This window comes from Achroia grisella, unplaced genomic scaffold (assembly GCF_030625045.1).
Source record: "Achroia grisella isolate CSIRO2021 unplaced genomic scaffold, CSIRO_AGI_Agris_v1 utg628, whole genome shotgun sequence".
NCBI lineage: Eukaryota > Metazoa > Arthropoda > Insecta > Lepidoptera > Pyralidae > Achroia > Achroia grisella.
The window spans coordinates 102,280-208,173 of NW_026712968.1; the positions used below are offsets into that span (position 1 = coordinate 102,280).

Sequence of the window (105,894 nt, forward strand, 5' to 3'; positions counted from 1 at the left end):
TGAACAAAGTATTTTATTTAAAACAATATAAAAGCTTCCTTCAAAGCACCCACAAAGTTCCCCTGCTGCTCATGGTCCTACGAGATATATACAACAAGAAGATTGGTGACTAGAGCAAATTCGTAAGTGCTGCAAAACATTCTCCGTAAGTTAAATGGTAGCCATTTTTATTCAAGTTGGGTGATAGTACGCGTTACGTAAGAATATCCATCACGCGCTGTAATACTACCATACCAGAAAAAGAGAGAAGATATTTTTCATCACAAGGTTAACGAAACGCAACATCAACACTTCAGTCAAACGTCATTCAACTGTCAAGCGCAATAAAGAAATGCGATAGAATTGCAATACCTAAGTGTGAACGGGACAACAACAAGTTATGTCGTACTATTTGACACCAATCGTACTACTTCGGCAAAATTCGTCTGGTTGTAGATGAGAACCCCGTAAAATCCACGCTTTCGGCTACATTTTATTCGCGACAGCAAGTTCCAAGTTAGGATCGCCATTTTTCTGTTTTGTGAAAGTTTTAACAGTGTTCAAAATAGTTTATTTTAAGCATAATATAATAACCTTGTTAATTCATCGTCACTGTAACCATACTGGTGGATGGTCGGTATGCGATGGAGGAAGAACTAAAGAAAAAAATTGCCGGACGCGGTTACGTGAAATATCATATAACGCTTCTTTTGAAACTAGCCTAATTAGATCTTACTCTGTATTATACTAAATATCTAAAAGGTAAACGTGAACGCTTAATTACTTATTTTCAAGAATACGAAACCTACTGCAAGGATATCCTAACTTTAGACGAAAAAGATTCAGAGATAGAAAATGTAGAATTGATAGAGGAAAATTACTTTCGTATCTTAACTCGCTTAGACGAAAAGATAAAACGTAAAACCTCCACACATCCTTACCATCCACCGGGCACAAGAATGCCACTACCAGCTATTACAAGTATCAAAAACTTCGATGGTAAGTTTTCAGAATATGTACCCTTTATAAACATACTTACATCTCTCATACATATTGATCAGAGTATAGATTTAATACAAAAACTGTATTACTTAAGATCATTTCTGAAAGATGAAAGCCTCTTGATAAAAAAGTCTGCCTATCACTAGTGAAAGCTGTAATGATGCATTGAAATTTTAAAAGACCTCTATGTATAAATATAAAATAACACTGGTCTGCAACGAAAAACTCCTTTAAACAAAAATATGATAAGTATGAATTATTCAATATCCTGAATCTATATCTGCTTTTATTTTTTACTATCACGTATATAATTCTTAATTTTTTTAATAGCATATAATTCTATATTTAATCATAAACTTCATGCAAATCTACGTCTATTATATGACCATACGTTCGTTCTCTCTACGAATTATGTTTATAAAGCGATAACAATATGCTAAAATTCTTGGATTTTGCATAACGATCAATGCATAATTTTCAATTCTTGAAAATTGAAGTTTAAAAAATCGGAAAGATGTAGCTATAGCTGTTTTGGGTATGCCTGCCGAATGGATAGTTATTTGATTAAATGCTTTCACTAAATCAATTTATGAAAATAGTTTACTTCCAGCAAGCTAGTATGTGTAATCTTGGATATTTGTCGGGTATAGTACGCGAATTTAAGGCTCTATAGTCGCCACATGGATCCAGCCATATTAGGAGCTAGATGTAATTGTGATGACCATGGGCTTTCAGATCTGTGCGGTTCCAACACGCAGCATATCTTCAAACTTAGCTTGTGCTATTTATAAGCGATCTGGTGGAAGATGGCGAGGACGGCACGCGACTGGTGGTCCTGGTGTCGTTTTTATGCATGACTACATAAAAACGACACCAGTACTTTTATTCCGGTTCTCTGTAAGTACTTGCTGGCCAAGTAATGTCCGGATATTTGCGTAATAACTGATGATACATGGTATATCCTGAGATTATCTTGACAAAAGATATAGAGCCATACCTTTTCTTGCAGATGCAACAGCAGAAAGTGAGGTTTCCTCTACCAAGCGGCCTTGTCCACACTCTACAAGTAGTTTGTAGGAAATGAGAAAATCTATGATCGGTTTGCTCAATTCGTATGCTGGAATAGTATAATAGTACCATTTGCTGCAAATAGTTGATAATTCGATTTTGCTCACCTTTCCCTAAGAGAATTTCGTGAATATACACGATTTCACCGAGGATACGAGAGAGGGTATGGAACGTTCAAAATTAACTGTTCTCATTCTAGTCGATTTCTCAAATGCTTTTAACACTGTTGACCATGATATCTTACTAGCTATCCTTTCTCACCTTGGGATTTCATCATCAGTCCTTAAATGGTTTTCCTCCTATCTTCGGGGACGTCAACAGGCGGTTCGTGTCAATCAGTCATTATCTGATTGGTGCGATCTTGACTCTGGCGTCCCCCAAGGCGGTATTTTGTCTCCATTACTTTTTTCTATCTTTATAGATTTTATCACTATGAGTTTAAAATGTTCTTACCATTTATATGCAGACGATCTTCAGATATATTGTCAGACAGTTGCTGCTGAGGTCAATGAAGCCATCGACCAATTGAATAATGATCTTGGTCATATATTCAATTGGTCCAAAAAGATTTGGTGTATTTGTTAACCCTTCTAAGTGTCAGGCAATCATTCTTGGAAGCAGTGCCCAAGTCAGTAAAATTAATTTCAATACTCTACCTCCACTCCTGTTCAACAATCAACCTATCCCATACAGTACTAAAGTTAAGAACCTAGGTTTATTGATGGATAGTACTCTCAGCTGGCAGAACTATGTTAGCGAAATTGGCCGTAAAGTCACACTTACATTGCGCAACTTATATAGGTTAAAAAACTTTCTCCCTGTAAGCACAAAAATTTTACTCATCCAGTCCTTAGTGCTCCCTACCCTCGACTATGCTGATGTGTGTTGCTCTGACATGAATGTAGACTTTCTAAATAAATTGGATGGTCTTCTCAATAATTCTATCCGCTTCATTTTTAATTTACGTAAGTTCGATCATATCTCCTCTTTTCGTTCACAGCTTAAATGGCTGCCTATCCGTTATCGTAGAAATGTCCGTATTTTATGCACTCTCTATTCTATTCTGTACGATCCAAACTATCCTGAATACATTAGCAGCAAATTTCATTTCCATGGGGACAACACCAATCGCTCTCTTCGCACTACTAGAAAATTATTACTTCATATCCCGGCTCATTTGTCTGGTTTCGTCCATTATTCTTTCGCCATTCAGGCAATCAAACTTTGGAACGACTTACCCCTGCATATCAAAACCGCCACGAGTAGATTTTCTTTCAAACGTAAATTACGGGAACATTATTTAAACTTGTAATCTGTGTCCTGTTTTCTTATTGTTTTTTATTTTTACGTATAGGTTTTTTTTTTATTTATTTCCATTATTGTGGCAGTACATGATATTTCATTGTCAGATTATTAAATATGTATTTATGTATGGTTTATGTATGTATGTATATATATATATATATGTAGTTATTTATTAATATATATTTTTATGTGTATCGTTTAATATATTTTTTATATTTGCACCGCCAACAATTATTCTCTGCACCACCCATGGTTGACTGGTAGATAATGCCGCATGGTGTTAAGTCCGCCATATGTACTTTCAATTATGTGCATTAAAGTTTTAATAAATAAAATAAATAAAAATAAATATACACATACATCGGAACCTTTATTAATAACAAAATTCATCTTTGTATTTTTATCAATTACGAAATGTTGTCCTAGTGTATTATGGCAGATGTCCGCCGCTACTTCCGGCTGTGATGTGTGAACCGGACAGACGTTTTATTAATTCAGTTTTAAGTATTGTGTAAGGATTATTATTAGGTGGATTACTTCCTTTACCTCGATTGCGTACTGGTAGTCAAACGATGTAGTTATGTAAATATACGTACAGCGACTCGGTTCACTTCCAAATTTTATTCTTCCAATATATAGGATTTAGTTTTTTTCCTAGATCACGTCGAGGTTACCAATGTGGTATTAAATTAAACACCAACCATTCAGTTAATATATTTTTCACAATAAAAATTTAGGAACACAACACAGTATAAGCAATGAAGTAAAAATTGAACGTGCATTCGCTGTAAGTGGTCCGGCGCTCGCACGTCATGACAATACGAGGAGAGGTCAAAAAGTTCGCTAGTCCAGGTAGTCACTTGTTAAGCATCTCATTAAGAGTATATGTATCAAGTTTGAACTAAATCTTTTGAGTTATCGACCTGCAAACAAGTGAATCAGGAAGAAGTCAGCGAGGATGGAGATAATTGAATACCGCTCTGTTATTAAGTTCCTCGCCAAGCAAAGAAAATCCGCTCAGACGATTTTTCAAGAGCTGTTAGCAGTTTACGCGGACTCTGTCCCTGGTAGAACCATGGTTTACAAGTGGCATGGTCTTTTCAAACAAGGACGAGAGTCTATTGAAGATGACCCCCACTCCGGACGGCCAATTGAGGCCAACCACACCGGAAATCGTCGCAAAAGTAGAAAAACTTGTATACCCGACTGAAGAAGAAGCAGCTTGCAGCAATGGTTGGAGTATCCGAAACAAGTATTCTAAATATTCTACATCATCATCTTGGCATGACTAAGGTCGGTGCAAAATAAGTTCCAAGAATGCTCGCGCCACTTCAAAGAAGTGAGCGTGTCGAGTGTTCTCGCCAGTTTTTGGAGCTCTGTGGAGAGTAGGGCAGTTATGACCCGGATTTTTACTGGAGATGAATCCTGGGTTCACCACTATGAATGCAGAATTTGCAGATATTATTATACAAGAAACTTTAGTTTAATTAAGCAAATAAGTAAGTAATAATAAATGATCTTTAAACAGTGTATAGATCAGAGAGAGTGAACGATGAACGAACACTTATACCATGTGCGCTACATGCTATAGCGAATTATATCACAGCTGAGGACTTTAAAAAAAATATAATTTTCTTATAAAATATTTATTACTTATTACACCATTGGCAGCTCCGCGATGGAGGCCGGTTCTTAAAATTCAATTGAAATATAGTTTTACATTTAATAGGAAAGTGCTGCATCGTCAGCGAAACTGCACGTGGAAGAATTTTGTAGCTGACGGTGCAGCCTAGATCACGAGTTTACTGTAAAGGTTGTTACACACTATTATACAAAGATAGGTACATATTATTCTCCTGTATATACGTATGTAACAAGCGAAACAATTTGAACATCCTGAAATTTATAAATTCAATAACTATAATAAATAAAAATTATGTAACTAATACACAATTATGTTGTTATTGTGCCTAATTAATAAATAATAAAAGATTATACAACAATATTAATAATATCACTCTCAACTTTTGTGTATTATCTATGGTGTTAACAATATTAGTAATATCGCTAGTTGGTTACAATATCACAAAAGCTTTTAATTTACGGCACACATAACGTAATATTTGTTGAGGTTTAAAAAGACAGACTCAACTTTTATGTGTTTTATCTATGGTCTTGTCTCTGTCAAAAAAAAGATGTAAGCTTTATGGTTAATGGTCTTGAAAAAAAGGGATCTCTTTATTTGCTGTAAAAGATTTAAATGTCTGGGTATAAAGAAACAAATTATATTATAATAGAAACATGTAAGAAAAGAAATAAAGATGTGATTATAAAGAACAGTGTTTACATTATTAACATTAAGAACGCGACACGAGGAACAAAAAATGGCCGCTTCACAAGAAAAATATGTATTAAACACGCTAAAGCAATTCGATGGAATAAATTTCAACATATGGCTTTATAGATTAAAGGTTATATTAAACGAGCAAGATTGTATAGATGCTGTTTGTAAGCAACATTTTGCTAGTATCCAAGAAAATAAAAAATCGGAAGCACATGCAGAAAGCATATCTGTCGACGCGCTGGCAGATTCTTGTATAGAATATATTAGGGAAGTGGATACAGCATTTAATATGATCCAAAGATTAGAGGAAAACTTTTTGAAAAGGAATACAAGAAGTAGAATGTATTTAAGAAAGAAATTAAGTGATTTAAAATACAATGAAGAAAATAAATTACAAAACCACCTTTCAGAAATTGAAAGCACATTTATAGAGCTTAAGAACGCTGGTACTAATTTATCAGATGAAGAAAAAATTAATTACATTTTGTTGTCAATGCCAATATTCTACGAGATTGTAATTACAGCGTCGGAGATGATGCCTGAATTAAATATCCATTAAAGAAGATCTAAAACTCATCTAAAGCAATGGGTCTATAGTTCTCGATACATCCCCTGTCACCAGCCTTAAAAATAGGAAGAACTATTGCTATCTTTAAGACATCAGGAAAAATTCCCTCCTCACAGCAGCGATTTATTAAATCAGTAATAACTGGTGATACCGATTGAGATATAGTACTCAATGCCATAGCACTTATTGTGTCCCAACCTGGATAAAAGCCTTGTTTAAGTTGCGCAATTGTACGTTCTACTTCAGCATTGTCAGTTGGCAAAAGAACAAAAGAATTTAGAGGAATTTGTTGTTCATTAGAAAAAGATTGAATAGTAGTGGGAACATTATCCGCCAATCGTTTTCCTATATTTGTAAAATATTTGTTAATATTATTAATTGCTACAATGTGATTTTCGTGGGATTTCAGTAGTTCTAAAGGTAAGGCTTTTCGTGTATTTGTGTTAGTAATTTCTCTGATAGTAGTCCATAGTTTTTTAGAATTATTTTTGTACCTTATTAATTGATCTTTTTCATATTGTTTTTTAACCTTTTTCAGTAAATTATTACAATAATTCCTATATCTTTTATATGTAATTATCAGAGTATTATTATTTGGATTCTTCCTTACTCTTCCGTGCATTCTGTCTCATGTACATATACATCTCAAAATACCTAATGTAATCCACGGCTTTAGTATTCTGTTATGTCTTGGAACCAGTATTTCAATAGAATTATTCTTAATCAATGATATCATTATATTAATAAGTTCCGAGTAATATTTTTCAAATTGCTCATCCCTAATACCATGTCCTTTTGAATTAAATCTCTTAAACTATTTAAATTTAAATGACCAAAACGTCTATGCCACAAATTAATAGAACTGTTTACCGAATTTGTTTGGTTACATTCAATTTTGTTTATAACATTAGGATATAACTTAATAACATAAAGATCCTTCATTATGTCCAACCATAATAAAATTATGTTTAATATTACAATTTTTTACTTTATTATTACAGAATGATACATTATATCCTGATTGTTCAATTTTACTTACTGACAATAAATTCCTCCTTATTTTGGTACATATAATACATTACTTATTGTATGATGACGTTCGGTGTTGTAAAAATACCTTGTCATATGAATATTTCCTATACCTATTGCTTCCATTATAACACCATTTTTAGCTGTTGATATCTTAATTGGGGTACTTAACTCTATATACTCACTAAATATGTATCTATTATTAGTTAAATGTTCTGAACAGCCTGAGTCAATATACCCCTCTATTTCTTGCTCATTATTTTTACACTGATTTACTTTTCTACATATAAATGCACTATAATCAATATCACTTTCTGTTATGTAGGATCTATGTCCTCTTCCTCTTTGTATTTGACTTCTTCCTCTCTGTATTAGTCCTCTTCCTATATTTGCTCGCCCTGGTTCTGTATGTTCTCTATATACTTGCCCTCTATTATTTTCATAACCTCTATAAACTTGTCCTCTATTATTTTCATATCCTCTATATACTTGTCCTCTATTATTTTCGTAACCTTTATATTCACTGCCATTTCTATTATTCCAAACATCTTGTGTCTTTTCATATAGATTTCCTTTATTTATACTACATTGATATTTCTTATATCCTTTCTTTCCACAGTTGTAACAATTATGTAAATGAATTTACCATTTCACAGTTTTGTTTATTTTTCTTTTCTTCTTCTCCTAATAAACGGTTTTTTTTACAAAATCTTTGTTTAAATGTTCTATTGTTTCTATAGCTGTAAGGACTGATTCATAGGATTTGGGCATTGACATTAAAATGTAATTTATTTTTTTATCTTCACATATATTTGTACCAGTGTCCTCCCATTGTGAGAATAATTGCTCAAATGAAATGAAATGTTCCTTTAATTATTTGTTTTCATTATATTTTATTTCTGTTAATTGTCTTCTTAAATATATTTTGCTTCTCGTTCCTTTTTGTTTGAAATTGTTATTTAAATTTTGTTATAATATTAAATGCTGACTTATCTTTTAAATATTCCAGATGACTGTTTGCCACGGATTGAATAATGATAGATTGTGCTCTCGCTTCCAAAATTTCGTTTTATTTGTTTGAACTGAACTGCGCATTTTCTATAGCATCTATAAGACCTTATTCGCGAAGTAATGCTCGTAATCTAAATATCCATGCGTTATAATATAATATATAACCATCGATTTGCTTCATACTATACAATTTGTCTTTTGCGAAAATCGTGACTTTTATTCAATTTAATTTTTCTTATGAGTAACAAAATGGCGTATTGCGTCACCTTATTAAAACTGTTGATTTTCTTTTTCTTGCAACTTTTGGGCCCATAACCTGATGTTTTCTGGGGTTATTAATGCAGAGCGCAGTGAAGTAATTTATAATAAAGATGTTTAACTTCTTATAATCATTTTATTAACAACTAAGTACTTACTCCTACATTACAGAAACCAGAGAGAATGTATAGACAATGAGTTACAGATTAGTAAATCTTTCTGTATCACCACAGATTATACCCTAACATATTTCTCTGTATCAAATCACCAGTTTTTAGTTTTATAATTATAATTTTTATATTCACTTTCTGACTTTTATTATTAGGCCATCCATTAATTATTTCTTCACTAAACTGAGTTCACTATCCTTACTAGTTTCATCTATTATTTGTTTAAATCTTTGATCTGTCAAATGAAAACTATTTATTACCATGCCTACATGTTTCTATCTCTAATTCATATGTTTTAGAAGTGTTATTTAAATATGAACGACTCAAATGATCTACTATTAATAATTGTTTACCTGGCTTGTATACTAGTTGAAAAATATATATACTAGTACATTTTTAGTTTTTGTAACCTGACTGGACATTCATTTAATGGTTTTGCAAAAATTGACACTAAGGGCTTATGATTATTTTGACCACATAAGTATTGATTAACCCTTATGTTAGTAACCAACTTTACCGACGTCTTTTAGCAACCGGGTACCCGGGTACCCATGATTCTGAGTATTAAAAATTTTGTTTATTTTGTTCAAAAAATTTTTTCCGAAATATTAATAGTAAGTGACAGAGTAAAGAAAAAAAGAATAAAGAAAAAAAAAATTATATATATAATATTTGTTGTGAATGACATCTGATACGTATATGGGGCACTCCAGGTAGTCAGAGCAGATGCCGTTGGAGAGAGAGAAAAACTCAAAGTTATTCCTTTATTTTCTATCGCGCACTAGATTCGAGTATTTTTTAGTACGAAACGGGTTTTTGGTGAGATCAGACGTGTTTTATTTAGTGTTCTCTTCACAATGAAAAATAAAGTTATGGAACAACTAACAAGAGCTGAATATGCTAGGTAAATAACCGTTATATATATTTAATATTTGTAAGTGTTTTAGTTATAGTTTTGTATAATAAAATTATTTACGACTTATATAATATAATATTTAATTTATTAGATTAAGTGCAACCGAAAGAAATGAATATTTGAGAAAATTGCTTGGAGAACAAGACAGTGATTCGAGCGGGGTTTCTGGCAGTGATGACGAATTATTTATTATTTTAGGACGAGCTCAGAAACCATATGGAAATTTTATTGCAAAAGATAAAACAGTGTGGAACAAAACTCCACCAACTCAGCATCAGACCGCAGCTCATAATGTTTTACGCCAGCGGAGTGGGCCTCATCGCAGTACGGAAACGTTGTCAATTAGTGACACTTTCAAAAAAATCTTTACCTATGAAATGGTTGATATAATTGTCCGTCACACTAACAAAAAAGCTGGAACCATTTTCCAAAAATATAATGCTGACCATCCAAACTCACAGCATCAATGGAAGCCCGTTACAATACCCGAAATTTAGTCGTTCTTCGGTATCTTGATTTGTGCTGGCGCAAATAATTCAAATACAGACCATACTTTTGACATGTGGCACTCCAATTCTTATCCTCTGTATCGTGCGACGATGGGATTGACGAGATTCCATAATATTCTGCGTTTTTTGAGATTTGACGACAGTAATACTCGAAGTCAACGTAAAAAAGAAGACAAGGCAGCTCCAATTCGTAATGTGTGGACAATGCTTAATTCTAATCTAGCTCAGATGTACAAACCAACCGCAAACTTAACGATTGATGAACAGCTATATCCATACCGTGGCCGTACTGGGTTTACTCAATACATACCATCGAAACCAGCTAAGTATGGCATAAAGATCTGGTGGATTTGTGATGCAGAAAACGCATATCCTTTGCAAGGGATTATGTACACTGGTAAAACAAATAACACTCGGGAAAAGAATCAGGGTGAAAGAGTAGTGAAAGAATTGGCGGCTCCGTACCGAAATAGTGGTAGAAATATCTGCATGGATAATTTCTTTACTACTTTACCCGTTGCTAAACATTTGTTATCATGGAAAACTACTATTGTTGGCACGGTAAAAAAAAATAAACCTTACATACCTAGTGTTATGGGAGTAAATAAGACAAGGGAACAGTATTCCACAGTTTTTGGATTTCACGAAAAGGTTACCATGTGTTCTTACGTTCCTAAAAAAAATAAAGCTGGCATTCCGATGCATCAGTTGGTGATGATGCTAAAAAAAACCAGAAATAATACATTTTTATAATAAATATAAAGCTGGCGTCGATACAATGGACCAAATGGTGCGGAGATACACCAGTCAACGACGATCTTCGAGATGGCTAATGGCAATGTTTTTCAACATGCTAGACATTTCTGCACTTGCGGCATATATTATTTATTATGAAAATAATAAAATGATTGCTAAAAAAACGACAGAACGTCGTCAATTTATGCGTAAGCTAAGTGAATAGCATTGCCGATGATTGAACATCGTACCGCGAATCCACAAATAATGCGCCATTTCTCAACAAAGAATGCCATTCAAAGTATGCACTCATGGTCATGCACTGACAGAACCAGTCGTGGTAAATCCTGGTCCAGAGGTTACACACAAAAGATAAAACCGGAAGGAAAATAGTCATAGGATCTTGCCATATCTGCAATGCTTTGCCAATAAGAAGACGGCGAAAGACACGTAAGGCTTGTGCCAATTGTCACCAACCTGTATGTGACGAGCACTCAGTTAATCGTGTAGAATGTGTTCAATGTCATTAATTATAAAAAAAATGTAATATGTTTTAATAAAATTTAGTTGCATGCATTTATAGAACTTGTATTCAATTTATTTCCTATGGTTTCCACTATGGGTACCCGGGTACCCGGTTGCTAATGGGGCGATGGCTGGAGTTTAAGCCTATTTAAAAAAAAATCGATTAAATGAACTCACAACTAGCTTTCTTTTAAGTTAAAAAACGACGATTTGAGAGCTTAAAATAAAATATTGAACGTTCTTAAAACTATTCACACAGATACACCGCGGTGGGTACCCGGGTACCCGGTTACTAACATAAGGGTTAAATTTAGTACAACCATACAAAATAGCTAAACCTTCCTTCTCAATTTGACTATATATTTTTTCTGTATTTATCATATCTCTAGAGCCATATGCTTTGTTTGATTATCTTGCAAAATTACTGCTCCTAATCCTTCTTTTTATGCATCTACAATAAGTACAATTTTTTTATTTACTGAAAAATATGCTAAAGTTGGTGGTTCACTTATTATTTTTTTCAATTTATTATATGCACAACTTTGTTTTTCACTCCATATGAATGGTACATCTTTCTTAATTAATAAACGTAAGTGCTGTAGCTTCAGAGACATTAGGAATAAATCTAGATATATAGTTAATCATCCCTAAAAACCTAAGTATTTTTATTTATTATTCTCTTTTAACTCAGTAATAGCTTTAATTCTATCTTTATCTTAACTTTATTTTTATCATATTTTACATCTTCTGAACTCAAAATGCGCTCTAAATACTTTACTTCTATCTTTTTAAAAGTGAATTTATTCTCATTAAATTTTGTTCCATATTCTCTAGCTCTATTTAATACTTTTTTAAATATCTTATCATGTTCTTCAGTTGTTTTTGCATATTACATCGATATTTTAGGTGTAGAAATATATTATACGCCTAAAATATCTTTAAATATTTCACTGAATACTCTATGAAAAACTTCCGGACTAGAACATAAACCAAATGGTAATCTGTTAAAATAATACCTGCCATATGGTGTATTGAACGTAGTTAACTCTCTACTGTCTTCAGATAGGATAATTTGCCAGAATCCTTTATTTGCATCTAAAGTGCTGAAAAGACAATAACCATGTAACTTAGAAATTATTTCATCCACAGTGGGTATTGGATGGAGTGGATATTTGCTTTCTTTTTATCTTTGAATTTAACCATTCTGTGCAAGATTTTTTTCAAATAAATCAGGGTGATGTAATTAATGCTCTAGATGAAAGGAAAAATATTTTAAAAAATCCTAGTGTAAATAAAAATATGTATTATATAAAAAACAATATGATGGAAATTTACATCATCATGCATTGTCACATATTTAGCTCAGTACTAAATAAATAAAAAAAAAATTGTTTACTCAATCTTCTTTATTCTTTATGATAATTTAAAAAACAATTATTATTTTTATTTAAGCACCACATTTATTACACGAAATTGAGGAATAGCCTTTACATTTGGGAAATTTGCACCGGAGTGACCCACCTACTTTTGGCCAATGTTCAGCACCATCTATTCTTTTGTCTTTTGGAGGTGGTGGAGCTGGAGAACCTTTTCTTTTTTTTTATTGTAATTCTTCTAGCACTGGTACTAGGACGCCCTCTTTTAGCTTCTTTGGTGGTTCCTCTGTTGCATAGCACAAAGGCCAATTCATTTCTGAATTGGCCCATTGTAAGCAGACTCTTTTTAGGTTCATCTCTTTCTTGAGCGTTTTTTTTTATAAACAATCCAAGAGTTTATAATAGCTAGATCAAATAGATGAAAAATAAAATACGCAAATACCACTTTTTAGACCTCATTTTTATAGGATTTCTGCCCAAAAAGCTATCCATGAGATCTACTCCTCCCATATGTATATTGTACTCTTGGACAATAAACGGGCAAGTAATATCAATTTTTCCTTTTGTTATCCTGTCAAATCTATTGACTTTAATTACAGGCAATGCTCCAGAATAAGATAACAGGGTTACTATCTTATTATCTTATTATATTTGGTATCCTGTTTTGCTGCACAGTTCCCACTGCGTAAATACCTGGTTTGGCTAAAAAAAACTACCAATGGCAAAGAGATATAAATATCAGAGATAGATATAGATAAAAATTATCAAAGAAAAATTCCCTATTCCTAGGATGTGTTTCAAACACATCCTTATACACTAATACACCAAAGTACATTAATTAATATTATTTATATTCTGTGAATTTGAAACTCTATTAATTAAATTAAATTTTTCCATTGTGGGCAACCCTAAAATAAGTACATATTCACCCATACTAACCTGAAAATACATTATGTCTACAATATTACCAATTTGGCAATTTATATTTATCTGTCCGATAGTTTCAATTTTGCCACCTTCATAATTAGATAATATTAAACGTGATGGTTGAAATTTGAAAAAACTTGACACCCACTCATTACCTGGACAATTATCTTTAAATTTTGAAACTCTCCGACCAATTTTCTCCAAATATGTTCTAATGCGAAGATCAAAAACTGTAAGAGGCAAGCCGTACTCGCTCAACCTTAAAATGCAGTCTACAAACAAGGCTTCTTCTTCACTTGAAAATGTTGTTGGAGCGCCTGGAGGTCTAGATGCCATTTCAGAATGTTGGAGTCTTAACTGTCAGCTGGCCGTAATAATTAAACACTTTTATCTAATTTTATTACTCGATTTTTTTAGTGTAATAGATATAATTAGTGAGTTTAAGCTATAAAAAGCATCGATTGTTGTTTGTGTTCATTTTTATATAGTATTTGTGTACAAAAATCGACACAAATATTTCCTACCGGTCAACTGTCAAAGTTCGTAATAAACTTATATTTACATCAATCTTGTATATGTTATCGCGTAATTCAATTTAAATTATTATAACATTCCTTTATTATTACTTATTTTGTGTTACATGTTAATATCGTGGTAACTTTAAAAGAGAATTCAAGTTGTGCGTCGAAAAAAAAAATTACCCACTAACCAAATATTATTGTACGTACTAACTGTAAGTTGTTACAAATAATAATCTTTAATTTTGTTATTTATAACTAACATATTTACTAACATTACTTACTTATAGGTATTATATATTTATAAATATATAAATATATTGTATGGAAATAGCACAATTTCTAAATTCCAATAAGTTCCTTTATATTTAAATTTATTACTCAGCATATTTAATAATGATGTCCCGAAGAGCCTGTGATCTTGATGCTAAACATAAGGTGGCACTCGTTGAATTAAAGAAAACCCAAGACTTGAATAAAGTATTGTTACAGGAACGGGATGATAGTGAAATAGAGATGAAATCTCTATTTGACAAATATGTGGCCCTGAAGGGGGAACTTGTAAACATTAATGTATTCTGTGAGGACCTACACGTTGACAGGGATAGACTTCAGGAAATTGTTAATGAATATGATCACTGTAGGGACACATATGAGTCAAAACCAGGACTCATTAGTGAAGTCACCTCTGTCTTCTCCTAGAATCACTAGCAAAACTGCAGGAACCCTCGCGATGTCTGAGTTAGACCTCAATATTTTGTTCAAATTCATAAAATCCTATGATGGTAACAGGGAAAAACTAATTTTTAGTAAATTATGAAATGCCTTCGATCTGGCTACAGAACTACAAAAACCTATATTGTTTAAATTTATTCATAGTCAACTTAACGGTAAAGCTGAAATTGCCTGTTCCATTAAAGACTGCACGTCATGGGATCAACTCAAAGAATTTCTAAAAATGCAATTTAGTGGACGAAAACACTACTCACGTCTAATCACCGAACTGCAAGAATGCAAGCAGGGCCCTAAAGACAATACTAGCCAATACGCACTCTGTATAGAGACCTACCTCTCACAATCATTAACAGAAATTTCACTGTCCAACACGAAAGAGAAAGATTTGCCTGGCCGAACGGCGGCCATGGAGGATCTTACCCTCCATCATTTTATCATGAGGCTTCACCCCCGAATTTCAAAGATTAGATGTAAGTCGCCTAAAACATTAAACGAAGCCATTAATTTTGCGGTATCCGAGAAGCGCATAAAGTAGACACTGTATCGCTGCCTGGCCGACGGAACCAAAACCCATTATTAACAACCATAACAAATTTAAACCTAATAATGGGCCTTCGACTTCGTTCAGGCCATTTAACCCAGTACCATAAGCAAGTTCCAGCGCGTTCCGCCGTTATTGCAAAACGCCTGGGCATGGTATCTACACGTGTAAGAAATATATAATATATAGCAAGGAATATTATAGGATATAGGAACCTTATAGCAATTATTATTAATTACTATAAGGTTCCACAACCAATAGTCGAAACGCCTATGGGACGACTCCACCCGTTAATTTCGTAAACAACCATCCAAACGAAGAGTCTAATAAAGGAGTAGGATATGACGAAATAGATTCTTTAAACGAATAAAAATCTCGTCATGGTGTCGCACGAGACAATCCACAAAAGCCGATACCATAATCCAACCTTTAGAAGGTTGGATTATGGTATCGGCTTTTGTGGCCACATATCCGGGGCCACACGGGTAACCAGCCCCAAGTAAGCGCCCTATCTAACAAATCTGAGAAATTTACTAAGGAGAAGCTCCAAACCATTACTAATCCAGTCTTACCCAGTATCCAAAATGTCTCTAATGAGGAAAATATTTATGAGGTCAATATAGTAATCCAACCTAAATCCGGGGCCACACGGGTAACCAGCCCCGAGTAAGCGCCCTATCTAACAAATCTGAGAAATTTACGAAGGAGAAGCTCCAAACCATTACTAATCCAGTCTTACCCAGTATCCAAAATGTCTCTAGTGAGGAAAATATTTATGAGGGCAATATAGAAATCCAACCTAAATCCGGGGCCACACGGGTAACCAGCCCCAAGTAAGCGCCCTATCTAACAAATCTGAGAAATTTACGAAGGAGAAGCTCCAAACCATTACTAATCCAGTCTTACCCAGTATCCAAAATGTCTCTAGTGAGGCAAATATTTATGAGGTCAATATAGACACAACAAAGTTTAAAGATTGTTACCTCACGTGCTACTTCACCCCCAAGTCTCCTCTTAGCGGGGGAGGTGTTGTACTCCGACTTTGTAACCTACAGTGCTGCCCTGGCGACCACACCTTGCTGGGTCAGCGTCTGGCTCACTTGGAGGTAGGATAAGATAGATACCAAGTCAGTCTGTATTCCCTCTCGGTCATAAACGGTAGCCTTCAGCCTCGAGCGCTGTTTAATTAAGATAAGGTTTTTTTTTAAAACCTTATCCATATAACAGTACGCAGTAAATTGGTAACGCAATTATCTGGAATCCATATGAATCAAAATACATACTCGTGGTGGAGAAACTCCAAAAGAAATTCATAAGATATATATATATATATATCAAAGGGAATATGGCAATAAAGTGTCATATCCCAATGTATATCTTAGTTTTCTTTTATTGGGGATATTGGGCTATGACACACTTGAGGTAAGACGTAAGACTGCATTGATGGAGTACAAAATGCAACCAAACGGTATTACTTAGCATCAATAATTATGTACAAGCACGTCGAAGGCACTTATTTGATGTTCCTTGGAGAAGAACAGACCTAACCCAACAGACTCCGATTACTCTTGCACTGAGTCTACTCAAGTGTCGTTAATCGATTTCCTGAGCTGGACATCTTTACATGTGACTTATTGAATTTTAGTGGAATGGTAATGGATTTCATATATAATACATAAAATTGTAGGTTGTTATTGTTTTAATATACTTATATATATATATATATATATATATATATATATATATATATATATATATATATATATATATATATTCATTTTTTGTATAATCTTTCCTAAGTGAGCATATTGGGAAGTTGTAAGGCTCGCTTAGTTTTTGATGTCAATAAATAAATAATGCCGTTATCAATGAAAATGTACTGCATGTATTTTCAGACGGCCCAGCTACTCAATGCCGCCAAAAGCAGAACTTTGATTTAATATGCACAAAATTATTTTTTTATTATAAATTTACCAAACATACATGGAATTTTTTTGAAGCGAGGTATGGTAAAGGTGCAGCACATGGGATTGGCGGCTTTTAAAACAAACGACTGACCAACTTGTTGCACGTGGAAGTGATATATCTCATGCTATAAATTTCTATCTTGCTTTGAAAGATGTTAGTAAAGTAAAGCTATATCTGGTAACAAATAGGGATATGAAAAGTTCAACACTGATCCCAGATAATGTTATACCACTATTAGCTACTATGAAAGTTCATCAAGTTTTCTCTGAGAAGGCTGGTGTCCTAGTCCTAGAAATTTATATTGTTTCAGTCATTGCGGCTTTTGCTCTTGCATGTATATCAAGCTCGAACGTGTACACGAACACGTTCTCCAATTGCGATAACAATTTTCTTTCCGATATAAGCAATCTTCTTCAAAAGCGAGCAAAAGCATTCAACAGTATGGTTTATAGATCGGACTCCGATGATGAGGCCGCTCTAATATCATAAAAAGAATCTTCTACTACGTATAACAACGCGGTACTTGAAAGGCAAATGACGATGCTTTGATAGAGAAGGTATTTGCGTCTTAGTTAAAATGTTTAGCTTAAAACAGGAGTATGATATCTGGGATAGTCCTATCGGAAGTAGAAGATGTTGATGAGGTTAAAATTGTGTTTTTTAAGTCAAACGATGATACAGCAACAAAATTTAAATTAGTTGAGTAGTTGAGACTGATATATCTTATGAGCCTTTTGATAATTTAGTTGCTATACTTCTAGAATCTAAAATGGCCTGTAAAGGTAAAAGAATATACTACCAATTTGATACACCTTTAATTATAGCACATTTGAGAAATAAGTAACTTCAATTTTTCAATTACCCTCTCAAGACAATCTCATTTTAATTTTTAGAAAGTTTATTTTAGATCGGTAAATTGCAATCATTTAATTATAACTAATATCGACGTTTATTATTTGTTGTGTAGATCTTAAACTACGTACAATTTCTTTATATTAGACAACATCGGAGTGAGGCCTTAAATTCTACCCAAATCCTCCAAATATCCATACATTAAGACGTAACTATAGCACATTACCATCGACCACAAGTAGAACCCGATCTCTCCGAGAAATGTGTGGCAATAGGGCTTTATTTCAGCAGTATTACCGGACAGAGACGGTAAAGTTAGAGTTGAAAAATGTAATAAAACCGTATTATGTAATTTAAATGAAAATACATAGTTCAATATTTTATATCCTTCGTAATAAACTGATAATAATATAATCTTGTCTTTGTTGCAGGAAAATGATTATTTTGTGCCTGTCAAGAGTACAAATTTATTTGCGCGTTTAAACATTGATACAAATTACTTGAAAACCCGTTTCTACATGGGAAGATATAACCTATTTGCAGGCAAAAAGAAGGGTTCCTTCTTTAAGGACCGTGAATGATACAGCTTAAAAAGCTGTAAAACTTATATGCAAGATTTCCATGGTTTAGTCACTGCAAAGGAAGAACAAAAACAATTTTTGCTGCGCTGTATATAAGAGCATAGAAATCTGTATGCAGACTGTAAAAAAACCCTTAAAAGAAAATATCCTTGATGATTTGTGATGTTCTTTTGATTAATAATACCTATTTTTTTACTTTGATTTTGATTATTATTTTTTAATTTCATTTTATTACACATATACAAGGATAAGCGTTAAAGACAACGATTTTTAAAATCTTCAAGGGTCCTATAGCACAGCTTAATCTTGACACACAAAGAAAAAATTCTCTATTTCATTAAGTTTAGGTAGTTTAAAAAGAATTAAGGTATCCATTTTGAAATCTAAAAGAAAAATATTTTCCCCCGTATAAGGGACACTACTATACAGTCTCCTAAAAGCAGGCACGACATAGATTTTTTTAACACCACGACTCATTCCATAGTGAGCAATATAGGTTCAAGATTTAAATCTTTGAATCAATATTTTAAAAATTTTGTTTTTCCCTACGATGTAAGAAAGTTGAAAAATGTTTCAAAAGAAAAAAATGTCAAGATTTACACACAGTCCTGCGAGTGGGTAAGAACAGCGACTTCCAACCTTACGAATTATACGAAGAATTACAAACAATGGTCCCAAATTTACCAGACTCCTTGAGATATGTGAAACAGTTGCTTCAATACATAACCAAAAATAATTTAAAAGAAAATTTACCCGAATATTTATATTGTCATTCGAATTTTGTAAACGTCTTGGCCCGCCACTGACTTACATTTGAGTTGATGATATTATTGGCTACAGGGCAGGGGAAACGCTGTATGGCGGCTATGTATTTGTTTTTATTACCTCCGTTCAGAAATCACATTTAAATCAAAAAGTATGTTATTTAATTTATAGCACATTTAAAAAAAGAAATTTAACGCGCCAACATTTTGTTCTTACATATTTGTAATGTTGATCAAGATATTATTAGTTTGGATACTAGTCATGCACTGGCGAAGACCATATTAGAAAATCTTAAGTACAAGGCAATATCTCTTTTAAGTATGATGACTAATATAATTCTTGATGTAGACATTAAAGACTAAATTATGAATATAATATATTTCAAACAAATAATTTTTTGTATAAAAGAGGACTCGGGTTATTCATTGCGAAAATAAAAATGATGACACCAATTTTGGAGTCAGAACTAGTCACCAGAATCTCATTATTCTGATCTACATGTCAAGATTAGAAATGTATTTAAAGAACAATTTGGAGTTGAAACACTATTTAGATGTTTGTTAGTCCGCAGTGTGAAGCATCATCAACTACTATGGCTGGCTACATCAGAAATCTTGTGTAATTTTATACAATATTTGTAACTTGCAGAGAGATTCGACATTAGGCTTTATTAGAACCATCAATAAAGCTTTATAAGTGTACGAGGCCATTAAATACTTCTGACATATGATTGAAGCTAGAACATTGGCTATTTACACCGATCATAAGCCGTTGACGATCGATTTTGTATCAAATAAAGAAAAATGTACTAGAAAAAAAAAAATGTAATACTCCAAGGCAATTCCGGTATCTTGATTTTATATAATAATTTACCACAGAATTAGGTACATACATGGACACGAAAATATTGAGTCTGTAATTAGATTCACTATTAGGGTCTTGCAAGATATCAGCAGAAAGATTGAGAACTGCAATACCTTTGAAACCACGGTACTTCTTTACAGCTTATGAAGATGTATACCGATTACTCCAGGTGGTGATTTATTGTGACTTGTCCATGCAAATACTTATATAACTCCACAATTACGGAGACCAGTATTTGACATGATAACCTGGAAGCGCAGCTACCACAGGTACAGCTTGTGGCCACTCACATATTTTCGTGAGTAGTGTATAGGACAAGAGTTACCTCTTTCGTATGATTACAAGTATTGTATCACCATCATCGGGCTACGCAATGCTTGCAATGCCAGAAAAGTAAGATTACCCGTAATATCAAATCTCGTCCTGCCACCTTCCTTATTTCCTCTCGTTTTTCACACATCCATCTCGACCTTATAGGACAACTTAGAGACCATTACCTCTTTCGTATGATTACAAGTATTGTATCACCATCATCGACCGCTTTTGGGCTATCTCTGTCTCTTGATAAAGAGAGTTCTATTTTGAGTACCGGTAATCCAGGACCTGAAATCTTCTATCGGGCGATGACAGAAATATTTGATCTGCCAGAAGCAATTGTTTACACAGCTACAAGAATACAATGGAAATGTAATAAGAGTTATTGAAAAACCTTAACTTCAAATGAATTTAAATTTTTTGGTAGTACAGTACTCAAATGAAGTATTTAGGGGATATTATTCAAAATAGGAAATTCGTGATGCAGCACAATACAGTCCGCTGGACCATTACCAATTTATTCTATAGCAACTATAATTATTATTTTCTTTACTCGTATGGTTCTGTTTTTGAACTGTAGTAATAAAGCATGGAATTCTAATTACAGAGACATTGGTCTAGGATTGTCATTATCGTCATTTAAATGTGTCATCAATTTAGACTTTACCGAATTAAAATTATAATTTTAGGAAAGAAACGTAAGACAAATTAACGTTTTACAGAAATATAATAATTTGAAGATAACTGTTAAGCAAAGTTTCAACTGTAGTCACAAAACGTGGAATTGTACTTACTCTAAAAATTGCGTATTCACTACTAATAAGAGTTATTGATAAACCAAAACTTCAATTTAACTGAATTTAATTTTTTTGGTAGTACAGTACTCAAACGAAGTATTTAGGGGATATTATTCAAAATAGGAAATTCGTGATGCAGCACAATACAAGACCATTACCAATTTAATCTATAATTACTAAATAACTATATGTCATCAAGGACTCCACCCAAAAAATTATTTTTAGGAAAGTTAACGTTTTTTTAATTTCAACTGTAGTCACACAACGTGGAATTCTAATTACTTTAAAAACTGCGTATTCCGTAAAGTAAAATAACCATAACCAAGGAAAAAATGATAAATTGAAGTTAACTTTTAAGTTTCAACTGTAGTCACACAACGTGGAATTCTAATTACTTTAAAAACTGCGTATTCACTACAATAAAATAACCATATCCAGGGAAAAAAATGATGAATTGAAGTTAACTTTTAAGTTTCAACTGTAGTCACACAACGTGGAATTCTAATTACTTTAAAAACTGCGTATTCACTACAATAAAATAACCATATCCAGGGAAAAAAATGATGAATTGAAGTTAACTTTTAAGTTTCAACTGTAGTCACACAACGTGGAATTCTAATTACTTTAAAAACTGCGTATTCACTACAATAAAATAACCATATCCAGGGAAAAAATGATGAATTGAAGTTAACTTTTAAGTTTCAACTGTAGTCACACAACGTGGAATTCTAATTACTTTAAAAACTGCGTATTCACTACAATAAAATAACCATATCCAGGGAAAAAAATGATGAATTGAAGTTAACTTTTAAGTTTCAACTGTAGTCACACAACGTGGAATTCTAATTACTTTAAAAACTGCGTATTCACTACAATAAAATAACCATATCCAGGGAAAAAATGATGAATTAAAGTTTACTTTTAAGTTTCAACTGTAGTCACACAACGTGGAATTCTAATTACTTTAAAAACTGCGTATTCACTACAATAAAATAACCATATCCAGGGAAAAAAATGATGAATTGAAGTTAACTTTTAAGTCTCAACTGTAGTCACACAACGTGGAGTTTTAATTACTTTAAAAACTGCGCATTCACTACAATAAAATAACCATATCCAGGGAAAAAAATGATGAATTGAAGTTAACTTTTAAGTCTCAACTGTAGTCACACAACGTGGAATTCTAATTACTTTAAAAACTGCGTATTCACTACAATAAAATAACCATATCCAGGGAAAAAAATGATGAATTGAAGTTAACTTTTAAGTTTCAACTGTAGTCACACAACGTGGAATTCTAATTACTTTAAAAACTACGTATTCACTACAATAAAATAAAGTATATCCGTAGAAATAATAATAATTTTAAGTTAAATTTTGAGTAAATCCCCAACTGTAGTCACAAAACGTAGAATTCGCTTCCATCGCTATTACCGACCACCGACCTCTGCTCGAGACGATATTTCGAATATTGTTTTTTCTTGTTTCCACCTGCACCAGCAATCCTACAATCAAGTACGGGATGATAGAAGGCTCCCGTACAACTACAGTTAAATAATGTATATCCATGGAAAAAATAATAATATGAAGTTAAATTTTCAATTGTAGTCACAAACCGTAGAATTCTAATTACTTTAAAAACTGCGTACATAAAATCCATATCGAAAAACGTCGTTTCGATTAACTTTTAAGTTTCAAGTTACGTCAAACAATGTTTTGACACTATTCCTCAAGCATACGTCATTTGTTTCGATTTCCGGCATATCGGAGAATTCACTTGTCGCAAGGTCAATGTCCGTGAGGGGCGCGGGCGGGGCGCGGTCCATCGTCTCGTGCGGGGAATACCCCGCAAATGTCGCTGATTTTGTTTAGTACTTTCAGGGACAACGGACAATCAAGACGTAATAAATTAGTTTTTTTGCATCTTTGACTTTTTGTATATGAAGTTTTTGTGTAGTTACATACATATTTAAGTGAATTTTAAAAATGCCACCTAAACAAGACAGTAATAATAAAGTGAAGAAGAGAGTAAGAAAGTCAATTACAATGGAGGTTAAATCTAAGATTTTAAAACTCAAAGATCGCGGTTATTCGACTTCATCTATTGGACGAGAACTTAATTTATCACGCACGACGGTACAAACAATATTGAAAGATAAAGAAAAACTCTTAACAGCTCTTCCTTCCGTCTCTTCAAACAGCACTATTATACGCAAAAGGAATGCTTTAATTTATGAAATGGAAAAACTGTTGTACAATTGGATTCAAGATCAAACTCAGCGACGGGTTCCTCTAAGTTTGGCTATTATACAAAATAAGGCGCTGAGTATCATCAACACACTGCAAAATAAACGTGGCGAGAATAATAGTGACGAAACAAAATGTTTTTCTGCCAGTCGCGGATGGTTCATGCGCTTTAAAACGAGATATTCGTTACATAACATTCGAGTGCAAGGAGAAGCTGCTAGTGCCGATCATGTGGCTGCTCAGAGTTTTCCTGGAATATTAAAGGAAATTATCGAAAGTGGAGACTATTCGCCTAAACAAATTTTTAACGTGGACGAAACTGGTTTGTTTTAAAAAAATGCCCTCTCGTACTTTTATATCACAGGAAGAAAAGTCTATGCTAACTGGATTTAAAGCGGCTAAAGATCGTTTGACGTTGTTATTGGGTTCGAATGTTGAAGGTGATTTTAAATTGAAACCCTTTTTTAGTTTATAGGTCTGAAAATCCTCGAGCTCTCAAAAATTACGTCAAGAGTACTCTTCCAGTTATATGGAAGGCTAATCCAAAGGCATGGGTTACATCTATACTTTTTGAAGAATGGTTTACTAAGCATATAATACATGAAGTGAAACAGTACTGTTCAAACAATAATTTGGCTTATAAAGCTTTACTTATTTTGGACAATGCTAAATTGGCCATCCTGTGCGTATTGCCGATATTGATCCTCAAATCAAAGTCGTGTTCTGCCTCCCAACACCATAAAACAACCGATGGATCAAGGAAAAATGCGTCTTTTAAGGCCTATTATCTCAAGAACTTTTTCACAGGCTGTAAAGGTATTAATGAAAATGATGGAAAAAAATGGAGCTGAGAGATTTTTGGAAAAGTTATAAACTGCAATGCGTAAAAAATATTGCTACTTCATGGGATGAGGTGACAATAACAATTTAAAAGGAAAAAGTGTGGAAAAGTTAATTTTTTTTTGAGTCACATCTGAAAGTTCTACATCTACAGATCAACCAAATGTCGATGAGATCAAAATGACATTGTTCATTTGGCTAACCGTTCACACAACGTGACATTGCAGTTACTAAAATATTGATGATCTGTTAAATCACATTCGCAGGGAAAAAAATGACTGATGAAGATCTTATTGAATTGGAGGCACAAGTACAAAAGGAAGCACTCGAGTCACAAGAAATAGCTTCTTCTATTAGTGAAAAAACTCTGAAAAAGAACTTACACTAAAAAAACTTTCCGTAGCCTTTGCACAATTTGAAGAATGCCATGAAAATTTTTGAAGAAAATGATCCTAATTTTGAAGAAGTTTTAACGTTAATAACAAAATTTGTGCAGCCTATCACTGTTACCAAGATCTGTATGATAGCAAGAAGAAAGAATCCAAAAAAATCTAGAATTGATAGTTTCTTTAAGCCAAAAGTTTAATTTATTATTTATCATTACATATGTATAAGTTTTATAATTATTATTAAAATTAATTCACACACAAATACCAAAAATAAAGCAATTTCATAAATTTTGCATAATATATAATTATTTTAAGAACTTACTTTTAATAATAAAGTACGTCCTTTGTTATAAATGCGAATATTTTTTTTATTATTTCGAGTCCGTGTGGAACCTAACCCTTGAGTTTTACATGTAAACATATGAAAAAATATGTCTCGACTTAAATCGTTTCGATTTACGTCGCGTATTTCGAGAACCTAACATTCGTAATTACGAGGACTGCCTGTATTCTCTAAAGTCAAACAATCATATCCAATGAAAAAAATGATAAATTGAAGTTAACTTTTAAGTTTCGCCAATTACTTTAAAAACTGCGTATTCCCTACAGTCCAATAACTATATCCAAGGAAAAAATAATGATTTGAAGTTAACATCTAAGTTTCAAGTCTAGATGCCGCGAATAGTTGTTATAAGAGACTATCCAGAGTCGCACCACGAATGCAGTAAAAATAGCGAGCTCCGTACTCCAAAAATCGCAAAAATAGGCTATATAAGTCGGATTGCAATGTACGATACGTCAAAAGAAGCGCGCTAAAAAAGATCTAAGTGACAGTGAAAAAATTTTTAAGATCGGATAAACACGCTACACAACCTGAACGGGTCCGTAGAGCTGCGCTCAGTGAAGGTCTTAGGCTTTCTTTAGATGACGAAAATGATGAATCGGATCCAGAACCACATCCAAAAGGTTTCGTTTAGTCAACGAAAGTGAGAATGTCGATTCAGAAACTCAAACTATTTTGGGCATGTTTTGAAGAATCTACGATAGAGCAGTCTACTGAAGAGCAACCCAAGAATGCCACTGCTGAAGAAGTCGCCCACTACATCGCATTAGCTAAGACTAGCAGAAAAATAAACCCATATAAATGGTGGGCTTTGAGTACCAATAAGAATGGATTTCCTATTTTAAGTAAGCTTGCTAAACGATACTTAATCACACCAGCAAGCTCTGTTTATTCAGAAAGACTATTTTCCGAGGCATTTTCCCTAACAGAATAACTAGTTTTTTTGCACCACAATCTGCCGCTGTTGGATTTTAAATATTAATTAAAAAGCCTAACTAATTACATCAACATGGCAAGACTGAGTCTTGGCTAACTATTTATATTAATGATAATAATTGATACTGTTACTGTTTTATTAAGTAAAATAATAAAGTTTGAGTATTTTTAACTTAATAGGCTTTTTTGTTCATTCAAAGTTTATTTTAGACGATTATTCGCCGAATGTCGAATAACACTGGCTATTATTCGGTATTCGACGAATAACAAAAAAAAATGTTGAGTAATGCCGAATAATAGCCAGTATTCGTGGCAACTCTAATTTTAAGTAAATTTTAAACTGTAGTCACAAAACGTGGAATTCTAATTACTTTAAAAACTGCGTATATCCTAAAATAAAATAACCATATCCAAGGAAAAAAATGATAAATTGAAGTTAACTTTTAAGATTCAACTGTAGTCACAAAACGTGGAATTCTAATTACTTTAAAAACTGCGTAGTCCCATATAAGTAAATAACCATATCCAGGGAAAAAAATGATAAATTGAAGTTAACTTTTAGTTTCAACTGTAGTCACAATACGTGAAATTCTAATTACTTCAAAAACTGCGTATTCACTACAATCAAATAAAGTATATCCATTGAATAAATAATAATTTTAAGTAAATTTTGAACTGTAGTCACAAAACGTGGAATTCTAATTACACTAAAAACTGCGTATTCCCTACAATAACTATATCCAGGGAAAAAATAATGATTTGAAGTTAACTTTTAAGTTTCAACTATAGTAACAAGAAATAGAATTCTAATTGTACTCAAGACTGGCAGAACCTATTTTTATTCTCATACAGTACACTACATACAATAAAAACTGATGAACCGAATTTATCGTTGACACAAAAGATAAAGAATAACTGTGCTGTAAGCTCCTCGTCTTCTCCCGCACCTCCAATCAAACATAATACCCCTCGCAATCAGAACAAGCTTATCGAGAAAAAAATCTGCGACGGAGATCTCAAAGGAGCCGCTCGCCTTTTGTTCTCAAACGACGTGCTATCACCAGATACCCCTGACACCCTTGAGGCCCTACGGACAAAACATCCTCCAGCTCCAGTAAATCCATTTTTTGTCGACCCACCAACAGCAGGGCAAATATGCCTTCAAATTCAAAACAAAGATATGACGGATGCCATTTCATCCTTTAAACCAGGTTCGGCTGCAGGTTTGGATGGAATCTCACCCCAACATTTGAAAGCCAACATTTCTCACCCTAACATCGTATTCTGTGGGTGATGCAGGTGAGCAACTTGTAAATTCGATCACTAAATTAATCAATTTTATGTATTCCGGTCTTGTCAATTCAGAAATTGTTCCCATTCTTTTCGGGGCGAACCTCATTGCCCTTACCAAAAAGGACGGAGGGGTGAGACCAATTGCTGTTGGTTCAACACTACGACGTCTGGCTTCCAAAATTGCTGTTCGACATATATTACCAAAATTAAATTCGGAATTCGAACCCCTACAGTTAGGCTTCGGTGTAAAAGGAGGATGTGAGGCAGCCCTCCATGCTCTACGCTCTTTCCTAACTTACGGGCAGCCTGACGTGTTGCTCAAAATTGATGTCAAAAATGCATTCAATTCGGTAAATAGGGATACCCTGTTAACGGAAATAAAACAACACACACCGGAAATATACAATTATCTTCTTCTCAGTTACGCTGACCCAACAAAATTGTTATATCGTTCTAATGAACTGTCCTCGGAAGTAGGTTGTCAACAGGGTGATCCCCTTGGGCCTGCAATTTTTAGTTTGGCTATAAATCCGATAATCAAAAATCTAAATTCTAAATTTAACGTTTGGTATTTGGACGACGGATCTCTGGGCGGTGATGTGGATACTGTGTTTTCGGACCTTTTTTTAATCAAAAATAAATTTGAAGCCATTGGTTTGGAGCTTAATTTTAGCAAATGCGAACTTTTTATAAATAACACTGACTTAAATTTAAACGATGTAAACCAAAAATTCAATACTCTGGCTCTAAATATTAAAATAGTTAACAGTAATTCCCTTTACCTTTTAGGATCTCCCATTTTTGATTAATCTGTTTGTGAATATATTAATAATTCAATTGCTAAATTTCAAAATTCTGCTGACCGTCTACTTGAAATCAGTGCACATTATGCACTTTGTATCTTAAAATTCTGTCTTTTCGTCCCAAAATTTACGTATGTGCTCCGTTGCTGCTCCTTCTGGAAATACCCAGATCTTTTGACACAAGTAAAAAGACGATTTAATAAGCCATCTTGGAAAATTTACCCATCGGTTAAGCCGCAAAACTGTGGTATCTTCTGTCCATAAGAGACGATGGTAAGAGACCGCACTTAACGACTGTCAACGTACCAAGTCTACTTGAGCCGACTGGTATTGCAAGAGACGATGGTAAGAGACCGGACGGTATGAGTTTGATTCCATGGAAGATGGGCCGGGTGCTGGTATGGGATGCAACCTGTGCAGACACGCTAGCCCCATCCCATCTACATGGAACCAACAACAGAGCTGGTGCGGCATGTGAAGCGGCTGAAAAAGCCAAAATATGTAAATACAGGGGTCTAGGTTCCGAATATGAATTTGTCCCATTCGATGTCAAGACCCTTGGTCCATGGGGTCCTAGCGCTATAAGACTTTTCAAAGAAATAACGAAAGGTTAGTCGACATCACAGAAGACCGAAGAGCTGGCAGCTACCTTGGACAAAGAATTAGTCTAGCTATTCAAAGAGGGAACGCTGCCAGTATCTTCGGAACGTTGCCTAAAATTACCTAATATATTATTAAAAGGGGCCCCCCTTTTAATAATATATTTTAGTCATCATAATATATTTTTATTTTAAGCTTTTTAATTTTAGGTTCTTAGTTGTACAACTAGGTTATGTAAATACTAGTAATAAATTATGAATATTTCATTCTAATTACTCTAAAACTATATCCAGGGATAAAAATGATGATTTGAAGTTAACTTTTAAGTAAAGTTTCGCCTGTAGTCACAAAACGTGGAATTCTAATTACTCTAAAAACTGCGTAATCCCTACACTCAAATAACTATATCCAGGGGAAAAATGATAATTTGAATGAACAATTTGTGGAGGATCACTCTGAATCTTTTGCACATCATTAGGTACGTTTGAGACCAGTCCGGGCGACGCAGAAGAACGGCATTGAGAGGAAGGACGTAACAGCCGCCTAGATGCAATCGCATCGCAAGTTCTATGTCGCTTCGTTTCTCATTTTCCACGCGAATATAATTTGATTTTTCATTAGGTACATACACAAATAAACGCTGTTTGACGAGTACTGTTGCTATTGTGGTTAAAACCTATGTTGTTGGTGACCAGTATAAAGCACGAACGGGTGTTAAACCCTAAAAGCTAGCCAAAAATCATTTTACAAATTGTAATAGACTCAATTCAATTTGAAAACATATATTTATTTACAAAATCTAAAGAAGTGACTCGGCTCCACTTGCCGACCTTAGACGCCCTATCTATTTATATTGTTATATTATCTTGTTATTCCATTCTTCAGAAAGCAAATAACGATTGTTAATGCTATTAAAGAACCCTACAAAGTAACAGCAATGCAGAACTTAATTTCAAGACTTACCTACTGAATGCCACTGTTTCAAAATTATTAATGCATTTAAAGCTGTTATATTGTGGTTAATTTCATAAATATTAGTATAGGGTTGGTTCCAATCATTTCATTATATAAATATTATAATATAGAATAGTATTACACTGTGTTAGTTCCATTCAGTTCATAAGTAAATGTTTAAGCAGAAACCGTCTTTTATATAACAAAAGCATGTGATGTCTGCAAACAATGAAGAAGATTGGCAACAGGAGGAATTTATTTGTAAATGGGATTGTGACTACGCAGAAATTGCGATATAAACAAAAGTTTGAAAATGAAAACTCTGATGCCAACAATTTTCAAAACCTTATGATACCAGTATAGTTACTGTATATGTATAAAAATAGAAATGTTTTGTGGCAAAACCCAACACCCTCATCGTCTCGGTACTGTATATTAGATATCGATTTTTACAAGAATCTGCAGACATCACGAAAGAAGAGATTCAGTATATTAATACTAAGATTCATCCTCCATGGAGCCCTCACAGAGACAAGGTGCTAAAATAACTCACACTATGCTTTTCACCTTAGTTGTCAGCAAGGTAGCAACGCAGCAATACATACATCAACCTTGAAGTGAAACACATGTGGTGCCACGTCTAAAAATTTTAACAATTTGTCTAAAAGGGAAGTAAGATTCTACTCTTACTTCTTTACAATTTGGCCCCTCAATATTGCACGTTCGAATAAGGTTTACAAAAAATTGCATTTGACGTACAAATTACCACTCAAGAAGTGGCAATTAAGAAACCAAGGTGATAAAGATATTGGCAAACAAAGGATAAAAGAAATACAGGACAAATTCAGAAATGAGATGAGACTCATTGTTATTGTACATAAAGCAAATTTTGGCAATTACAATGAAGGGAATACCAGCAGAAAATTTTATGCTGATCATAAAGTCTGCTTCAATAACTGGCATAGATATAAATCTTGTTTAGTATTAAAACTATTTTAGAAGCTTTGTCGAATGGACAAGAATTAATGTTAAAGCATTTGAATAATATGCTAGAGGGACAGAAGAACTATATGTTCAGTTGTAATGGTATCTAATGTCGTGAACCATCCTCAAAATATTGCGATATGGAGCACAAACAATTTCGTCATTTTTAGTCTCAATCGGTCAACTGTCAGAAGAAACCGCAGAAGATCGCAACAAACATTTCAGAGATGACAGGCTAAATTATTCAAACCTATTTTCTCGAGAGGCTTGTAATCTTGACGTTATAAACACAGTACTAACATCGGATCCTGTTGTATGTCTGCCTTAAGAAAATATTCAAAAAGGAAATTGAAACCATTCCATAAACAAACTTTAAATTTATTAATCGCTGCTAAACTGGCAAGAAGTTGCACTGATTCAGATAGCGATTAAGATATGTCTAATTTCCTATTTTTGTACAAAATATATTAGGGGAGCACGGGGCTGAAAGTAACCGGGGTAAGTTGTTCCGATGCGAATAGACGCGAGAGCAAAAGAGATAGTAATACGCGTGAAGTTCATTACGAAAGGCCACGTTGTTGCGCCGCTTATTAGCTTATTTTCGTGTTTGTACTTTTTGGTCTATTTTTGTCAAATATTGTAGCTATTCATACATTTATTGTATTGGCTGTGGTAAATATGGTCAGGAATCGCATGGTTGTGCTATTTTTTTTATTTTGTTTTAATATTTTTGTTCAATGATGTATCCATGTGGCAAAAGGGAATAAGGGGTTGGTTGAGACCGTTGCGGGATAGCTGGATATATGTCATATGATATTGTTTCGTTTGGTTAAAAAATTGAAAGCCAATGAGACGCCTTCGGCTTTGGCTATAAACCCAGATTGGTATTCAAAATTCCAGATGAAAATGAATTAGTCAAATACATCCTAAAATGTTTATCTATTTATTTTGACCTCTTGTCGGAAGACGTTAAAAAGTTAGCATACGAATGTGCAGTCAAGATTAATTTGGAAAATATTCCAGTTTCATGGCACAAGCATCAACAAGCTGGAGCCGACTGGTTTACAGGATTCTCAGGATTATCTTCCCTATCAATAAGAACTCCAAAAGCGACTAGTGCTACCGACACAATGTGAATGAGTTTTTCAAGAAATTTGATGTTTTAACTAAATATAATTTTCCACCATCCAGAGTCTGGAACCTAGATGAGACAGGCGTAACTACTGTCTTATAATCAAAGAAAATAGTTGCTAAAAAGGGGATAAAACAAGTTGACGCTACAGTTTCTGCGGAGCGCGGTATTCTGGTGACTATTGAACTGGGCCACCGCAGCCGGAAACAATACCACCGATGTTTGTATTTCCACGTTTGAAATATACAGATTTATTGCTACGTGGATGGTCGCCCTGAGTCAATCGGAGCAGGAAATAATGAGAATCAGGATGGATGACTTCCGTCGAGTTCATGGTTTATATCATCATTTTATTAGATTCACTAAACTTACCCCAGAGGAACCAGTGCTGCTATTGTTAGATAACCACACATCGCATTAATGTGGTTGAAAAAGCAAAGGCCAATTCAATTATTATGTCATCATTTCCGCCTCACTGTACACATCGCTTGCAACCGCCAGATGTCGGTATAAACGGACCATTCAAATCATACTGTGCAAAAGCCCAAGATTATTGGCTTCGAAACAATCCCGGCAAAACCATGTCCATATATGAAATACCAGGAATCGTAAAAATAGCGTGGCCTCAGGCAGCAACTCCTACGAATATCCTATTAATATTTCTAGAAAAAAGATTATTGTACTTAGGCACAAAAACTGAATACATTCTGATACGCCGATAAACATTCTATCGATATGTTAATAAGCTATCTAACAAGTCCTATTTTTCATGAAGATATTAGGAGAATTAAAAAAATGGGAACTTCCAACCCCGCTCTCCACTATAACTAATTAAATTTGTTGTTATTAATACCTGTAGAACCTCACTTGAGACCAAAAATAATTTTGGCCTGGGAACAAATACGTGTATGTGCGACGTTAAAACACGCGGATAAGGATGTCGTTACCGAAAAATAAATAAGACAACGCCACCTACACCCAAGATGATGCGGAGTTCCAAGATTGTACAATGTCGGTGGATCATGGGACGACATTCGCGCTCTGGGTGGAGTAACCGGAATAAAAGCAAGTGGAGACGCACTTCGAACTACGAAAAATAAGAACAGAGCGCACAAAATTCTTCTACATAGTTACGAAATTGGACCACAGGTATACTGAAGAAGTGAAAGATATTATTGAAAACCATAGCTGGGCTATAACTCGTTAACCGTTAATTAACGAAGTTAACATTTTGATTAACTTTTAAGTTAACTTTTAAAAAAGTAAACGGACACGTTAACTTCAGTTAATAATGCAGAAGTCCGTTAATCGTTAAAAAAGTGCATGGAAAAAAGGTGGAAGATGCTTTACGACAAGAAGCAGTGGAAATTCGAAGGACAGAGATAGTTTAAGTGGCGGAGGGAGCAATGCGAGTAACAACGATGATGACGAGGAAGACTTTTTCAATTCTGTCACTCAGTCTATAGAAAAACCAAAAAAGAAGAAAAAAGCTCCAACTCTTTAAAGAGCAAAGCGAAAAGACTCGTTCAACGATGCTGCATTCCTCGGGGAACAGATAATCATAAATCTATTCATCAAATATAATACTGCTATACCCTCAAGCGCTGCAGTTGAACGTCTGTTTTCTATGGGTAAAGACATTATAACACCAAAACGAGCCGCGCTTTCAGACGAGAACTTCAACTAGTTAATGTTTATGAAGGGGAATATGCACCTTATGGCCGACGATTAAATTACACATTTGAATTATACAAGTATTTTGTTTTGTTCCTAATCTGTTAATTTAGAGAACCTAAACCAACAGGTTTTATAAGTTCACTAATGCAACGATATAAAAATGCAATTTTACACATATTAACGGATTAACGATTAACGTTAACTTGCGTTAATTCTTCTTAGATGTAACGCTTTAACTTAACGAAGCTAACTTTTTTATCAGCTGATTAACGATTAACGAAGTTAACTATTTGATTAACGGTGACCAGCTCTGTTGAAAACCCTCTAACGACGTGCAAATACGACAAAATAAAGTTGGAATTAATAAAAAAATTTTCACATCTCACACATAATGAAAGCGACAATTATTATTCAATAACGGAGATAAGGAGCCGCCGTAACTCTTGAAACACCTCCACGACCTTGACTGAAGATTCAATTACATGGGATTTTTTTGAAAAATTTGTGGGTAGGTAGTTCTCCAATGAATATGCAAATGCTACAGAAAATAGTATAAATTCGGCAGCGCCCAACTTCACGACGCAGCGACGAAACGAATTATTATATCCCCTAATAGAAAGGGTTTCAGTCAACGCAGTACAGCAATAATGCTGACAAAACACAATGATTGTTTATACCCATTGTGCCTTTTGAATTGTAAGAAAAATAAGTTTCCAATACAAGATTCCTTCCTATTAACTCGTGTCTAATTAAAATACCCAATTAATCTAAATATATATAACTCAAAGGTGACTGACATAGTGATCTATCACCGCAACAGCCCAAACCACTAGACGGATCGGGCTGAAATTTGGCATGCAGGTAGATTTTATGACGTAGGCATCCGCTAAGAAAGGATTTTGATTAATTCTACCTCCAAGGGGATAAAATAGGGGATGATAGTTTGTATGAAACTTTGTCAATTTTAAAACGATCGGGCTGAGACTTTGCATACATAAAGCTACTATGACGTAGGCATCCTCTAAAAAAAGATTTTGATAAATTCCTCCCTTAGGGGAGATCCCTAAGGGGCTACAAAAACGCGAGCGAAGCCACGGGCAAAAGCTAGTTTAATAATATAATAAATCTTATTGTTAGTCAAAAACATATTTTTCCCTCTCCTGGACTCAACCAACTAACAGAACGATGTTCGAGCTTGATACGACCAATTCGTCTGAACGCAACATAGAACTTCTGTATAGAGTTGTGCCTACATTTTTAATATTTCTGTCAACACTTGAGACCCTTCCATTACTTTATGTCACTCACTCTCACACTCACATAGATTTAAGAACAGTCCGCTTTACGACTCCGCATTTCTAATAAACGTACTAATGTATATATAGTACAATTATTTCACCTGTGTACTCACTACCTGAATACTAAAATAAACAATATACTAAGTAGCGACACCTCATTACATCACATATATCACTACAATTGGTGACCACGACGAACGTCAGCTTCTGTCATCAATAAATTACAAGTTGTGTGAGCAAGACGACCAGCCAAACTCCACCAGAATCCAGCAGCATCTCAACCGAGCTAACGACCATGTTAAAATAAAGACTTCCTGAATGCGATGTGATTTTAGTACCACAAAAATTAAGTGATGAGTCTAAATTTAACTTAGTTGTGACAAAATTAGGAAAAGAGTTATTAACAGAGATATTCTCGAGAGAGAATAAAGATATTTAGTTTAAGAGGAGATATTTAGTCCACCACTGATAAAGAAAAGAAAGATTCCTTAAAATCTCGTCTTTTAACAATATACGAAGAATCTGAAAGCCTTCAGAAATTATTGAAAGAAATTGATCTCAATCGATCAAAAAATGAAAACTGGCTGCAGTAGCTGATAAAATTTTGGAAACAACTAGACTGAATGGAACCATTCAGTTCCTAATAAACCTTTAGATATAGGATAATATAACCATGACATTGTGTTAGTTCATAAGTAAACATTCATGCAGCCGCACTCTTTTATTTAACAGTATATAGGCAATGATTATCTGATAGATGTCAGCATTAATAATACCAACGGGAGTCATCTACGGTATAAGTACGGTGGGTGCGAGGTGACGATTTTAGGAAAGCGCCGTACTCACCTTGGAGAACTCTTCAGGACGAAGTCGAAGCAACTACACTCGTAGTAAAAACGATTTAGTACAACCCGTATCGAAATTAAAAATACATAGTTCTGGTCCCTATTCCATGGCAATAAAAATATACAATGAATTACCTAATATTATAAAGAATGAGAATGGATATAATAAATTTATTATCCAATTAAAACAAATGTTGACAATAAAGCTTATTACAAAATTGAAGAATACTTGCAATATATTGATTAGTATGATATTTAAAACGTCCGCCTCTCTTCCACGTTGCAGTGCCTAAAGGGAGCATGTTATGTGTATGAATTATTTAATTGATACGATATTGAAACCTTCAAGAAAAGAGCTTATTCCTTTTTAAAAGGCCGACAACGTACTTGCAATTCCCCTGGTGTTGCAGGTGCTCATGGGCGGCGAGCCAGAGCCGAGAAACGCAATTTTTTTTTTATAACAGTGGACAAACGAGCATGCGGCTCACCTGATGATAAGTTATTACCATCAGGTGAGCCGCATGCTCGTTTGTCCACTGTTATAAAAAAAAATTGTATACCATAATTGTGTAAAGCAACATTAATAATAAATATATAAATAAATAGTGATGCCAAACATGATGATCGCGACTCGTACTTACGCCGAAGATGATGATAGATCGACGAGTGTGCATGGCAATAGTTGTTCATGCACTGAATTTTCATTTAATGTTAGACATAGACACCTATATAAATATACATTGTAAATAAACTGGCTTAAAAAAAGTAATTCAATTGAGTTTCTTGCCAGTTCTTCTCAATTGGATCTATATATCGAACTGGACGGTAGGAAAAAAATTAAAATTAGAATATTTAAATTTGACGTTCATAAGCGGCTAAAATGTCCTACATGAATAAATGATTTTTGAATTTGAATTTGAAATTTGATCGCGAAAGACGAAAACAGATAGTTTATTAACCCTTCGAACGTTTTGACACAGATCTATGCACCCCTGTTAAACCGTATTACCGTCTTGTCACAGATCTGTGCCCGCAAAACCGGTACCCCGTTTTAACAAATTTAGTCCTTATTAGAAACAAAATAAGATTGAAGCGTATTTGAAAAAATATCGCCATTCACTTTCGGTCGCTGCGACTGACGACAGATATTCGAAAAGGTTAAATTCTCATAAACAGTTATAAAAAATATTAAGCCAAAAATGAACATAAGTTTTAAGAATGGTAAGCAGGGATTCGGGATATAGTATTCGTCATAGACGATTAGATAACTTTATTCATAGTAAATAGGTAATAAATAGAACAGAATACAGTATTACTATTTTTTCCGTTTCATTTTCTGATGCACGAGTCTAGTGTGTGTGTACAGCGCTGGCCGTTGTTTGAAGGTGTCGCCACAGTCCGAGCACATGAACGTACGCTGTTCTGAATGCGTCAATTGATGTCCACGCAGTATTGCCAATGTCTGAAACAATATGGAAAAAGTAGAAATAATGACGGCCTCTACAATAGAGTTAATGATATTATTATACTGCTGAAAATATACATTACCAAAATATAACTTCACAATAGAAATATAGAAATAGAAATAATCTTTATTCATATAAACTCATTAGAAGCATATAGACTCATTTGAATAGTCATATTTTGATTCTACCACTCATTCGGAATGCAGATTCATCACAAGAAGAATGAGCAAGAAACTTGTGTGTTGCTCTTTTTAATAGATTTGTTTTATATAAATAATTACATTATAACAAGTAAGAGGCATACGATAATCAATATAGAAATCGCTACGCACTCATTATTAATGTAATCAGATAATATTGTCAGTGCTATGGATTTTAAGTTTTTCTATAAAAACATTATTGTCATTAACGAATTCTTCAATTTTATAGTAAGCTTTTTTGCAAAGGAAGTGTTTTATATGACATTGATCTTTTTTCAGGGAGATTTATAACAGACTCTGGTATTTTATTGTAAAACCTTACGCAATTGCCATAAAACGAATTACTAACTTTAGTTAAACGACATATAGGTAAAATCAGTTTGTTATTGTTACGTAAGCTTTTATTAGTGGAATCACTAACTCTTTTTAAATTGTCTATATTCCTCCTGGCATACATGATATTTTCATAAATGTAAATAATAGCATATTTTATTTAAAAAAAAGTTTTCTGTCCGACTATGGTAATGGAGAAATCAAATAAATTACATCTACAGCAGATTTAATGAAAGATTACTTATTGGAATGCTCAAAATATAACATTATACATTCCAAAATATATATGCATAACAGCGTATTTTAGTTTCTACAAGCTATACCCGCAACTTTGTTCGCGTGGAATTTAACTTTATTTTTCTAAAATAATAGTAGCCTAAGTTACTTCTTATTACATCAGCTACCTGCCAAAAAAAGTTCCGTCAAAATCGGTCCGGCCATTTCAGAGATTAGCCGAAACAAACAGATAGACAGACAAAAATTGTAAAAAATGTTATTTTGGTGTATGTACCGTATTTGTATTCATATGCATATAGTAAAAAACGGTTATTTAAAAATTACAAACAGACACTACAATTTTATTTATATGTATAGATAAAATAAGGTTTCTGTTTGACAACGGTAATGAAATAATCAAAGTATACAAAGAGGGCTCTCCAGCTTTTAAAAATAGGTGAGAATGAGATGCTCACGTAAATCTGGCTGATTATCAAGAAACTCACTTTATTGATAGTTTATAAACAGAATGGTACCAAGTAAGTTTTTTTTAGTAATTTATAATTATGTAAACTTACAAAAAATTTCTTTCCACACTCATTGCATTGATGATCTCTCGGTCTATCTAGGCCGTGGTATTTTTGTTTATGGTTCCTTAATCGCCAATCAGATATGAATATCTGAAAAGAAGTTTGTTTACATGTCATTTATATCACAGACTAGCTGTTTCCGCGACTTCGTCCGCGTATAATTTAATTTTATATTTCTAAAATAAAAATAGCCTAAGTTACTCCTTATTACAACAGCTACCTGCCAATAAAAGTCACGTCAAAATCGGTCCAGCCATTTCAGAGCTTAGCCGGAACAAACAGACAGACATTTATATGTATAGATATATTACATTAATAATTTTGTATACAACGCACACCTGGCATTTCAGGCGTCCATAGCCTACGGTAGTCATTTACCATCAGATGGGCCGTATGCTTGTTTGCCACCGTAGTAGTATAAAAAAAAAATCTTTGTAACTAGGTGCTTCTTTAGCTTTATATTAGTGTGAGTATTGCGTCTGAGCATATTACAATAGTTTAACATGTTTATGCTAAACTATTGTAAGATGGTATATGATAAAAAAGGTTGGCAATTTCCAACTACAAACCTGATTAGGTTTGTAGTTGGAAATTGCCAACCTTTTTTACGATTAAAATAGAATAGAATATTATTTATTCAAATAAACCTACATTGAAGCACTTTTAAATAGTCATCACATTTTTTTTAATCTACCACTCATTCGGTAAGCGGCCTCATCACAAAAAGAACGAGCAAGAAACTTGCGTGTTGCTCTTTTAAATAATTTTATTATTAATTTACATTTTTAAGTTTAAGTGCGTGAATACAAACTACCAATTAGCACTAATTCAATTAAATACTCAAATAGTAAAAATATTAAATATACAACTAACTGGTTAAACAATTAATAAGACGGAATCAGTCATAGTGATTAGAGCAGACCAGTCCCTACAAGCAGCACCCGTTCACGAGTATGACGGATGAGCCAGCCATCACTGCGCTCGACCATATTTTAATGACCTGGCCTACCATGCCGTCACATGTCTGGACATTTTAGTGAGCATGATTACGTTACGCAGTCTGGTTTACGTATCTATATATTTTGCCTTGCCACGATCTACTGGACTAACAGCCGCGATATACTGGTCGATCACGATCGACCACCCCTGATCTATAGTAAACTATAATATCCGACAGTTTATTGTCGGATATTATATATTTATTTTAGGTTTACCTAATCCTACTGCTTCTCGTCTCTCGTTATTGTTATATGGTGGCTAAATATTAGTATAAGATATTATTACGCTCTTTATACTGAATGGAACCATTGAGTTCCTAATATGAACATAGAATGTAGAATAATATTACCCTGATATTGTGTTAGTTCATAAGTAAACGTTCAAGCAGACATAGTCTTTTATTTACCAGTTATCAACACAAGCATTAGGTTATAAGGAAAACTCAACTCTGGATTAACAAAATAATGTAAAAGTATATCATTGCATAGTTTAAAACAACCCTGTCGCAGTCTGTCCGTCTGTATGACCGATGGTCGCGGGTACGGCACAAACAATTGTACTCATGAGTATGAGATTATTATTATTATTATAAATAAATAACCCTGAACAATTTACACAGCGCCATCTAGTCCCAAGTTAAGCTAGCTAAAGCTTGTGTTTTGGGTACTAGATAACTGATACATATACATAGTTTTTTTTCTTAAACACATACATATTATACATAGAAAACACCCAGACCAATACAAACAATCATACTTATGAATACAAATGTTTGCACCGTGCCAAGAATCGAACCAGCGACCATCCGAAGTAAAGCGGTGCTAAACCGCTAGACCAGGGAGGCCGTCAATATGTTGTATTATGATTCTTATTACCTTATCACACTGCTCACAGATGAACTGCGACTTCTGTAGATGATAGAAGTTATAATGTTGGATCCAATAGGCCCGCGACGAGAATTTCTTATCGCACTCCACGCATGCGTAACTGTGGAAAAATCCTTGATTTAATACTATTTTGTACTCATAATTCAGTAACTAAATAATCATGAAGATAAATATAATTAATTTTTTAATTATTAAATAGAAAAGCAAATGATCGTATAAATATTAAATGAAATTAACGATTACATCATTATCATTAGCGTACTGCAATCCACTACTGGATATAGGGATCCTCCAAGGCACGATCATGAAGCCCTATTTTATCACTATTACACCTACCATCCTCCCCTCCGATCGATCCCCCGTCCAATTCAAACGGGGATCGAAAATACGACGGCCTGAGCCGAGGTTCTAACACCTAGAGGTACCTGCAGACTATCGTATTCATCAGGCGGGAGTTATCCTTCAGCCGCTCCATAAATCCTTCCGCGGGTTTGAAGTGCCATCTACACTCGCCCCCTATCTTCCAGTGAAGTTGTAAAGGCCAATTGCAGCCAACAGCATTTTCTTATATCTCCTAGTAGGTACACATTTTTAAACCCACGCTACACAAACAAATTCTTCAAAATTAAGTACTGGAGTTAAACCAATTACTGTCAGAAAAGTACATTGACAGAGTCTAATGTTAATATGTTAGTGATGTTGATGAAGAACAATCAAAAAATCAAATATCAGATAAGAAAGCTAATCTTTACATATAAAAATTAGGCGTCACTTTGTTTATCCGCGATGGACTCTTTAACTACTGAACCGATTGCAAATTGATTTGCATATTGTGTGCAATTTGATCCAACTTGAAAGATAGGATAGCTTACATCTCAATTTATAGTCGCAATAATAATAATAATAATAATCTCAGGACAATTCACACAGCGCCATCTAGTCCCAAGTTAAGCTAGCTAAAGCTTGTGTTATGGGTACTAGATAACTGATACAAATACATAGATATTTTTTTTTTCGTAAATACATACATATTATACATAGTAAATACCCAGACCGATACAAACAATCATACTCGTGAATACAAATGTTTGTGCCGTGCGAGGAATCGAACCCGCGACCATTGGACATAAAGCGGTGTACTGGACCGCTATACCACCAAGGTCGTCAAAGTCAAAGTCGCAATATTATTTTATTCAAGAACCTTAGCCGTAGCGACACGTGGCCGGGTCTGCAAGTTTGCTCCGAATATGTCAGAAAAATTATTACCAAGAGGTCACCTGTTAGAGTATTGGTAGATTAACACTGAAAAGTATTTACATTTATTAATTTATGTGATTTCCTGTCTAGAGCTGGCCTAAGTTCTAGATTAGAGGCAAGGGCCCTCTTAAACCTACACCCGGGTCACCACGCGGTGAAGGCGAGTGTTAATGTATGTCGTCAAAGGGCCCCTTATACCTACACCCGGATCACAAGTCCTGGGTGGTTGTGGCTGGGCGGTTTAATTTTAGTATGAACTTGTTAGCATTCAGAAACTCCAACTGCTTGGAGTTTCTCTCTGCCACACGATGTACCCGGCACTGAATGCTTACAAGTTCATCTTATATTAAACCACCTAGTTCGAGTACATCCTAGAAAGAATTAGACCTAAAGCAGCTTATTTCAATAAAATATTGCATTACATGCATTTGATAACTTACTTTCGCTCTGAATGATTCGTGCTATTCCTCAGATGCCCTCTATATATGTATATATTCTTGTACTGTACATTACAAGTGGTGCAGTACGATAATTGTTTGGCTAGGGCGGTATCATGCGTCACCATGTGGGATTCGAGTCTGGATTTCTTCGTAAACGTTTTTGTACACACATCACAAATAAATTCTCGCTTCACTGCGTGTACTCGTCTGTAAATAATTAAGATATTTTATCACCTCTTTTACCAAGTTTTTAAACTTTGTCAACTTTTCTGCGTGGTTACCTCAATGTCACTGGGGGAAGAATATTATTTGTAATGGGTTTTCTGACTCTTATTGCTAGCAATATATATATATACCATGTTAGATTGATGTCCAAATGGTTCCCCTTAAACCACCGTGGTTAAATTCTGTTTTTTTTTTATGTATGATACACCCGCCTGCGCTAACGGTTTACGCTGGCGGGGCACCAGTGGAGGATAAGATGAGTGGAGAAAGGATGGAAAGAATTATTATTAGATAGAAAGACAAAATAAGGAATGAGGGAGTGCATGAAAGAAAAGAGACAGATCACAGATTTTATTGAAATGTTGGGGCACTTGATACGACACGACGAACTAATTAATAATATTATTGAAAGAAAAATAGATGGAAAGAAAGGAAGGGAAAGACCAAAAAACATCTATAACAAACAAGTTAATGAAAAAGTCGGAGTCTGTCGTGTAAACAGCTAAAAAGATTGATAGAGGATCGTAGAAAGTGGCGGGTGGTTCACCGACAAGAGCACAGCTCTTAAATTATGACAAATCATTACTGTAATTATTGTAAAGCATGTAATATAAATAAACATAGTATGTTAGTGAAGTCACTTCCGCTGCTTGTTAGCTTAGATCTTTTGAACTACAGAACGGATTTTAATATAGTTTGTACCAATAGATAGAATGATCCGGGGCCGGTAGCTTATAAATAAACAAATATAGCTAACAAATAGTATGATAGAACTCACATTTTATGCGTTCGCAACGTATTTTTCCCTTTGAACCTGCCGCCACATTCATCGCATTTGAGCGTGTGTTTTGTCTTTATATGCTCAGCCAACTCTTCAGGTGTTCTGCAATAAATATTACTATGTAGCATAATTTAAGATTTTCTTAAAAAAATATGTTAACTTGCTAGTTACATGTATGGCAGCTGGAGGATTGAAAAAAAAAACAGAAAATTATTATAATAAATTAATTAAATCTTAATATATAATATTATTATAAACGCGAAAGTTTTTGAGTATGGATGCATGTTTGTTACTCTTTCATGCAAAATCTACTGAAGAAATATTCATGAAATTTTTAAAGTAACATAGCTTATGCATCGTTCGCATAACTGGCTGCTAGATGGCACTGAAGTAGCAAAATGTTGACATTTTATTTTTTATAAAAAATATTTGTTTTTTTAATAAAAATCCCATATTCATTCTAAGACCTCCAAGAACGTGTGCATAAAATTTCACGATGATCGGTTCAGTAGTTTTTGCGTGAAAGCGTAACAAACATCCCTCCTTTCACATTAATGATATTAGTAAGGATAAGGATTAAGGATAATATTTAGGATAAAGATTGAGGATAATATTTAGGATAAAGATTGAGGATAAGGATTAAGGATAATATTTAGGATAAAGATTGAGGATAATATTTAGGATAAAGATTGAGGATAATATTTAGGATAAAGATTAAGGATATTAAGGGTTAAGATAAGAAGAACAGTTACCTGGCAATAAGTTCACATTGTTTACAGTGTATCCTATCTTTGCTGTCATGACGATGTTTAGACCGACAATGGTTGACCACAGCCCATATCTGTCCAGTCTCATACTTGCAGAGTTTACATCTGTAACACATGTAGTGCTGGCTTCTGTGTCTGATCACATCCAATTTACTAGTGTACCGGACTTTGCATATATCACACTGGTGTTCGCCTATACTCTAAAAATAATTGGATTAATTAGTTACTGTATTCATACATATTTATTCGAATTAGGTGTTATTTTACAGAAGTCCATTTCACTACTGGATTGATTTATATTTCAAATTTTCAGTGTGGAAACTTGACTACCGTTACGACCTTCTCTAATGGCTTTCAAATTCCGACCGTTATTGAATCTACAACCATACTGCGACAAGTGTTTCGCCTCTAAACGAGGCATCATTATGTGTTGAATAGATTTCGGATATAGATTGGAAGCCTAGTGTTGACTCTTCGGCGACAAGAAAAACTTAAAAGCTAATATCGTGCTACGAGCTGAAAGGGCCTCCATTCGGCTGGTGCCACAGCGTGTTACTGCAGCACTGATTTTCAGTGGAGCCACTCGAAAAAAAAGAAATAGTATTCTTGATATTTTTGACTTTAAATATATAAAATTTTATATAAGAGTAAGTTAAATGGATGAATTAGAAGTATGTGTAATTTAGCACCGTAAAAAATACAACGAACAAAATTTTTAGAGTATGAAGGTATAAAGGACAGTCTCTTCAAGACAACTTTTGGGTAGAGGACAAAAGAAAGGTGGTAAATAGCCGGGACTTCTGACCCGGGTGTAGGTTTATGGAACCCCTTTGCCAACGTACATCACCAAACACCTTCACCACTCGTGTTTCTATATTTATAGTAGTAGTAACAGTATCTTAGTTATATATATAGAACCAACTGCAGTTCTAGACAGGCTTAAGATTTCCTTCTAAAAGAAGGTAAAGGTAAGAAGGTAGAGTGATTTCACTGGTATACCTCTCCCTTCAACTTTGACTGCATATAAATTAACTATTTCATTTTAAATCAATGTTTTTTTAGACCAAGTAATAAGCTGCAGATAGTATATAAGTGTAGGCCAGATTGTCAAATATACATATATAAAAAAATTGCTGTGAAGTTTCAATAAAATCTGTTCAGTAGTGTTTGTGTGAAAGAGTAACAAACATCCATATACTCACAAACTTTCGCGTTTATAATATTAATAACATTTAGTTAAATAAGTCATACCTCATCATGTTTTTTCTTCATATGTACATCATAATTTTCTTTCTTCAAAAATCCTAACACACACATATCGCATTTGTACTGTATTTTCTTAAAGTTAGGTTGCATTCTCTTTTCTTCTCTATTTTTTAACAACTCTTCTTCAGTAAAGACAACTGTGGAGAATTTGTCTATAACATTTCCATCTGATTCATCTGAGTCTGTAGCTTCAACTCTATTGTCTATAGATATATCATTAGAACTCACAATCATTTCGCCTTCATCAATATTACGTATCTCCTGTTTTAATATATCAAGATCAGTCTTTTCAATAATATTATTTTCAGTTTGTGTGTCATTTATATTATTATTTCTATTGTCAGATACCAATATCTTTCTTTTGCGTCTTTTTCTTTTAATATTTGCTTTTATACTACTTTTTTCGGTAAACCGAACTGAACAAACATTTTTAATTATTCCTTCATTCATAGTGTCTGTTATTTTATTTTTTGATTGATCATTCTGAACTTCATCATCATCACTATTTGAACTGTACATGTGTGATGAATCAATACTATCTATAGGCAATTCTTCTTTTTTAATTAATATATCCTCAGATACAGTCAGTGGATCATATTTTGGTTGATAGTCGCAATTTATTAATAATTTTGTTTCAAGTCTACTTAAAGATTTTAGATGTTGTATCTAAAAATCAGAGAATTATTTTTTATTACAAACTAGCTATACCTGCGATTTCGTTCACACAGCGCACGCAATGGATGTCTTCAAATATGAATAATTTTCCATATTTTTGCAACATTTTTAAGTGATGCTTTACTTCTATTGGTCGTAGCATAATGTTATATAGCTTAAAGCCTTCCTCGATGAATGAACTATCCAACACAAAAATATTTTTAAATTCGAACCAGTAGTTCCTGAGATTATTGCATTAAAACAGAGAAACAAACTCTTCAGCTTTATACTATTAGTATAGATGTTGCACAATATACTAAGCAAAACGTGCATATGTCCAGTGGCGTGTTCACTACAACATTGACAGTAGATAAGAATGGAATAGAATTTATTGACTCCTATTATAACAAAAAAATATAAACACAATACAAAACAGAATCAATTCGGATTACAACTCTAATGCTGGAAACATGGTTTCGAGTGCTGATTTTCAGTTAGGCTCACAGTATGAAGGCACATGAATTACAATTTTAAAAATAATACTGTCATACTCATGAATGCTTGCTGCTTGTGGGGACTGGTCTGTTTAAATTACGAACACTGATTAGATTGCTTTCGATAAAATTGCAATAGTATATGCTGGTGGGCACTATATTCTCCCTAATTTGAATTTACATATGAATCTTTATTACTGTAAACACATCCAACCTTATTTGAAAAGAATATGAGTTTAGTTTCTTGTTAGTTTTTCTCAATTCGAATGTACTCCATCCTGACAGTAGATTTGACATATCATAAGAGTCTGTAATAGACCTACATGAATAAAGATATTTTGATTTGTATAAAAAGATAATTATGAGTACTAGAAGACTGATATAAATACTTAGATACATTTTTTAAAGTACATACATAATATATATAGTGAACACCCAGACCGACACAACCAATCATACTTACGAATACAAATATTTACACCATGTAAGGAATCAAATCCATTGCCATTGAAAGTAAAGCCGTATGCTAATCCACTAGACCACCAAGGCTAATCGAATTTTGCATTACATTGTATATTTTACCTGTGTAGTATTGCCCAATATCTGCTGTGCTTCATACACTTGCAATTTGAATTTCATGAACCTTGTTAATACATTACGGCATTCCCAGCACACACTGCCACTCAGGTTACCGATCTGAAATAAGACAATCATTTAATTTACCTTTCCCATTTTTCTTGGATGACTGCATTCTGAATGTAGAAGAATAACATTACTATTTATTTATAATTAGACATTAAAAACATATTTAATTATATTTTATTTTATATAAATAAAATATATTTATTATAATTATTTATTTTAAAATATATTTTTTAAAGAGAAGGAAACCAATATGTCTACTTTCTATAAGATAAATGTTGCATAGAGATAGGCTGTTAGTAATAGGTCTATTGGGCATATTGTTGGTAATTGGGCTGCCGGAACCACCTTCAAAATGACATGATGAATTCATCAGGATGGGTGCACTTCATTCTCATCCTACCATTTTCTACTGGTGTAACGACAACGGAAAGCCTTAGCACGGACGGGAACACCATTCCGTCAATCATTCTTCAATACTAAATGTAGGTAGGTACCTATAATACTCGTAAAATTAATGCAGTTTTTTGTTAGTTTCCCGCCAATTTTGATGACATAAAAAAAATAAAGAAAAAACTAACCTGATACAAATTCATGTTGTGTATTGTTTCACGGAATTCGATGAGAGGACAGAGTATGCGGTCTTTACTAAGGCATGTCTGACATATACCGTGTTTTTCGTCCATTTTTTATTCCGTTTGGGATGTAGTTAGTATAGTTATAGTTTAGTAAAAATAGTTAAAATGATAAACGAATTATAAAATAAAGGATTGAATAACATGTATTCATTTTTAATACTGACAATATCACAATTATAATAGAAAAATTGTAGTAAATTGTAACTGAACACGTATATAAAAATACAAAAAAAACACAAGACTTTTTTTAAACTGTATTTTAATATTTTTAATAAAGATCAAGAGACTGACCACAGACAGAGGTTTCTGCACAGAGTACTTTAATATATGGGTTTCTGTCAGTATGTTCTCTATTTTCATATTGTGGCCCTAGATACGGAGGAGATTAATCGGAAAAAAATGCTTTTGTTGGCAACACAAATAGCACAAATTTTCTAATTTATATTGTCAAACTTTAAGTTGGATAAAAAGGACTTCTATCTAAAGCCGTAAAACATATTCATAAAAAAAGTTCATAGATGATTACACTGTGTTCAAATGTTTGGATCTGTGGTGCATTTCTCAATGCTGATTGGTTGATCTGCATATATTGTTTATTGTAAATGTAAACAAACAAATAATTTTACAAAATTCTAAATAAACAAAAGATATTTTATTTCCTTTACAGAAAGAAACTTCATCAATTGTGTAAAAATCGTAGAGAAAAGGGAGCTCAATCATAGATAAATAAAAAATATATTATATCTTGCGACTATGAATGACAATTATTACAATTTTTGTAGAATATGTTTGAAATGCGACAATGTAAAATTATCAAATACTTTCCTGATTATGGAGTTTATAAGACAAATACTTGGTTTAAATGTAAGTATAGTATTTAATATATAAAAAAAATAAAACAAAGTTGTATTCTCCTTCATTGCGTGAGTGAATTCGGTATAATACAGTATATAAGTCTAGAATATAAATTTTCGGAGTACCAAATTTGAATCGAATCTGTCCAGTACTTTTTGTGTGAAAAAGTCACAAAATCTCCAGCGATAAATCGCTGTTTTTTTTTATTCATGACCATGGGTACAAGTATTTTAGTCGGACACATTTTTGTGCACACAACATAAAGATTTAAACAAATACAATTCCTCTGTTACCAAAAGTGTTACCAGCTACTTAATCAGCTTGTTTTTGTAATAAAAATGATTACTGAAATGGCCTTAAGATTCGTTCAGCTATTTAGTCATGAAAGGTTATCAATTCAATTCATTATATCTTTATTCATGTTGGTCTATTACAGACACTTATGACAAGTCATTAATCTATATATTAATATTATAAAAGCGAAAATAAATCTGTCTGTCTGTCTGTTGCGCCTACACGCCTAAACTACTGAACTTATTTAATTGATAGTTTAGCCCTGGAGAAAGGACATAGGCTACTTTTTAATGTGTAAAAAGGGTTGAAAGGGTAGATAAAAGGTTGTATGGAAGTATTATAACTGTGCCCACTTATGCATTTATATTAAAAAAAAAGAAAGAATTCTATTAGTATTTTTCTCTTGCATCTATGTAATATATATTTTTTTAGTTCTTTACTCAAAAAATGTTTTCCTATAACTTTGAAATGTCTGTATACATGTGTTTCTGTGTGTCTGTTTGTGGCTTTTGCTGCTAAACAAAATTACTGATTAGGATGTACTTTTTTGGTTTGAAAGTTGATATGACTGAGATGGGTATGCTATGGAGACCTCCGTATGCATTTTTTTAGAAGATGATAATGGAATGGTGCACCAGCCTGAGCTGACGGTTTACGCTGGCGGGGCACCAGTGGAGGATGATAGGATGAACATGAAGTAAGATCAGTTAGCCCATCGTGACAAATTCACCAGAAATTTATCACGATGGTTTCCAGGGGGAACCGCGTGGAGGTCGACCTGACATGGTACATTGCTAGCAATGGGATTATTAGTCCACATTACTAACAATCTCTTTCCCCCCCTCCGACTGCATTACACTGGTTTAAAACGTGACATGTTCCTAGTTGAGATAAAATCAGTATATGCAGCTAGAATAGCAAAAACGTAAAGACAAGGCATATAGTATGCCTTGTCTTTACGTTTTTGCTATTCTAAGGAAACAATCGGTATAAAAAAACAGAATGACAAAATATAAAATAAATAAATATATTTTCAAATAATGGTTTTACTTAGTTATTAATAGGATTTTGTGATAAAAGTCTCTGATTTGACTAAGATTACTAAAAATTCGAGGATAGTACAGTACTTTGCTCTCCTGATATTATAGGATATACCAGAAGAAGTACATTTATGCTTGTGGTGTAGAGCAGCCATTAAAAGGACCACAACATTGATATCTATCGCAAGGAAATCACAAAAACTATTATTAGAACATAATGAGGTAAGAGAAAAAATTATTATTAACCAAATATAATTTTTATATCTCCTACTATTTTTTTATGTCTTCTACTCTTTTTTAATTCTTATGACGGCCTCGGTGGTCTAGCAGTTTAGCACATTGCTTTATTTCCGATGGTTGCAGGTTCGATTCCTTGCACAGCACCTGACATAGTGCAATCAAAAACTAAACTTTATATCTTTAAAGAATACCATGATGTAACTAAGTCTATATTCTTTTTAGATACACAAAGATCTACAGAAAAATCTCAAAGGGGTTTATGAATTCAATCATTTTTGTAATACACCTGTGAATATTATTCCAAATGAAACAAATACCATAGACAATAATTGTTCTAAAATAAATTCAAATCAAGGAGAATGTTTAGTTACATTAGATAATTTAAAAATAGAACCAGATGATTATGGTACTGATTTCAGTGAAGAGACTGAGACTATACAGCACCAGCAAGAAGAAAATGTAAACAATTTGTGCACAGATAATAGAGAAAATGAAATGAAATTAAAAAAAAAATTAAGTGGTAAAAATAAACAATGTGTCTATGATGAAATGCAATATGATGTCGAATATTTGAATTTAGAACAGCAAATTATGGATATGGAACAAAAGAGAAAGACAGAAAAATATAGCAGAATGGAATTTAAATGCTACTCATGTGGTATAGGATTTTTAACTGATGATGTGTATAAAGAACATGAGTTAAAGCATAAAGAGGTAGTATAGATTTTTTTTTTTTTAATTGGAATGGCTGTTTGCTATTCTATTGTTGGCCTGATGATAATCGTAGAGACTGGATTATATGCATTTGCATATTTTAGCCATTCTCAGAGGTAATAGCATATTTTACCTAAGATCTAGTTATGATGCATATTATCGGTACATTTACAAAATTTTTCACTCACCCTGCGTTCTGAAATGCGATCAAATTAAATATAATAACAGTCACAAATTATAAGGGCTATTTGAGTAATAATTGTGACTTTTTACTGCATTTCGGAACGCAGTCAGTAGCCGCGTGCGTCTTTCGTTTTGACAGTTATGATAATAAAATGAAAGAGACAAAAGAACGTCGAACTCGCCTACTACAAAGTCGTTCTACCTACCTTGTTAATGTTCATACTTGCTTACGTTTACAAAAAATTTAAATAATTTTAATGTCATATAATATTACTGTACCTATTATCGCCTATCAAAAAATAATTTTCTAATTTTATGCTGATTTTGAAATAAAAAAAAAAAAATATTTTTCAATTTTTTTTTTGGGATTCCTAAAATTTATAATTTTGCATATTCTGCCAACTTTCAAGCTTTTTTCATGCATATAACAAGCTTTTTATGTTGCATATAATCCGGTTTCTAGTAATCCGTAATGGTCGCCTATATACATGAAGAGCGCCATAAATATCACGTTATCATCATAACATCCTGTGATACTACTCCTCCATTGCGTTTCTAAAGGACTATATTCCGAAAAGAAATGTCAATTAACCTACTTCTAGAACTTTATACACAGGCTCCTATTCCCCACTGGGCACACTGGGTACGTACCCAGGGCCCCGCGATGGATTGGGGCCCCCTAGTGTAGTCTAGTCCCTACTCCATTACCAATACCGAATGTTGAGATGGATGTGTGGGGTAATCAGGAGTGACAGAATAAGGAATGTATATACGAGGAAGTTTGAAAGTAGCGCCAGTTATAGACAAGTTGCGAGGTCACAGATTGAGCTGGTATGGACATGTTATGCGGAGGAGCGAGGATCATGTCTTAAAGAGAGTGTATAATATGAACGTGGATGGATGGAAAAGGAGGACGACCGAAAAAAAGATGGATGGATTGTGTGAAAGATATGAATAAAAGGAAAGTATGCTCAGATATGACGGCCGATAGAGATCAGTGGAGGAGAGAATGACATACTGCGACCACAAATAATGCGATAAAGGCAAGGCAATGGTGATGATGATGATTACAGTCCTTTAGTTCAAAGGCTACTTACACGGTATCCTCTGTGACTGCATGTCTCACAGCCTCCGCAAGATGTCGTCTCAGTCCTTTCTTAGTTTTGTAACGCGTATCACACTCGACGCAGTAAAATTTCTTGGTCTCTATATGCGTAGAGCGATGGGAACTCAAGCTGGAGTTGGTTGTGAACTTTTTAGAACACTGTTTACATGCGAACAGCTTCAGACCCGTGTGTGTCCTAAAAAAACTTTATTTGTAAGTAACAGTGCCCTCGGTTTAGCTTCTGTGAAATTTATAGCCCATATGTTGTTCTGATGTATATGCTACATTACTGTAAAGTTTCATCAAAGTCTGTTCAGTAGTGTTGTGAACTTTTGCAGGCAGCTGGGCCTCACAAGTGCAAGATATGCGATCTCAGGTTCAAATCTCAGCACGTGTTGTCACAACATAGTTTAGCACACAGACGCAAGTTCACGTGCCGTATATGTAAAAACACATACAAGAGGTGGTACCACTGCATCGCCCACAGATACAAATGCGGAAGTGCTATTGAGTATGTAGCTTGTGAAACATGTCACAAGATATTCAGGTAAATTATATGTTGCGGATATATAGTATATATACGCTGTTGTCGGTTGAGACTAAGGAGTAACTTAGGCTACTTTTATGTTAGAAAAATAAAGTTAAATTCCATTTGATGTATATTACAGACTAGCTGTACACGCTACTTCGTCCGTGTGGAATTTAACTTTATTTTTCTAAAATATAAGTAGCCTAAATTACTCCTTATTACATCAGCTACCTGGCAATAAAATTCACGTCAAAATCGGTCCAGCCATTTCAGAGATTAGCCGGAACAAACAGACAGACGGACAAAAATTGTAAAAAGTCATTTTGGTGTATGTATCGTATTTATATTCGTATATTCATATGTAGTAAGAAACGATTATTTCAATATTACAAACAGTGTCTGTGTCTGCAGTGCTTATTTATTTATTTAATTCAGACAACATGGCCCGTATTATAAATAACTTATTATATTATTATTAGTAATGTGGACTGTTAATATCATTGTTAACAACGTACCATATCAGGTTGACAACTATCATGCTAAATTCCTAATGAATTTGTTACGATGAGCTAACTGACCTGACCTCATGCTCATTTTATCATACTCCACTGGTGCCTCGCCAGCGTATACTAGAAATGAAACAGATATCCGGTAACTATCCGGTATCTGGCCTATCCGGCAGCATAGCTATTCTTACAATTCGGCAGAAATAAAAAAAAAATTATAGTTATTTATTCAGTTTGTCTTAGTATTACATAAGAAATAAAATTAGTTTTAGTTTTAAATTTTTAATCACTCAATATTAAATGAATGTTATAGAAAGAAAATGAATTTATTACTTAGCTAAGTTCCGCCGGATATCCGGCTATTCGGTCACTGTTGGCCGAATATTCGGTATCCGGTGTTCGACCGAACTGCTATCCGTTTCATCTGTAGCGTATACCGTCAGAGCAGGCGGGGACACCATTCCATTATCATCGATTAAAAAAATATTGTTTTCAGTGACAGACATTCCTATAAGATACACGCAAAACGCGTTCACAACAACGAAAAGAAATATCATTGCAATGAATGTGACCATAAGTTCACTAGCAAACAGCGGCTCACTATACATATGAGGTATGTATCAAAGTATAGAATTTCACCCTCGGTTCGGTCTAATACCCATAATACAAGCTCTGCTATTTTAGAACTAGATGGCGCTGTGTGAATGTCCTGAGTTATTATTGCTACCTGATGGTAAGTGGTGACCGTCGCTAATATATACACGTATTCGACATGCGCAACAATGTCACCCGAGGCACGTTCCTATTGATCTTGACGACCCCATAACAACATTTTCTCTACAAGTCCACCTGTACAGTCCCGACCACACTTTCACACACACTCGACACCGTCCTCGCCGGCGAAAACGATGACCTCAACCACATCGTACCGCGCAATCAATCAAACGGCTACGTGCGCCCAGACGCTCCATATTGGTACCCTCAGTTCCTCCTGCGGTCGGGCCCCGTCCAATTCAAATGGGAATCGAAATTACGACGGCCTGAGCCGAAGTTTAAACTCCTAGCGGTACCCTCAGACTAGTCGTATCCGTCAGGCGGGAGTTGGCCTTCAGCCGCTCCCCAAGTCCTTCCTTTGGTTGGAGTGCCATCTGCACTCGCCTCCTATCATCCTGTATCTAATTTATAGGACAAAAAAGCTATATGATGATTGACGTAGAATTCCCATGATGTTGAGGGTGCTCATGGGTAGCGGTAATCACTTACCCATCAGGTGAGCCGCATGCTCGTTTGTCCCCTGTGTTATAAAAAACTGTGACAGGATCACTGATATTGTATTGCTCACGACAAAAGACTTGACATCAATATTGCCATAAGAAATAATCCATAAGTTATGAAATTTATGGATTATTTCCTATGGCAATATTGACTCCCAATTTTTTTAGGATGTCTTTACATAACTATGTTGAAAAATCTTATTATTATTATTAATATTATAAACGCGAAAGTTTGTGAGTATGGATGTAAGTTTGTTATTCTTTCACGCAAACACTACTGAACAGACTTTGATGAAACTTTACAGTAATGTAGCATATATATCAGAATAACATATAGGCTATAAATTTCGGACGGGCTAAACCGTGGGCCCAGTTACTTACAAATAAAGTTTTTTTTAGGACACACACGGGTCTGAAGCTGTTCGCATGTAAACAATGTTCTAAAAAGTTCACAACCAACTCCAGCTTGATTTCCCATCGCTCTACGCATATAGAGACCAAGAAATTTTACTGCGTCGAGTGTGACACGCGATATAAAACTAAGAAAGGACTGAGACGACATCTTGCGGAGGCTGTGAGACATGCAGTCACAGAGGATACCGTGTAAGTAGCCTGTGAACTAAGGGACTGTAATCATCATCATCATCACCATTGCCTTGCCTTTATCGCATTATTTGTGGTCGCAGTATGTCATTCTCCTCCACTGATCTCTATCAGGCCGTCATATCTGAGCATACTTTCCTTTTATTCATATCTTTCACACAATCCATCCATCTTTTTTTCGGTCGTCCTCCGTTTCCATCCATCCACGTTCATATTATACACTCTCTTTAAGACTAGATCCTCACTCCTCCACATAACATGTCCATACCAGCTCAATCTGTTGCCTCGCAACTTGTCTATAACTGGCGCTACTTTCAAACTTCCTCGTATAATTACACATTCCTGGTCACCCCAACAACTATCAACAAGACTGTCAAATTCCTAGTGAACAGGTGATATGCTCATCTTATTATCAGATTGAACAGAGAATAAATATTTTTTAATTGATGGTTTATTTATTATATTATTATACTGTTTTAAATTTGACGCAGTCATTATTTATACGTATAATTAGTAAAAATCACGGGATCTTACCACGTTTTATATTTATTTACTGAGTTCCCGATATTTCGGCAGTGTTTCAATCGCCATGATCACAATCAGTTATATATATAAAACCTGGTAAGATCTCGTGATTATTACTAATTATACGGTTTATCTATTCTTATTATTATACCTTGACGTCTCCTTTTTTCTCGTACACGTATGCATGGGTGATTTAGTGTTTACGTTATCCTATAACATTTTATAGGTTTGATTTTGTAAGAAATCTCTTTTTAGATACAAGGTCGCTGGTGGTACATTTCATTTACCTTATTATGGACGGCATCGGTGATCTAGCGGTTTAGCACACCGCTTTACTTTCGATGGTCGCAGGTTCGAATCCTTGCACAGTTTAAACATTTGTATTCATGAGTATGATCTATGTATATTATGTATGTATTTAGGTATTTATATCAGTTGTCTAGTACCTATAACACAAGCTCTGTTTACCACGGGACTAGATGGCGCTGTGTTAATTGTCCAGGGTTATTTATTACTGTTATTTTTTCCTATGTGTGTACAATAAAGAATAAATAATAAAAGATTTAAATGTCAAATAAAACACTTCCTTTGCAAAAAAGCTTACTATAAAATTGAAGAATTCGTAAACGATAATAATGTTTTTGTAGAAAAAATTTAAATACATAGCACTGACAATATTATCTGATTACACTAATAATGCGTAGCGATTTCTATATTGATTATCGCATGCCTCTTACTGGTTACACTGTAATTATTTATATAAAAAAACATCTATTAAAAAGAGCAACACACAAGTTTCTTGCTCATTCTTCTTGTGATGAATCTGCATTCCGAATGAGTGGTAGAATCAAAATATGACTATTCAAAAGTGCTTGTAATGAGTTTATTTGAATAAAGATTATTTCTATTCTATTCTATTCTAAAAATTGCTTAACGGTAGAAATAGACAGAGACGCCTACGCAGACGTCTTTTTACATATTTATATAATATATTATGTAGAATGTATATGTTTATAATATATATTAATATTATTACTGCTTCTTCTACTCCATCATCCGCCATCCACCACCACGCCTTTTGTACCCATATATTGTTTTCTTTTGTATATTTGTTTTTTTGTTATTATGGTGCAATAAAGAATAATAACTATCGCAGTTACCTATGTTACATCAAATTGGTTACAGCTTTTACTGCCCGGACTGTAACAAGACATTTCCTACAAAGAAACAATTGTATGGCCATATAAATTCAAGGCACACGAAATCATTTAAATGTGATTTATGCAGTAAGGTATATAATGGTTTAAAATATATATATATTTTATTTTAAGAACATTTTTTCAATAATTCTCTTGCTCGCTATCTATTTACATTCAGCCGCTTCTCCTGCCACTCGCGCTGCCGGAAATATTGCCGGGTGACAACTGACCGAGAGGGCTGTATGTAAAAACAGGCTGCCACTCGCGCTGCCAGTCCTTTGACTCGCGCACGAAACACCGACAATCGAGGGAAGTGGCAGCGCCAATGGCATGGGAAGTATCGTGTTTACACTCTCGCGCTGCTCACTTCCGTTCTCACTTCCCTGCCCACTTGGGCTGAGTGTAAATTGGGCATTAGCGTCGTAATTATACAGTCAATACAACTGCATCGAGTATATCAGTTGTTTTTTATGACAGTTTTTTTATAACTGTAGGCTCTTTTTTAATCGCATAGATAATTGACATTATCTTGCCAGCTTTTAGTAATTTTTAAATAGGATTGTAGCACTACCAGAACTTAATATTAATTACCCATTTTTATACATTTACGATCCCTAGTCCAATTCAAACGGGGATCGAAATTACTACGGCCTGAGCTGAGGTTCGAACTCTTAGCGGTACAATCAGGCTAAAGTCGTATCGGTCAGACGGGTGTTGTCCTTCAGCCGCTCCATAAGTCCTTCCTTTGGTTTGGAGTGCCATCTGCACTCGCCCCATAACGTCCGGTGAAGCTGTAAAGGCCAGCTGCGACCAACAGCATTAGAGTAGTCCAAAAAAAAAGTTTAACAATCCAACATCACTGGTTGTTTTATTTATTTAACACGAGAGGATGCTGTGGATGTACAGTAAGATCAATAAAATATTTTCTTTTTCAGATATTTTCAACTAATACAAACTTAAGGAAACACAAAAGATGTGTCCATTCGACATTTTAGAACAACTGTATATGGCGCCATCTTGAATATTTTGGCGGGAATACAAGAGAAAAATCAGGTCAATTTAACAACTTTAAAAACTGTATAAGGCGCCATTTTGAATATTTTTGGCGGGAATACAAGAGAAAAATCAGGTCAATGCAACAACTTTAACAATTGTAAAAAAGCGCCATTTTGAAAATTTTTGGCGGGAAAACATTGTTGCCATTACAACAGAAATAAGTCAATCCATCCAAAAAGTTTATTGTACGTCGTTGACAATAAAAGAATATGAAAATTATAATGTTTTTTTTTTGTTATTGTAATTGAAGAGATTTAAGAAATATTTATTTATTTATTTCAGACATCTGTTTTAAGTCATCTCGTGACCACGTCTAGGCCCACCTACTCGAAACCTCGAGAGGTAAATGCGTTTATCCTTATTAATGTAAGAAATAAATTATATCTTATATATAAAATTCTCGTGTCACAATATTAGTTACCATACTCCTCCGAAACGTCTTGACCAATTATTATGAAATTTTATACGCAAATACAGTAGGTTTGAGAATCGGCTACCATTTATTATTCATATCCCTAATTGATAAGGGTTGTCCACCCCTAACATCTTTTTTTATTTTTTTTTAGCAATTTTTAATTTTTTATAGCATCAAATTTTAAAAATTACATACAACCCTTTTTTACAATTTTTATCCGTCTATCACTAACTAACCCCTATTTTTAATAGCCATTTTAATTTATGGCAAAACAACGTTTCCGGGGTCAGCTAGTGTCTGTATTCTCTTTATTAGAATATTAAACAGGAAACTGTTCAAGTATTGTACTGTATACCTATACAGCGCCATCTTACGATCAGTTAAAATAAGTACATTCGTGATTATTTTCATAACTTATAATATAAAATTGTAATAATGATTCGTGATTATTTTCATATAATAAATAAAATAGTGTCTGTTTGTAATATTGAAATAACCATTTTTTACTACATGCATATGAATATAGACACCAAAATAATTTTTTTACAATTTTTGTCTGTATGTCTGTTTGTTCCGGCTAATCTCTGAAATGGCTGGATTTTGACGGGACTTTTATTGGCAGGTAGCCGATGTATAATAAGTAGTAACTTAGGCTACTTTTATTTTAGAAAAATTAAGTTGAATTCCACGCCGACAAAGTCGCGGATACAGCTAGTGTATAATATTTCTAATATATATATTTAAGTACTTAAAAAAATGTACCGTACATACATCAAAAAAACACTTTTTATAATTTTTGTGTCTGTCTGTAGATCTATTTGTGCCGGTTAATCTCTAAAATGGCTGGACCGATTTTAACGGGACTTTTTTTGGCAGGTAGCTGATGTAATAAGGAGTAACATAGGCTACTTTTATTTTAGAAAATAAAGTTAAATTCCATGCGGACAAAGTCGTGTGTACAGCTAGTATTATAAATATATTACAAAGAAAACACCCAAATTGATACAAACAATCATATTCAATAGAAATATCTCGTATTTATTCAGTATGTATATTTATTTAGTATGTACTCATTTATTCGACTATTTATTTATAATAATGTGAATCTTTAGTAAGGTGGACTAATGTAATAAAAACAACCTTTCCATTAAAACCCTTTATTCTTATTAAAAAGTAGTCTATGTCCTTTCTCAGGGTCCTGACAATCTGTCTACCAAATTTCATTTAAATCGGTTCAGTAGTTTTGCGGTGAAAGCGTGACAGACAGTTACTTTCGCATTTATAATATCAGTAAGGAAGTAAGGATTTTCATTAGTTCCCGCCATAAGCAAACATAGTAAAAATTCTATTTTTAAAAGTCCCGTTGGCTAGAAAAGTCGTTTACTATGGAATTTATAACCTCACACGTTGACAAATGCATCTTGACCTATAAAAATACGTAAAATCCTGTTTATTTCGTATTGGAATTTATATATCGAAGGAGGGAAGGGATAAGTCAAGATATTTTGGTCACGAAACGCTATAACGTCATGGTCCTCACACACCTCCGTAATGTTGGCAATAAAGCGATTGAAGCGCTGACTGCTTTAATTAAAACTTATGCATTTAAAAAATTTGAATAGTTTACTAAATACACATGATACGGTTCGGTGGTCTAGCGGTCTAGCACACTGATTTACTTCCGATGGTCGCAGGTTCGATTCCTCGCACGGTGCAAACTTTTATATTCATGAGTATTATTATTTATATACAGACAGTATCGGTCTGGGTAGTTTTTATGTTATATTTCTTTGTTAGTTGTAGTTTATAACTTAACTTAATATGCTATCGTCGTCGTTGATCTCATATTGTATTATTTTACTGATAAAGGCTATAACAGAATAGCAGAGAGGGTGGACTCACTGCCCTCACTGAGTTATAGACCGTTTTGTCTCATTCATTAGTCTTAAATTATATTATTGTATGGGCAACAGTTGTATTGTGTGAAAAGTTTTTGTTTGAGACAAATAAAGATTATTATTGTTATTATATTATGTATGTATTTACAAGATAAATATATCTCAGTATTTACATTAGTCCGCTAGTACCCATCGTCAAGTCTGCTTACCGTGGCAGTAGATGGCGCTGTTAACTGTCCAGGGGTATTTATTTATTATTCAATCTTATTGAAGTATTTTTTTACTTTTTTATATAGCATAGGGGTCAATGAGCTTGTGGATCACCTGATGGTAAATACTACTAAAAATTACGATATGGTAGTTATAGTATTCGCACTTTACATAAGAACGCATACGGCAATTAATATAAAAACCGCTACGATATGCAACATCAAGAAAGCAATAAGAAAAAGAAACAGAAATAGAAATAATCTTTATTCAAATAAACTCATTACAAGCACTTTTGAATGGTCATATTTTGAATCTACAACTCCTTCGGAACGCAGATTCATCACAAGAAGAATGAGTAAGAAACTTGTGTGTTGCTCTTTTGAATAGATTTATTTTTATATAAATAATAATTACAGTATTGTCATTACATAGTATAAAAGAAAGTCGCTGTCGCTATCTGCCCGTCTCTATGTATACTTAAATCTTTAAAACTACGCAACGGATTTTGAAGCGGTTTTTTTAAACAGATAGAGTGATTCAAGAGGAAGTTTTATATGTGTAATACACGTACACCTGTGCGAAGCCGGGGTGGGTAGCTAGTTAAATTATAATTTAATAATTTTAAATAAGTCCGCAAATAAACATATTTTTTACTATTCTATTCTAATTACACCTAGCTCCCTTTCAGATTTAACTTTCTGTTTAAGTAGCTAAACAATAAAGATATTTTTACTTTGCTTATAAATTTATTTGCTACTTGTTAAAACAATTTTATTTATATCTAGATTCTTTGGCATGGAAGCGCTGTACTGACGCGCTTTAACGCTGTTTACATGTCTATATAGAACCGGTTATTGTGACGTCACTTAACCAAACACCGCTTCAGTTCCATTTCTTGATCGTGCGCCCAGCGTTCGGTCAACGCACGCTTCGTATTTTAAAATTCGAACTAAAGTTTGAAATTCGAATCGCACTATCGAGTGTTCCCGCGAACTGACCGGAAAATGTGTGCTACATAATTTCTATTTTAATAATTACATAATGAATTGAGTGATTTTTCTTTAATAACTGTTGTTTATTATTAAAATACTTTGCGTGAAATATACAGTTATTGTATGTTAATTTTTATAGAGTGTGTTGAACAAGTTACGACTCAGTTGTCATTGGGATTGAGATTCTACGGAACTTGTTGTCATTTCGTGAAGCGCCGGCAGAATGGCGGTAATAACTTTGTTTATTTTTTTAAATGCACATGTGTTCAGTATATCCAGCTTTATATTGGGAATTTGGGACAATGTTCACTCATTAGTTTCGTATGTCAGTGACTATTATTTTGCATTTAGAAATCTGTTTATAATCTTATTAATATTATAAACGAGATAGTTTGAGAGTAGGTCTAGCGATTTAGCACACAGGGGGTACAGGGGTACAGATGGTCGCGGGTTCGAAGAATCGAACATCGCACTATGCAAACATTTTTGAGTATCTTGCCAGTTCTTTTCAATTGAATCTGTATGTTAAACTGGAGCTTAGAGAAGAATAATAATACTAACATAATAAAAAAAAATGAAGAAATAACCTGACAATGAAACTGAAAACTGAAAACAGCTGAGCGGAAGTAGAAAATAGCAAAATAGCCGATACTGAAACTTCACGCGAAGGCGCCACGTCTTATATCTGGATAACAGATTAATCTGCAAACAAGATTGTTTAGTTTGGACTAAAAATAGATTATACTCTATGTCAAATTACTAGAAAATTTATGTTGGAAATGAATGCAAAAATGTGTCTGTCAGTCTGTCTGTGGATTTTAATGAAAATAATTGAATAAATTGATTTAATGAATAAATATTAAATTATTTATATAATATTATTTATTATTATTAAAATAGATTTAATAATTAATTGAATTAATGAATACTAAATTTTATTTAAATCGGTTTAGCAGTTTTGGCGTTAAAGCAAGACTAACAGACAGAGTTACTTTCGCATTTATAATATTAGTAAGGATAGTATGTACCACGCGGACGGCGCCGCGGAATTCAGCTAGTTAAGAAGAGATTAAAAAATGATCATACCATATTATATTTCTAACTACTGATTTAATTCGCAACTAGAAGGTAATGATATATGAATATATGATGACGTGATGTCAGTGTCGCTGCTCATGTTTACTTACATAGACAATAGCTTAGGGTTGTCAACGTTTGGTTTTATATCCTGGATACCAGTTCGATCCTTTTGACTCGGTTCAGAAACGTGCTATGAGAATTGTCGATGATCCCAATCTCTCTGGCGGTATCGAGCCACTTGAGACGAGACTTCGCTTCGCTTTGTGCGTTCTACTGAATATACAACGGACTGTGTTCTGAGGAATTGTTTGACATGATGCCCACGGCTACCTTGTACCACCTCACCCCTCGCCATCGACAGGGAATTCAGTCCCACAAGCTGGAACCTAGGTGGTCTCGGACAGTGCAGTTTCAGAAGAGCTTCCTCCCGCGTACACTTAGATTGTTGAATGAACATCCTCCCGAGGTTTCGTCACGAGACTACAGTATGGGGTTTTTCAAGAAGGGTATATTAAGGTTTCTTAAGGGTTGGCAACGTGCAAGCAACAGTGTTTGAGCCATCTATGCTACTTTGATAGTTTATCATCAGATGGGTCGTATGTTTGTTTGTGACCGTAGTGGAGAGATCATCAGACATCGTTGATGATTTATCTTTTACGTATAAAACAAACGTAGGTAACCTTTATTTTTATCGAACATGCCCTTGCAGGTTGCGTGAATTTCTCTTGGAGCAATCTTTTTACAGTGTTGATGAATTTTTTAACAACAAAAATTGTATAATTTCAGACACAATATAAATTGTTACTGAATAAATTCAATAAAAAAAATCTATTCTATTCTATTCTAAATATATCTAAAAGAAATTTCTGTCTACCAAATTCAAATTCAAAAATCATTTATTCATGTACGTCAAATTTTTACTTTTATAATTTTAATTTTTCCATACCGTCCAGTTCGGTATTTAGATTCAATTGAGAAGAACTGGCAAGAAACTCAATTGAATTACTTTTGTTTTTTAAAAGCCAGTTTATTTACAATGTATATTTATATAGGTGTCTATGTCTAACATTAAATGAAAATCCAGTGCATGAACAACTATTGCCATGCACGCTCGTCACAAATATATCAGGTTACAACTAAAGTATGTTACTTGACGAATGTAATAATCATAATAGTTTGCAAACACTAAATATGCATACCAGTAAAACATATCTCTTACAAAAAGCCACAATACTCACCGACACGGGCCTTAGCTAAATGTGGGAGAGGTTGCGCTATATTAAGTTATTATAATTGCGGAAGTCAGAAAATTTCATGCAATACAGGGAGGAAATCAGAAATTTTCATGCAATTGCATGAAAATTTCTGACTTCCTCAATTATAATAATTTCATATAGCGCAACCTCTCCCACATTTCGCTAAGGCCCGTGTCGGTGAGTACCTTTTAATCCAAATAAAGAAGAGATAAGAAACCTAATAATGATATAACTTTTCCGAGGGAAAAGGTTATTGTTAGTAATGTGGACTCCCATTGCTAGCAATGCACCATGCTGTCATGGTTGACCTCCTCGCGGTTCCTCCTGAAATCGTGATAAATCCTGGTGAATTTATCACGATGTGCAAACTTACCTGACCTCATGCTCATCTTATTCATTCTCCACTGATGCCCGCGAGCGTAAACTGTTACCAAAGGCGTGAGTATCAACATTTTAAACGGATAAAAGAAGTTAAAACAAAAGAAACATAATTATGACTCTTTATTGTGCACAGAAAAAACATTTCCAAAAAGAGAACTTAACTAACAAACGGTGGCCTTATCGCTTAAAACTACATCTCGCAGACAACCTGGTAATGAACTTGTGAGTGACACACTTTTATCTTTACGTAATTAAGCAAAAAAAGTGAATTGATATCATCTAAAATTATTCCATTTATACTTTAGAGTAACCAATCTATATCATATTAACATTATAAACGCGAAAGTTTGTGAGTATGGATGGATGTTTGTTACTCTTTCACGCAAAACTACTGAACGGATTGTGATGAAACTTGATAGTAATTTAGCTTATACATCAGAATAACAAATAGGCTATATTTTGATTGAAGTTTAACGCGGGTACAGATAGTAATATTATAAATCCGAAAGTTTGTGAGTATGGATGGATATTTATTACTCTTTCAAGCAAAAACTGTTGAACGGATTTTGATGAAACTTTACAGTAATATAGCTTAGACATCAGAATAACACATAGGCTATAATTTTAAAAGATATTATGTGCATTGGGCGAAATATAATGATAAATGTCATGTAAGTATGATGCAGACGAAGGCGCGCGGGTCAGCTAGGACTTAGTAATAATATTGAAGTTTGTAATTTAAGTACTTTAGAGGAAAGTAAATACTTTTATAAACTCTTTATTGCACCAAACATTTTACATATATGTATATATGATTCCAGTAACTTCGTCCGCGTGGAATTTAACTTTATTTTTCTAAAAAAAGAAAAAAAGAATTTTTCGAAAATAAAAGTAGCCTAAGTTATTCCTTCTTACAACAGCTACCTGCCAAAAAAAGTTCCGCCATAATCAGTCCAGCCATTTTAGTGATTAGCCGGAACAAATAGACAGACAGACAAAAATTGTAAAATTTTATTTTGGTGTACGGTACATACACCAAAATAACATTTTTCAATTTATATTAATTCAATCCAATTTTATTTATATATATAGATGTATAGATAAAATACTTACCTAGGTACATAATAACTAGTTGTACCCGCGACTTCGTCTACGTAAATTAGTGATCTTAACTAAAAATGATGATTATTCCATACAACATTACATCTACTCTTTCGACCCCACTTTAAAAAGTAACCTATGTCTAAAATCGGTTCAGTAGTTTTGGAGCGCAACCGAGACAGACAGACAGACAGAGTTGCTTTTGCATTTATAATATTAGTAAGGATTAATATAAAAACCAACACCGTATTCAGTGACCATAAAAATATTCTTACATATTCATGGACAAGAATAAGAGATATATAGTCAAGAAAGAATACAATCTTAAGTAGCAATAATTAGACAGCGTAATATAAACTTTAAATTATAAGAATTAAGGTTGATTATATAACAAATGGATTCGTTTATCTGTTGTATATAATTACTTGAACATTTTACATACAAACGGTTACGCTCTAATTTTCACGACGGACTTGCACGCTTTAAATTAGGGTTGCCAACAATAAAATACGTGTAGGAATTTACTTAGTCATAACTACCGTAACTTCGACTGCGTATGTTTTTTTTTCTTTTTTGTTACATACCTTATATATAAATTAAGGAATAATTATACTTTTTGTCCCCTCCGATCGATCTCCAATTCAAACGGGGATCGAAATTACAACAGCCTGAGCCGACGCTGAGGTTCGAACCCCTAGCGGTGCCCTCAGACTAAAGTATCTGTCAGGTTGGCCTTCAGCCACTCCATAAGTTTAGTCGAGTAGTTCGAAAAAAAAGGTTGAGGCCACCGAGACTCTAGCGAACTCCCCGCTCTCACAATGGCTGAGTACACGCCTCTGAAACTCTAGCGGACTCCCCACTCTCATAATGGCTGAGTACACGCCGTCGAGACTCTAGCGGACTCCCCACTTTCATAATGGCTGAGTACACGCCGCCGAGACTCTAGCGGACTCCCCGCTCTCACAACGGCTGATTACACGCCGCCGAGACTCTAGCAGACTCCCCACTTTCATAATGGCTGAGTACACGCCGTCGAGACTCTAGCGGACTCCCCACTCTCATAATGGCTGAGTACACGCCGTCGAGACTCTAGCGGACTCCCCACTCTCATAATGGCTGAGTACACGCCGTCGAGACTCTAGCGGACTCCCCGCTCTCACAATGGCTGAGTACACGCCCCTGAAACTCTAGCGGACTGCCCACTCTCATAATGGCTGAGTACACGCCGTCGAGACTCTAGCGAATTTCCCACTCTCATAACGGCTGAGTACATGCCGTCGAGACTCTAGCGGACTCCCCGCTCTCACAAGCGCTGATTACACGCCGCCGAGACTCTAGCGGACTCCCCGCTCTCACAAGCGCTGGTTACACGCCGCCGAGACTCTAGCGGACTCCCCGCTCTCACAAGCGCTGGTTACACGCCGCCGAGACTCTAGCAGACTCCCCACTTTCATAATGGCTGAGTACACGCCGTCGAGACTCTAGCGGACACCCCGCTGTCCGCATGCTGATACCCACGCTTCGCCGTCACCAGCCTAAAATCCTAAGTCTATATAGATGTTTCATTTCAAAAACTCGTTAATTCATCTTTATCTTAGATATCTTTATTAGTTTATTTTACCAACCAACAGTCATACATTTATTTGTATAACTATGACTCAATACCAAACAGAATTAAATTATAATCATGTTATCCTATACCTATACATATGTATATTGACAGTCTCAGTGGTCAAGTACACCTTACTTCCGTTGCTCACGGGTTCGACTCTTCGCACGGCACAAACGTTTGCATTCATGAGTATGATTGTTTATATTTGTCTGGGTGTTTTCTATGAATAATATGTATATCTTTAAAAAAATGTATAACTTTTTCTTTAAATTTATACATATGATATAAATTTTATTTACAATTTTTGTGTTTATGCGTACTAATCTCTGAAACGGTTGTCGGACGGGACTGTCACTCGCAGATAGCTAATATTGTAAAGAGTAACTTATACTATTTTTATTTTACAAAAAATATTTATTTTATTAAAAGAAGAGTTAATTTCTACACGGAAACAGTTCATAAATCAACCATATTTGAAGTTACGAACATTTGGATTTAATTTTTGGGCTGTAGGCCAGGGCCCCGAGTATACAAAGGGCCCCCAGTCCCCACTGAAACAGTATTTAGTATATAAAAAAAATATCAACCCATGCAAGTGCGCGTCTATCGAAAGGAACGAGATTTTCTGGTCGCTTGTTTTTGATCGGTGTGTTTTTTAGTTGAGTAATATAATTAGCTACTAAGTAGATTTAGTCCAGGGCCCCACAAATTCACGATCCGCCCCTGGTGACCACCACTAAATACATGTTGTTTTTTATATTTATGACTTAAAAACGGTAACGGTCGCTTGTGTGGGACATGTTTTAGGCGCGGCCATTCTTTGATGACTCACGATTTGAGATAAATTGTTATATCAGTTGCCTACTCATGCATAAGCATAATATCTCCTTTGGAAAGTTTACACTCTATCCTGAGGAGATAAAAACCATCGCTCCTAAGAATATCCTTCAATTCTTGTCCCTGACGGGTCTGGGTCTAGATAGCGAACTCTGAAAAGGCCGAGCACAATGTAGGTCGCAGTGCTACAGGTCCAAGCACCTGACTACAGCCCAAACTCTCCAATAAAAAATAAATTAGTTGTACACATAATAGATTTAAAGACAAACTTACTGTTCCTAAGTATCGTTTAGAAAAAGCAATGGGTCCTTTACGGGAATGGGTATAAAAATTTACAGGAATGTAGCTTTATCTTTAAATAAATTTAAAACATCTGTAAAATCATATTTATGGAGCAAAGCTCAATTACTCACTAAGCGATTACTTAATTGACATAGGATTTTCATTTAATTTTAGACATAGACTCTTATATAAGCATAAAATAAATAAACTGGTTTTAAAAAAGAAAGTAATTCAGTTGAGTTTCTTGCCAGTTCTCCTCAATTGAATCTGTGTACAGAAGGTGGACCGACGATCTGGTCAAGATCGCTGGAAGGCATTGGATGCGAGCAGCGCAGGACCGATCGTCGTGGAGATCTTTTCATATATATATACCTAATAAACTTATGTCCAACATTGGACGTCTTCATATGGATCCCATGCGATGATGATGATGATGATGAATCTGTGTACTGAACTGGACGGTAGGGAAAAAATAAGTTAAAAAAACTTGATGTTCATAAGTGGCTAAAATGTCTTACATGGTATATGATTTCTGAATATATGAATTAATTACATGAATAAATGATTTTTGAATTTGAATTAATTTAATTTTGACAGCCTCGGGGATCTTGTAGTTTAGCATATCGCTTTACTATTCGATGATCGCGGGTTCGATTCCTCGCACGGTACAAACATTTGTATTGGAATATTTGTATCGATAGAAAACACCCATTTCTATGTACTATATAATCTAAAAAAAATTGTTTTTTATTTAATTGTTGTTTAGTACTCATATCACAAGCTCTGCTCAGCTTGAGGTTGGGATTTGGGGTTTCTCAAGAAGGGTATATTAAGATTTCTTAAGGGTCAGCAACGCGCACGTGACTCCCCTGATGTTTCATGCGTCCATAGGGTACGGTAACCTTTTACCATCAGATGGGCGTTTACCACCATAGTATTATAAAAAACATGGGGTTTCCCAAGAAGGGTACATTAAGGTATCTTAAGGCTCAGCAACGCGCACATGACTCCCCTGGTGTTTCATGCGTCCATAGGCTACGCTAACATTTTACCATCAGACGAGCCGTATGTTTACCACCATAGTAATATTATAAAAAAAACATGGGGTTTCTCAAGAAGGGTACATTAAGGTTTCTTAAGGCTCGGCAACGCGCACGTGACTCCCCCCTGATGTTTCATGCGTACCTAGCGTACGGTGACGTTTTACTATCAGATGAGCCATATGCTTACCACCATATATATAATAGTATAAAAAAATGGAATTTCTCAAGAAGGGTACATTCAGGTTTCTTAAGGGTTGGCAACATGCACGCGACACCTGGTATTTCAGGCATCCATACCTTTTACCATCAAATGGTCAGTATGACAGTTTGCAACCAACGTAGTCTAAAAAAAAGTGTAGTATCGCTAACAAACAGGAAAATGTAATATTTGTGTTTAATTAATAATTTATTATTATTATATATAAATTAATAATTGATTTGGTATTCAAATTATTTTACCCGTTCACATTAAGACAGGGATTTTCCTGCAGGAACTAAATATAAATTTAGTTAGGCCATTGGGCTCCCTAAAATATGGTCGAGCGCAGTGATGGATGGCTCATCCGTCATATTCGTGAACGGGTGCTGCTTGTAGGGACTGGTCTGCTCTAATCACTATGACTGATTTCCTCTTAGTCATTATTTAACCAGTTGGTTGTATATTTAATATTTTTTCTTTCTAGTATTTAATTGAATTAGTGCTAATTGGTAGTTTGTATTCACGCACTTAAACTTAAAAATGTAAAGTAACAATAAAATAATTTAAAAGAGCAACACGCAAGTTTCTTGCTCATTCTTCAGCAGTGAAGAAACTGGGTGCTAACTTCATTTAGCCTAAATAATTAAAAATTCTATCCAATCTCACTATTCCACGCGGACGAAGTCGCGGCCACAGCTAGTCATATACGCGGACAGGGATTTTCCTGCAGGAACTAAATATAAATTTAGTTAGGTCATTGGGCTCCCTAAAATATGGTCGAGCGCAGTGATGGATAGCTCATCCGTCATATTCGTGAACGGGTGCTGCTTGTAGGGACTGGTCTGCTCTAATCACTATGACTGATTTCCTCTTATTCATTATTTAATCAGTTGGTTATGGTATTTAATGGTATTTAAAACTGAGAACTGAAACTGAGAACTGGCCAAGTTAGACCTTAGGCTACAGTATATTATCCTAAGTTATAAGAAGATATGATATTTTATATTGTTATAAATACATTTCAGGACAGACCATTGAACTTGACACCCATTTAGATCTCACCTCTTTTGTCGTAGAAGTCAACAATCAAGGCATATATCATAATATTAAACTCGGCTATCATTTCACATTTATGTTTTTGATGGGATATATATATATAAAGAAATCTTTATTTCATTCACATGAACAATTAAGTAGATACAAATATTTTTAAAAGGCGCAAGACATTGAAATTATAATTAATCTTCGGAATAAAGAAAAAATACCTTTGTATTTAATGTAATAATAGAGTAACCGAGTAGAGGGGAACGTAAATATTTACGGCAAAATTTCGATTGGAAGTATTGCTATCTCGCTTGGGTGAGGGGAGACGCATGGTCTCTGAATAGAGACAGAATGAATACAGATCTTCATCGTAATTTTATAATGTGGTGGATACAGTCTTATAAATACAATGGACAATTCAATACGCTTAACACTACTCTACTACATAATTGCTTATGAATATTTTTAAACTGTAAATTTTATGATTGTTCATATAGTAATAATAATCTCAGGACAATTCACACAACGCCATCTAGACCCAAGTTACGTTAGCTAAAGCTTGTGTTATGGGTACTACATAATTGCTATAAATACATAGATATATATTTTTTCGTATATATATACATACATAGTAAACACCCAGACCGATACAAACCAGCATACTCATGAATATAAATGTTTGTGCCGTACGAGGAATCAAACCCGAGACCATCGGAACTAAGGCGGAGTGCTAAACCACTAGACCACCGAGGCCAAATATACTTAGTTCGTTGACTTTGTTTTTTTTAAGTAGTCGGAATGTTTCCGGCTTACCTTGATTGTAAGCAGTTGTACCACATCTAGGAGTTTTTTTTATGGATGATAATGAAATGATGCACTTGCCTGCGCTAACGGTTTACGCTGGCTGGGCGCCAGTGGAGGATGATAAGATGAGCATAGGGTCAGGTCAGTTAGCCCATCATGGTAAATTCACCAGGAGATTATCACGATGCTGGTAAACAGCACTACGGATATTACAGTATCATATGACACCCGTGATATCACTCATGCGTTGTCATTCTAAAGGATTAAGATGTCACGCCTCTTATCTTGTAATTTCACTGCCTAATCTCAACCCTACAACCGAAATATATCTTACAAACAAGCTGCTTGTTACTACAATGTATAAGATCGTGCCTTGAGAGAAGCTTATGCCCAGAAGTGGTCTGCAGTGGGCTGACGATGATGATGATGATGGAGATGGTACCAGTTTCGTGTCAATAACAATATGTTTTTGTATATTTCCAGGATTTAAACGCAAAGTTGGCATTTGCCGTGATCTCCTCAGCGTGCTGGTCTGCATTCCAACATGGATACAACACCGGTGTACTGAACGCTCCTCAAGCTGTAAGTTATGTTTTGTACACACACACACACACACACACATACACACATGTTCCCTTTTTTTGTTTTATAATGGTGTCCTTGATAAGTTTCAGTATTTTACCCTGGCTTCTGCGACACAAGTCTTGCAATTCACACAACATCATCTAGTCTATTCTAGTCCCAAATAAACGGAGCTCTGGGTACTAGACAACTGACATAAATACTTACGTAGATTTTTTTTCTTAAATTGGTAATAAATCAAAATAAGTAATATCATACATACATAGAAAACAGACAGATACAAACAATCATACTCATGAATACAAATGTTTGTACCGTGCGAAGAATGGAATCCACGACGATCCAGTAACCATCGGAACTAAAACACCTAGACCACCGAGACCGATAAACATAAATAGTTATATAAATATGTATATATATAAATAATACATATAATTATGATATAAATAATTCAATGGTATCTAGGTAGAATATTTTAAACTTTTCTTGAAGGAAGTTAATGGCAGTCCATGCCACAACCGAGCAGTAGGGAAAGAAATGGATTTTCTCATAAAATAAAAATAGAATTATTCAATTAAACTTCATATAATATAAGCACTTTTAAATAGTCATATATTTTTTATTCCACCACTCATTCGGAACGCAGACTCATCACAAGAAGAATAAGCAAGAAACTTGCGTGTTGTTCTTTTTAATAAATATAGTTAATAATTACATTTATAAGAATTATATTTTGAATTGTGAATACAAATAGTAAAGTTGGCATAAATGATTTACTTTAAAATCAGTCATAGTTATCAGACCAGTCCCTACAAGGAACACCCATTCACTAATATAACTTGCATGCCAGCCATTACTGCTCTCCAATGTTAGAGAAAAGTTTTTATTATTATTCTTTATTGCACTAGAACTATAAAATAATACGAAAAAAAAAACAATATTTAGAGTATATGGGTACAAAAGTCGGTTAAGCGATCTCGCGAACCTTTCAGTAGAGGAGAAAATACAGAAGGTGGTGGACGGCGCATGATAGAATGAAAGAAACATAAATATTAATAGTAATATATCAAATATATACACATATTATAAACATATATATAATACACAATATAGGTACTCCTTTTAATATTTTAGTTATACATATATTATCTTTTTTAAGGTTTTTAGTTTTAGGTTAATTGTTTTAATTTAATAATTATGTCACTTCAGTTATATTCGCTAATTAGTGCGATTATTATCACTTTTTTATTCACTGTTCATTTATATTGGTAATTACATCTAGTAGTTTAAATGTAAGAGTATAAGCCGGTAAACAGAGAGATCATAACATCAATCAGTTATATCTTATATACATATACGTTTTATTATGTACTGTTTATTTTCAGGTAATGTCCGACTGGCTTCATAAATACGCACTGTCAGACACAAATCTGACCATAAACGCCAATGCTGACCCTAAAGTAACATCAATATGGTCTATAGCTGTATCAATTTATTGTGTGGGAGGCATGATTGGTGGACTCCTTACTGGATTTATAGCTGACAGGTACATATATTTCAATATAGATATATCTTGAACTAATTTTTAATCTATACTTCATTACATAGTATAAAACAAAGTCGCTGTCGCTGTCTGTCCGTACCTATGTATGCTTAAAATTTTAAAACTACGCAACGGATTTTGAAGCTGTTCTTTTAATAGATAGAGTGATTCTAGAGGATGGTTTATATATATATATAATATGTACACCCGTGTGAAGCCGAGGCGAGTAGCTAGTAATATTATAAAGCTGAAGAGTTTGTTTGTTTGAACGCGCTAATCTCAAGAACTACTGGTTCGAATTGAAAAATTATGTTTGTGCTGGATAGTCCATTTGTTGAGGAAGACTTTAAGCTATATTACATTACGCTACAACCAATAAGAGCGGAGTTGTAGCTGCTGCTGGACCAATGAAAAATATTGCAAAAGGTGGCAAAATGAAACGCAGACGAAGTTGCGCGCATCAGCTAGTTATTCAATATGATTGGCCTTAGAGGACCTTTACAGCTTTACAACGAAAAACGGTCGAAAATGGGCGTAAATGTAGAAGGCACTCCATACTCTAAATCCGCGTTAGGACTTATGGAGCGGCTGAAGATCAACACCTGCCTGACGGATACAGTTTTACTACCGACTCAGTCCATTTTTTTTTAATGCTGTTGGCCGAAGCCGGCTTTTACTGTTTCACTGAATGATAGGAAACGAGTGCAGATGAACTTTTTTTTTTATTAATAATGGGATTGCGCTTGGTCTTACCTCATCTGATGATAAATGATGGCAAGACCTTGGATGTAGCGCGCTTACCCAGAAGATATCTATGATATCTCTATACTTCAAACCTGCGAAAGGACTTGTGGAGCGGCTGAAGACCAACTCCTGCCTGACAGATATGACTTTCGTCTGAGGGCTACTGCTAGGAGTTCTATCGTCGGCCCAGGCCATCGTATTTTTAATCTCATCAATAAATTACACGGAAAGTTATTTGGTGTGATATTCGAACTCGCGACCTTTGCTATCTAAGTCGGTAATACCTGAACCGCAACTGTATTTAAATATTTTTTACAGGGTGGGCAGAAAAAACGGTTTGCTATTGAATAATGCACTTGTATTCTTTGCGGCTATTTTGGAAGGATTCTCAAAGCCCGCCAATTCAGCTGAAATGCTAATTATGGGAAGGTAAGTGTTTTAATTAATCTATACTATTGACATCCATTAACTAGTAAGAAAAAACTTATACCTTCTTAAAAGGAAGGCAACGCACTCGCAATTCCCATGGATTTTTTTTTGTGGATGATAATGGAATGGTGCACCCGCCTGCGCTAACGGTTTACGCTGGCGGGGCACCAGTGGAGGATGATAAGATGAACATGAGGTCAGGGCAATTTGTCCATCGTAAATAACCAGGAATTAACTACGATGGTTTCCAGGGGGAACCGCGTGGAGGTCAACCTGACATGTACATTGCTAGTAATGGGTTCATTAGTCCACATTACTAACAATCCCATTTCTCCTCATTCCCATGGAGTGCGAGTGCTCATGGGCGGGGGTGATCTCCATATAAAACGTGCTACGATGAAATTTTATTCATAGCACAAGGCAATTAATATTAACGTTTTACACTAGTTAGATTTTCTTTAAACAAGTATGTTTTCTAATTACACATATCTGTATAAGTTTAAGAACGCAAGAACAATCCAAGACAGTATAGAAAATTTGAAAATGTGCATATCATTGGAATCATCATCATTACATAGTATAAAACAAAGTCGCTGTCGCTGTCTGTCCGTTCCTATGTATACTTAAATCTTTAAAACTACGCAACGGATTTTTTTATAGATAGAGTGATTCAAGAGGAAGCTTTATATGTATAATACATGTACACCCGGCCGAAGTCGGGGCGAGTAGCTAGTTTTTTTTTTATAACACAGGGGACAAACGAGCATGCGGCTCACCTGATGGTAAGTGATTACCGCCGCCCATGAGCACCCGCAACACCAGGGGAATTGCAAGTACGTTGTAGTAGTATAGTGTAATATAATAAATAAATTTTCAGAAACACAAAATATAGAGTTGTATTTAATGTAATAATAGAGTAAGCCGAGTAGAGGGGAACGTAAATATTTACGGCAAAATTTCGATTGGAAGTATTGCTATCTCGCTTGGGTGAGGGGAGACGCATGGTCTCTGAATAGAGATAGAACGAATATAGAAGAATATCTACATCGTGACTACAGCATGGGGTTTTTCAAGAACGGTATATTAAGGTTTAATAAGGGTCGGCAACGTGCACGTCATACTCCTGGTGTTTCAGGCGTTCATAGGCTACGATAACCGTTTACCATCAGATCATCACCCGCCAGAAACTGAAATACCATCTTGATCATCTGGATGAATGGCGGTCTTCCACAGTACGGTTTTCTAGAAACTTTTTGCCTCACACAACCACATTGTGGAATCACCTTCCAGCAATGGTATTTCCGAACCGATACGATATTGAAACCTTCAGAAAAAGGGCTTATTCATTTTTAAAAGGCCGGCCGACAACGTACTTGCAATTCCCCTGGTGTTGCGGGTGCTCATGGGCGGCGGTAATCACTTACCATCAAGTGAGCCGCATGCTCGTTTGTCCCCTGTGTTATAAAAAAAAACATTCATCCATACTCACAAACTTTCGCATATATGATATTAGTATTTTTTTTTTACAGACTTCTCATAGGAATCAACAGTGGTCTCAATGCCGGATTGGTACCTATATACCTGGCGGAAATATCACCACTATCCTTACGTGGATCCGTAAGTATATTTATATTTTATACTAGCTTTTACCCGCGTCTTCGCTTCCATTATATAACTTCATTACTGCTGCTAGATGGCGCTGGAGTAACAATATTTCGATATTTTATTTTTTTGTTTTTAATAAAAAAAATTTTTTTTTTTTTAAATTACGAATATCCTATGTTCATTCTAATACCTCCAAGAACATGTGTACAAATTTCATGATGATCGGTTCAGTAGTTTTTGCGTGAAAGCGTAACAAACATCGCTACTTTCACATTTATAATTAGTAAGTATGTAACTAAAATGGCAAACAATCTACCGTCCACCTGGTGGTATGTGGTAACCGCGTATGTAGGAGGAAAGGGGATTGAAAGTAATGTGGACTGATGATCTCATTGCCAGCAATGTACCAAGTCAGTTTGACCTCTGCGCGGTTCCCCTGGAAACCATCGTGATAAATTCTTGGTGAATTTGTCACGATGAGCTAACTGACTTGACTATCTGGTCAATCGCCGTAGGCCACTGCTGCTTCAGGAGTTCAGGACAGTGTAGACCACACACTGCACAACAGACAGTTACCAAACTAGAAGAGTTTCAATTCTATTCTATTCGTACTCCCCGGACCTTGCTCCAACAGATTACCATTTTTTTTTCGAAATTTGGATAACTCTTGCAAGGGAAAAAAATCAACTCCGATGGGGCAGGCCAAAGTGCCTTCAAAGATTTTATTGATTCCCGTCCGAATGGTTTTTTAATAAAGGGATCAATGAACTACCTATGAGATGGCAAAAGTGTATAAATTGCAATGGTACATATTTTGATTAATAAATATATTATATTTTGAAAAAATCCACTTATGGTTATTCACTTACAAAACGCCAATATCATATGTTATGACCTAATATTTATATCAGTTGTCTAGTACTCATAACACAAGCTTACCGTGTGACTAGATGGCGCTGTGTTTATTGTCCGGAGTTATTTATTTATTATTATAATCCTTCATTAAAAAAATCTGTAACTTGTAAACTTCCAGATCGGAACAGTCTACCAACTTGTGATCACCATCACCATTCTTCTCTCTCAAATCCTGGGTCTGGAGTCGATTCTGGGCACACCAAACGGCTGGCCGTATCTGCTAGCGCTGACGGCAATTCCAGCTGCTATACAATTAGCAACGTTGCCATTCTGTCCTGAATCTCCCAAGTTCTTACTTCTAAATAGAGGAAGAGACTCAGATGCTCAGAGCGGTAAGTACACACAAAAAAAAACTCGGTGTACATATTCAAATTCTAATTAAAAAATAATTTATTTATGTAGGACATTTTAGTCTCTTATTAACGACCGTCCAGTTCAGTATATAGATCCAATTGAGAAGAACTGGCAAGAAACTTAATTGAATATTTTTTTCAAACCAAGGTTATTTACATGCCATGCATGCTCGTCCTCAAGTAATCGTTTAGCGAGTAATAGGCTTTATTAAGTAAATATGATTTAACAGTTGTTTTATATATTTATTTTATTTATTAATTATTCCAGAATATTCTTTTCCAGGTATTTTATTGTAAATTTTTTTATTACCTATTGACCTAAACGATACTCGGGGACCTATTCTCTTTAAATATATCATAATAATCAATCTGGTGTTTTGAGTAGTCATGCTCACTAAAATGTCCAGACTTGTGGCGGCGTGGTGGGCTCCCTAAAATATGGTCGAACGCAGTGATGGCTGGCTCATCCGTCATACTCGTGAACGGGTGCTGCTTGTAGGGACTGGTCTGCTCTAATCACTATGACTGATTATTAATTGTTTAACCAGTTGGTTATGTATTCAATATTTTTTTCTTTTTGAGTATTTAATTGAATTAGTGCTAATTGGTGGTTTGTATTCACACACTTAAACTTAAATTGTAAGTAAGAATAAATTATTTAAAAGAGCAACACACAAGTTTCTTGCTTGTTCTTCTTGTGATGAGCAGGAATCCGAATGAGCGGTAGATTAAAAAAAAAAAGTTATGACTATTCAAAAGTGCTTCAATGTAGGTTTATTTGAATAAATGATTTTCTATTCTATTCTATTCACACACAGAAAATTATAAACTTGCAACTCGCCCCGGCTTCGCGCGGTTATACATGTATTATATATATGTAAACCTTCCTCTTGAATCACTCTATCTATTAAAAAAACCGCTTCAAAATCCGTTGTGTAGTTTTAAAGATTTAAGCATACATAGGGACTTTGTTTACTATGTAATGATTTAGTTATTTATTTAGTAATGACATGCTGTAATTTGAATAAGGTAAAATAAATATTGTAATTGGCAAAAACTGGGATTGTTACAGCCCATGCTGTAATTACTATAAATGACGTATTAAAGTAACTTGAAATAGTCATGCTCGCTATAGAGTTCAAACTTGTGGCGGCGTGGTGAGCTGTCTTAAAGTGCTCGCTAATATGATTGAGTGCAATGATGGCTGACTCATTCGTCATACTCGTGATCGGGTGCTGCTTGTGGGGACTGGTCTGTACGGGTTACGAACACTGATTAGACTTTTTGCTTTTGCATCAGCATATGCTGGTGGTCACTCTATTCTCCAAAATTTGAATTTGAAAATGAATCTGTATTATTGTAAATATGTGCAACATTTATTTGAAAAGAATACGAGCTGAGTTTCTTGTCAGTTCTCCTAATCTGGAAATCACCCCGAACTGACGGTATATTTGACATATCAAAAGAGTCTGTACATGAATAAAGATATTAGGATTTTTTTTATTTGAATTAAAATATGTCCAGCTATTCAATAGTATGTAAATTCAGTCATATAACAATAATTAGAAAGCAGCAATATTAAATAAATCTTTGGCAAATGCACCAACGTGCCAAGCTACAAAAAGAAAAAAAAATAGAGGTTGGGAGAAGTCTATGTCCAGCAGTGGACTGCAGTGGGCTGGTGATGAATATACATAATACAGAAAGACAAATTAAATTAAACATATAATATAATATCTGTCTGTAATACAAATAAATGACTTACAACTTTGTTTTGGGTCTGTTCCAGCTCTTAACTGGCTTCGTGGTAACGTTGCTGTTCGTGGGGAAATGGAAGAAATGCACCAAGTAAGTAACATTATATATACAAATACAACGACCTGGAGAGCGGAGGGAAGGGGGGGGGGGTCAATATACACACGAATATGACGACCTGGAGAGGGGGGAGGGGATAGTAACAGAGACCAGTGGTCTCATTACTAGCACCAGCATTACCCGATCGATCCGGCGTCTAATTCAAACGGGTATCGAAATTACCACGGCCTGAGTCGAGTGCCCTCAGACTAACCTTCAGCCGCTCTATAAGTCATTCCTTAGGTTTGGAGTGCCATCTGCACTCGCCCCCTATCGATGAAGCTGTACAGGCCAGCTACGACTAATTTAAAGAAATTAAGAATAGTTCGAAAAAGAGGGTCTTAGTTAAAGTTCGAACCTGTGGAGATGACCTTAGAGTATATGCGATTCCGTCAGGCAGGAGTTGACCTTCACCAGCTCTGAAAAACCGCGGGGTTGGAGTGCCATCTGCCCTCGCCCCCTATCGTTCGGTGAAGCTGTAATAGCCAGCTGCGGCCAACAGCATCATAATAGTTCGAAAAAGAGGGCCTGAGTTGAGGTTTTTTTTTTTTTTAAAGGATTATAATGGAATGGTGCACCCGCCTGCGCTAACGGTTTACGCTGGCGGGGCACCAGTGGAGGATGATAAGATGAGCATGAGACCTTCACAAGCTCTGAATTTGTCACGAAGGGGGAACCGCGTGGAGGGATGGTACATTGTTAGCAATGGGGTTATCAATGCACTAACCCCTTATCGGCCTGAGTTGAGGTTCAAACCTCTGAAGAAGACCTTAGAGTAAACGCGATTCCATCAGGCAGGAGTTGACCTTCACCAGCTCTGTAAATCCGCGGGGTTGGAGTGCCATCTGCACACGCCCCTTATCGTCCGGTGAAGCTGTAAAGCTAGCTGGTCTCCTGGGTACCATGTTTATTATTACTGAACTTCAGGCTTATCTTTTTGTCCTCCACTGGTGAATATCCTGGTTGATTGATCACGATGTGCTAACTGACCTGACCTCATACTCACCTTATCATCCTCCACTGGTGCCCCGCCAGTGTATACCGTTAGCGCAGGCGGGTGCACTATATCATGCAGTAAAAAAAACATATATTATTTGAAACCTTAACATATAAACAGACATAGTCACAGCTACTTCACTATTATATGTTTTTATGAATATGTCGGTATTCTTATTCTTCTCTATTCATTCTTCTTATGATGAGACAGATTTCCAAATGAGCTGTAGATTAAAAAAATATAACTATGACTATTCAAAAGTGCTTAAACTAAGTTATTCACATAAAGGATTTATATTCTATTATATTAAAATTATCACTAAAAACTTCTCCAGGAAGCGGAGAAGAACAAAGTGAGTAAGAAGGTGACACTCCGGGAGTTATTCAGCAACCGTCAGCTCCGGCAGCCGCTCATCATTGCAATGATCGTGATGATTGCTCAGCAGCTGTCAGGAATCAACGTGGTCATATTCTTCTCCACTGATATATTCCTCAACGCAAATATCAGTGACCGGTATTCACAATATGCAACATTAGGTAAGTAATATAAAAATACCTGTTTTTACACTTTAACACGTTACTCGCCATCTTAGTCATATGTATATATATCATATATATTAGTCGACGTTCACGACAACAGATGTGCAAACGAAATTTAATCAACGATAATTACATGTAAGATTGATACGGCTTGTCGAGAAATATATAGATAATTCTCTTAATCATGGTGGTTTTTAAACTTATAATCGGCGCAACGTGTCCCCTCGGATAGATTCCCCGTCTAATTCAAACGGGGATCGATATTACAGTTATCATGCCTGAAATAGCCGAGGTTTATTTTTTTCAGTATTTCTATCAGTTGTCTAATAACCCCTAGTGGTAGGTCCTTTGTAATAGCTCAGACTTTTATAAATCGATTTATCCGTCAGGTGGACTGGGCGTGGCTTATAGTAATGCTTCAGCCGCTCCATAAGTCTTTTCTTTGGTATGAAGTGCAATCTAATATCGATCCTCCGTTTGCCCCCTAACGTCCGGTGAAGCTGTAAAGGCCTAAGTTATTATCATTGATTAAATTTAATATTCTTCCGTTTCATTTCATTCGTTGGTTTGTATTCGCACGCTGCGGCTAATTATTGGTTCACATCGATATTGTCGAGCATTATCGTTAAATAGTCATATAACCCCCAAAAAAAAATCCGCGGCATTTGGTGTTTGAGCACAGGATGTGCTGGTTGTATTTTAAACGCTAAAGTGAATTGTGTTAGAGACATAGTTAATTTAATGTTATATAGTTGTAATTTTATTATAATACATACTTTTACTAGTACACAGAATTGATATAACTGACATTATTTATAAGGGCTACACGCAAGTTTCTTGCTCGTTTTTCTTGTGATGAGACTTCCGAATGAGCGGTAAATTAAAATAATTATAACTATGACTATTCAAAAGTGCTTAAATTAAGTTTATTGGAATAAATGATTTTCTATTATATTCTATTCATCACCAGGTATGGGTGCTATGAATGTTGTGATGACGGTGGTAAGCCTGATACTAGTCGAATGTGCTGGTCGGAAGACGCTACTCCTAACTGGGTTCATCGGCATGTTCATCACCACAGTAGGGCTGTTCATCACCAATCAATACGTGAGTATACATCATTTATTAACTAGATGGCGCTGTGTAAACTGTCCACAGTTAATGTTTTTGATATGACGTATTTACAACAAGCTGTTCCTGCTGTTTCTAGCCTATATATGTATTATTCTGCTGTATAAGCTATATACTGTACGGCAATTAGCTGTAAGTTTAGATTGTATTAGCTGTGTCCGTGGCTTCGCCCGTGTCAAATTTATAGCCTATATATTATTATGATGTATAAGTTATATTACTATATGTTTGGGAAACTACCCTGCTACCAAAATGTTAGGGAAACGTCAGTCACGTACCTTTATGGTTCTGCGGATTTCTTGGGCTTCAGGGTCTCGAAGGTATCTTCGCTAGCTTTCACAGTTTCACAGTAGGTTTAACACAGTTCTAATTTATTTCAATTCACAACACAATGCGCGCGCGCGTCAAGGCCGCTGTACGGTCCGTTTGTTACTAGTTAGGGAGGGGAAGGGAACGCGCGGGAACAGAAAACTAACGGACTCTAATATAATATAATATCTGTGCTTACGATGATACAGGGTAGATTTTGAACACTATAGTTTTATCAAAATCCGTTCAGTACTTTTGCGTGAAAGAGTAACAAACATCCATACATACTCGCAAATTGCGTTTACAGTCATAGTAAGCTTAAGGTTATATTTCAAAGACTATACTATAAATCAATATAGTAATATCTTCTCATCTCGATATCATTCCGAACTGACGGTAGATTTGACATATCATAAGAGTCTGTAATAGACCTACATGAATAAAGATATTTTGAATTTGAATTTGAATAGTTAATATTCTATAAATCAATAATCACAGATTTATTTTTTAATAAATGAATTTATCATGATTATGTTTTGATAACCATATTTTTTTTTTAATTTTTTATACCACTTAGGTGGCAAACACGGCCCATCTGATGGTAAACGGTTACCCTAGCCTATGGACGCCTGAAACACCAGGGGTGTCACGTGCGCGTTGCCGACCCTTAAGGAACCTTAATATATTAATTCTTGAAAACCCCATGCTGTAGTCTCTCGAGAAAACCTCGGCAGGTAGTTCATTCCACAATCTAAGTGTACGCGGTAGGAAGCTCCTCTGAAACCGCACTGTCCGAGACCACTTAGGTTCCAGCGTGTGGGGATGAATTCCCTATCGTCGGCTGGCGGTGCGATGGTAAAAATAATAAATTTAGGAAGATTATTGACAATTTTAACTTTGACTATAGACAAAAGAGTATGTATGTGTGTGTCAAATATAGGGTAGTATAACGTTTTTTTTTAAATTTTAATATTAGCATAAATATATAAATTCATATTACGAGAGATGTTTATAAGGTTATAAGGGCAGAGGTCTGTCCGAAAAAGAGTGTGGATGGACTGTGTGAAAGATGATATATTAAGAAAGGAATATATAACGAGATGTATATAATATCAGAGATAAAAATGGAACAAATAATAATATTAACGACAACAAATAAATGGGATAAGCAAGCAGATGATGTTTTGCATTGACAATATAAATATATAAACTTTATTTATCATTACATAGTATAAAATAAAGTCGCTGTCGCTGTCTGTCCGTCCCTATTGTTGTATGTGTATCGAATCAAACAGCGACTTTTTTTGGATGACGACTGATTTATATATATTAATGTAGACCTACCTTCAAGTTCTACAATAATAGTTATATGTGAATGTACAACATACCCACTACATAAATCTTTAAAACTACGCAACGGATTTTGAAGCGGTCTTTTTTAATAGATAGAGTGATTCAAGAGGAAGGTTTATATATATAATACATGTACACCCGTGCGAAGCCGGGACGAGTAGCTAGTTGCAAATATACTATGCTTATAAAAATTAATCAGACGAAGTCGCGCGTGACAAAATAAGACTATACTGGTTAGATAAGACTATATTGAAAGTATATTGAAGATTGACTTAACGTGTATAATTAGGGTACAGGTAAGGTACATTAAATAGTATAATAAAAAAAATTATTAAAAAAAACAAGATGTACATATACTTACAGGATGACAACAATAAGACTATACTGGTTAGATAAGACTGTATTGAAGGTATATTGAAGATTGGCTTAACGTGTATAATTAAGGTACAGGTAAGGTACATTAAATAGTATAATAAAAAAAAAAACAAGATATACATACCTACAGGATGACAACAATAAGACTATAACCTGGTTACTTGTCACTGGTGAGTATTTAAGGACTAGTCTGTTCAACCGGATCTTAAAATATATAATTAGTGTATTACAAATAACTTACATTAAATAGTATAAAAAAAAAATAAAAAAAAACTGAGGGGTACCTACCTATGTACCTACAGGATGACAATAATAAGACATAGGACAAAAGGAAGTCGACACAAAGGAAGCGACAGATATTACTTTAAACATTAAAAAAAAACACGAATAATTTTATGGTAAATGAAGTTAAACCTCTCTCGAAGTTTCGACTAGGTTGCACTAGCCGTGGTCACGAGCTGACAGAAATATTACAAGTGTACACTTGTAATTAATTATTTATTAATTTTGTGTTAATCCGTTTTAAATAATCACCCACATATTATTTCTGAATAATCTTTAAGATGTTAAAATAATAGTTTCCGATTGAACAAATCGGTATCACAGGTACACCACTACCCCGCTATAGGTGGTAACATTATTTGAAAATTTGACATTTATACCTGTCAATTTACGCTCCCGGAAAAACAGACTATATTTACAGAAAACAGATTAAGTAGGAGCTCCTGATCACATCATAGAATAGAATAGAATAGAAAATCATTTATACAAATAAACTTACATTGAAGCACTTTTGAATAGTCATTACATTTTTTTAATCTACCGCTCATTCGGAAAGCTGTCTCATCACAAGAAGAAGGAGCAAGAAACTTGCGTGTTGCTCTTTTAAATAATTTTACTATTACTTTACATTATTATGTTTAAGTGTGTGAATACAAACTACAAATAGATACAATATATATATATAAATATACACTAATTCAATTAAATACTTAAATAGAAAAAATATTAAATATACAACCAACTGGTTAAACAACTAAATAAGAGGAAATCAGTCGTAGTGATTAAAGCAGAGCAGTCCCTACAAGCAGCACCCGTTCACGAGTATGACGAATGAGCCAGCCATCACTCGCTCGACCATATTTTAGGGAGCCCAATGACACGGCCCACCACGCCGCCACAAGTCTGGACATTTTAGTGAGCATGACTACTCAAAACACTAGACTACGTCAAAGCTACTTACAATTGCTATCTGATAGTTATAGTATTCACATTTTATATAAAAATGTACGCGGCAATCAATACAAAAACCGCTACGCTTTCATATTTCTAAAATATTTAAATCAGGAAAGTAATGAAATAAATAAATTATAACGTTGTATACATAATGCTACAGTGGTGAGGTGATAACTATCACGCTTCTTTTTTGTTTTTCGGACTACTCTAATGCTGTTGGCCGCAGCTGGCCTTTACAGCTTCACCGGACGTTAGGGGGCGAGTGCAGATGACATTCCAAACCCGCGGAAGGACTTATGGAGCGGCTGAAGGCCAACTCCTGTCTGACGGATACGACTTTAGTCTGAGGGCACCACTAGGGGTTCGAACCTCGGCTCAGGCCATCGTAATATCAATCCCCGTTTGAATTGGACGGGGGATCGATCGGAGGGGACCTATCACGTTACAATAGGGGCCGTTCAAGTATTATGTAAGCACTATAGGGGAGCGGGGGGGTCTTTTCTTTGCTTATTTTGGATGACATGGGGGTGGGGGAGTCTGTATGATGATTACGTCATCGGTCGTAATTTAATTTTTTTACACGAATGGCAACCCTCACATTGTCTTTGCTAAAAAAACAATACATTAATTGAGAAATGTTTACGTAAGCATGGGGGGAGGGGGTAAGAGCTTTGCTTACTTTTGCTGACAACGGGGATGGGGGTAAATAATTGTGATAAATCTGCTTACGTAATACTTGAACAGCCCCATATACATTTTATTGTCTATTTACAGAGTTATTCAACCAGTCAGCGCGGCCGGCGGCAACAGCGGTCGCAGTTACCGTCAACTGGACAGCCAATTTTATAGTTGGGCTGAGTTTCTTGCCGTTATCGGTAAGTATCATTTTGTTTTGTCTGGAATGGTGAAGCTTACGGCCCACCTGATGGTAAGTGGTAACGGTTGCCTATATATGTACGGACTTCATCGACAGGGTCTACCGGAAAGAACACTTTTCTTCGCGGGTTCGATTCCTGGCACGGTACAAACATTTGTATTCATGAGTATGACTGTTTGTGTCGATCTGGGTGTTTTCTAAGTATCATATGTATTTACGAAAAAAAAATCTATGTATTTGTATGTTATGTAGTGACCATAACATAAGCTATGCTTAGCTTTGGATTAGATAGCGCGTTAATTGTCCACATATATTATTATTAATTATTAGTGTAATTAAAATTATCTATACATTCTGTTTGTAATATTGAAATAACTGTTTTTTACTACATGCATATGAATATAAATACGGTACATACACCAAAATAACATTGTTAACAATTTATGTCTGTCTGTCTGTCGGTCTGTTTGTTCTGGCTAATCTCTGAAATGGCTGGACCGATTTTGACAGGATTTTTATTGGCAGGTAGCTGATGTAATATGGAGTAACATAGGCCACTTGTATTTTAGAAACATTAAGTTATATTCCACGCGGACGAGGTCGCGGGAACAGCTAGTGGATAAATTAAAAATATATAGTTGTTTAGTACTCAAATTGATTTTATCATTGCAGCTCGCGCTTGGCTCCTACACCTTCATTATATTTGCGGTGCTGCAACTGATCTTCATAGTATTCATAGCCTTCAAGGTTCCAGAAACAAAGAACAAAACTATCGAAGAAATCACCGCTATGTTTAGGCAGCAAATGTGAAAAGTCTGTTTCTTACCGAACTAGTTACATATACAAATAACATACGTAAACAACGAACATACAAAACAGTTATATGTAACTATTTTGTACCCATAACTAGTAACGGGTAAACCGGTACTGTACCGGTTTGTAAACCGATTGATATATATATACAAACATAAAATTGTGCTAATTTCTTTCCCCCTTTTCTAGTTATGGGTACAAAAAAGTTATATGTAATTTTATCGTTTGTAAACTAAAAGAAATACAAACACAAAATTGTACAAATTTGGTTCTCATTGAACCCTTTACTACCATAGTTAAGGGTAGAAAAAAAAAAATTTAACTGTTTTGTTTGTAAACCGATTGATAGAAAAACAAACACATCATTGTGCTAATTTGGTTCTCATTGAACCCTTTACTCTACTTATGGCTATAAAAAAGTTATATGTAACTTTTCTGTACCCATTACTAGTAACGGGTATCTAAACCGATACTGTACCGGTTTGTAAACCAATTGACAGAAAATCAAACACAAAATTATGTTAATTATTAGTTTCTAACTGAACCCTTTACTATTTATGGGTTAAAAAAGTTATATGTAACTTTATTATTTGTAAACTGATAGAAAACAAACAAAAAATTCTAAACTAATTTGATACTGTACTTATTTTGTAAATTAATTGAAGAAAATCAAACACAAAATTATGCTCATTTGTTTCTAACTGATACGTTTTGTATTTATGACATGCAAAAAAGTTATATGTAACTTTATTATTTGTAAACTGATAGAAAACAAACAAAAAATTGTGCTAATTTGTTACGTTACTTATTTTGAAATTAATTTAATATTTATTGTTCAAAATATGGTACATATGTGGTTTTTATATATCTTTACCTTTTTTATTTAGGTTTCAAATATATATTTATTGTTTGTCATTTCTGACATGCAACAGACATAAACAAATGTATTAAAAAAAATTTTGATAGATTTATTATAAAACAAAGTCGCGATAGCGCTTTGTCTGTTCGTCCCAATGTATGCATTAAATCTTTATAAAATATAGCATATGGATTTTGAAGCTTTTTTAATAGATACAATCCGTTAAGTAGTTTTTCGTGAAGAGTAACAAACATCCAGGTTAATATTAAGATTGAACAAAGCTTTTGTTCAACAGCCGAGCTTAATGCCGTATAGCATTCTCTTCTTGTTTTTGGGGATAGATTGATTCCTGATATACAGCTCACGCTAGTCCATCATCAGTCAGTCAGTCTGTCAGGCATCAGTGAACAGTTGGTCGGTCCTGACACAAAAAGTCAGGACTGGCGAATAATACACTGGTGATGGTTTGAATAATTATTATTATTAATAAAACGCAGAGTGATAGAAAATCGCTATGTTAATAGAAAATCATTTATTCAAATAAAATTACATTGAAGCACTTCTGAATAGTCATCACATTTTTTTTTAATCTACCGCTCATTCGGAAAGCTGTCTCATCACAAGAAGAACAAACAAGAATCTCGTGTGTTGCTCTTTTAAATAATTTTATTCTTACTTTACAATTTTAAGTAAGTACAAGTTTAAGTGTGTGAATACAAACTACCAATTAATACTAATTCAATTAAGTAATCAAATAGAAAAAATATTGAATACACAACAACTGGTTAAACAATTAATAAGAGGAAATCAGTCATAGTGATGAGCCAGCCATCACTGCGCTCGACCATATTTTAGGGAGCCCAATGACCCGGCCCACCACGCCGCCACAAGTAATACACAATAATTATAATAATATCCCCAAATAATATACATTTGTTATATTATTACGTAGGCCTTAACACAAATAATTTATGGTAAACTAGCTGACCCAGCAAATGTTTTGCTCTAGAAATTAAAGTATTAATATCGCTATTAAAAATAGGGGCTGGTTCTAAAAGAGTGAAGATTTAAGATTGTATGTATTTTTAATGCAACATTATATAAAAAATAAACAAAAAATTGTACAAAAAATAAAAAAAATTGTTAGGTGTGGACAACCCTTATAACTTAAGGGTATGAAAAATAGATGGTACCCGATTCTCAGACCTACTGAGCATATAAAATATCATAAAAATCGGTGCAGCCGTTTCAGAGGAGTATGGTAACTAACATTGTGACACGAGAATTTTATATATAGTTAATAAAGATATTTACCTCTCTCATTTCCACTAGGTTGAAAATTGCCGGTTAACAATATAAATAATGTATATTAAACACTACAGTCTCACAATAATACTTTTTCTTATATATATTCAACGTTCAGACAGCAATCCGGTATTTTTTTATGAAAGATATCACAACTATTTCAAAACACACAACAATAAACAGCAAATATAAAAAATATTTCTATATTTAGCTACTCTGTACGGCTTATTCACCTACCTATACTATTCAAGATGGCGGAATAAAAAATGTATTATTCTGTAATTTTTCATTAAATATAGAGCCATCGCAGTAAAGACACCAATAATCTAACAAGCATCACATTAAAAACAAATGTTCATGGAATTTGTTTTAATTTTAAGGTAAATCAAGTCTAATTATATACCATACATATAACAAATATTGTAACTACGTAACATTCCAAAATTTCCGAATATTATCACAGCCAAATTGTGCCACTGTACTTAAATCTGTATAAAATAGGGCCTATGCATAAATTATGGTATGAAAAAAGTATAACAAGAAAATGTTACAATTTATTTCTTGTCAGTTCTTCTAATTTCAAAATAACTAGCTGATCTGTACTGATGATAACCAATTACATAACATGTGGCTGGAAGTGTTTTATAATGAAATTATTGTAATTATGACTAAACACACGAATTTCATGATTCACGTTTTTGACTCCTTCGTCCTTGTCACAGGTGGTCACATATGTAACACTCCTACCTGATGTGACGTTACATATTTCATATATAGAAATGATTGAATTAACAAACAGTAATCGAAATTAATTTTATCTTTTCAAATATTTATTAACGCATAAAGTATCCTGATAACGTGATGTCCATGATACTGTATGTGTATAATTTATTTTATTTATTTATTGACATCAAAACGAAGTGAGCCTTACTTGTTAATAGAAATAGAAATAATCTTTATTCAAATAAATTCATTACAAGCACTTTTGAATAGTCATATTTTGATTCTACTACTCATTCACAACACAAAAATACAATATGATCACTTTGAAAAATTACACAAAATACATTAACAATTACAAAAAAATATATATTAAAACAATAATATAAAGACGACTGTTACGGCTTACCATCAGGTAAACCGTCAGCATTTATGTCATTATAATTGCAAGAAAAAACTGAAATGTTATGTCACGAAAATCATGACTCCTCAGACCACTTATCGTATAATGTCACACTTCGCACCACTCTCCTCGCCCTAACATGTGACGTAATTTATGTATGGGCCCTTATAGTACGTAAATTGAAGTGTAATATGCCAATTATGTTATCAATTGCGTATAAGAATTATTGTAAATGTAAATTTAATTTTTAATTTGTGTTTAGTATTACCTAACAAATTAAAAATTAAATTTTCGTCATTTCATATCTCTACCGATGTCGTACAATGTCACACTTCGTCACCACTCTCCCCGCCCTAACATGTGACGTAATTTATGTATGGGCCCTTATGATACGTAAATTGTAGTGTAATATGCCAATTATATTGTGCCTTGTCTATAAGAACGATTGTAAACGTACATTAATTTTTAATATGACAAAAGAACAATGTTCTAATATAAATGATGTTGTATTAGGATTTATGTTCAGTCACTTAAAAGACTTAATCGATGTTTAGATTATAAATTTAGTGGTAAATAAATTATTTTCTATAAATATAAGGTTTTTATATTGCACACCACAACCACACATACGAATTGCAACAAGAAATTGTAAAGACTTTTAAATATAAAATATAATATATGTAGGTATATTGTTTTAAAAAATGTGACCAATTGATTTAAACTTTCCAAATAAGCAATATTTCAAATATTAATAATGTAAATATGTATTTGATAATTATGTACAATATTATTCCGTTGTTTCAAGCAATTTGGACTGATTTTGTAAGATAAATAATGTATTTTTATGTTCCTGCAATACAGTCTACATTCTTGTAAAATTTATTTTTTAGTCTTGCAACAAACAGTAAGGATACGTCTGCACAAACAGGCAGCTTGCTTAGCGCCTAGAGCTTGGTGACTTACAATCTGGCTACTGGTTAGGATACACGGTGGCAGCAGGAGAGGTGGTTTGAGTGGTGGGTTGCTAAGTGCCTTGGTCATTTACTGGTCGGCACGTTGACGAGATGTCACTTTCGAAAATAGCTCTTAAACTGTTGCTTACAGAAAATTCATCTTAAAAATATAGGTAATATTTCCCGGCGTTATCCGTCATGTTGGGTTCATGACATAAATAAGTCATTGTGTTCTTTATACAGAACATTAAACTCCCCATGACTTGAACGTTTAATAATTTTACCGTGAAATATAATAAAATATATATATTTTAAAGATGAATTTATTGTAAGTGAATTGCGTAATTTTGATGTAAAAATTTATGAATATCTGCGTATGACCAGAGAAAGATTTGATCTACTTCTCTATAAGGTTCAAGGAAAATTAACTCATTCAGATACTCATCTTAGAAAAAGCATATCAGCCGAAGAACGAATTTTATGGAGTTCATTAGCTGAATTCCACAGAGGTTCTCTTTTAAAAACTGATGTAATTAATATATCATCCATTGTTTTTTTTAAAATGTGTGCCTCGTGACAAAAACCACATCTTTGTTTACTTGGTTGCAAGCTAAGCGACTAGGTAGGCGCGAAGCAGGCAGGGCGGCCGGCTGCGAAGATTCTAGAATGTTCGTTTTATTAAGCTAGGTACTCGCAAGCTGACTCGCTAGGCTCTTGGCGCTAAGCAAGCCGCCTGCCTGTGCGGACGTAGTCTTAGTCTGTCTGTCTTCAAAATATCTTTATTCATGTAGGTCTATTACAGACTTATGATATGTCAAATCTACCGTCAGTTTGCAATGATTTAGATGAATGAAATGAATACCTAATGAATGATTAGAGCTAAGAAGAACTGACAAGAAACTCAGCCCGTATTCTTTTCAAATAAATGTTGTACATGTTTACAATAATACAGATTCATTTTTAAATTCAAATTTAGGAGAATATAATAACCACCCGCATATACTATAGCAAAAGCAAAAAGTGTAATCAGTGTTCGTAACCTGAACAGACCAGACCCCCAGGGTGCTTCTTGCACCCGTTCACGAGTATGATGGACACACTTTCGAATTTACGTACATACTTACCTTACTTAGGTGGACCTAAGGACAACTTGCCTCTACAAATTCACGGTGTGCATAAAGTGGCCCGCCACATTGATGAACACATAAAATCTGTTAAAAATTACGATCCGCGTAAATTAGCACTGGATTGAAATGCACCAACCAAAGAACATCAGAGCGACATTATATTCAAACTATGACGATTATATGTATATACGAACCAAAAGTTACTTGACATTGAGGGTGATACAGCTGGAGTTACAACGCGAGTTTCAAGGTTGTGGCCCGGGTCCACGCCAACATACTGTCCACCTTCATGATGGAGGACTATTGGCCGAAGTGTGTGGTATATCGTCGCTACCGTGGCAGATTGCCGTCGTCACTGCCGTGACCACACATACAATTTCAATATATTATTTTTATAATATTAACTCATAAGTATGTTAGAAGATATTTGTAATATGGGCCTAGTAGCCTGAAGTAAATAAATAAAAATAAAATATCACAAGAATGGTCCGAAAGACTATTTTATAGAAATATATAAATTTCAATTGGGAAGACGGTTATAGGCTCTCTAATGCCTGGCATTCAGTGATTGGTTCAATTAATCAATAATAAAAATCGCGATCAGACAGTGTATTAAGATGAAAAGTTAGAGTCATCGCGCTCGAAGGAGTATACAGCAGGAGATTAGAAGAAGAGCGAAGATAGGAAACCATTTCTTATTTGTCTTTTATTCCTATACTAGCGGCCCGTCCCGTCCCGGCTTCGCACGGTTGGATATTTTTACATTTTTATCTAATCTTCTAGCAAACCTCTATCTTGGCAAGTAGCTTTGTAAGTTTCTTTAACAATTCCAGAGAAAATATCACTCAGCGCACGCGACGAAAGATATTTTATAGCATTTCTTTTACACATTGAGTTACGTTAATAAAGTTTTAGTAAGGATCCCTAGCATTTTCTAGCAATATATATAGCCTATATGACTCATGGTGAATGTAGCTTTCCAATGGTAAAGGAATTTTTAGAATCGGCGTTTTTGAGTTTATTCATTACCACTGCCGGGCCGGTGATAATTGTTACTACAATTGAATTGTTCTTCAATTCCTTAGTAAGCAGCCTCGTCCCATTGCACAGGTGGGCTTATTTCAAAAGCCTGATTGGAATTCCGATTTTTAACGTCAATTCGTGTTGGGGCAGTCCAGAAGGGTTTAGTGAATTTAAGAATTCCGGTGAATAACTGAACTGCTTCTTCAATATTACCCACGGTGTCGGTTGATTTGTAATTTTTGTTTATTTAATTTCATATTCAGTATCATTCCTAAGGGACACTATTAAAATGACCCCTACCACCACCTAGAAACTAACCAATGAAAGCCTTTTTCGAGCAAATTCTCGTGGTCAAGGTATACAGCATCTATCAAAATTTCTGAATTATGGACCATTTGACCTAAAGACACATCCAGAAAAATATCACATTTTTGTTTAAATTTGGAGTGAGAAAAATTATTTCCTCAAGTCTGAGCAGTTGTTGTGGGAAATCACTATCTGTAATTCTGTGAAGATGAGCTTTTATATTCATCCGTAATTTTAAACTTTCAATTAAAGACCATAAGGGAATCGATTTCAAGCATGCTGTTATGATATCTGCTCGCGTCCCTATGTTAATGAGAGTCTATCCGAAATCTCCAGCAAATACAAAAGTAATCCCGCCCATGAGAGCAGAAGTATTTCTAAGATCTTTTAAGGTACTATGCACGACCTCTATATATGCTCTATGGCTCATGGTGCATTCATCCCACAAAGGCATCTTGTAGTAATTTACCAAGAGGCCCATTTTTGTGGATGGAACATGTAGATTTACGGTTCGGCTCAAGATTTACGGATAGCGGAAGTTTAAAAGTAAAATGAGCAGTTTCCATCATTTAAGAGGTGCAGCAATTCCTGACGAAGTTACTGCTATAGCTATCTTCCTTGATTATCTTAGCAAGTATCCCCTCCCGTACCACAGTGACACCCCTACACATACATACATTTGGTTTATAGCTAACCGAGCGGGGTTTTTTTCTAATATAATACTTACATTTTTAAATACGTGATATTTTTCGAATGGAATGTCGTGAATATGAAGTAATTTATTTTGATAAGGGTTAATAGCAAGATTTTAATAAAGGGCTTATTCTAGCGGCGGAATTTCAATTAAATTTATAAATTAAAAAAACACTTATGTGAAATAACTATAATAGTTGGACACATGCCGTCGCGACACCTTTTGTAGATAATGATGTGTTCTACAAAGTCGTAGTACATCATTTTGTTCTATTATCAATACTTTTTGCAGCGCACGCGGTGTTAGGTATTTTTTATATAATATTTTTACACCTTGGGTTACATTATTAGAGTTTTAGTAAGGTATCCTATTTTTTTTGGAAATATAATATAGCATATGTTACTCAGAGATAGTGTAACTTCCTAATGGTGAAGTATTTTTCAAATTGGTCCAGTAGTTTCAGAGTCTATTCAATACAAACATACACACAAAAATACAAATCTTTCCACTTTATAATATTAGTACCTATAGATAAAAATATTAGTTTTAATATACGAATCTTTATCTAGCATTAATTTCAATTTGCGAGATACTACGTAGGTTTATAGCCTTAGTCTGAATCATACACTAGAAATATGTCAACTTGAGTTAAGTCAAGTTGGGCTGTTTTTGAGTTAAGTCGTTGAATTCTCCCAACTCGAGTTGGGAGAGTCAAACAAAATATAGAGAAACATCGAGAGCGTGACTCGATTATTCGGTTCGAAGTTTTCGGATCATATCATACTATTTTCACTCGTAAGGCCGGGTCTTAATTAATTTTAAATATGTAGGAAAAGAAAGAAAGAAAGAAAGAAAAATATTTTATTCAGTGCAATGTAAACAATGTAAAAGCGTGTTCGTTAATGAAAATTATTAATACAAAATAAACAAGATACTACATACGCTACTATACTGCATAGTATTGTATGTTTATTTTATTAATCAGCGCTCTCTATCGGATTTTAATATGACCGATATTAAACACTTACATACTACTTTACACACTAGCAAGTGACCTAGCGCCACTTGCTACATCATAGAGATTCTCTTTGGTATATAATGTTCCTTGGATTAGCGATGGGTCGTCGACAATTTTCCAGTCGACGCAACGAGACCGTTTACCGTCGACTATAGACTATGTTAATAGTAGTTTAAATATCAGTTTAACTTTCGACTAGTTTACGTCGTCGTCGAAAAGACAATTTCTTCACGTAAACGACTGGTAAACGCAAACGAACGAATATTTTCAGAGATCTGACCAGTGATGGGATGAATGTGTTCCCCTCCGATCGATCGCTCGTCAAATTCAAACGAGGATCGAAGTTACGACGACCAGAGCAGAGACGGCTTTCGGACCCCTAGCAGGAAACATGTGTATATTATTATAAATAGTATTAGTGCTTATCTGTGAGATGCGCGGCGCATTATACAAGGCTTTTTCTTACTTTGTACTAATTTTTCAGTTGACAAGATACTACATACGCTACTATACTACATAATATTGTATGTTTATTTTATTAATCAGCGCTCTCTATCGGTTTTTAGTATGAACACTTGCTAGATCCTTGGATTAGTGATGGGTCGTCGACGATTTACCAGTCGATAAACTATAATAATTTAAATATCAGTCTAATTCGACTAGTTTACGTCGCGTCGTCGTCGAGAAGACAACTTCACGTAGACGAACTAAAATTTTCAGAGATCTGACCAGTGATGGGATGAGTGTGTGCCCCTCCGATCGATCGCCCGTCAAATTCAAACGAGGATCGAAATTACGACGACCTGAGCAGAGACGGCCTTCGAACCCCTAGCAGGAAACATGTGTATTATATTATTATAAATAGTATTAGTGCTTATCTGTGAGTTACGCGCAGCGCATTGTACAAGACTTTTTCTTACTTTGTACTAATTTTTCAGTCGACAACGAACCAAATTAGTTTATATTTTTTGTGGCTAAAAAACAGCAGATAATGAAAAAATTAAGAGAATCTATTTTGTGCAGAATTTTTATTTCAAAATGTTTTCATATTTCTTACCGTCATCGCGTTATTTTGAAAAAAAAAAGTTAATTAATTGTTACTATATTATTTATAGTTAATTGAATCGTTTTCGCACAAAAAACAGTTCAACGATACAGTTCATTTTTTGTATACCCATCTCTATCTGGCAAATTGTATCCAATCGAAAGTGTCCTCATAATCGCAATGTCCTTTTTTACAACTCTAGTAATCAGTGTGCACAGTGTCTTCATTGCAAGGTATTAAGAAATCTTTTTTTTTATTATTAATGGGATTGCGCTTGGTCTTATCTCATCTGTTGGTAAATGATGGCAAGACCTAGGATGTAGTGCGCTTACCAAGAAGATATCTTCACCATAGACTTGAAGAATCCGGGGTTGTATTTCTCCGGGAACACAAAAGCTGGAAGTGTGTTCCACTCTTTGGCAGTGCGTATTAGGAAGGACGATGCGAACTGCTCAGTGCGAATGTGAAGAATTTTAGAAAAAAAAAAAGAAAAAAAAAAAAAAAAAAAAAAAAAAACAAATCAAGTGATTAAGAAGTAATTTTAATTGTGTGATTACAACAATACATTTATTCTCATATCTGGTACTTTATAGTCAATAGCTTTTTGAAACTTGTTGTCTGAAATATAAAAAATAAATTGTTGTCTGTAGTGCGCTTACAGAAATCAGCTATATCTCCTTTTCAAGAATCGAAGGTGGTCGTGCTAGTGACTTGTAGAAAATGATGGAACAGCTTGATCAGCTTGTAGACAATGGATGGGCATCAATAACTTCTCGCAGCGCTGCTCTTCGTGTAAAAGTAAAGATTTCCTATACTATTTTTATGCAAATGTTCGTAGTGCATGTTCGAACCTGTGTAATTTTGACAAGTGTGATCGGCGATCACACTTGTCATAAAAAATTGTTTCGGTTCATTATGTACTAACATTTTATATTATAATTCATTTTATAACAATACATTGATGGGAAAAGGTGGAAATATAAATTCATTTATACAAAAGCTTGGCCGGCGGTATAATATTTTTAACAAAACCGTCATCCCCTATCGAAGTGAATATTCGGCCGCCATTGTATGACGTAATCATTATATTAAAAATAGCACGCAATAAGTATTAATTATGTATATATGCTGAATATAACTAATTGAATGTGCTAGATATTCTTCTAAATCGGCTTATTGAGTAAATAGCCAAAATGCTTGATGGATTTGTGTTGGTATGTTTATTTTATTATAATACAACAATAATAGAAGTGGTTAAGTGAATTAACCTGAATCGCCGAGATGTAAAAAATCATAAAAAGTAACAAAACAATACCAATGTATTGATCATTGTTATTTACGCATGGGCGTGAAGTGCTATTTACAATTTTTTAAATTTTATTTTCGAATACTCTTTGCTGGAGTAATTTTGCTGTGATTAAGTTAATATAAGAATGAAATTAAAAATGGTTAGAATTGACTGTGAACTGAATTTAATAGCGACACACACTGGGATTACAATTGTTTTGAATTTACAATTTTCAAAAAGTTTCTTAAGAATCGACAACGCGCACGTGACGCCCCCTGGTGTTTCAAGCGTCCATAGGCAGTACAGCAGATGAATTGTATGCTTGTTTACCACCATATAATAGATGACTACGAAATCATAACATACAAAATATTAATTAATTATTTATAATGAAGTAATATTTTGATTTACAAACTGTTTACCTGTTCACATTAATGTTGATACTTAGGTATACTAGGCAGGGATTTTCATGCAGGAACCAGATATGAATTTGCATCCATGTTTGAGAACATTAAACCTGTAATACAAATATTTATGATTTATTATAATAAGATTATCAGTAATTCTCTAAGTTGTTCGTCCTATAGAATTATTCTTGTTAATATACATACAAAATAGAATCATACATAAACGCATAATTTATATGTATGACTTTTATGTATTATATTATAACTAGAGGATTCGATTCCGGTCGATTTTTCTAATCCTGGGATTTCGGGATTATCTACAGTTAATCCCGGGATAGCGGGTCAGTCCCGAGATTTTATTGATAATAGAAAGTGGTAACATCAAAGACAGTAGAACATATCAAAATCAACTTTTTATTTTGAATCTTTTTTTAAACATATAGATAGAGTCTTTACAGGCATTTCTGCTCTTCCGTTGCTTTTGACTACAATGACAAATTAAGTACAATCAATATTCTTTCCAATTTATCAACTCAAGTGGCTTCCCATTCGTCTTCGCAGGAATTTTCATATATTATCGCTCCTTTATTCTATTCTTTTCCACCCCTCCACCCCTGAATATATAAAAAAACAAAGTTCCAATTTCATACTAAATCCCCAGGTTCTACTGTCGTAGTACCAGAAGCCTATGTTTGACGATCCCTGCTCACTCCTCCACATATTATTCCAACTCCTTCACTGTCCAAGCCATTCGCCTCTGGAACTCTCTACCACTCTCCATTCGATCAGCTCAAACACAAGCATCATTTAAAAATAGACTAAGATCTCATTATCTCTCTTCATAGTACATGTTTTTATTTGTTTTTTATCATTTCTTCCAATATGTAGTATGTATATATGTAGGTTTATATATTTATCTCTAATGTAAGTATGCATATTTAGTAATATAGTAAATAGTGTCTTATGTGTGCCACCTACCTATTCCATGTACATAAGTCCTGTATTCTAGGTTGTCTGTAAGAGATTGCTATTAGCGATAAGACCGCCTTTTGTAATTATTTTACTATTTACTGTATTTTCTCATTATTTCATCTGTGTACACAATAAAGAGTATTTTTATTATTATTATAGACAGAGAAGTATGTCTAATTATATTCTATAATTTACTAAATTCTCTGTCTATCTATATGTTTAAAAAGCATAATCTTTTTAAATATATAATTTTAAATCTCTAGTTTAATAATAAAAAAAAATCAATATTTTACTTAAAATAAATGTAAAACTTCTGTAAAACGTTAAATGTAAAAATACGTTCAAAAACATATATCAATCCCGAAAATCTCGGGATTCATCCAATTTAATCACGAAAATTTCGGGAATGATATATGCCCGGGATTCCGGGTTCCGGGCTCCAGAGTCTTGGGATCGAATCCTCTAATTGTAACGTAATTTACTAATTATATTCACCCGATCCTGTTCTTTAACATTGGTATTACCCTGTTGAACTGTATCGTTTTTAAATAACCAACTTAAATATAGAATAGAATAGAATAGAAAATCATTTAATCAAATAAACTTCAATGTAAGTTTTCACTTTTGAATAGTCATTACATTTTTTTTAATCTACCTAATTAATATATTATATATATGTTTAACATTGAAGATAATTTAATGAGGTATCTATTATTGGCTTTACTAATCATGAAATACTATATATTGTGTATAAATTGTATGTAAGCTGTTGTGTATAACCTGTTGATTGCCTAAAATAAATTGTATGGTCCATCTGTTTCAAGAATAATTAATGAATTATAATATACTAGCTAGCCACCCCGACTTCGCACGGGTATAAATGTATTGTACATATAAACCTTCCCCTTGAATCACTCTATCTATTAAAAATAACCGCTTCAAAATCCGTTGCGTAATTTTAAAGATTTAAGCATACATAGGGACAGACAGCGACACCGACTATTTTATACTATGTAATGATAATGACAACCAGTGTTGGATATATAATTACCTACACTAAACTCTGCTAAGGCATGTTGTCACAAATTTGTTGTAAGAATTCCTAGTGTACAATTATATTTTCATTAATAGAAATAGAATAGAATAGAAAATTCTTAATTTAAATAAACTTAAATTTAAGCTCTTTTGAATAGTCATACTATTTTTTAATCTACCGTTCAGTTGGAAAGCTGCCTCATCACAAGAGGAACGAGCAAGATACTTGCGTGTTGCTCTTTCAAATAATTGTTGTTACTTTACATTTTTAAGTTGAAGTGTGTAAATACAAACTACCAACTAGCACTAATTCATTAAAGTCAAAATATTTGACTACCATTTTATATTAATTAATTTTATAAGAATACTAACTACTCGCCCCGGATTCGCACGGGTGTACATGTATTATATATATATAAACCTTCCTCTAAAATAAACCGCTTCAAAATCCGTTGCGTAGTTTTAAAGATTTAAGCGTACATAGGGACAGACAGCGACACCGACTATTTTATACTATGTAATGATAATGACAACCAGTGTTGGATATATAATTACCTACACTAAACTCTGCTAAGGCATGTTGTCACAAATTTGCTTTTTGAAGGTGTTGAGGCATCCTACTTCTCGGAGATGAATTAAAGCAATATTGACTGTATCAATATATCAGTTTCAACTATTGCAATATTTAAATTATAATGCGTTAGAAATAGGCGGTAACGGTAGACTCTAGTAGCAATGCTAGTAATTAGAAGTAAGTCGGTACGAGGTACCGTTCCCCGGCCGTGCACGGTCGCTCAGTCACTTCGCCTCCTTTTTTTGAGCAGTGGTCGCGTGAACATACTCCCTGGGTTGAAGTCTTGTATCTTCAATAGAATAGAATACAATAGAATAGAAAATCATTTATTCAAATAAACTTAATTTAAGCATTTTAGTGAGCATGAGTACTCATTCCACTAGACCTCGTCATAGCTACTTATTTATTTATAATAGATAAGTAGATTGATAAAAGAGGTTACAATAGATTGGTAGTGGGCAGCTATTGTTGTACGCCTCTTTTCTTCTTCTTGCCCTTGTCTCAGCCCTTACGACGCCATCCACTACTGGAAAACTTCTGACGACGCGCCAACCAATAACATAAGAGTAGGAAGAGTTTTGTCCCGGACAAGAACCAGTGATCCTTCTACCTGTTGAACCCATTTTGTCTTCTTCTGAAGCATGTTATACATTGTTGCCAGAAATGTTGTTGTATATACCTGGACTTGACAATATCCTAAGGTTAACATTAGCTTCTGTCACCTGTGGATTAGGGATAGACGTGAGAGTTCGAGATTCTTGTCTCAAATAGAGACATAGATATCTTCCATACACCTATATATATATAGACGACCTTGGTGGTATAGCGGTCCAGCACACCGCTTTATATCCGATTGTACGCTCATTTCAATTAAATAATTACGAGTTTATTGGGAGTATTTTTATCAATTACCCTAAAATATCCAATGGTCGCGGGTTCGATTCCTCGCACGGCACAAACATTTGTATTCACGAGTATGATTGTTTGTATCGGTCTGGGTATTTTCTATATATAATATGTATGTATTTACGAAAAAAAAATATCTATGTATTTGTATCAGTTATCTAGTACCCATAACACAAGCTTAAGCTAGCTTAACTTGGGACTAGATGGCGCTGTGTGAATTGTCCTGAGATTATTATTATTATACAACACAGGTCCAGTTCCGGAGATAGTAGAAGTTCCACCGTATACAGTCTAATTGAGTGCTGTCAAACTATATTTAATTTTGTACTTATATATTTTTTTATATCTTATATACAAAATTCTCGCATCACAATGTTAGTTACCATACTCCTCCCAAACTGGCTTGATCGATTTTTATGAAATTTTATATGCATATTCACTAGGTCTGAGAATCGGCTACTATCTATTTTTCATGCCCCTAAGTGATAAGGGTTGTCCACCCCTAATGATAAAAAAAAATATTATGTGTCATTAAAAAATACTAAATATTCACCCTTCTATCACCAACCCCTATTTTTAATAGCGTTATTAATTTATATGGCAAAACAACGTTTGCCGGGACAGCTAGTACTAGATTTTATCTAGCGTATATTTAATGCGTCTATATAATTTATCTTTTAGGCAATATTAAATATTAAATACATATAATAATCAGAATAAAGATTACAACCAACAAGATGCTAAGCAAATGACATCGTCATGGATACACAGACAGTTAGGTCGTATATCTACAACTCATACTCCTAACAAACACATAGGCTATAAGGCTGTCGAAGTGTTAGTACTACCACAGATAACATAATATTACATGTACTACCATTATATTATCTGTGGCACTACAACGGCTGGACTGCGTATATATATGGTATGCCGTAACAATATTGCGTCCTATACAATGAGTATGTAATAATTATGTTCAGCGATAAACGGAATTTTTATATAGTAATGCAGGTTCGAATGTGTCTATCTATATTAATAATATCGTTAAGGGGCGGCTAATCTCTGAAATGGCTGGACCTATTTTGACGAAACTTTTTTTGGCAGCTATTTTTATTTTTAAAAAATCGTTTATTTTAGAAAAATAATGTCGATTTCTACGCGAAGTCGCGGGTACAGCTAGTTATATAATAATAATTCATCTGTCATTTATAATTGACGGCATCGGTGGTCTAGCTGTTTAGCATACCGCCTTACTTCCGATTGTCGCGGGTTCGATTCCTTGCACGACACAAACATGTGACAACAATACCCACAAAGTCAGTTAGTGCCTTGAGAGAGGCATGTTCATCAGATGACTGATGATGTTGATGGTGCAGTGATTATGATGATGAGGACAGTGTAGTGTTAATATATGTTTATGTAAATTTATGTTTTAGAACAAGAACGTAAAATTGGCTTTATGTGTGGTCACCTCGGCATACCTGTCTATACTCCGGGAGGGATTCAGCATCGGCGTGCAAGAATATCTGACAGCTGTAAGTAATAATAATAATAGTAATCTCAGGACAATTCACACAGCGCCCACTAGACCCAAGTTAAGCTAGCTAAAGCTTGTGTTATGGGTACTAGATAATTGATATAAATACATAGATATTTTTTTTCGTAAATACATACATATTATACATAGAAAACATCCAGACCGATACAAACAATCATACTCATGAATATAAAAGTTTGTGCCGTGCGAGGAATCGGATCCGCGACCATCGGTCGTAAAGCGGTGTGCTAGACCGCTAGACCACCGAGGTCGTCAAGTAATGTTTTGTACACACACTCACTTATTTAGAATAGAATAGAATAGAATAATATTTATTACAATCACACATCACATCAGAACAATTTTGATGCTCACATCAGAAGTATATAAATTATTATAACATAAAAATATAAATAACAGAATACAAATCATTACATAAAAAAATAGAACAAGAAAATCAAACAAAAGAAAATAGAAAAATAAACACATGCACCAAAACAATAATAACAAAGCAAATAATGACGACCTCGGTGGTCTAGCGGTCTAACACACCGCTTTACGACCGATGGTCGCGGGTTCGATTCCTCGCATGCCACAAACATTTGTATTCATGAGTATGATTGCTTGTATCGGCCTGGGTATTTTCTATGTATAATATGTATATATTTACAAATATATATATATATCTATGTATATGTATCAGTTATCTACTACCCATAACACAAGCTTTAACTAGCTTAACTTGGGTCTAGATGGCGCTGTGTGAATATTATTATTAAATAAACCAGAGAAAAAAAAATACATATACAAATTTTTATTCATGTAGGTCTATTACAGACTCTTAGATATGATATGTCAAATCTACCGTCAGTTCGGAATGATTTCGAGATAGAAGAACTGACACGAAACTCAGCTCGTATTCTTTTCAAATAAATGTTGTACATGTTTACAATAATACAGATTCATTATAAATTCAAATTTGAGAGAATAGAGTGACCACCAGCACATGTTAACTATAAAATGTACCTTTCTTGGTGCGGATGAAAAACAGTTATTTCAATATTACAAACAGACACTCCAATTTTATATATATGTATAGAGTATAGAGTATACACAAACAGTACGCTAAGATATATTTGACAGCCTCGGAGGTCTAGTGGTGTAGCATACCGCTCTACTATCAGATGGTCGCGGGTTCGAAACTCGTTTCTATCGGTCTGGGTGTTATAAGTATTTATTTACAATAAAATATCCATGTATTTATTTATTTTGTACACATTACATCAATGGTTGTAGACAAGACAATTAACAGCAATCCCTACACTTAGCTCAAGGCTTGTGTCAGGAATCAGAAATCCTTAATTACAGAAACATTAACTTAAAACAGGCTCCAGTTCAACGACGTACAAAGTTAACCAATGTTATATCGGTACTTTACAAAGAATAATAATAACTAAAATAAAGGTAAAGTTTGCGTGTAGGCTGGGTAGGTATATGAGCGTGCGCTTTATCTCAGTTGTTTAGTAACACAAGAACCCATAACACAAGCTCTGCTTAGCTTGAGATTAGATGGTGCTGTGAAAGTGTCTCGAGATAGTATTATTATATAGATACAATGCCACATCCTACTGAAACTTCAGTCAGAATTTCGTAAGGGACGTAGTACAGTGACTGCGCTTAACCATATTATAGGAATAAGTTTTATTATATTAAAACTGTTATGTACTGATTCTTTTCAGAATATGTCTAACAACATTCATAACAATACATTACACAATACAACTCTAACCTTACACGCAAATTTCGACGCTAAATCAAACTATAATGTGGGCAGCATGATTGGTGGACTCCTAGCTGGATACATAACTAACAGGTACATATTTTAAAAAAGTATTTTTTATTATTCTAATACAATTAGCAATAAGTAATAAAAAAAATAATCGTTAAAAATCTTCTTGCAAAACCTATGCTATAGTCTCGTGAGAGAACCTCGGCAGGAAGTCCATTCCACAATCTTCTATATATATATATAACTCAAAGGTGACTGACACAGTCATCTATCAACGCACAACCCAAACCATTGGACGGATCGGGCTGAAATTTGGTATGCAGGTAGATGTTATGACCCCGGCTTCGCACGGGTGGTTATATGTACATGTATTGTACATATAAATCTTCCTCTTGAATCATTCTATCTATTAAAAAAAACCGCTTCAAAATCCGTTGCGTAGTTTTTAATTGTATTTAAATTATTTTTCACAGGATGGGCAGAAAAAAAGGCTTGCTTTGGAGTAACTGTTTTGTAATATTCGGTTTTGTTTTACAAGCATGCTCGAAGATCACCAACTATGCTGTACTGCTAATAATGGAAAGGTAAGTGTCGCTAGCAACAAATAATTATTTTATGTTTGAGTCTATAGTAATGGCAATACATAAGTACCAGAGGTACCATTGATTCTCTTTATGTAAATTTTCAACGATTTTGACCGTCGATTAAATAGAAAAATGACATTATTCGAAATTAGAAGCTAGATTTGCCTCTTTATCATTATCTAAATACTTTTAAAATGATATACAGATTGTCCCAGTACTCAACGTCAAGCCGAAACGGGGTAACGAGATTGATTGTAACCATTATGAGAAAAATCAGAAAAAATATCTATCCCATGCAGTTTGAAAATGGGCATTTAAGAAAAACCAAGAAATTTGGTCAAACTAACCATTTTTCGGTTATTGTGGTTAACTTTTATTATTTTTGTTCATTTAAACTTTAGAACCGTAATCTTAATCTTCTAGAAGCACAGTAAAAAATAATGACACAATTGCCCCAAGTTTTCTCGCGCATTTAATAAGGATTGTAAAATGGTGGAATACTTGTTAGTTTCATACTAAAAAAACCGAGTAAAAAAATAAAAACCTCATGTAACCCGATTTTT

The 105,894-nt window shown here is 34.4% G+C and overlaps 5 protein-coding genes across 5 annotated transcripts in view; 4 read left to right on the forward strand and 1 right to left on the reverse strand.

Moving 5' to 3' along the window:
• Positions 1-23,644: 23,644 nt before the first annotated feature.
• On the forward strand, positions 23,645-25,133 carry LOC131849041 (tigger transposable element-derived protein 1-like). The gene is made up of 3 exons (XM_059199026.1): positions 23,645-24,227; positions 24,374-24,721; positions 25,012-25,133. The coding sequence occupies exons 1-3, from the start codon at positions 23,645-23,647 to the stop codon at positions 25,131-25,133; spliced, it is 1,053 nt and encodes a 350-aa protein (XP_059055009.1).
• Positions 25,134-37,221: 12,088 nt separating this feature from the next.
• On the reverse strand, positions 37,222-48,092 carry LOC131849001 (zinc finger protein 585A-like). The gene is made up of 9 exons (XM_059198971.1): positions 47,798-48,092; positions 47,157-47,270; positions 45,412-46,092; positions 44,146-44,360; positions 43,391-43,495; positions 42,388-42,594; positions 40,679-40,790; positions 38,793-38,894; positions 37,222-37,461 (listed from the first exon to the last, which is right to left on the reverse strand). The coding sequence occupies exons 1-9, from the start codon at positions 47,900-47,902 to the stop codon at positions 37,315-37,317; spliced, it is 1,788 nt and encodes a 595-aa protein (XP_059054954.1). The 5' UTR covers positions 47,903-48,092; the 3' UTR covers positions 37,222-37,314.
• Positions 48,093-48,433: 341 nt separating this feature from the next.
• On the forward strand, positions 48,434-57,984 carry LOC131849002 (zinc finger protein 615-like). Its single transcript, XM_059198972.1, has 8 exons — positions 48,434-48,718; positions 50,152-50,265; positions 50,506-50,997; positions 52,624-52,832; positions 53,817-53,933; positions 54,994-55,197; positions 56,908-57,013; positions 57,857-57,984. Exons 1-8 carry the CDS (start codon positions 48,608-48,610, stop codon positions 57,914-57,916), a joined length of 1,413 nt encoding a protein of 470 aa, XP_059054955.1. The 5' UTR covers positions 48,434-48,607; the 3' UTR covers positions 57,917-57,984.
• A 3,609-nt stretch (positions 57,985-61,593) lies between these two features.
• LOC131849042 (solute carrier family 2, facilitated glucose transporter member 1-like) lies at positions 61,594-86,957 on the forward strand. The gene is made up of 12 exons (XM_059199029.1): positions 61,594-61,721; positions 71,615-71,713; positions 73,099-73,259; positions 74,319-74,429; positions 75,959-76,046; positions 77,068-77,281; positions 79,092-79,150; positions 80,488-80,689; positions 81,663-81,799; positions 83,991-84,030; positions 85,871-85,971; positions 86,646-86,957. The coding sequence occupies exons 1-12, from the start codon at positions 61,716-61,718 to the stop codon at positions 86,781-86,783; spliced, it is 1,356 nt and encodes a 451-aa protein (XP_059055012.1). The 5' UTR covers positions 61,594-61,715; the 3' UTR covers positions 86,784-86,957.
• Positions 86,958-96,827: 9,870 nt separating this feature from the next.
• The window catches only part of LOC131849043 (solute carrier family 2, facilitated glucose transporter member 5-like), a 21,380-nt gene continuing 12,313 nt past the window's right edge, over positions 96,828-105,894 (forward strand). Inside the window, exons 1-4 of the mRNA XM_059199030.1 lie at positions 96,828-97,037; positions 102,858-102,956; positions 104,698-104,831; positions 105,221-105,331. Coding sequence (XP_059055013.1) covers positions 96,960-97,037; positions 102,858-102,956; positions 104,698-104,831; positions 105,221-105,331 — 422 coding nt within the window. The 5' untranslated portion in view covers positions 96,828-96,959. The remainder of the gene's footprint in view (positions 97,038-102,857; positions 102,957-104,697; positions 104,832-105,220; positions 105,332-105,894) is intronic.

Bases quoted from the DNA above. Each gene is read 5' to 3' on its own strand.
- LOC131849041 (XM_059199026.1), top strand. From the start codon at position 23,645: ATGCCACCTAAACAAGACAGTAATAATAAAGTGAAGAAGAGAGTAAGA. The intron at 24,228-24,373 runs GTTTGTTTTAAA...ACCCTTTTTTAG, and splicing joins TTTTAACGTGGACGAAACTG to TTTATAGGTCTGAAAATCCT. The intron at 24,722-25,011 runs GTATTAATGAAA...TCACATTCGCAG, and splicing joins CTTTTTCACAGGCTGTAAAG to GGAAAAAAATGACTGATGAA.
- LOC131849002 (XM_059198972.1), top strand. From the start codon at position 48,608: ATGAATGACAATTATTACAATTTTTGTAGAATATGTTTGAAATGCGAC. The intron at 48,719-50,151 runs GTAAGTATAGTA...CTGATATTATAG, and splicing joins GACAAATACTTGGTTTAAAT to GATATACCAGAAGAAGTACA. The intron at 53,934-54,993 runs GTATGTATCAAA...AGTTTTTTTTAG, and splicing joins CGGCTCACTATACATATGAG to GACACACACGGGTCTGAAGC.
- LOC131849001 (XM_059198971.1), bottom strand. From the start codon at position 47,902: ATGGACGAAAAACACGGTATATGTCAGACATGCCTTAGTAAAGACCGC. The intron at 44,361-45,411 runs GTATGACTTATT...AATTATTTTTAG, and splicing joins TGAAGAAAAAACATGATGAG to AGTATAGGCGAACACCAGTG. The intron at 43,496-44,145 runs GTAACTGTTCTT...TATTTATTGCAG, and splicing joins CAATGTGAACTTATTGCCAG to AACACCTGAAGAGTTGGCTG.
- LOC131849042 (XM_059199029.1), top strand. The intron at 79,151-80,487 runs GTAAGTAACATT...AAACTTCTCCAG, and splicing joins AAATGGAAGAAATGCACCAA to GAAGCGGAGAAGAACAAAGT. The intron at 85,972-86,645 runs GTAAGTATCATT...TTATCATTGCAG, and splicing joins TGAGTTTCTTGCCGTTATCG to CTCGCGCTTGGCTCCTACAC.